The following is a 127,534-nucleotide window of genomic DNA, read 5'->3' as shown; positions in this document are numbered from 1 at the left end:
CTGAGAAATCTTGCTTTCAAGTTTTTTAACAACGTAAGTCCTTAATAAGTATTTAATGTTTACTTAACAGTATCTGAGCACATAGAGCTAGTTGCTCTGCTTATGGATTCTAGCAGCTATTGTGCAGCACATAACTACACAGAATGGCCAGGGTATCTGTTTGTCTAAAACAGTAGATTTAAACTACCCTGCTGAAGATTAACTTTTCCCCTGCAAATTGTTTTTAAAGTTCCATATTCTAAGAAATGACTACTGTGAATGGGACAAAAAGATGTTTTAATCAGTGAGAACAGTTGAACATATTTTTAATCATCTGTATCATAGCAACCAGATTTTGATCGTGGTAAATCCTTTTTGAGAAATGAAGAATTTTGAAATGATGAAGAGCAAAGTCATGGTTCTATCCATAAAATGAAAATGTAATTTTGTATAACACATTTAATATTATTTGAATTGAGACCTGGGGTGCTTGAACTCTGTCAGAAAATTTCATGATCTTGGCGGACAGGAATGGCATTTGGCAAGATGAGACTTTTGGTTCATAGCAGCCCTAAGACTCAGGTTGGCTTGAAGTTCAGTGTGCTGGGTATTCTCCGTTTGGCTGTCCCACCCTTCCCCTAGAAACATCCATTCTTTGCTCTTCTCTGCCCTGTTCTGTGGCCTGGGAGACTGATCCCCATGGCGTGTTTCACCCAGGCTCTCTTGCTCTCTGCTTGCTTTCTGGTAAGGCTCAGCCAGTAGGAGGAATGGCAAGGGATTGTTGAGGGTAAGGAGATGGGAAGAAAAAGTGGTTGTAGTACAGTCGTCTTGGGTATTCATGAGGGATTGGTTCCAGGACCCTCCCACAGCTACCAAAATTCATGATGCTCAAGTCCCTTATACAGTAAGTCCTCACCTAATGTTGTTGCTCAGGTTCTTGGAAACTGTGACTTTAAGCAAAACAATGTGTAATTAAACCACTTTTACCATAGGCTAATTGATACAAATAAGAGTTAAGTTACTATGGCATATTTCTGGTCATAAAAACATCACCAAACATCTAAATGAAGACCCCAAACACTTCTAATATTAAACATTGAAAAAAAATGTGAGCTATACACACATTTAAGAAAGATTAATAAAAACAAGTGAGATAATTATTTACCCAATTATTCCAGTTCAGGGTCTCGGGTGGCCAGAGCCTATTCTGGCAGCGCAGGGTGCAAGGCGAGAACCCATCCTGGACAGGACGTCATTCCGTCACAGGGCACACTCACACACACTGGAACAGTTTATTTTTTTATTTTTACTTTCTTAAACACCACAGATTGATACCAAACACTGGGACAATTTAGACACACCAGTTTACCTAATGGGTACAGCTTTGGGATGTGGGAGGAAACTGGAGTACCTAGAGAAAACCTACACAGATATGGGGAGAGTGTGCAAACTCCACACAAACAGTGGCCCAGGCCTGGAATAGATTTTTTTTCTCATCAATGATGTTGAACAAAATGACATTATTCAAGGATCTGCTGTACAAAATGGTATAGTATTTGCATATAACCTACACACATCCTCCTGAATGCTTTAAATCATCTCTAGATTACTTATAATACCTAATACAGTGTAACAACTATGTAAATAGTTGTTATACTATATTTTTTAGTGAAAAATGACAAGAAAAAGTGTCAGTTCCTGTTTAGTACAGATGTAACCATTCATTTTTTTCTTCTTTTTTTGAAAATTATTTTTGAGCTGTGGTTGGTTGAATCTATGGATGCGGAACCCGTGGATATGGAGGACTGACTGTACTTCTTGTTCTCTTCTTGTCTAAGGACCCCAGTTCTGTCAGAGACTGCCTTCCGGGACAAGTATCAGTTTGAGATAGCTGGATTGCAGAGTTCTATAATGGAGTAAGATGTTGCGGGAAAAATTGATATGGACCAAATCCTGAAAGCCTCCCTTTGTTTGGATTTTATTCTGGAGGGTACAGGGATTCATGAAAGGATTTTAAGTAGGGGAATGTGATGACTGGGTTTGTGTTTTAGAAAGATCATTCTAGAATGGCTGGGTGTGGAGGCTCATGGCTGTAATACCAGCACTTTGGGAGGCCAAAATGGGAGGATCACATGAGGTTAGGGGTTTGAGATCAGCCTGGGCAACATAGCAAGACCTTGTGTCTATAAAAAATAAAAACTTTTGCCAGGCATGGTGGCATGCACCTGTAGTCCTAGCTACTCAGGAGGCTGAGGTGGGAGACTCACTTGGGCCCATGAGATCGATTGAGATCATAGTGGTGCTATGATGATGGCACTGCACCCCAGCCTGGGTGACAGAGTGAGACTCTGTCTCCAAAAAAAAAGGAAAAAAAAAAGGATCATCTGTCAAGAAGACATAGCAATCCTAAATGTGTGCGAATCAAGCAACAGAGCTGCAAAATATGTAAATATAGAACTGTAAAGAGAAGTAGACAACAATTAGAGCTGGAGACTTCAACATTCCTCTCAAAATTGTTAAAACAACTAGACAGAAAATTAGCAAGAATACAAAATAACATCATCAACCAACAGCATCTAATCACCATTTATAGAATATATAGAATATATTACAGAATTTACAGAGAGCAGAATAACCTTTCTTTTCCTTTTTTTCTTAAAAAAAACTTTCTTTTCTCTTTGCTGTTCTTTGTGGAGAAGTTTAGGCTTTTAATATACCTGTCACCTGAATAGTGTACATTGTGCCCAATAGGTAATTTTTCATCCCCCAGCCCCTCCTTCCACCCTCCCCATTCTGTTCAATGTTCATTGTCATTCTGTATAACCATGCATACCCACTGCTTAGCTCCCACTTATAAGTGAGGACATGTGGCATTTGGTTCTTTGTTCCTGGGTTACTTCACTTAGGATAATGGGCTCCAGTTCCATCCAAGTTGCTGTAAAAGACAATTATTTCATTCTTTTTGATGGCTGAGTAGTATTCTGTGGTATATATACACTACATTTTCTTTGGATAGTCATTCATTGTTGGGCACTTAGGTTGGTGTCATATCTTTGCAATTGTGAATTGTGCTGATAACCATAGGATGCAGGTATCTTTTTTGTAAAATGACTTCTTTTCCTTTGGGTAGATCCCCAGTAGTGGAATTGCTGGATCGAATGGTAGATCTACTTTTAATTCTTTGAGAAATCTCCATACTGTTTTCCATAGAGGTTTTACTGATTTACATTCCCACCAACAGTGTATAAGCATTCCCTTTTCACCGCATCTGCACCAACATCTATTGTTTTTTGACTTATTAATAATGGCCATTCTGACAGGGGTAAGGTGATATCTCATTGTGGTTTAATTTGCATGTCCCTAATGATTAGTGATGTTGAGCATTTTTACACATTTATTAGCCATTTATTTCTCTTCTTTTGAAAAATATCTGTTCATGTATTTTGCCCACTTTTTAATGTTTTTTTTTTCTTGCTGATTTGTTTGAGTTCCTTATAGATTATGGACATTAGGCCTTTGTCAGATATATAGGTTGTGAATATTTTTTCCCATTCCATAGGTTGTCTATTTACTCTGTTTATTATATCTTTTGTTGTGCAGAAGCTTTTTAATTAAGTCCCATTTATTTATTTTCGGTTTTGTCGTATTTGTTTTGGGAGTCTCAGTAATAAATTCTTTTCCTAGGCAAATGTTGACAATAGTTTTTCCTAGGTTTTCTTCTAGAAACTTTTATGGTTTCAGGTCTTATATTTAAGTCTTTAACCCAGCTTGTTATTTTCATATATGATGAAAGATAGGGATTCAGTTTTATTCTTCTACATGAGGATATCCAATTTCCTAGCACCCTTTATTGAAAAGGTGTCCTTTCCCCAGTGCATGCTTTCCTCTGCTTTGTCAAAGATCAGTGGCTTTATTTCTGGGTTCTTTATTCTGTTCCATTGGCCTATGTATTTACTTTTACACCAGTACCTTGCTGTTGTGGTTACTGTTGCCTTGTAGTATAATTTGAAGTAGGATAATGTAATACCTCCAGATTTATTCTTTTTGCTTAGGATTGCTTTGGCTATTCATGTTCTTTTTTGGTTCCATATGCAATTTAGGGTTTTTTCTAATTCTGTGAAAAATGATGTTGGTATTTTGATAGGAATTGCATCTGTAGATTACTTTGGGCAGTATGGACATTTTGACAATATTGATTCTTCCAATCCATGAGCATGGGATGCTTTTCCATTTGTTTTTGCCATTTATGGTTTCTTTCATCAGTGTTTTATAGTTCTCCTTGTAGAGGTCTTTTACTTTTTACCTTCTTGGTTAAGGTTATTCCAAGGTATTTTTTTTTTTTTGCAGAAAATAACCTTTTTTTTTAAATGCCCACAAAACATATATCATGATAGACCATATCCTGGCCATAAAACAAATCTCAGTAAATTTAAAATAATTGAAATCATACAGAATGTATTTTCCAATCACAATGGAACCAAACTAGAAGTCAATAACAGAAAAATAACAGGAAAGTCTCCAACATGGGGAAACTAGACAACACACTTATGAATAACCTGTGCGTTAAAGATGAATTATCAAGGGAAATTTTAAAAAATTGAACTGAATGAAAATAAAAATACAACATTAAAATTTATAGGATACAGTTGAGGCAGTGTTGAGGGGAAATTTATAGTATATTCATATATTAGGAAAATGAAAAAGTCTCAAATGAATAATCTAAACTCTTCTCTCAAGAACCTAGAAAAAGAAGAACAAAATAAATGTATAACATGCAAGAAAGAAGAAATAAAGAAAATTAGAGCAGAAATCAATGAAAATGAAAATAGAAAAGCAATAGAGGAAATCAATGAAACTAAGAGCTGTTTCTTTTGAAAAGATCAAGAAAATTGACAAATCTTAAAAAAACTAACAAATGAAAAAGAAAAGTAAGAAGATACAAATGACTAATATCAGAAATGAAATAGGATATCATTACAGACCCTGTAGGCGTCAAAAGGATAATAACTACTTTGAAGAACTACACACATAAATCTGACAACCCAGATGAAATGTACCAACTCCTCAAAAACACAAACTACCACAACTCACCCAATATGAAACAGATAATCTGAATAGCCTCATGACTATAATGCCCAATGAATTTGTAATTACAAATCTCCTCAAAAAGAAATCTTCAGGCCCAGATAATTTCACTGGAAACCTCCTCTCAAGTTCCTTAACTTAATTACATCTTTTGCCATGTAAGCTGATAGTCACTCTTTTGCCATATAAGGTGATATTCATAGTTCTGTAGAATTAGGGTATGGATATATCTTTTTTGGGAGCCACCATTCAGCCTACTACATATAGCCACAGTAATCAAGACTATGTGGTATTTGTGAAGAGATAGATATGGAGATCCATGAAACAGAATAGAGAACCCAGAAATAGAGCCACACAAATATCCCCAACTGATAGTTTACAAAAGTGCAAAAACAATTCAATGGAGGAAGGATAGCCTTTTCAACAAATAGTGCTGGAGTATTTGGACATGCATATGCACACACATAAATGAACCTTGACCTGAGTCTCACACCTTATAAAATATTAACTCAGGCTAGGCGTGGTGGCTCATGCCTGAAATCCCAGCAATTTGGGAGAATGAGGTGGGAGGATCAATTGAAGCTGGGAGTTGGAGACCAGCCTGAGCAGCATAGCGAGACCCTGTCTCTACAAAAAATAAAAAAAATTGGCCAAGTGTGGTGGTGTGCACCTGTAGTCCCAGCTACTCACTTGAGCCTGGGGATTCAAGGTTGCAGTGAGCTGCAATTGTGCCACTGCACTCCAGCCTGGGTGACACAGCAGGACCCTTAAAGGTAAAATGTAAAGCCATAACATTTTAGCAAACATTCTCGCAGAAATTCTTTGGGACTTAGGAGTAGGAAAAGAATTTTTGGACTTGACACTAAAAGCAAACTCCATAAAAGGAAAAACTGATTTATTAAACTTTATCAAATTTAAAAACTTCCTCTGTGATAGTTCCTGTTTTGTTAATAGGATGAGAAGATAATCTATATTCTGGGAGAATATATTTGCAAATCACATATCTGAAAAAGTATTTTTTCTAGAATATATAAAGAATGCTCAATATTCAATAGTAAAAAACACACAATCCAATTAGAATTAGAAAGTGGCCAAAGATATGAACAAGAGAATACACTGATGGCAAATACACACATGAAAAGATGTTCGGCATCATTAGCCTTTAGGGACATGCAAATTCAATCCATAATGAGATATCACTACACACCTAACAATGGCTAAAATAAAAAATATTGACAATACCAAATGGTGGGGAGGATGCAGAGCAACAGGATCACTCATAACTTACTGGTGGAAAATAGTTTGTCAGCTTCTTAAAAAACTGAAACTAAACATGACTCAGCAATTGCATTCCTGGGCATTTATCTTAAAGAAATAAAAACTTCACAAAAAAACCTGCACATAAATGTTTCTAACAGTTTATTCATAACAGCCCCAAACTGCAAACATCCCTTATATTCCTTTATGAGTGAATGGTTAAAAAAAAATCCACTTCATGGAGTATTATTTGCTATGGCTTAAATGTTTTTTTCTCTCCAAAATTCATGTTGAAATTTAATCTCCAATGCTATAGTTTTAAGAGATAGGGCCTTCAGGAGGTGATTAGGTCACAAGGGCTGTTTTGTCAATACATGAGTGGATTAATAAAATGTGGTCTGTGTATACCATGGAGTTCTACTCAGCCTCAAAAAACAATGGTGATGTAGCACCTCTTGTATTATCCTGGATAGAGCTGGAGCCCATTCTACTAAGAGAAGTATCACAAGAATGGAAAAACAAGCACCACATGTACTCATTGTCAAATTGGTATTAACTGGTCAACACTTAGGTGCACATACAGTAGTAACATTCATGGGGTGTCGGACAGGTGGGAGGGGGGAGGAGGGGATGGGTATGTTCACATTTAATGGGTGTGGTGAGCACTGTCTGGGGGATGGACATGCTTGAAGCTCTGACTTGGGTGGGGCAAAGGCAATATATGTAACCTAAACATTTGTACCCCCGTAATATGCTGAAATAAAAAGAAATTTTCTATGTATTCCAAATAAGAAAATGGAGTGGTAAATATATTGACAAATAGCAATTTGAATTATAATGGTAATTATGTAGCATTTTATCTAGTTTGTATATTTATTTTATTTCATTTTTGGTTCGTGTATTTAACATTTAAATATATTGTTCTAGGAATTGTTTGATAAAACTAGAAAATAAAGAGGAATTATAATTATCACTTGTTCACTATTCAGATTTTCAGCTATCAATAATTTCACTGATAGAAATATTTGATGAGTCCACTTTGTTTCCTCTAAGCCATTTTTGGAATGCCTTCCATGGGTAGATGCCACGCATGTGAAACATAAATGTTGTAAAAATTAATCCACCTAACACTACCGCTGTTGCGACAGCAATAAGAGTGTGTCCTGGAAATGGCAATGGTACTTCATCAACATAAATCTGCAACAGAAAAGGCAAAATCTTTAAGCTTTCTGAATCTAGTAATGCAAAATACTGACCATTACATGATTCCCACAACTAATCACCTAGCAAAATTCTGCCTAGAGTTATACAGATATTCAGCATCCACAAAGCTTAGAAACAGTTTTGTAACAATCTGACAAGTAATAACTGGCACACAATAAATAGGAAGTAAGAATTCTCTCAATTATCCTATGCTGTAACCTTGTCTTTATTGGCAGAGGAAAGCAGATAGGACACTTATACAGCAGGAGAACGTTCTGTATTCAGTCATGCAGAAATGGGCAAATAGTGTGGGAATGCCGAAGGGGGAATACTACCTGCCTAGGGCACTTAGGGAATACACATTTGTTGTCATTTCTTGATCATATTTTTCTTCAGAATTGATTATATTTTCTTAGTTCTTGTTATGCTGTGAGACTCTGGTTCTTGTTAAAAATTCTCTGGAAAATGTTGATTGTTTATGTGTTTGTTTTGGCAGTCAATTGCACTGGTTGAGTTCAGATCACAAGTTATGCCTCACCTTCTGTGCGTGGTAGTTCCAATGTCAGCTCAGTTTTCTAAGCTATTGCTATGTTATTTGTGTCTTCCTAGTACATGTGCCACTCAGGAGTTGTTCTGGAACTAGATGGTGTTTATATTGAAGTTTTATTTCAAACCCTTTGCGATGCTTCTTTAGGTGTGTTTTGCTCATGTGCATCTTGGTGCTTGTGCTAGTTTATGTACAGAATCAGGAATCCCCTTCTCTAGCTCTCTTAGGGATTCTCCCCACACTCTCCTCTCCTAGAGGCCCTTTTCTCTAGTTTTCTGGAAAGAAAGCTGAGATTATATGAGAATTTTAGTCCCCTGTGCTATTGTGCTATTCCCACAACTGGGGCTGCCTTTGGGAAAAAAGGTGAGAAAAGGGAGAAAAAAGTAACGGATTTTCTCTCACTCTCATGGGACAGGTGTATCTTTTCCTAGTTCCTCTATCTAGTGGGATAGATATTCTCTCAGGGTTTTAGATATTCGCACTGCTGCCATGGCCACCCACCACTGTAGTAGTGCAGAGTCATTATTGGGGCTGGCCTTGGAGCAGGGCCAGGACAGAAGGGAGGGCAGAGGGAGAGAAGGTGGGGGTGGGGGGAAGACAGAGGGGGGAGAGAGAGAGAGAGAGAATGTTAATGTGGCATCAGTATTTGACAATGAATGAGTCATTAATCAATTTTTATCAAATCCTCATTCCTTCCCATGCCTCACAGGCAGCATTTGTCATTATATGAATAGGCAAAAACAAGTTGTTGCTTTTGTGTGATGATTTGGGGTAATTGATTTTGGTTCCCAATTCTTTTGGATCTCGAAAGCCTTTGGAATATTTAAGACCCTACTACTAGGACTCAAATAACCAAAAGAAGGATCATACTGGAAACTAAAATGTTACAGACATATGTCCTGTGGAGAAGCAGGGGTGACAGGAAGAATATTAAAAGTCAGAAAGCCAAGCTAAACATGGAAGGTGGCAAGGGAACAAAACCAAATACAGTCACTTATTAAAATTCTCCTAGCATCAGTCAGTGCTGGCACCTGTCATGCACCCTAGCTTTACCACTACTGACAATGTCATTGCCAGTCTCCAGAATCCCCTGTCTCTAAGCCTTGTCCATCACACAAATTCTGCCAATTTTTTTCTCTTTAGGCTCTTGGACTGATGCTTGTCATGTTGTTTCCCCAGCCATCACCCCATTTGATATCTTGTAGATTCACTATACCTGAAATTCTTCAACTAAGTTGCAAAAAGTGACCCCTGGAATAACAGTCACTCGAAAGTGAAAAAGCTCAGAGCCCTGTGGAAAAAACACACCCAGTCATTAGCAGAATCAATGGTATATTCCTTTAAGTAAAAATACACCCCAGGGCCACTTTCCCTATAGATGTTGCATAAGAAATTCCCATCCCTTTCCTAAGGCTCTTGGACAGACACACCATGTATCAAAATAAAAAGAGGGATTGAAACAGAGGGATTCAATAGCTGATATATATATATTATATATAATATATATAATAAAAAATATATATATTAGAATGAAGAAACAAAAACACAAAACAAAACAAAAACAGAAAACCTAGCTTGGCCTTGATGAGCACTTGGGCTAATCCTCATGTTTGTGGTTTTGATATGTCCTCTAATTTTGATTGGTTTTCACAATTACCTGGATTATATCAACTTCATGTGTTCTTATGGGCAGCTGGAACTAGAAGACATGTATCTGTTTATATCCAGGTGAAATAATGAGCCCATTTCTTCCTTCTAACTTTTCTGTTCCACTTTACTAGATAATCTGTCTTGCTTATCAACTTAAAAACCAGTAAGTTAATGTTAAGTTCAACTTTCAGACACCTTTAGAATTAATAACACCAAGGGAAATCGAGGAAAAATAAACCCTCTCCATATACTTTAAAGTTGCTATTCCCACCATTCATGGATACCTATGCTTTAAAACTAAAACCGTTAGTTTAGGCATATAAGTCTTATCTAAACTCAACATAGTAAAAACAAAAATGCTGTCAACTTACCTTTATACTTAAATTGAGACCTAAAGGATTATACACTGAAGCATGAAGAACTGGTTCTAAATAATCTCTCAGTTTTTGAACATTGTCTGGTACAGTATGTTCTAAAAATGCATGAAATATATTTTAAGTACACATGTTATTTTCTCATTTTGCATAAAATCTGTTACATACATTAAGGTACAATGAAAGATTCCATTCTATAACATGACTAAATTATCCTGTACTTTTGATTCTTGTTGACTTTGTAAAAGATAAATTTAAGGGAAATTAAGCTCGATATCTCACATTGCCTTTGAGGGTATCCTCAAGAAGGACAAGACTTCTGACCACTTTTAAGCTGACCTTTTCCTCCTAGCTCCATGCTCATGACCTGGCCTGATTTGCATGTTCCTTATGTTTTTGGCATTAAGATCATCTCAGGACCTCCTTAGTGGTGGGTAAATGATTTTCAATAAGGCAGCAGTAAAGTTTTGCAATAGGATTACTTAAATCTTTTCCAAAACAAGTGATCAGTTACTCTTGCCTTTCCTATCATCCTCTCTAAAACCAGATAGGTAGTGTAGGGGTTAGAAATTTCAGTGGTGTAATGGTACACAGGATCTAAAGGGGAAAAAGAAGCTGTGATTATAACATTTGCCAATTTCCATGGTGTAAATACTCTTTGCATGGCTGATTTCAATGGTTTACCACCAGCTTGTCAAATGCTTCAATATTTAACAATCAGTACTCCAAATCTGGTAAGAGCAGCCTCCAGTACACCACAGAAAATTGGAATGTTAGTTAAAGCAAAATATTTAGTAGTTTTACTTTGCTAGATTTTTCATTTCAAAAATGCATATTTGTTAGAGTAAAGCTCACTGAATACCAAATGTCTGGATATTTAGTACCATACTAATGATTGATAAAAATTTCTATTTAGTTAATTCTGTTTATCTATCTATCTATCTATCTACCTTTCTATCTATCTATCTCCTCAAAGTATTCATATATGAACAAACACACCATGTGAAACAGAAAGTTATATATTTGAGGTAAAATTGGATTGAGGTAAATACCTTATTTAAAGATATTTCTGCATCTTTTCAATTATTTTACCATAAAAATCTTTGAGAAACTTTACTCACATAAGTAGAAGATAGATCCTAAAGATTACTGGCAACACCTTGTGTAACCTCCTCTCTAACACTGAATAAACAGTGAAAGGAGGCACTAGACCAGCATGTAGCACAAATTCAATCAATCATTGTTGCTACTAATCCACAAAATGGCTTTCAAATTTTTTGCAGTTTAAATTCCTCAAAAATGCTTTTATGCCATAGAATGCAGGTCACTGGAAGTGATGATGAAATAAGAGGAAAGCAATAGAAGTAAACAGCAATGTGCCAACTGATTTGAATCATTTTCTAAAGAACTCCTGGCTATCGCTTGTGTAGACAGGCTTTGTAAACCACTGACCTTTGTAAACCAGTAATAACATTACTTATAAAATGAAATGATTCTAGAAGAAAGCAAACCCTACTTAGTTTCCAGTTTTTCCTCATATTCACTTCAGTCACAGTAACCAGATATGGAGATTTCACTGGGACATATCCATTCTTATTAAAAATTTCCAAAGAAATCGGATATTGTGTAACTGGAAACTTAAAACGAGGAACCTAAAATATAAATTCCAAGAATGAATGTAAATTTGGAAAATTCAATAGTAACTTCATTTCCTGGTAAAGAATGAGTAGATACATGCTCAATAGTTTGGCTTTTTAATGAAATGTGCTTCTTAGGGTTTCTGTCTTTTCAGGCATGAAAAATTCTTGCCTTACGGGAGAATCAACATGCACTCCAAAGGCAGTAAACACAGTCGTCACAAACCTCGTAACTTCTATTTGCCTTTTTCACGGGAAATTATTATGATGTCATTCAAACTTGTTTTGGCCAAACCATATCCTGTTAGGCCCTGCATGAACTAGGTCCCTTTCACCACTCTTCTGGCCAGTCACAGTCTTTTAGGCATAATCTGTAAAAGCAGCCTCTGGAGTTCAAATCCAGCCTCAATGCATGTTAACAGTGAGGTCTTTGGCAAATTGCCTGACTTCTCTGTGACTCAAATTAAATGAGACAAATCATGGAGTAGGCTTAGAGCAGCATTTAGTAGATAACAAATGCTCAAGAAATATTATTTTAGTTCAGCCAGGGGGTATATAATAACAACCCTCATAATTTACTGAATGCTGACTCTATGCCCAACATATAATATATAGGACTACAATATATAGTCTCTCTATAAGACAGTCTATGTATCATATATAGTCTTACATATAGTCTATATAATATATAGTGTCTCTCTCTGTATAGTCTTACAAAGACGTTGAAATGGATCTGCTTAAACATTATACCAACTGCACATTTGACTCTGCTAATATAAGCACCAACATTAACTTGATATGCCTTTGAGTATTTTGATACTAACAGAATGAAATATTATTTGACACAGAACCCATTCTCTTAACCATCCTCTTATAATGTCTTTTATTTGTCACTACCACCAGACTGAGCTCCTTGATTACAAGGACTTTGATGTCTATATTCTAAGAACCGGATACATATTAGATACTTAAAATTTTTTTGAATGAATCAATATTTACTATAATATAGTGTTTTACAGGCTACAGATTGCTTTCATATAGATAGGTGTGTGTGTGTGTGTGTGTGTGTGTATCTTAATAAGAATCCTGTGAAATAGAGCGGTGCAGGTATTACTTTATTTTACACATGAGGTTCATTAATTTGTCTAGTACATTTAAATTCAGATCTTTCTAGCTCTGTGTCATATTTAGTTCTGTCATAACATGATATTATTTCTATGTCTTTGTTTTCATGTTTAACCAAAAGGCACATTTCCAAATCTTGTTAATATGAAATTAAAAATTATCTCACCTTTTCCCTGCAATCTGAGAAAGCAACAGCATGTGAAAACTTCTGATCATTTGTGCAGTTACACTCCTCCCGAGTAGAAACATTAGCACACTGTTTGAATTTACCAGCTTTCTGCAAATAGAAGTAACAGGTTGACTTGCTTTTTTGTACGGCAGGATTTCTGTAAACTGAGTAAATATTCAATAAATATTTGTTCCCTGAATAAATAAAATTCCCAAGAAGTTAAAAGGGAGAAAAATACATTAATTAACAGGACAAGTACAATATTTCTGAATTTTAGTTGTCTCCTTGCTTGGTACTTGGTATTTTGAACCCTGGTTTCACTCAGGGGCTTTCCAGTTCAGCTCCGCGTGGTTGCACAGGACCTGGAAAGCCTGCCTCATTCTGAGTTTCCGCACGTCAGGACACCAGCTATCTGCTCCTGGCCCCTCCCATCACAGGCTTACAAACGGAGACTGCAAGGAACAGACTTGATAGTATGGGGCTGCAGACTCTACAGCACACTCCCCAAACATACTATTTCACGCTTGTCTTTATTCATAGCATTCATTAATGATATCTAAAATCTCCACTGTCTGTTCATTTGTCATTCCTTTTAACTTGATCACTCTTGCCAGACATTGGTTTATTTTATTATTATTATTATTTTTAAATTGGCTTTTGATTTTGATAATCAACTCTATTTTAAAAAATAATATCCTTCCTTCAACCATCTTTAAGATTACTATTTCTCTCCTAGCGTTTTTTTCTTCTTTTTATTGAAAAAAAATTCACCTTTTTAACCATTTTAAAGTATACAATTCATTGGATTTTAGTGTATTCACAATGTTAGTCAGCCATCACCACAGTCTACTTCCAGAACATTTTCATCACTCCCAAAAGAAACTCTGTATCCATTAGCAGTCACTCTCCATTATTCTCTTCCCCTAGCCCATGGCAACCACTAATTTATTTTTTATCTCTGTAGATTTCCCTATCTGGACATTTCACATAAATGGAAATATTCAATATGTAGCCTTTTGTGTCTGGCTTCTTCCACTTAGTATATTATTTTTGAGTTTCATCCATATTGTAGCATGCATCAGTACTTTTTTCCTTTTTATGGCTGAATAAATGCTAGTTTATTTGTAGAAAAATTATTTACCTTTGACTTGTAAAATAGATTTCTTGGTATGGGTTTGCTAGGATCTGCATGATAAAAATTATCTGTGAGTGGAATAGCAACTCCCATATTAGATGGAGGCCTGTAGTTTATCTGCAAGTGATTAAACAAAGAAAATGTATAATTCACTATTATTTACTAAGTCTTTAATTTAAATAGTTTGATTTTTCAGAAAACCAATCAATGCAAAAATTCCAGTTTTAGCTCTTGTATTAAATTTCTCTTCCCCAGTATTCCTGCCCTTCACTTTCCCAAATTTCAACAACCTCAAACAATGGTAATGTAACTTGGAACTTGGAAATAAGTGAAAAATACTTTTAGTATTTTAAAATACTTTTAGTCAGTGCAATAAAGTTTAAACATTTTATAAAAGAACCTTAGTGATGTAGTTGGTAAATAAATCTTCAAGTTTGGTTATTTGCTTTTTGTTACAAAGAAAATAATAAGTTGGTTGACAAAGAGTAATAATTTATATTTTAAAAAGAGTTGCAGACTCTGAGAAGGCTACAGTTAAAATTATTACATCACAATGGAACCAGTGAGATATATAGTTAACACTTGAACAATGCGGGAGTTAGTGGCACCAACCCCTGCGAAGTCAAAAATTCGCATATAACTTTTGACTCCTGTAAAACTTAACCACTAATAGCCTCCTGTTGACCAGAAGACTTATCAATAACATAAACAGTTGATTAACACATATTTTGTATGTTGTATGTATTATGTACTGTATTCTTACAATAAAGTAAGCTAGAGAAAAGGAAATATTATTAAGAAAATCATAAGAAGAGAAAATACATTTACAGTACTGAACTGTATTTATGAATATCATAAATTTACACCATCTGTTTACAAGATGAACTGTCTGTCTGAAATGGCAGGCTACCACGACTGCAGACCTCAATCTATGGTACATATCAAGCAATATAACTTTTTCTTTTAAAGTTATGACTATTCTCTGCTTCTTCGGAGAACTTCCAGCATCACTAGCAGCACTTTGTATGGGTCCCATGGTGTTATTCAAGCTTTACGGTATTGCACTAAACACAACAAAAAATACTACTTGATATCCGTGAGAGCTCACTTTTTACTGCGATATGCAATTTACTGGAGAGACAACTGCTCATGCGGAGATGATTAGCATCATACAGCATTTTAAGTGAATACTGGAGACACCTGAGCTCACTGCAATAGCAAGAGGAGGTGGCTACGAAATTATTACAGTATTACTGTATGTACTATAGTTAATTTTATGCAGTTATGATTTGATACTGCATCTTTACATTTGCTTACATTCCTCTTGACTGCAAATGGTGCTATGAACAGTCTATAAATGTTTGTGTAAGGTTTGATAAATTTTAACTTTTACAATATATTTAGTACAGTTTATGGTAGTAAATGATGAAATAGATGAGAATCTACCTATATTTTATGCATTCATGACATATCTTTTTCATAATTTTTTGATATTTCTAAACTATGAGGTTCATCTGCAAATTTTTTTAAATTGTCGAAAACCTCCAAAAAATTTTCCAGTATATTTATTGAAAAAAAATCCAAGTGTAGTGGACCCACAGAATTAAAACTCATGTTGTTCAAGGGTCAATTGTATCAGTTTAGGACAAGTCAGTGTAAGGGCAAATAGCTGTATATATCACAGAAGCTCAAGATGATACCACATAATATAGTATAAAATGATATTAATAACGAGGCTAAGTTACCAAGAAAAGTCATTATTTCAGAAAGTTTTTATATTTTAGAAATAATCATCACATACTCAAAATGACATGAGGATTGAAAAATAGTGTGAAGCATTTTGAACATCTCAGAAAAGAAATGCTAAAATTAATGGCCACGCAATCATAGAAAAGTCATATAGCACTGGTACTCTTAAACCAATATCCTTAGATCTTTTACCGGCAAAGTTTTGATTAGGTTAAAACCCTGACTGTCTCTGTGAACTCCACTAATCCAGTCTTCAAGCGGGATAAATGTGCTAGGAATGTGGTACATAGATCTGAGATAACTACAGCTGCTTTTCAACGTTGGCACGATTGTTGTAACAAAGCACTCAGCAGACGCTCCCCAGACAATAAATGCCAGTGAAGTTGAACCCTGGAAATATCCAAATAAATAAAGGTTATTTAAAGTAACTGTTATGCACTAACTGTGTCCACACAACATTCATATGTTGAAGTCCTAACCCCCAGGACCTTAGAATGTGACTGTATTTGGAGATAGGGCCTTTATAAGAGGTAAAGTAAAGGGAGGTCATTCAGGTGGGCCTTAGTCCAATATTCCTGGTGTCTTTATCAAAAGGACAGATATTTTCTCTTCTTATAGGAAGAGGAGATTAGGAAATAGACAACACAAAGACTGAGTGGCGATCACATGAGGACATAGCAAGAAGACGGCCATCTACATGCCAAGAAGAGGGGCCTCAAAAGAAACCAACCCTGCCAATATCTGGTAGCCTCTAGAACTGCGAGAAAATAAATTTCTGTCGTGTAAGTCACCAAGTCGATGCCATCTTGTTGTGGCAAACCTAGAAAATTAATATAGTAACTAACTAAAGAATATAGAAAAAGAAAAGAAATAGACTGATAATAGAAATAGAAAAAGTTTGACCATAAAGATCTACTTGAGAATAAATAATATTGTTTTCTAGGAAGAAATATATTTCAATCCAAGTGGTTTTGGGAAATATTTTAAAATAAGCAAGGATCAAGAACATGAGGACTGTAATTAACAACAGTGGATTATATTCAGTGTTTTTGCTAAACGAGTAGATTATGGCTGCTCTTGTCACAGCGGGGAAAAATGTGTACCTATGTGAGATGATGCATGGGGACCTATGTGAGATATTTGTTCCACCATAGTAATTATTTTATTACATATATGTGCCTTATAAAATCAAGCTGTATACCTTAAATATGTGTAATAAAATTTATTTAAAAATATTTTTAAAAAGAAGGACTTATTAAATAAATACCATTATTATATCCAACTCTCTCCTTCACTGATGAGTGCCTGAATATTTGCTTTGATGATATGAATAAAATAACTTTGATTGGTACACATTTTGAAAATATTCACTTAGCAATCACTGTACCATAAAGATAAGGTTTTGGTAGGATTTATGCATAGTAAATATATTTTATCCTTGAAAATATTAAATATTCAATAACATTTGATAAATCATTTGAAATTTTTAAGTATTTTTGGAACTTTAAAAATGTATAGACGTTAATAACTGTAGTGAGGTAGTAGATTCTGGTGGTGGTAGTTCTGCCCCAGCTCCTATAATCTGCAGCCATTACAAATGATGTATTTTTATGTTCTTTTGCCAAACATATTGACTCTAAATCTAGGCAGAGTTCTACTGTTAAAGGAAATACAGGAGACTAAAGATGTAAGTTAAGTAGGATACAAGAAAGCAAACAGAAAAATCCAGAATGTTGGACATCTAATAGTACGACTTTTAAAGGGATATTTATAAAAATTATAGATTGAACCACATAAAACCAATATTCTACTGTGTTTGGTCTACAGAAGGGTAATTTCATATAGCTCAACTTAATATTTTTTGGTGAAAAAGTATTTTATCTGAAATGTACAATTTCCTTTAGTGTCATTTCAATTTTTCTTTTGTTAAGTTGGGTAAATATATGTACATAACATTTAAGAAATATGCAGAGCATAAATCTATTTTTATAAAATTATTACCATTTTCCTTCAATCTATTCATCCTAACTATATATTCTTATATGTATACTTATAAACAGGTATTTAAAATAATGCTCAAGTGTCAATAATAGTTGCTTTAAAAATTTTTTCTATGCTTAATAGACTTCTTATAAAGAAAATCTTACTTGACGTAAAGCTTTGCTAGCTACAGAAATTTTCATTAGATAACTATCAGTATCATCAAAAGTGCCGTAAGCCTTAAATTCCAACAAAGTTGGGTTTCCAACTAACACTTTCAGTAGTGGTACTTGAAGTATTCGAAGACCTATGGAAACAAGGTGAACAGTTAACATTATATAATGAAAATTGTAAACTCACTTTAATAATGATTGGCTAATCAAGATTTTAGAACATCTACAGAATCTATTATGAAGGCTGCATAATGGCTGCACATATAATTAGCAATTTACATAGATTCAACTTTAATAGTTCTTAGAGAAATTTATCTTTACAAATATTTTCTCAGAAAAATATTGCTCCCTTCTACCCATCATTCCTCTGCCAGGTTCTCAAATGCATATCAAGGTCTCTTGGATAATACTAGTTACACTGAGTTAGTTGATTTAGTGTAAAAAAATGAAGAGTACATCCTTAATTTAAAGGGCTGCCAGTCAATTACTTGCCAAGAGAAAACTCTTGGGCACTTCAGACAAAATATGACACCAGGCCAATTTCTGCCTGCAGGTCATCAGTTTGCAACCTTTCCATGCTGAGAACTTTAATGGAAAATGAGACTTGAAATACCATGTAGTCTAGTTGACATCTTTCAGAACCAATAAACCAGAGTTGAGAAGTAGTAAATGCTTTGCCTGAGGTCTCATCTGTAGCTGTTTCCCTTAAACCAAAATGACCTATCTGGCCAGGGCTTCCTAACCTTTAACTGAGGATTTTGTTAAAATGCAGATTGAGCAGGTCTAGAGTGCAGCCTGGGATTCTAAATTTCTAGCAAGGGCCCTGGTGGTGCTAACGTGGGTCCAGGCACCACCCTTGAGGAGCATGGACTAGGCTTTTCTACAGAAAGAGACAATTGAGTTGATTTGCTGATTACTATTTGCTTCCATCAAACTGAACAAGTATAAATGGTTGAGCCCTTTAACAACTAATTTGGTATATTTTAAAGCTAAAATAATTATTTTATATAACATTGTGGTATCAGTGCCAGAATATAAAGAGATTACAATAGAATAGGTTTTTAAAACCCAGAAATGGTCAAAATAATAGGTAAATTGTATACTAAGATAAAATTACATTTTGAAATCAGTGAAGAAAAAGGACTATTGTTGGAACAACTAGCTAACCATCTACAATACACCAAAACAAAATTCAGATAGCTTAAAGAATTAAATAGAAAGTTAAAACCATAAAATTAAAACTCAAATTATTTGAAGGGAACATGGACAATTAGTCATATAAACAATAAGAAAGAATTTATAAGGGTTTCAAACAGAAGTAAGTTTTTCAGGATATTTAGCACATAACAATGGAAATACATGTTCTCAAAATTTTTTTCAAAGCCTATAATTTTCATTTATATAAGTTGTACTTGGTTCCTTTTTTCAAATAAGACTTTTTTAAAAATTGCCTTTTGTCCTTTCATTATGGCTCCTATATCTTCTTTTACTCTAAGAGTTTTATGCATACTTATTTTATAGTGTGTTTCTTATTTTTCTATTATCTCAAGTTCTTGGAGTTTAAAGTTTTCTGTTTCCTATGCCTGTTGACTCTCTCTTACATTGGGTCATTTCCTTACATAGTTTTAAAATTCCTTTTCTCAGTTCATGTTCAATGGAGATTGATTTTTCCATAGTAGCCCACAATACCTGGGTTATGAAAGTATTTCCACAGAGGGTTTTTGTGTGTGCTTATGCTGGGGCCATGTGTTATCATTATTTCTCAGCTTGCGATTCCTGCATCTGGTAGGCGGTCCCTGGATGTGACACAGTCTTGGAGTTTGGGTTTTTTACAGGAGACTCTTTTTACCCCACTCTGAGCCCCATGGAGATGATAATACCCCTTACTGCTTCTTTGGGTCAGTGCATAGAGTTTTCCTAATCCCTTCTTTTCATGGTCTGATGGACACAGCTTTCTTTAACAGTCTCAGTTCCAACTTCCTACCACAAAGTAAGAAGGCGCCAAATCAAACGTTCGGGCAATACTTGGGCATTAAAATCCATCACACTGCCTATATGGCCTGTATCTGAACACCACATCCTTCAGGGAGCCAGACATTAGCTAATTTCTTTGGCTTTGAGTCCCCTCCTCATTTCTTGTGACAAGATTTTCTTCCCTTTTCCTCCCTTTCTCCCTTACTCCCTCCCTTCCGTCTTTCCTTCCTCTCTTTCTAGTTCAGTTATTTACTAAAATTTTTTGCTTTATTTTTCCAGTATAACATTTTACCAGCGTCTTTAATAAGTTTTATATTACTTTTGAAATAAATAAATACCTGAAGAAATGCAGAAGAATATAGGATTCTATTTAAAAGCCATTTTTGGGCTTAAAACAATTACAGTTGTCCTTTGGTATACACAGGGGATTGGTTCCAGGACCCCTGTGTATACCAAAATCCACTCATACACAAGTCCTACAGTAGGCCCTGCAGAACCCACATATAGGAAAAGTCAGCCCCTCTGTGTCTGTGGGTTTCACCTCCCACAAATACTGTATTTTCGACCCACTGGTTGAAAATATCCACATATAAGTGGATCCATGCAGTTCAAACCAGTGTTGTTCAAAGGTCAGTTGTACGTGAAATAAATATAAGGATACAAAAGTAATTAAAAGGTTTTCATTTCAGAGGACGACAAAAATCTAAACTAAAATCTAAACTAAACTTGGGCTGGCAACTTAACCTCATTTGTAAAATAAGGAGCATAATCTGTGTCTTTAGGGTCATTATACACATTACATAACATAAGGTATAAAAATCATTTAATCCAGAGCCTAGCACATAGTAAGTGCTCGATAATTAGAAGCTAATATTGTTATTAGTAGAATGCCAACAATTATGGGAACCAAAGATAAAGTAAATATTAAAGAGTATATTCACATATTAAAGAGTATATTTCACATTCATGAAAAGAATAACATCTCCTTTTGATATTTCCCAATAAAAACAAACTTACCTTTTGCATTAGGTATGATTTTAACTTTTAAAACCTGAGAGTTTCCCAGATCAATGTATTTCACGACATTGATGGATAGTGACTCATTATGTTGAAACCAATAATTACACGGTTTTGAATATATAGTCCATGTTCGTCCATTCCTTTGTCCAAAATTGTATAAAAACCAGGAGTCCTGTAGAAAGGTCACATTGCTGGGTACTCTGTTAGGCATTGTAGCAATAGCTAATGCATTCTTATTATCTACAATGCTTGTGATCAGGAAGCTGCTGTGACCAGGAATCACCACAGTTTTCTCTATATCTGTGTCTTCAAATAAGGCATTAGCAACTGGAGATAAAACAGAAAAGATTTGGTATAAAATAAAACAGCCAATGTTCACCAAGCATAGTGGTGTACATAACTAACAAATACACTATTTGAGCTTTTACGTTATTATCTTAACCAGACAACACATTTTCCATATTTCAAGTTATAATTCAAATTATATTACAGAAAATTTATCATGAATATGTCATGCACCTATACATTAATGTTTACTATGAAACCATTCTGTAAAATTCTCAGCAGAAAATAAAACCATGTAGGGCTAAGTAAAGAAAGCTGATTTCTTTCCTATGGAACTGCAAACAGACTTAATAACCTGGTATATTTATTGTGATTATACAAGAGAAGGATAAGGTAATCAGTGTTTCCCAGTGCTCGAAGGTGTGTGTGTTACATAAAATGAGCTCAATAAATATTTGTTGAATGGGTGAATAATTGTTCAAGGAGAACACGAAGATTTAGAAGAAAAACCAGGGTAGGACCTTCAGGAACACCATCATTTAAAGAATGGGAAGGAAAAAAGATCCCCTCAAGGAGACAAACGACTGGAGAAAATCCACTGGAAAAGATATCAATGAAGCCAAAGGAAGGCTGTTTCAAGGAGAGGAAGGTCATCACTATCAAAATATTTTTGATAGGTCATGAAACACATCAGCAATACTATCTTAACTCTAAAAATAAAAATAGAAGCAAGCCTCATAATTTCCTTAATTATGCACACATGCTCTAATTTCTCCCAATTTAAACAAACCAACAAGAATCCTTTCCAAATCCCCCCCAACTACAATATAACTTCTCCCCTCCCCTTTATAGTGAAACTCCCTGAAAGCATTACCTTTATTCACTGTCTTCAGTTCTTCTCATAGTTTTTGAACTCATTCCAATCAGACTTTTCTCCACTACTCCACTACTCCAGTCAACAGCTTTTGCCAAGGTTACCAATGACTTTCGCACAGATCTACTGGCCAGTTTTCATTCCTCACCTTACCTGACCTATTGGTGGCATGTAACACAAGAAGCACTTCTTCCTCACTTGGGTTCTGAGACACACTCTCTCTTAGTTCGTCTCTGACCAAACCATTCAATCTTCTTTACAGATTCTCCCCCATTTCCCTGGACGCTAAAGGTTGGCATGCCCAGGATTATACCTCAAACTTCTTCCTTTCTATAGTTCCACTCATTTTCCAGGTGTTCTCATTTGGTCTCATAACACTATCATATTAATACATATGCTGACAACTCTCAGATTTATATCTCCAGTCCAGACCTCTTCACCGAACTTCCAGACTTGTATTCCTAAAAGCCCATCTTATTCCTCTGATGGGTAACAGGCATCTTAAGTTTAACATGACCTCTCACCTGATTATTCCAACAGTCTCCATAGCTTATTTCCCTGCTTTCCTCCTTGCCTTCTCTCCATCACCTGCCCAGTCTGTTTTCAGCACAGTCTCCAAAGTGATCTTGTTAAATCATAAGTCAGATCATGTCACTTGCCCTTCAAAACCCTCCAATAGCTTCTTGTTTACTCAGAGTAAAACCCAAATTCTTAGAATAAACTGTATTAACTTTCGCTATGTATCTATCAGCTTATCCTTTTAAATAGAAATACCCTATATAACAGTGATTCAAAATTATTTTATTATGTGGGGCAAAGTCTATGTGAACTTCCTATTTTCTCTCACTGCTTCTGAGCATTGTTTAAGACAAAATAAACTCATGGGAATGAATGATAGGCACTACTATTGATGAGATATCAATAAAGTTTTAGCTAGGTTTTATTATATTAGAAAAAAATAAACTCTCTTGGCACCTAAGTATATGTAAACTTAGGTAGTTTGCCAATTGGACTAAAATTTGAAATCTATTGCTCTATAAATGAGCATAAAAAGTCTTCTCAAAAGATATTTTTTCTAGTTATCAGAGATGTATTATATGATTACCCTTACTTTGTAAATCAAGAGTAAGTTTATAGAAGGAATTTCCAGCATAACTAACAGAAAGGGAACTAGACAAACAAGAGCTCTCATTTGCTTCTTCTATTGCAAAAGGCTCTATCATTTCTGCAATAGCCGAGGACAAAAATCCTTTAGGAGTGTCATGTTGCAGTACTTCTCTTATGTAAGCTTTCCCAGTTTTCCTAAAAACAAACAACAACTGTTACACAATTTGGATAAAACAGTGGCTTAAATAAGCCACTTTATGAACAAATAATTTACAAACCCCTAAATAGCTAACTAATTAACATTTGATTAACATTTGTTCAACCTCACTAATAGTCAATAAAATAGCAATTACAACAATGGGGTATAATTTTTACCTCTAAAATTAGCAAAGATTTTTAAATGTCAGGGTTCAGTAGTGGTGAGAATTCAGTGGAGATAGGCACTCATCCACTACTGATGGAATTATAGATTAGGACAAGCTTCCTAGAAAGCAATTTGACATTATGCATTAAGAGCTCGACCATTATTTTTTCCCCTGTGATTCTATAATTCTATTAATATGGCTTAATTGTAAAGAAATAACCTAAAACACAGGGAAAAGTTTTCTATACAAAGATATTCATCACAGCATTATGGTAAAAATTAGAAATAAGAATTGCCAACAATAGGAAAACTAAGTAAATGATAATACATGACATATTTAGAGTAAATGCAACTATTACAGTGGAGTTTACAAAGAGCTTTTAATTATATAAGGAAAATGGTCATATTATAATGTTCAAATGAAAAAAGCAAGGTAAAAATGTTAAAATGCATGTAAAAAGGACCAATTGATAATACATCAAAGTGTTAAAAACAGTCATGATTTCAATTTTCTTTTTTATATTTGTCTGCCTTTTAGGAAATTTTTATAATGAGTATATATTAACTTTATAACCTATTTCTAAAATGTTAGCCTTGGATATCCACATGCAAAAAAAAAAATGAATTTAGACACAGACTTCATAGCCTTCACAAAAATTAACTTGAAATGGATCACAGACTTAAATATAGAATGCAGAACTATAAAGCTACTATAAGATATTAATAACATAGGAAAAAATCTAGATGACCTTGGGTATGACAATTACTTTTTTCCCCAATTAAAAAAAATGTGTTAAAATGTGTGCTATGTTTGAACATGTCCCCCAGAGTTCCAATGCCACAGTGTTGAGGGGTGGGATCTTTATGAGGTGATTAGGTCAGCAGGGCGATGCCTTCTTGAATAGATTAATGCACTTATTGCAGGGCGATGCCTTCTTGAATAGATTAATGCACTTATTGCAAGAGTGGGTTCCTGACAAAAGGATGAGTTAGGCCCCTTCCCCCTACCCCTGGTGGGCTTGCATTTCTACCTTCTGCCATGGGGTGACACAGCAAGAAGGCCCTCCTCAGATGTGGGCCCCTCAACCTGGGACTTCCCAGCATCCTGAACTGTAAGAAATAAATTCATTTTCTTTATAAATTAACCAGTCTGTGATATTCTGTTATAGCAACACAAAACACTAAGACAATACACATAACAAAATTTGCCGTCTTAATGCAATGACTTGTTAATATCACACCAAAGACAATCCATAAAAGAGAAAATTGATAGGCTGTACTTTATTAAAATTAAAAACTTCTCTGTGAAAGACCTTGTCAAGAGAATTAGAAGACAAACCACATACTAGGAGAAAATATTTGCAAAAGACATATCTTATAAAGGGCTGTTATCCAAAATAAACTGTAGGGGAGGGGGAAAAATCCTCTTTTTGTCTCTACCCTCCTAGGTTCTGTGAATGGAATCCTGAAAATCATACTGAGAAAAGACAGATTAACAAGAGAAAAACAGGCAGAGTTTGCTAATATGTGCATTGCATGCATTGTGCTTACATATGTGAGAAATGTTAGCAATGAATTACTAAAAGGGGTGGTTAGAACTTGGGGCTTACATGACCTCTTAACAAAGAACAATAACTTTTTAGAGAAGTGACAAGGCAAAGGAAAATGAGTTTAGATTTTTTTCCAGTCAGCAAACTGTGGGAAGGTAAAAAAATGGGGGAAACTAATGAAAGATAAGGTTACTTTGGTAAGGTTTTAGTATGTGGATTCCTCTCTGAGTCTCTGGGCTGATTAAGAGTCTAGATTTGTCTCAAGTGATTAAAAATCATCCTGCCCATTTTGGTGAACAGGGAAAAGGATTTTTCCTGTGTCTGCTTCTTCTCAATAGCCTTTAGCTCAAAATAACCCCTATGCCAAGTTGGCATATTTGGGGATGGCATATTTTCATCCCCCTACAAGTCAAACAACTCTTAAAATACAACAATAAAAAAACAAAAGCCTGATTAAAAATTAGCCAAATACCTTAACAGATACCTCACCAAAGAAGATATACAGATGCAAATAAGCATATGAAAAGGTATTTCACATCATATTGTACCAGGGAAATGCAAATTATTAATAACAATGAGATACCACTACAGACAGATGAGAATGGCAAAAATCCAAAACAGTGACAATACTTAATGCTGGTGAGTATGTGGAGTAACAGGAACTCTCAGTTATTGCTGATAGAAATGCAAAATGATATAGTCAGTGTGGTCATTTCTTATAAAACTAAGCATACCCTTATCATATGATCTAGCAATATGCCTTGGTATTTACCCAAATGAGTCAAAAACTTATCTCCACACAAAAACCTGCACATGGATATTTATAGTAGCTTTATTTGTAATTGCCAAAACTTATTAATAGAAGCAACCAAGATGTCCTTCAGTAGGTGAATGGATAAATAAACCGTGATGTTTCCAGATAATGGAATATTACTCAGCATTAAAAAAGAAATGAGCTATCAAGCCATGAAAAGACATGGTGGAAACTTAAGTGTGTACTATTAAGTGAAAGAAGCCAATCTGAAAAGGCTACATACTGTGTGATTCCAACTATATGACATTCTAGAAAAGGAAAAACTATGGTTCGACATTAAATCTACAATATAATTGATAAGATTAAATAAAAAGCCAAGGGGAAAAATTCTATAGATAAGCTCAATAGATGCAGGAGAAACATTTAATTTAAAACCAAAACCCTCAAGTCTCCTAAACTAGAAAAAAAATAATTTCCTTTAAATGATAAAAGGTTTAAAAAAACTGGAAAAGATCACATGAGGGTGAAATATTTAAAATATTTTTTTAAAAGTCAAGAACAGCAAGGAAGCCCACTATTTTCTATTTAATAAGGTATTGGAAGTCCTAGACACTGTAACAGGAAAAAGCCATAATGTGCTAAGAAATGTTAAGGAAGAAACAAAACAAATTACAGTTGACCCTTGAATAATGGGTGAGGGAGGAGTTTAGGGATGCCAACCCCCTGCACAGTTGAAAATTCATATATAACTTTTGACTCCCCCCAAATTTAACTACTAATAGGCTACTGTTGACCAGAAGTCTTACCAATAGTATAAACCACCCATTAACACATATTTTGTATGTTATATGTAGTATATGGTGTATTCTTACAATACAGTAAACTAAAGAAAAGAAAATGTTATTAAGAAAATCATAAGGAAGAGAAAATATATTTACTATTCCTTAAGTGGAAGTGGATCATCATAAAATCTTCATTCTCATGTTCATGTTGAACAGGCTGAGGAGGAGGAGGAAGAAGAGGGGTTGGTCCTGCTATCTCAGGGATGGCAGAGGCCAAAGAAAATCAGCATATAAGTGGACCCACACAGTACAAAAGTGTGTTGTTTAAGGGTCAACTGTATTTACAGGTAATATGATTATCTATTTAGAAAAATATTTACCTCCACTCAGAAAACCCAAAAGAATATGTAGAAAAAGTACTGGCATTATTAAAAGAATTTAGCAAATTTGACAAATATAAGATAATTATATGAAAGACACTTATAAGACTTTTGCTTTTATTTTGGATGCAGAAACATACAACCTAACAAGAAAAAAACAAACATAAATGAAAGTTTAAAGTCATCACTTTCCCTTTGCCCATCAGAGAACTAAGGTCACAAGATAACCAACTAACCTGAAATCCAGAGTAAGAAGCCAACCAGGGAGAGACTGAACAGCAGGACGGTCTCACCTATGGAACAGCATGAGAAGAAGACACAGTGCTGGCCACAACACAAGGAAGTAGGAATTAGCTAAAGTTGTAAAAAAGTGCCAAAGGCCAAGTATGTGCTAGCCTGTGAGTCTGGAAATGTACATGCACCTGGCAAATGACAGTCTGCACTCACCTGCAAACTCCATGGGCTTTCCGTGAAGGCTGAAGATGAAGATTGGGGCAGGGAAATAGACAAGAAATAGCCCCACTGGTGGTGCAGGCAGCTTGCGGGGATGAGAGAATGGGAGGAAAGAGGCCTGAAGCCTCACCTACTTCTCTGAACCTTCTTTCATAGGAAGAAAAGCCCCAGATTAAACCACAAGAGGTCAGGCATTAGACGCTCTTGCACACAGGCTTCAAAAGAGCTTTGACCAGGGGCTTGGAGTGGTGGAGATGTGGAAGGTGCTGGCACAGAAGCGCTGCCTTCCTCCCACCCTTACCCTGCTCCCCTATAAAGCAAAAGCTTTTAGCTACTGCTAGAGAAGAAGCAAAGGTACTACTCATCCACAGGGCACAAGAAAAGATATGTTATAGAGGAAGGAGGGAGAATATAATATATAATATAATATTATACTACATATTATATTATATAATAACTCTCTATCTCTTAAGGGGAGTCAGGAAGCTGTCTTGGTCATAAAATTCCAATAGAACTAAGTAGAATTAGCTTACTGCTAGGAGAAGAGCTGGAAATTCCCACCTAAGATTTTCTAACTGCAGATATATAGGGCAGAATTTGGCTGCAAGAGGTAATTTCTATTAACAGTTTTTTGGTTTTTGTTTTTATTAACGGAACTTGACAAGCTGAGTCTAACATTTAAGTGGAAGAACAAAAGCCCCAAAAGCTGGGGGAGGGGGTCATTCATATGTGTCACACAGAGTAATTTATTCAGTGTGTCACAGAGAAGACAAGTAACCAGTGAAGTAGAGGAGAGGAGAGAAACAGACTGATGCGTATATGGAACAGTGACATATCACAGGGGTGGCGCTGCAGATCTGCCGGGGAAAGGAGGGACTTGTATGGAAAATTGATTATCCATATTAACAAAAAGAAAAAAATTTAATTCCCACTTCACACTACACACATCAATTCTAGATAGATGAAAACCTTAAAAATGAAAAGCAAAAGTTTAAAACTATTACAAGACAATATACGAGAGTAGCTAAATAAATTGTGGTATATTCATGTGAATGAGTTACAGATACACACATTGATATGGAATAATTTAAAAAATATACAGAGTAATGTAAAAAGCAAAATGTTATATGAAAAAGGTAGGCAGGCCACAGAAGAAGATACACATAGCTAAATAATACGTTTCACAAAGCTAAGTAACATATTTTGATATACATGTGTATGTTAAAGCTATAAAGCAAAACTTTAAAAAATGTTAACACAAAATTCAAGACACTGCTTATCTCTGGGAGAAGAGGGCTGTGTTGGGGGTGGAGGAGAGGCAGAAAGAAAAGAAATGATGCCCAGAAGGACTGCCAAAGGGCGAAGTGGAAGAATTCCAGAGGCCCAGGGGTGATGGGTATAGTTGTCACTAGCTGGAAGGGTGGCGTTGCCCATGGCAGATGACTCTGGAGGGCTCAATCAAAAGGACCTCTTGCCCCGTGGCCTCACCTCTGTTCTTTTATCCAAGCTCTGATGCTTAAGAAAAGATCAGAAGAATGAGGACGAAGGAAGAGAGCCGTGGTGGGGGAAAGGTTCCAGGCTGAGAGAAGAGCATGTTAAAAGGCCCCCAGGCCAAAAGGAGCAGGATGTGTTAGAGAAACCAAAAGAAAACTAGAGTGTAGTGAACGAAGAAGAAGAGAAGTCATTCAAGAAAGAAGCCGGGTCAGTGAGGGCCTTTTAGTCCCAGTAAGGAACTTGGATGTCATTCCAAGAGAAACCTTCCAAGATTCTCCAAATAAGGGCTCAATCCTCAGGAAAATATTCCCTCAGTGCTGTTCATTCCTCTTTTACAGACTTACATCAATTGTAATCACGTATTTGTCTGCTTCTTGGGGCACAATGTAAGCTCAAGGAGCGCAGGGATGTCTTGTTTGCCACTCTATCACAGCACCTACCATAGTGCCTTGCTTGTAGTTAGTGTTAAATCACAATTTGTGGAGCAAATGAATGAATGGCTCCCCCTGCTTCACCCTGGACTCCCTAGATATCTGCCTTTGGCCTATTTTTGACCTCATAACGTCAGATTCCAAAATCCTTGATCTGCCCAGTTGAAGTTTTATTTGCTCTCCTGGTCACTGTTCCTGGCTCTTTGCTCATATTTCTGCCTTGGAGCTACTTATTCCCTAGTTTCTGTGCAAACAGAGCAAAGTTATTGAGTCTTATCACAGATTGTGCTGTTCTGGTTTTAAATATTCTGATCCTTAGGAGAATTATTATATGCTTTCAAAAATAATTAGAATATAATAAATTAATATTAACATTGAGGTGATATTAATCATATGTTAATCACCAAAAACACAAATGGATCTAGAACATCATGCATACAAAATCCATCTAAAACAAAAACTAATTCTAGAGATCACTGATACTTTTCATAGAGAAAAAAATTTCTACAATCCTCATGAAAAAAAGTACTGCCAGTATTTGTTATATTATATCTGATTCCTATCTTCATCCCCACCTCCAAATGAGTTGCCTCATGCTGCATGATGTTGATGGCTATGGAGCCTGTGGGGCAAGAATACATTGACAGTCCAATACACATGTAATATACAGAATTCAACCTGGTAGAAGAATAGGGTCCACCACTTTGAGACAGGTGAGTGTCTTAGACCATTCAGGCTTCTATAACAAAACACTGTCAACCAGGTAGCCTATAAACAACCAAAATGTATTTCTTACAGTTCTGGAGGCCAGGAAGTTCAAGATCAAGGTGACAGCAGATTTGGTGTCTGGAAAGGGCCCGTTTTCTTGTTCATAGATGGTGTCTTCTATGTGTGTCCTTCCTTGGTGGAAGGGTCTAGCTAGCTCTCTGGGGTCTCTTCTATAAGGGCACAATCCCACTCATAATGGCAAGGCCCTCATAACCTAATCACCTCTCAAAGCCTCTACTTCTTAATACTATCACCTTGGGGATTAGGATTTCAAATGAATTTTGGGAGGACACAAACATTCGGAATATAGCAGTGGGTTTCTCATAATCTGAAATTGTTTCTTTTTGGTTGTTAGATTTGGGGGTTATAGAATTTATATGGTTCTTAAAAAAGAGGTTTTAGGCCTTAAAGGTGGCTCTTACTGATATCTTAGAAGTAAGTATTCCTGAGAGTTTATATACCCTGTCATACAATACTTCATGAAAGACAGCCTTCACTACATTGTTCTGTTGGTATCTAGAACGTACAAAAATTGTCATGTGAGTGAACTCTGTGTATAAGCAGTATTCAGTGTAGCCTAGAACATTTTTGATACTCAGGATAAGAAACACACATTTCTATAACTTGGCCTGATGGTTACAAATTGTTTTATGTTTCTAAAATTGAGGCATGATGCAAGACAACTTAGAGTTGATAAATGTATTTGGCTTTGCGGGGTATCATAAAAAGAGTTATTCTATTTGACCAGGAAAGTTACTAAAAAAAGTAGGCTCAAAAATTTAGAATCTAAAAACCAGTAGGCAATCTAAAAAAATGTGAGGCAAATCACTAACTACCCAGAGTTTATCACTTTTCCATAGTGCATATTGTTGAATTTCTTGGTGTATAAGGTTTCCTGAGGTTCACTTTCAGGTACATATGCAAAAAAGATCATTTCATTTAAGGAGATAAACTGTGGAGCAAGTGCAGTCCCGAAGCCCATATCAGGAGCCTAGAATCAGAAAAAAGAAAAGATTGTATTTAAACTATTTTATGCTTTAATTACACAAAATTCAAGTAACAGATTTCTTTTCTTTTTCTTTTTTTTATTGATATAGCCCCAGCACTCAGAAAACCCAGCACACTGGAGGCCCTCAATAAACATGTGTTGAATGAATTAGTTGTTAAAACTGTAATGAACTTGGTGTTCAAGAGAAGTCTGACAGATTTGAAAGGCCCCCAAGCAGAATTAGAGAAAACATAAGAATTTTCCCCTTTCCCCTTAGTCCTGGCCCAACAAAAATCCTAACAAACAATGAGCACACTCCACCAGACAGAACTCTAATAATACCATCCTGTACTCTACAGTTTATAAACTACTCTCTCATGCCATCGCTGTGTCACGTTATTCAGTCCTTGTGAGATAACTGTGATTGGCACCATTTCATAGAGGAGGAAACTGGGACCCAGAGAGTCCTCAAATCCTGCTTAAGGTCCCATGGCACAGCTAGGATTTAGAACTCAGCCATCTGGCCACATGTATGAGCTGGGACTTTTGATTCAATGAGCTTCTGGAAGACCCAGTGAAGAGTACTGGGGGTAGGGAGAGGGTCTTCACTTAGAGTGTCATTGTGCCTCTTATTCTTCTTGGCATCTGATTCTCACCACATGGGCCACACACTCCTGAGCCCTGATGGGCACCTCTTTCTGTATCTGGCAGTAATGACTATCAGGTAGGGAGGTATAATGACAGCCTCCATTTATTGAGCAGGCACAGTGTGCCTGCCATGATGCTAAACACTGTTTAATCCTCCCAAGCAGCCTCATGAGGAAGCTACCATAAATATCTCAAATTTATAGATGAGGAAATTGAGACTTGGCAAAGTTAAGAAACTTCCTCAAGGTCATGTGGCTGGTCAGTGGTGGAGTCTGAATGTGAACCCAGCTTGTCTGGCTCATTTTCTTTCTTTCTTTTTTAAATTTCAAAACATTAAGGGGATACAAATGTTTTTGTTACATGGATAGCTTTTATAATGCTTAAATCAGGGCTATGACTGTGGCCATCACCTGAATAGTGTTCATTGTACCTATTAGGTAGGTTTTTATCCCTCTCTTTCTTCCTCCTCCCCCTTCTTGATTTCAGGTGACTTTTACTTCTCTCTGTGCCTATTGATTAGTTACAAATTATTAGAGGGTACATGTGGTGTTTGTTTTTCCATTCTTGAGATAATTCACTTAGGATACTGGTCTCCAGTTGCATTCAAATTGTTGCAAAAGACATTAATTAATTTCTTTTTATGGCTGAGTAGTACTCCATGTATATATACACCACATTTTGTTAATACACTCATGCATTGATGGGCACTTAGGTTGATTCCACATCTTTGCAATTGTGAATTGTGCTGCAATAAACATTTGCGTGCAGGTTTCTTTTTTGATAAAATGACTTCTTTTCCTGTGGGTAGATATCCAGTAGTGGGATTGCTGGATGCAATGGTCTACTTATAGTTCTTCGAGGAATCTCCATACTGTTTTCCATAGAGGTTGTACTAATTTGCAGTCCCATCAACAGTGTATAAGTGTTCCTTTCTCTATGCATCCACACCAGCATCTATTGCTTTTGGACTTTTTAATGAAAGACATTCTAACAGGAGTAAGGTGATATCTCATTGTGGTTTTAATTTGCATTTCCCTGATGATTAGAGATGTTGAGCATTTTTTCATATGTTTTTTCGCCATTTGTGTATCTTTTGAAGAGTTTCTCTTCATCTCTTTCGCCCACTTTTTGATAGGGTGGTTTGTTTTTTTCTTGGTGATTTGTTTGAGTTCTTTGTAGATTCTGGATATTAGCCCTTTATCAGATGTATATTTTGCAAATATTTTCTCCCATTCCGTAGGTTGTCTATTTGCTCTGTTGATTATTTCCTTTGCTGTGCAGAAAATTTTTAAACTAATCAAGTTCCCTTTATTTAATTTTGTTGTTGCTGTAAGCCTTTGGGGTCTTAATCAAGTTCTTTGCCTAGGCCGATGTCTAGAAGAGTTTTTCCTATATTTTCTTCTAGAATTCTTATGGTTTTATGCCTTACTTTTAAGTCTTTTATCTATCTTGAATTAATTTTTGTAAGTGGTGAGAGATAGGGGCCCTGTTTCATTCTTCTGCACATGGCTATCCAATTTTCCCAGCACCATTTATTGAATAGGGCTTCCTTTCCCCACTTTATGTTGTTACCTGCTTTGTTAAAGATCAGTTGGCTGTAGATAGATGGTTTTATATCTGGGTTCTCTGTTCTGTTCCATTTGTCTATGTCTATTTTTATACCAATACCATCCTGTTTTGATTACTATAGCTTTGTAGTATAGTTTGAAGTCAGGTAATGTGATGCTTCCAGAATTGTTCTTTTTGCTTAAGATTGCTTTGGCTATTCAGGTTCTTTTTTGGTTCCAAACAAAGTGTAGAATTATTTATTCTAGATGTGTAGAATATGGTGTTGCCTTTTTGATGAGGATTGCCTTGAATCTGTAAATCACTTTGGGCAGTATGGACATTTTAAAAATGTTGATTGTACTGAGCCATGAACATGATATGTTTTTCCATTTGTTTGTGTCACCTGCAATTTCTTTCATCAGTGTTTTATAGTTCTCCTTGTAGAGATCTTTCACCTCCATGGTTAAATATATTCCTAAGTATTTTATTTTCTTTGTAGCTATTTTGAATGGTATTGAGTCCTTGATTTGACTCTCAGCTTGACTGTCATTGGTATATAGAAATGCTACTGATTTGTGTACATTGATTTTGTAACCTGAGACTTTCCTAATAATTTATTTGTCAATTCCAGGAGTCTCTTGGTGGGTCTTCAGTATTTTCTAGATACAAGATCATATTATCAGTGAAAAGTGATAGTTTGATCTTCTCTTTCCCAATTTGGATGCCCTTTATTTCTTTCTCTTACCTGAATACTCTGGCTAGGACTTCCAGCACTATGTTAAATAAAAGTGGTGACAGTGGGCACCCTTGTCTTGTTCCAGTTCTTAGGGGGAATGCTTTCAACTTTTTCCCATTCAGTATGATGTTGGCTGTGGATTTGTCATATAAGGCTCTTATAACTTTGAGTTATGTTCCTTCTATGCTTAGTTTGTTGAGGGATTCTATCATGAAAGGGTGCTGGATTTTGTTGAACGCTTTTTCTGCATCTATTGAGATGATCATATGGTCTTCGTTTTTGCTTCTGTTTATATGGTGAATCATATTTATTGATTTATATATGTTGAACCATGCTTGCATCCCAGAGATGAACCCGACTTGGTCATGATGGATTATTTTTTTGATGTGCTTTGGAATCCAGTTTGTTAGTATTTTACCGAAGATTATTGCGTCTATATTCATTAGGGATATTGGTTTGTAGTTTTCTTTTTTTGTTTGGTCCTTTCCTGGCTTTGATATCACGGTGATATTGGCTTCATAGAATAATTTGGGGAGGATTTCCTCTTTCTCAATGTTATGGAATAATTTCTATAGTATGGGTACCAGCTCTTCTTTGTAGGTCTCATAGAATTTGGCTGTGAATCCACCTGGTCCAGGGTGATTTTTTGTGAAAGATTTTTTTTTTTTTTATTACTGCTTCAATCTCACTACTCATTATTGGTCTGTTTAGGAGTTATATTTCTTCCTGATAGAATCTTGTGAGGTTGTGTGTTCCCAGGAATTTGTCCATTTCTCTAGATTTTCTAGTTTATATGTGTAGAGGTTTTTGTAGTATTCATGGATAATATTTTGTATGTCTGTGGTGCCTGTTGTACTATCTCCTTTTTCATTTCCCATTGAGTTCATTTGGGTCCTTTCTTTTCTGTTCCTGGTTAATCTAGCAAAAGTTCTATTGATTTTTTTTTTATCTTTTTAAAGAGCCAACATTTTGTTTCATTGATCCTTTATAATTTTTTTTTTATTTTCCATTTTATTGAGTTCTACTCTGACCTTTGTTATTTCTTTTCCTCTGCTGATTTTGGGTTCAGTTTCATCTTCCTTTCCTTGAAATGTGACATTAGGTTGTGAATTTGTGATCTTTCTGTCTTTTTGATATAGGCATTTAAGACTATGAATTTTCCCCTAGAACTGGTTTTGCTGAATCCCATAGATTTTGAAGGCTTATGTTTCCTTTGTCATACAGTTTGGGAAATCTTTTGTATCCATCTTAATTTCATTATGGATCCAATAATCATTCAGCAGCAGGTTGTTTAATTTCCATGACTTTGTGTAGATTTGACTGTTTCTCTTGGAATTGATTTCTAGTTTTATTCCACTGTGGTCTGAGAAGATACATGGTATGATTTCGATTTTTTTGAATTTGTTGAGACATGTTTTCTGGCCTAAGATATAATCAGTCATGGAGAATATCCCATGTACTGATAAGAACAATGTATATTCAGTAGTTTTTGGGTAGAATGTTCTGTAAATGCTTGTTAGGTCCATTTGTTCTAGACTCTCATTTAAGTCCAGTGTTTATTTATTTTTTGTTTCAATGACCTGTCCAGCTCTATCAGTGGGATGTTGAAGTCTTAGGCAATTATGATGCTAGTATTTATCTCTTTTCTTATATCTAGTATAATTTGCTTTATGAATCTAGATGCTTCTGTGTTGGATGCATATATACTTAGGATTGTTATGTCTTTTTGTTGAATTGCTACCTTTACCATTATATAATGACCATCTTTGTCTTTATTTACCATTGTTGATTTAAAGTCAATTTTATCTGATATGAGAATGACTACACCTGCCCTCTTTTGGTTTCCATTTGTGTCAAATATTTTTTTCCATACCTTTACCCTGAGTCTGTATGAATCCTAGTGGGTTAGATGTGTTTCCTGGAGGCAGCAGATAGTTGGGTTGTGTTTTATCATCCATTCAGCCAGCCTATGTCTTTTGAGTGGGGCATTCAGACTGTTAACATTGAGTGATAGAATTGATATGTGAGATGCTGTTCTGTTCATCATATTGGGTAGCACCTTATTGCTTTGTTTTTCCCTCTTGTGCTATTGTTTTATGTGAACTGTGAGCTTTAGCTTTTGGATGATTTTACACTTTTGGGTATCTATTGTGCTGATCCATGTATAGTGTAGTTCTGAGTATTTTCTGTAGGACAGGTCTGGTCATAAGAAATTCCCTCAGTATTTGCTTATCTGGAAAAGTCTTTATTTCTCCTTCATATATGAAACTTAGTTTTTCAGGATACAGAATTCTAGGCTGGCAGTTGTTCTGTTTAAGAAGACTAAAGATGGGGGTCCAAATCCCTTCTGGCTTGTAAAGTCTCCAATGAGAAGTCTGCAGTTGGCCTGATTAGTTTTCCTTTGTAAGTTACTTGATGTTTTCAACTCACAGCTGGTAGGAGTTCCTCTTTCATGTTGACTTTATGGCCAGTCTGTGACTACATGTCTTGGTGATTCTCTCTTTGCAATGAATCTCACAGGTATTCGTTGAGCTTCTTGTATCTGTATGTCTAAATCTCTAGCAAGACCAGGGAAGTTTTCCTCAATTATTCCCTCACATAGGTTTTCCAGACCTTGTGCTTTTTCTTCTTCACCCTCAGGGATGCCCATGATTCTTATATTTGGCTATTTTACATAATCCCATATCTCTCATAGGCTTTGTTTGTTCCTCATGATTCTTTGCTCTTTATTTTTGACTGACTGGGTTAAATAGAAAGAGTTGTTTTAAAGCTCTGAAATTCTTTCTTCTGCCTAGTCTAGTCTATTCTTAAAGTTTTCCACTGTGTTTTGTATTACCTTAAATGAATTTTTCATTTCAAGAAGTTCTATTTGTTTTTTTCTAAAACATGTCTCTTTAGTAAATTTTTCATTTACTTTCTGAATTGTTTCTCTGGTTTCTTTGAGTTGGTTTTCCATTTTCTCTTGGATTTCATTGAGCTTTCTTACAATCCATATTTGGAATTCTTTATCTGTCATTTTGATATTTTCATTTTGGTTGGGATTCATTGCTAGAGAGCTGGTGTGCTCCTTTGAGGGTGTCCTTTCACTATCATTTTTCATACTTCTGGAGTTCTTGTGCTGATTGCTTTCATCTGGAGTAGCTGTCAGCTCTTGTATTGGGATTTTCTTTTGATTAGATGGGGCTTTTTTCCCCCTTCCTCACTCTGTAGAGTGTGTCTGTAGCATATGTTGGATAAGAACCTTTGGCTTTCTTTGTGGGTGGCTTTGATGGGGGGTCTAGCTTCTGGATGGATGCCTTGGTTATAGATATCATTAGTGTGGTGTTTTTCCTCAGTTGCTAGTTATTTGTAGGCTGTAGTGGTGGTATACTGTGTGTGGGCAGATTCCCTGTCTGTTGTTGACAAGAGAAGATGGAGGTATTTGAAATTCTTTCTCCTTCACCAGCCCTGTGGTCCTCTTAACAGTATGAATTATATTGGGACACCCAGTTTAATCTCTGAGACGGTGCTTGTGTGTAAGAATCAGCCATGCCCTGTATGATTGAGTCAGTAAATGTTGTCACTCTACATGGTGAGCGCCAGGCGAACTGTCTGGTGAATGGACACGCTTGAGGCTCTGACTCGGGGGGATGGGCAGGACATGGACATTGTATATAACCTGAACTTATGTACCCCCATGATGAGCTGAAATTAAAAAAAAAAAAAAAAAAAATGTTGTCACTGACTGTACAAGTTGTCCTCCCTGCCAGTAGGTGGCATGTGCCAGAAAGAGCCAACTGCACTGTTGTTTTTTGGGACCTGTGACTGGCTCTAGGCCCTTAGGAGAAGTACTCAAATGCCCCAGGTAGTGGGAGGGCACTAGAATTCCCAGGGGACTCCTTATTCTCCATCACAGCAGAAGTGTGTGGAGGAGTGAGGCTGGGCAGGGCTGGGTCAGATGAGCCTGCCCTCAGGTTCTGCAAAGGCAGGCACAAGAGCTGTCTCAGCAGAGATCAAGGGTCTGCACCCAGGCCACTGGAAAATGCCACCAGAGAGGGGCTGAAGCATCCCCACCAAGCCAGAAAGTCTGCTCATGGGGAAAGGGCCATCTGAGATTCATGGTCTGGCTATTGGGAATGGGTTTTGTTCTTCTCCTTCCTCCTCTGCCCCAAGGTCTCCTTCCAGCATCTGGTTGCAGGCAGGAGCTCAAACTAGCTGAGCTCACCAGCAATGGCGCTGTGGGCTGGGAGTTTCCCTGTCCAGGATTCTGCCCCTGGACTGAACACATGGCTTTCCTGTCTGGGGAAGAGTGTTCTGTGAGTGTCCTGCAGCTTTGACCCATGCTGCACTCTCCTTTCAGTTCTGCCCATGCGGGCTCCCTCATCTCTTGGGATTAGTTCACAAATCTCCCTTCTGTGCCTCTGAGCAACACGATTGAGTCCTGAGGGTATGCCATCTGGCTTGTGGGCCTGTCCCATGGTCCTTAAAGTTCAATCCTTACTGTGCCAGGGAGAAGTGTGCTGGTCCTGAGTTGCCTATGGAGTGCTCAAGCAGGTGGAATGTCCCTCCACATCATCTAAAACTTTTCCTTTTTTCTGAGACGATCTGGCAACTGATGTTTCTAGTCAGCCGTCTTCTTCCTCCCAGATTTATTTTCAGTTCACATCAAAACAATACTGTTTTACTTACCATTTGGAGTAATATTTCAACATGTTCTGTTGGAATATCCATGTGTGTGCAAGGGAAAATGCATTTTTCTGTTGAGGATAAAAAGAAATTCTGATGACTAAGAGTCAGTGGCTGGAGTGGAAGGGCACACAGAAACTTGACTTCCATTGTGTGCGTGGGTGCAGATTTTAGAACTGGGTTCTTATTTGGAGTTTTTATTTAGGAAAGGGACTGTGAATACCTCTTCTCACTTGAAAGCCGCTGTTCCCTGTTTCATGCTAGAGACTCTGCACAGGTACTGTCTGAGTCTCCCAACTGGTAGCATATGCCTTTCTTATTTCCTCTGACTCACAGACTTTGTCTTGCTGTCAACATAGGCATTTCAGTATAGATTTCTGACACGTATATCTTTCTTTTCAACATACCTTTCTCCAGTCCTGATTTGGTCCAGCTTGGAGACTTTTAGGGGTGAGAAGAGAGGTGAGGTCCATCCCCAAAGGAGATGTTGGAGTTGACCTTCTTGTTATGAGATAAGGAGTGGGTGGTAGGTAGTGCAGATTTTTTGGGAGCACAACCATCAAATAATGCCTCCAAGACCTGTTTTCTCTGAATTTTGGGAACCCACCGAGAAGGGGAAAGAGTAGGAAATAGATTCAAAGAAAATAAATGTGGCACTGAACAAATAGTTTAAGGACTCTTGAAAATTAATAAAATGGCTAAAAATTATTCAGAATTCTGTATGACATTCTAGCCTGGGAGCAACAAGAGTATCCCATGAAAAGTGTACACAAGTCCAATGAAAGGCTGTAGGGTAGCTGAAAGCATAGGCCCTGGAGCCAGTTTTACTGGAATAGATGCCTGATTCCAATAGCTAGCCAGCTGTGTAATCTTAGGTAAATTATTTAGCCTCTCTCAGCCTCACTTTCATCATAGGTAAAATTGGGATAAAGAGTTGTTATAAAGATTGAGAGTTCACAACAGTGCCTGGCACGCAGTAAAAGCTAGTGATTATTTTTCTCCAGTGAGGATGCATGCATAGTTTGTGGAGAGAGAGGTGATATTGTCGAGTGTGAGTTCTTCAAACTTGTCCCAAGTATAAAAATCTCTATAGGTTTTTTTATCTTAATAATTTAAACTTTCACATAAGAGAACTAAGACATTTTCTATAAATCATGAACTTAGTGAAAAATTGAGCTAACTGCTTTTGTGGTTAGCTCTACCCTTCTGCTCACATCATCCACCTTATACATATGAAGAACCCACACCCCCGACTCAGGCAAACACACGGGGAGTCATGTGGTGGGATCTCACTCTCCCGTGGAAGTTGCCACCCTTACTCTCTGCACATATCTCAGACAGGGGAAGTTAAAACACCATCCTCTCAACTGCAGTTTTGGTGTGGTAATTAGCATGATCTTTTAAAACTAGATTCATTCTTTGTTCTATTTCCTTTAAGCTGAAGGTCAGGTTTTATTGAACCTCAGCAAAAAATGTTTGATTCTTGGCTGAGAAATTGATTGATGAGTATTCATTTTCATAACTGTGTACCCAATGATGAGTTCTTAGGAATATATGTCTTCACAAGTAGCATATTACACATTAAAATTATTATAAAAATCTGTATCTAATGTCATCTGTGAAGAAGATAACTCCTTTCTATGTTGGCCTTAGAAGAAACTAGGGGGCAGAGTTAATATGAAAGAAGAAAGGTAAACCAGAATACATGTTCTTCAGGGCAAACCTTGGGTGGTGGAGAATTAACCCTACCAAGGCTTGCATTTGGAGTGATGGATATAGCTTAGAATATCTTGTGGTGTTCTACCATGAAGATATTTGCCTGAATATTCAACTCCTAGGTGGAGTTGAAGCTATTTAACCCTGAGTGGGACTTGGAAGAAGGTTTTGGAAATGTTCTTTGGTATATGGAGTTATATTTAGTTAAATAGAGCAAAGTACATTAATAAGAGTTTATCCCAAGGAAAATACTTTCCCATTTTCCCATTATTCGTGTATTGAATCTATTCTTAAAATAGAGGCATCTGTTCTTAAAATAAGGCAAACTGTTTCAATATATTACATCACTGACCTGACCAAAAATACTTCTAGAATTTCCAAAGGCTGCAGGTGGTCCACCAGCTTCAAAGTGATCTGGAGTCAGTTTATGTATGAATCCCAAGTGATCATAGTATAATGTGAAAACTTTATCAGTAATATCTCCAATTTCACTATATCTTCCTAATCCTATTAGGAAATAAACAGAAGTCTCTTGATAATGATATACTACAACTAGAAAACTTTTAGTATCATGCCTTATACAAACGTCTTCGTTTAAACTAAGGGGTGAAATTAGGGCTGTGAGACACTCCTGAATTAGCAAATACATGCTAGTCCCTAGAAAACCAGGCTCCACATCACCATAGAACCTGCTCGCTGAAGTAGGTGAAGAACAGAACAGAGTGAGAGGATGTTTAATTAAGCGATCTAGAAGAGAAGAGGTTAGCTCCCTCTGGTGGTGATTTCTCTTTCCAATACCAGCAAGTCAGATTCCTGTGTAGGTGGAAGGCAGTGAAAAAACAACCCCGACAATGGGAAGGGGAATTACCAGTAGAGGATACTGGGTCATTAGTTATACCAGGATTAACATGTTGAACTAAACTGTGTGCCTTGTGGTTCTCTCATGCCTCAGGGCACCACGTTGAGAGGTACTGTCAGTAATCTGGCAGTACAGCAGCACTCAGCCAAAGACACTGATCTGGAGAGTCTCCTCGCCTGGATGGACCTTCAGTGAAAGCTTGTGACTCAGGATGAGAGGCTGATTTCTCCACACCACTATTCCCATCCCCATGCCCCCATCCAATCCCACTCAGCTCGGGCTTTTCTGGTTCATTCTCCTGTCCCTGGCCCCTAAATGTGGAGTGCCCCTGGACTCAGTTCTTAAATTTCTTCTCCCACGTCTTTGGAGATCTCATCCAGTTTTAGGATTTTAAATCCATCTTTATTTAGATGATTCCCAAATTTAAATCGCTTATCTGGTTCTCTTCTCCGAGGTCCAGACTGATATATCTAACTGCCTGCTACCAGGTTCAGATCAATGTCAGTTAAGCATCTCAAACTGAACTCATCCTAAACTGAGCTCCTAATCCTCACACAAACCTCCCCCATCCTCAGCCTTCCTCACCTTCATTAACGGCAACTGCATTATTCCTGTTGTTTAGTCCAAAAACCTTGGTGTCATTCTTAATTCCTCTCTTTCTCTTATACTCTATATCTAATCCACTGGTAAAGCCTATTGATGTTAGTCTCAAAATATGTATAGAATCCAGTCACTTCTCACTACTATCACCACTATCATCCTGGACAAGCCACTATCATCTCTCTTGCACCTCCGTATTGGTCTCCACGATTCTGCCTATAGCCCCCTTGAGTCTATTCTCAAAAGAGCAACCAACACAACACTTTAAAAATGTTGAGTCACTTTATCTACTCTCCTAATCAAAACTCTCAGTGGCTTCAACCTCTCTGAGTAAAAGTCAAAGTCTTTGCAATGCCCTCCAGGGGCTACTATGACCTGGATTCTGGTCCCTCTCTGACCTTATCTCCTATTACTGTCTGTGCTGCTTACGGGGCTCCAGCCACACAAGCCTCAGGTTATCTATGTCCACGATTATATCATCTGTACAGGGACAGCTGTGTTTCTTTCTCTCCAACCTTACACTTTTTAAATATTGTTCTTGCCTTTCTAGGCTAATTTGGCCCCCCAATACAACGATGAATATAAGTGATAGTAGCATGCTTCTGTGTCTTGTTCCTGATTACAAACAGAAGCTTTTAATGTGTTACTATAAAATCTGATTGAATATTTGCTTTAGTTTTTTTTTCTCCCTCTAGATACTCCATTCTTGGCTTACTAAGGTGCTTTTATTAAAACCATGAATGAATATTGAGTTTTATCAGATTTTTTTCCTCCACGTATTGAGATGATCATGGGATTCTTTTTTTCTCCTGTAATCTTTAATATTGCTGTACTGATTAACTTTCTAATGCTAAACTATCGTGGAATCCTGGTATAAATCCTACAAGGTTGTGATATCATATTCTTTTCTTTTTATATATTGCTAGATTTAGTTGGCTCATAGTTTCTTTGGTTTTTTTGCATCAATGTTCCAAGGGTTGTTAAACTTTTTGATTCATGATTTGGTTTTGGTATATTTTTCATTACCAAAAGATCCATTTCATATTTTTAATAGGTCACTTTTTATAGTTTTTTATAATAATTCCCTGCACATATTGTCAAGTTGTCTTTTATTCGGTGAGACACAGTAAATACAATCTTTTTTTAAAAACTTCTTTCTTGTAATTCCAGCAGGTGATTTTCTTTGGTCTGTTTTTCCTGTGTATTAATATCTTTACTGAGCTATCTCAGTCTCGAAGCTTAGTTTCCTTTTATGTTGGTTACTTTTTTTACTGTATACACGTCATTACCTTTGAAGAAAACTTGGGGGCATTTCTGAGGCCTAGGATGATGTCTTCCTCTGGTGAGGATCTGCATGTGCTTTTTCCAGTTGCCTGAAGTACTACAGGAACAAATCTCAGCCTGAGAGTCACTGGACCACCCAGACAATGCGAATCAGGGCTGCAAATCTTACTGCGGCCTCCCAAGGGCCACAACCTCTCAGACAGGCTTTTTCTCTTCTTTTTTCCCTACTCACCTAACGACAAGACAAATTTGCTGCATTCCTTGTGGACATATGTGAGAGTGTGTATGGATTTACTTCCAGTTCATCCTTATCCTAACAACCCTCTGGGGTTCTGGCTCATGGTGGGGCATGCCATCCACCATGCTCACCACGTCAGGTGGACTCAGGGTCATATCTCTTCATTAATCCACCAAGCTCAAAGCCTAAGTTGGCAGGAATTTGCAAATCCCTTCAGGGCAGAAGGATTTGGGAATTGTGTGTTCTATTTACATCTCCAGGTTCCTGTTTTCCCTTAGATTTTGGCCTGGTTGTTTCTATTACCTTTTCAGGTTTTCAATTTAAAAAATAATTTATCTAACTATTTTAGTTATATTCAGCAGCAAAGTTATGCCATAACTGGAAGTGGAAGTCCCCTAGATGCTGTTCTATGGATAATGCTCACTGGGTCATTACTCATCCAGTTGCCCTCCGTGTAACTCTTAACTTTACCTTCTTCCCCCTATTTCATATCCAATCTTTCACCAACTCCCATTGATTCAGTCATAATCAGCCACTGTCCTCTCCATACCTGTGGCCACTTTTCTAATCCAGAGCCTCATCATCTCTCCTAAATTTTTAAAATAGCCTATAAACATATCACTTTGCCTTAAATCTCACATTTAGAAAGATATGTTATCTTTCTAAAACACAAATATAATTAGGTTAATAATCAATCTTTTGATAACATGAAGAAATTCTTTAGCTTGACTCAAATGGACAGCTGGGTTCAGTTTACCTTCATGGTCTCATTGTCAATGAGTCACCCCTAGGAAACATATTTTAGCTGCAGTATACTATAGTATATGTGCCATATATTTCAACAGTGCATCTTAATTCCTCTACATGGAATATTCCACTATACTCTTACCTTGATCTTTATGTATTAAATATTTAACACTGTCAATTTAAAATTTCTTCTACATTGGCACTTCAATTGATTTCTTCTAGTGTTCGTTACAGTTGAATTTTGTGTATTTATACACCTTGTATTTTTTAGAGCATTGACTCAATAGTGACATATGTTTACTACTGATGTTTTATCACACAAAGTATGATTTTGTTTATTAAATAAAAATCTTGTTTTGTGTGAATATTAACATTACCACCTATGGCTTCTCTCCAAGTCTATTTGGCATGTTTGTTCAAGTCCTTATTTATTTTCTTTCTCTCCACTTTTGCTTTAAGTTTTTCCTCCTGCCATCATATTTCAGGATTTTAAAATCCAAAGTGAGACCCTGCCTTTAATGGAGAAATGTAGATCATACTTGGATATCTGCAGGGCTCACTCCCTCATTTCCTTCAGATCTGCTCACCCTGACCTCAGCACACACTTCACTACACTACAGCAACACACCTGGTACTTGCTATTTACCTTACCCTTCTTCTCCACCCCCTACCCCACTGTAGCATTTATCTTACATACAGCCTGTTTTTGTTAATTATCAGTTTCTCCTGACAAGTGTGTAAGCTCCACAAGAAAGGGAACTGCTATAGCCCTAGTGACTAGAACAGTACCTGTCATGTAAGAGGTACTCAATAAATGCTGTTGAATAAGTGAATAATCACACTTATGGTGACAACTGTAGACCAGGTCTACTTTTGGTTATTCTATTTTATGCTTTATAAATTTTCTGCTTTGCCTTCTTTCCTCTTCATGTCTGTTTTGTATGGCCATTCTGTTTACTTTGGCTTTTAAAAACAATTTGTACTGCAAACACATTTTTAAAAATTCTATTGATGATCACAATAAAGGCTTCCAAAAAATTCCCAATTCCATGTATATTTATATTCAGATAAGGAAATAGTGTTTTGGACTACCTTTTAGGGATGGCAAAACCTTGGGTTTTTTTGGCTTTAATTTTTTATTCTTCACCTGATCTTTTAAATTCTTGATTGTCTTTCATGAGGTTCTGAGAGACTCACCCACATTTTAATTTTTGGTATCAATAATATTCATAGTTATTTCCTCAGAAACATGTATAGTAAGGTTTTTCTTATTGTCCAGTAAGTTTTTCAAAAGCATAACTTTGCTTATATAATTGCTAAGGTTCAGTATACCATATTTCATTGATAAACACAGTAAGATATACTTGTCTCACATTTTAACATCTTGAAAATTGTGACATCTTATAATTGATGTGTCTTACAATCATTGTCCGCCAGGGGGCACTCACACCATAGTGGTCAATTGCCTATGAACTCTTGTCTCAGTTGTTTACACTGTCATCACTTTAACTGACTTTCGTGAATCATGTTGAAGTTTATTACTGCTTAAAATGCCTTCAAAAATACTCCATTATAATTTGGCATTGAAACAAAGTTATTGTGGGTGCAGCAAGCGAAGAAATCAAAGCAACAGGGCATATACTAATCAATAAAGCCAATGTCACTGGAGGAATCACCACAGTTTCACATTTTCTTGTAGAAAACCATCAGGTATTTTATACGACCTAAGAAAGGAAGCAACTCGTTCTAGATGAAAATTGCATTGTGTTTTACTAGTAAGATATATGCAAATTGATTGCCTTATCACACACCAACCAATGCAACCACAGTAGGAGAAATAATGTCAGAGCAATTCATCTATCACTCAGGACCACTGTTAACTGTGTTAAAGTTTAATTAGAAGGGTTTTTCTTTCTTTGTGTTAATAGAAAAAAGTGCATCTTATAATCAATGGAATCTTGATAAAATATAGTGTTTACAACATCCTTCTGTTGGTTTTGCATACGATTAATGAGTTGAGTTAGTTTTCAATTCTTAGGCAATACTATTTTTCTTTGAAGATTCTATAGAAGAATATGTGACAGGCATTGCTGCAGCAGGAGAACCTAAGGCTGACTTGATTTGTGTTTTTTGCTGTTAGTAAATCTTTTTTTTTCCTTTTAAAAATTTTAATATTTATAGATTTAGGAAAAAATAGATTTAGGAGGTATAAGTTGAATTCTATTATATGTATATATATTGTATAGCAGTAGAGTCTGAGTTTTTGGTATACCCATCACCTGAGAAGTGCACATTGTATCCCATAGATAATTTTTCATCCCTCACCCCTCTTGTCCTTCCTCCTTGTTAGTTTCCAAGGTCCATTATACTACTCTGGTGACCTGGTATAGCCATAGTTTAGCTCCCACTTATAAGTGAGAATATGTGGCATTATTTTTCTGTTCCTGAGTTACTTCAGTTAGGATAATGGCCTTTAGTTCCTTCCAAGTTGCTGGAAAAGACATACTTCATTCTTTCTTATTGCTGAGTAGTACTCCAGTGTGTGTGTGTACTGGTCTCCATAGAGATTATACTAATTTACTTTCCCATCAATGGTCTATGGGTGTTCCCTTTTCACTGCATCTGTGCCAACATCTATTGTTTTGTGACTTTTTAATAATAGCTGTTCTAATTAGAGTAAAATGGTATCTTGTTGTTTTAACTTGCATTTCTCTGATGATTAGTGATGTTGAGCATATTTTCATATGTTGTTCGCCATTTAAATATCTTCTTTTGAAAAATGCCTCCTCATGACATTTTCCCACTTTATAATGGGGGTTGTTTGTTAGATTCTGGATATTAGTTTTCTTCCTTTTTTTTTTTGAGATAAAGTCTTACTCTGTTACCCCGAGAGTGCAGTGGTGTCATCATAGCTCACTGCAACTCCATTCCTGGGCTCAAACAATCCTCCTGCCTCAGCCTCCCGAGTAGTTGGGACTACAGGCACATGCCACCATGCCCAGCTAATTTTTTCTATTTTTAGTAGAGATGGGGTCTTGCTCTTGCTCAAGCAATCCTCTCACCTTGGCCTCCCAGAGTGCTAGGATTACAGGCATCAGCCACTGTGCCCAGCCACTGGATGTGTCTTTGTAAGACACATAGTTTACGAATATTTTCTCCCATTCTGTAGGCTATTTTCTCTTCTGATTTCTTGTGCTGTGTGGAAGCTTTTTAGTTTAATTAAGTCTCATTTGTTTATTTTTGTTTGTATTGCATTTACTTCTGTGGTCTTAGTCATAAATTCTGTATCTAGGCTAATGTCCAGAAGAGTTTTTCCTGGGTTTTCTTCTAGGAATTTTATGATTTCAGGTATTACATTTAAGTCTTTATCTATCTTCAGTTAATTTTTGTATATGGTGAGAAATAGAGATTTAGTTTAGTTCTTCTACATAAGACTATCATAGTTTCCCAGCACCGATTATTGAATAGTGTATCCTTTCCCCAGTGTATGTTTTTTGTCTGCTTTGTAGAAGATTGGTTGGTTGTAGGTATATGGCTTTATGTCTTGGTTCTCTACTATGTTCCATTGATTTATGTGTCTACTTTTATGCCAGTACCATGCTATTTTGGTTATTACAGGCTTGTAGTATAATTTGAAGTCAGGTAATCTGATGCCTCCAGTTTTGTTCTTTTTGCTTAAGATTTCTTTGGCTATTCAGGCTCTTTTTTGGTTCCATATGAATTTTAGAATTGTTTTTTATAATTCTGTGAAAAATGACATTGGAGTTTTGATAAGAATTTGCATTGAATATGTAGATGGCTTTGGACACTATGGTCATTTTAACAATATTGATTCTTCTGATCCATGAGGATGGGATGTTTTTCCATTTGTGTTTTCTACATTTTCTTTCATCAGTGATTTGTAGTTCTCCTCATAGAGATCTTTCACTTCCTTGGTTAAATTTATTCCTAAGTATTTTAATTTTTTGCAGCTATTGTAAATGGGATTCAGTTCTTGATTTAGTTCTCAGTGTGGTTGTTGTTGGTGTATAGAAATGTTATTGATTTTTGTGTGTTGATTTTATAACCTAAGACTTTGCTGAATTCACTTACGAAATTTAATAGTCTTTTGGAGGAGTCCTTAGGATTTTCTAGGTATAAAATCATTTCATCAGCAAACAGAGATAATCTGACTTCTTCTTTTCAAATTTGGATGCCCTTGTTTTCTTTCTCTTGCCTGATTGCTCTGACTAGAACTTTCAGTACTATGTTGAACATGAGTGGTGAAAGTGGGCATTCTTCTATTGTTCCAGTCAGGGGAAATGCTTTCAACTCTTCCCCATTCAGTATGAGGTTGGCTGTGGGTTTGTCATATAAGGATTTTATTATTTTGAGGTAGGTTCCTTCTATGCTGAATTTTTGGGGGGATTTTATGATGAAGGGATATTGGATTTTATTGAAAGGTTTTCCATATCTATTGAGATGATCTCTTTTGTTGGTGTTTAAAATTCTGTTTGTGTGTGGTGCATCTCATTTATTGACTTGTGGATGTTGAATCATCCTTGTATCCCTGGAATAAAACCTACTTGATCATAGTGAATTACCCTTTTGATGTGCTGTTAGATTTGGTTTGCTAGTACTTTGTTGAGGATTTTTGTGTCTATGTTCATCAGAGATATTGGTTTGTAGTTTTCTTTTTTGGTTGCATCCTTTCCTGGCTTTGGTATCAGGGTGATATTGGCTTCATAAAATGAGATAGAAAGGATTCCCTCCTTCTTGATTTTTCAGGGCAGTTTCAGTACAATCAGCACCAGTTCTTTGTACATCTGGAAGAATTAAACTGTGAATCCATCTGATCCTGAGCTTTTTTTATTGGGAGATTTTTAATTACTGATTCAATCTTGCTACTCATTGGTTTACTCAGGAGTTCCATTATTTTCAGGTTCAGTCTCAGGAGGTTGTATATTTTCAGGAATTCATCTATTTCTTCTAGATTTTCTAGTTTGTGAGCATATGGTTGTTCATAATAGTCTCTGATGATCTTTTGTATTTCTGGGGTATCAATTGTAATGTCTCCTTTTTCATTTCTGATTGTGTTTATTTGGAACTTCTCTCTTTTCTTCTTGGTTAGTGAAACTAGTAGTTTAGCAATTTTGTTTATCTTTATGAAGAACCAACTTTTTATTTTTTTGATCCTTTGTATTGTTTTTTGTCTCTATTTCATTTAGTTTTGCTCTGATCTTTGTTACTTCTTTTCTTCTGTTAATGACGGATTTGGTTTGTTCTTGTTTTCCTAGTTCCTTGAGGTGCAATGTTAGGTTGTTAATTTGTGATCTTTTTACTTTTTTGATATAGGTATTTAATGCTATAAACTTCCCTTTAAGCACTACTTTTGCTGTATCCCATAAGTTTTTAGTATGTTATGCTTTCATTTCATTCAAGAAATTTTTAATTTTCATCTTTATTTCTTCATTGAGGCAGGGATTGTTTAGAAGCATGTTGTTTAACTTCCATGTGTTTGTATAGTTTCTGAAGTTCCTCTTCATATTGACTTCTAGCTTTATTCCACTGTGGTCTGAGAAGATAATATGATTTTGATTTTTAAAAATTTGTTAAGACTTGTTTTGTGGCTAAAATGTGGTCAGTCTTGGAGAATGTTGTATATATTGATGAACAAAATGTATGTTCTGTAGTTGTTGAGTGGAATGTTCTGTAAATGTCTGTTAGGTCCATTTGGTCTAAAGTCCAATTTAAGTCCAATGGTTGTTGATTTTCTGTCTTGATGATCTGTCTACTAATGTGAGTGGGGAGTTGTACCCCACTATTATTGTGTTTCTCTCTCTCTCTCTCTTTTCTTTCTTTCTGAGACAGAGTCCCACTCTGTTGCCTGGGCTAGAGTTCCATGGCATCAGCCTAGCTCACAGCAACCTCAGACTCCTGGGCTCAAGTGATCCTACTGCCTCAGCCTCCCGAGTAGCTGGGACTACAAGCATTCGCCACCATGCCCGCCTAATTTTTTCTATATCTTTTTAGTTGTCCAGTTAATTTCTTTCTATTTTTTTAGTAGGGGCAGGGTCTCGCTCTTGCTCAGGCTGGTCTCAAACTCTTGAGCTTAAATGATCCGCCCGCCTCGGCTTCCCAGAGTGCTAGGATTACAGGCATGAGCCACTGCACCCGGCCTCTATCTCTTTCTCTAGGTCCAATAATATTTGTTTGGTGAATCTGGGTGCATATATATTTTGAATCATTATATCCTCTTGCTGAATTGATTCCTTTATCATTATATAATGACCTTCTTTTTCTTTTTTTACTTTTTTGATCTAAAGTCTGTTTTATCTGATATAAGTATAGCTACTCCTTCTTGATTTTTGGTTTCTCTTTGCATAGAATGTTTTCCACCCCTTTATTTTCAATCTATGTGTCTCTATGGGTAAGGCGAGTTTCTTGTAAGGAGCATATATTTGGATCATTTTAAAAATCCATTCTGCCAATCTTTATCTTTTAAGTGGACCATTTAATTCACTTATGTTCAAAGTTATTGATATGTGAGATTTTGTCATATTTTTAGTTGATTTCTAGTTGTTTTATAATTTTTTTCTTTCTTTTTCTGTCTTTTTGTCTTTGTGGTTTGCTGAACTTGTCTTGTCATTGCTCTCTTTCTCCTGTGTGTGATTGTTTTATAAGAACCATGAGTTTTATATTAATGTTTTTGTGATGGTTAATATTGTCATTTCATTTCCATGTTTAAGATTCATTTCAACATTTCCTGTATGGTCAGTCTAGTGGTGACAAAATCTCTCGGTGTTTGCTTCTCTGGGAAAGGCTTCTCTGGGAAAGACTTTCTTTCTCCTTCATTTATGAAGCTTTTTTCTGGCAGGATATAAAATTCTTGCCTGGCAGCTTTTTCTTTCAACACTTTGAAAATGCCATCCCATTCTCTTCTGGCTTGTAAGGTTTTTGCTGAGAGGTCTGTTGTGATGGGGTTTTCTTTAAAGGTGACTAGATGCATTTCTCTTGCTGATTTTAAAATTCTCTCTTTCACTACAACTTTAGTCATTCTGATTATAAGATGCCCTGGTGAAGTCCTTTTTGCAATTTATTTGCCTGGGGATCATTGGGCTTCCTGTATCTGACTGTCTAATTTTCTTGCTAGTCTTAGGAAGTTTTCATTGATTATTTCCTTAAATAGATTTTCTAAACTTTTTGATTTCTCTTCTCCCTTGGGAATACCAATAATTTGTAAGTTTGGTTGCTTTATGTAGTCCCAGACATCTCTAAGGCTCTGCTCATTCTTTTCCCCCGCCTTATTTTTGTCTGACAGAATAACAAAATAAAATGAAAATTCAGATCATGGAGATATAGAAATAAATTGAGAGTCATTGTCCCTTTATCATTCTAGGTTCATTAGCAAAATTCAACTGAGTTGGAAAGGAGTGAGGACCTGTCAGTAAGGTCAATCAATATTAACTGTATCTTTCACTGTGCAAAAACTCATGGAAGCCATGTAGACTTGATCAAGGAAATCACAAGATTACCAAATCAAGGAGACACAGAGCAGTATATCATTCACAACAACTCTACCTCTTACTAGTTGTCTGTTTTCAGTTGCATCAATTTAATCAGCAAAAGTAAGCTAACATTTCTACTTTGCCAAGGATGTTGTGAATATTAAATGAGATGATATTTGTAACACACTGAGCACAATTGAAGCACAATTGATAAGTGGCAGCTATCATTATTTGGGTTTTGGGAAAGTAAAATATAATATCACTGAAATTGAAAATGAGAACATAGCATGGTGATCTGGGGTGTCCCTTCTTTGAGGCTATTCATAGACTCCTGCTTCTATAGATCTGACAAATCCATCACTCGTAATAGTTTTGAGACTTTTGAATTAGTTGATTAATAAGGCACATTTTTCACATATCTTCTGATCACTGGACCACATGTAGTGTTTACACCAATAAAAGCAAATTCCTTACCTGCCTTTGTCAAGTAAACCTTTCCACTTTGGGAAACAAAAGTAATATCTGAAGAATAAAAACTATGAAAAGTCTTCTTTATAATATCATCATGAAAGTCAGCTAATAATTCAAAGGTGTTGCCGCCATCAACTGAAAGCCATACCTAAAGGAATAAAAAGATAATATTAACTCGCTAAAGAGATACCATATAATAGTCAGCAATTACCTATCAGCCTAATCTTTCTACATAAGGAAAGTCATGTGGCATGGTCTTTTCCCATATGCCGACATCACACACACACACACACACACACACACACACACACACAGGTGTACAGACTCCTTACCTACTTCGTCTACCTAGACTCTGTACGACAGTGTTTATGGCAGAATATGAGGTCTACACAGTATGCATGGTGAATTTATAGAAGAACAAAGTTACTCCTGTCATCTCCCAAATGGAATTCCCTTGTTCATAAAAGTATGGAATGCTGGGTACATTTGGATATGAGGGAGGGGTTTATCCCATATTAGTATAAAACTTCATGTTCTAGACATTTGGCAAGTATATTTGCAAACATACTTTGCATGGAAGAGCCCCTTGTCATTTGCAAGGGGTGTGTCCTGGGACCTTCGTAAATCCTCAGAACACTAATCTCAATATAGAATACAAATTTCTCTATTTCTTCATCTTTAGGTAAGTGTTGTTTGAGGATAAAACAGACCAATTATGTATTGGATTAATCCTGCTTGTTACCTCTTTTAATAGCCTAAGTGTCATTCAAATGAGGATTTCTGGTGTTTGAATCTTTTTTAAAATTAATTTTAATAACAAGCTATATCTGAAAATAGGCTTTTCTTAAATTTAAGACTTTGTAAATATGGCTGAAGTATCTTAGACCACCATCCAAATAATTTTTCTTTTATACCTCATCGGATATTGATATAATCCTTGTCTCCTCTATTCCTTACCAGTGGTAATCACTTATCAATTTGAAAATTCTATGCATTTACATTCACATCTACATATATATGCATATACTGATAGAATATGTACAGTACTGAATTCATTTTACGGTGGGGAGGAGAGGAAGGGTATGTCTGGGTACAGTCCATATTTAGACTTGGGCATAGGCAGGTACCCTTGCCTTGGACTACATGCTTAGTGGGCCTGGATATTAAAAACACACAGAGAAAATGTACTGAATAACATATGGGTGCTTCTGTGACTCAGGATGCAGTGCTTATTACCGGCATAGCACAATCCATAATTCCAAACATATGGTATGTGGACCTCAATTTTCACTGTTGCTTTGTATCCTGCAGCTGTTACTGGTGAGCAGGATGTGGATAGAGATATGTAGGGGAGAGTGCTTTGAACAGTATGAGTGCTCAAAATGGTGTCATACTGTACTGGTTCTATAAATTACATTTGCCACTCAACAATTTATCTCAGATCATTTTATGTTCGTTCATATGGATCTCCACATTCTTTCTATACTGCTACATAGTATCTAATTTATGAATATGCCATACTTGAGACTTTCTATTAATACTTTTCTGCTAATGAACATGAAAAAGTTGTACCCAAATCTTCAGCTATAAACAATATTGCAGTGAACATTCACTTGCCTGACTATTGGTATTAATGTTACAGTGTTATTTTTAGAGAAAATACTGAAAAATTGAGTTGCTGGGTCAGATGCTACCCATATTTCTATATTTTTAGTAGAGACTGCCAAAATGCGCTTCAATTTCACTGAACCATATTATATTCCCACCAATAGCGTACAAAAGTTTCTATTCCTCCAAACCTTACCAATACTTGATATTATCAAAAATTTATTTTTAACACATTAACTGCCATGTGAGTTGTATTTAACTCATGCTAGTTTTGGGCTGAGACCTCATGAAGCATATGTTACTCACATGTCTCTTCACCTTGGGAGCCACGTGAACTATTTTTCAAGTTGCGTATAACTTACACAGAGAAAACAATAAAAAATAACAAATTTTTCATTAAATTAGAAAAGATTGTTTTGTTTTCAAAGTTTTTATTCTATTTTCTTAATAAAACACCATGGCCCCACGGAAAAAAATTTTTTTCTAGTGTGGCAGTCCATGTGTTAATTTTTACTGATGACCTGAATGAAAAAAACAACATCTCATTGCATTTTCCTCCAAATACTTTAAATTATTTATCCATACATGGCTCATTTTTATTTCCTTATATTATTTAATAATTAATGAACATATATGAACTGAAAGCCTAACTTAAGAATTAGTATAGTGCTAGTAATTTACATCTATCTACATACGTATTTCTCCCCATTCCTATCCCTCTGCCTTCCCTCTCAGAGATAGCCAATATTCTGAATTTTGTGTTTTTCAATCCTTTGGGTTTCTTTTTAAATTTTAGCACATATACATGTATGTTTAAATAACATATTACTTAATTTTACTCTTTATAAAAGGGTTATCTTTTAGAACTTACTTCCCCCCAACATTATTTACTTATATTCATACATGTTGCATATAGTTCAGTGCATTTGTTTTTTTTATTGCTGTATACTAGTTCATTATGTGAACAAACTCTGATTTATTTATTCATTCTCCTATTAATAGGCATCTGGATTATTTTCAGTTGTTCAATGCTATTACTAACAGTGCCATGATGAACATTTTAAAGAATCTCCTCATATATGTGTTTTCCTTGCAGAAAAGAGAAATTGCTGCAAATGTTCACATTTACAGGATAATAATAATGCCAAATTGCTTTCCAAAATAGTTGTAGTAATTTATGCTCCCATCAGCAATATATGAGATCTGGTTGATCCACATTTTCGCCAACATTTTGTATCACCAGAATTAATCTTGCCAATTAAGTAGCTGAAAATGATATCATATTGGATTCTTGGTTTGTATTTCCATGATTACTTGTGAAGTACACCATTGCTTCACATGTTTATTCCATTTTATGTTTCCTTTTCTGTGATATGGCTATTTGTGTCTTTTGTTCTTTTGGCTATTAGGTTGTCTTTTTCATGTAGGAATTCTTTACATATTCTTACTTCTAATTCTTTCTGTTAAATGTGTCAGAGATATCATCTCTCAATTTGCAGTTTGTATTTTTACTTCTTAAGATATCCTTAATGAAGAGGTCTCCTCCTGTGTTCTTCCTCCTCTTTCTTCCTACTTCTTTCTCCTCTTCCTCCTTCTATTCCCCACCTCTCCTCCGCCTCCTCTTCCATTTTTTTTTTAGGGAGGATGCAGAGAACTTTATTTAGGTAAAGTGAGGTGAAGAGACTTCTGTGATCTGACTTGGGGGCCTAACCAAATGAGAAACCTGACCACTAAATGGCTGACTTTCAAATGAGCTTTTAGAGCATATTCCCAGTGTAACTTAGGCTCAGTATCTATCTCTATATTTTATTTTGAATATTTGAGGACCCAAATTATAAGTCATTGCCAAATTACTTTGCAAGTATCCTTTGTCTTGATTGTGTTATTATATATGAATGGTGCTCAAAATTATTAAAATTAATTTAGATGTTTTCAATTTGTGAAGAGACGGTGGGTATTTTCTAGGTCACAATATAAAAGTGATCTGTGATCTAATTATTGGGTGCCTTATAATTTTTTCCACCTATTTTTTAATTGAGGTAAAAACACATACAAGCTTTATCATCTGAATAATTATTATGTGTACAGTTCCATAGTATTAAGTATACTTACGTGTTAGTGGAACAGATTTCCAGAACTTTTTTAAAATAAACTTTATTTTTTAGAGCAGTTTTAGGTTCATAACAAAATTGAGTGGATGGTACAGAGATTTCCCATATACCCCTTGCCTTCACACATGCATAACCTCCCCAAATACCAACACTCTCCATTAGAGTGGTACATTTGTTACAACTGATGAACCTACATTGACACATCATTATTACTCAGAGTCCCTTAGGGATCACTCTTGGTGGTGTACACTCCATGGATTTGGACAAATGTATAATAACATGTACCATTATAGTATTATAAAGAATATTTTCAGTGTCCTAAAAATCATCTGTGCTCTGCCTGTTAATCTCTCCCTGCCCTCTAATCCCTCACAACCACTGATCTTTTAGCTGTCTCCATCGTTTTGCCTTTTCCAGAATGTCATATATTTGGAATCACAAATTTGCAACCTTTTCAGATTGATTTCTTTCCCTTAGTAATAAGCAGTTAAGTTTCCCCTATGTCTTTTCATATCGTGATAGCTCATTTGTTCTCAGCACTGAATAATATTCCATCATCTGGATGTACCACAGCTCATTTATTCATTCCCATACTGAAGAACATCTTGGTTGCTTCCAAGTTTTGGCAATTATGAATTGCTATAAACATTCACGTGCAGGGGTTTGTATGGGTATGAGTTCTTGACTCCTTTGAGTTAGTACCAAGGAGCATGATTGCTGGATGATATGGTAAAAGTATGTTTAGTTTTGGAGAAACCACCAAACTATTAATATCTTCCAAAATGGCTGTACCATTCTGCATTCCCACCAGTAATGAATGAGAGTTCCTATTGCTCCAAATCCTCACTAGCATTTAGTGTTGTCAGTGTTCAGGATTTTGGGCATGCTAATAGGTGTGTAGTTTTAATTTGCAGGACTGACCTGGCGGGAAAGGAGCGGATGCACTGAGAACCTGTAATGCAGCCATTCTGCATTGTCCCATTCCAGTGGTTGTCACAGTCCAAGCCAGTGCTGGAGGAAATTTATTTGGGTTGATGGGTTGTTCTCTAGGCTGCTTTTGGAAGCTTGAGCAGAGGGGTGGGCAATCCTTCTCCATGGAGGTGGGTGGCATGACCTTGGTGGGTGTCTGGGCACATCAGGGGAATGCAGCCAGTGGTGGAGCAGATCACGGGACTCTGGTGGGTTCCTGGGCACGTCATGGGACCTTGGCCAGTGCTAGGTGGGTCACAAGACCTTGGCAGGTGCCTGTGTAGGTTGCAGGACCCTGGCAGGCACCTGGGCAAGTCATGAGACTTTGGTGGGCAGCCAGATGGGTCAGGGCATCTTGGCTGGTGCTTGGGCAGGTTGTGAGACCACAATCAGCAGTGGGGTAGGTCACAGGATCTTTGTGGGAGCCTGTGTGCATTGTGAGACTTTAGCCCCTCCCTGGGCTTGCAGCAGGACCGCAGCAGGATGTTGGGCTGTTCGCGAGAACTTCGTGGCTGCCTGAGTGTGTCACAAGACTGCAGCCAGCAGCAGGATGTGTCATGGAACCCTGGCAGGTGCCTGTGCAGGGTGTGGGACCTTGGTGGGTTCCTGGACAGGTCAGGGGGTCTTGGTCAGTGCCTGGACAGGCTGTGGGACTGCAGCCAGTGGTGAGGTGGCCCGTTAGGTCACAGCTGCTGGGCCACTGTTGGCTGGCAGGGCCAGGGAGATACGTGGTGCCCCACTTGAGAAGTTGTGGTGGCTGGGGCTCTCCCTCTGCCCACGTCTGACTGTGGCAGTTGCTGCAGTGCTATTCAGGTGGTAGTGGTGGTGCTATCGAGATAACAAAATGGCACTGGTGGCAGATGCTGAGGGCCAGTGGGTGCTTGCTGTGCTCGGATCTCTGGGAGGCAGCTAGTGGAGAGGGAATGAGGGGTGTATGGTACCCAGTCACAGTGCAGTGAGAGTGCCCGCCCTCCCTGCTCCCTTCCTGGCCTGGCATCTTCAGTGGAGCCAACCCCTCTGCAGACCAGTCATTCTGGGGCTGAGAGTGCAGAATAGCATCTGTTGCAGCGACCTAGGACCAGAAGCTGGTGGGACTCTATTGTTTCCTTCTCCAGTGCAAGGCTGCTACGCCATCTCCAAGCAGCGCCTGATCAGTTTGAAGGCTGGCTGTAGGGGGCACCCCCCTCGCAGGTTGGGTTGCACTGTCCACTAGGGGAGCGCGGACTCCCTGGATCTCTCCCCTAACCCTCCCCAATGTGTGTACACTTCCCCCAGGTACCTTCAATCTTGCCGAGTGGATCACCCTGCCTCCCTCTCCCCGACTCTGGGTGTCTCTAGTCACTTCTCTGATGATTCACAATGCTCTGAGAGGTCCATCTGTGGGTGAACCTCTACCAACAACCTTTGATCCTCCACTTGAGAGCAGCAAGCACAGGCTGCTTCTAGTCCACCACTCCACCATCTTGGCCTCCCCACCCTCCCATCCCCCTGAACTTAGAGCTTTTGAACATTTAGTGTGAAAACTTAAATATGGATGGGAGTTTCAAGAACACCTAGAAACAGGGTTATCACCTTCATAAATCTCTAAATTTTGTATAGAATATGGATGTTTGAGAAACACAACTGAGAAACTGAATTATTAATAGTTGCTTTCTGTGGAAGTCACTGCAATGTTTTCTTAGCTCTGATGTTTACACATTTTGTGGTCCTTACTTTTAAACTGGCGGATGCCCCGTAGATGGTGTACTGCTCCTTTACCAAACTTTCAGGCTGCTGATACAAAACTAACTGACTGAAGGAGAGGCCAGAGGGTGGAAAATGCAACTGGAAAGAGCTTGAAGAATGAAAGCCAGAAAGTCAAGCTCAGATAAAGTCAAATAAAAAAGGGCAAACATTAAATGCTGGAAAAATTAGATATAACACACTTTTAAGGGGTTAATGGCAAAATCCAAGTCACTCAGAGCTGGAAAAAAAATGTAACATAATTGGCAAAATTCAAGATAACTCTGGTGTACCCATGGCTCATTTTTATCAGCCAGTAAACTAACCAAAAGGTAAAAATTGACAATATGCACTAAACTTAGCACACGATAAATAACAAATAAACATTCATTGTCTTCCCTCCCACTTCCACCTCTGAGGTCATCAGAGCAGCTCTGTTCTTAAGGTACAACCACTCAGCATGAAGTGAGTGGATAATTTACCTCTAACCCAGAGTGTGAAATTTCATGGGTACACACCTGATTGCCATAAGCATATAGAAAGTGGCTTCGGGGATGAAATACCATTCCAACAGGAGATGAGAACGATGAAGGAAATTGGAAAGGTGGAAATTTTGGTTGTAAATTTGGTTGGTTATTCTTTAGGAGGTTCACAGAGGCACTGGCAATTCTCTGGAGTTAGATAAACAAAGCAAGAGCAAGCATAAGACTTTTGCCTTTATTATTAGTCCATGTTACAAATTTTAGGCTTTCTTGTCACTTGGAATTTTATTAAGAGAGGGTCACATCCATTAACACAGCATAGAACTTGAAGGATTAGCAATCATTGCTATCTTGTCACTCCACTACGCTCGCCCCTGCCACACACCCATTTTATAGATGTTGGAAATGAAGTTAAGGAGATTAAATAATGTGTCCAAAGTTCTATAATAAATAGCAAAGAGACTTTTATTATAGAGTCATTATGGAACTCTGCAGACAGACTCCAATGCACACACTCATAACCATCATGCCAAAAGTGTGGATGCCTGAGCTGCACCACAATTCTATTGAATCCTGATCTTGAAGGGGATCAGAATGTGATACCCCCAAATATATGACTTTGGTAAAAAGATAATTTTAAGCTGAAGACTTTTGAGATCCAACAGATGCAGGAGAAAAAAAAACTTCTAGGAGCTTCTCTCACCTGACTATGAACTAAAATAAAATCGTAATCCCCCTACTGACTGAATGGATCTCCTCTTGGCCAAGTGGACCCCAGAGAAATCTTAAAACTGAGTTCCCAGCCATGATGGTGCGGGAGGTCAAGCATGACTCATTATACTGCCTCCCTTGCTAACAGCCATTAGGTTTATTTCCTAAGGGCTAAACAGAAACCAATCTCATGATCCAAACCAGCATTCTTTCCTGATAAGAGACCACCAACCATGGAGTGGTTTAACCAACCTACAGAGGATGTGTAGAGATGATTTTCATGTCCTTGCTTCACCTTTTGACATCAGAGGGCTGCCTTTTCTGAACCTGGACCCCATAAAGGGGCATAAAGCATGATTGTGCATGTGCATGTTTCTCCTTTCATGAATATTCATGACTGCTTCTATAGCTTATTAACTATATATATTTGGCCACCCCACTCAGCATAAATTCCTGTTTCCTTTGTCTGTCCCTCAAAGCACGTGTTCCTGGCTTCTGGCTGGGGTTCTGCTTTCCCGCCTGTCAGAGTGGCCACCCACAGGCTGCAGCCCTTTATGAGAAATAAAGCCCTCCTTTCCAAATTTATGAACCTTGTCATTTTCTTCAGTTAACATGACTGAAAGCAGCAACTTCTGGGACATGAGGCTGCCAGAAACTCCTATTTGGGGCAGATCCACTCCCAGGAGGGAGAATGCAAATAAAATCTACCCCAAGTCTGTTTTCCAGGGGAGGTTTTTTGACCATGAAGGGGAAAAGACCACTCATACTTGTACTAACAAACAGTATCAAAACCATTATCTCCTGTTTGTTCTTCTGAAAACCAATTTATCTTTTTTAAAAAAAGTCATTTGTTTTTCTTTAGGTGCCTTTCTCTCCTTCCCCTTCACCTATTAAGATGGTATATAACCCCCAAATTCTAACCACCCCTTTTAGTTACCCAGAACTGAGTTTTTCCCATGTATATGCACACTGCACACATAAACTATTTTCTTTTCTCCTATTGGCTTGTCTTTTTTCAGCTTAATTTTTAGGCACCAGTGATTGAACACAAGAGTGTAGAGAAAAAGTTTTTTCTTGAGGGTAGAAGCTTATCTTATGTATTTTTTTTAATGGCTCTAAGAATAATTCTAATTCACAGCTAGGGTTAAGGACCTTTGGAATAGAAAATATAGATCTGTGGCAAATATTTCTATTTTTTGTTCATTTTAACTAATGATTTTATGGAACTTTAAATTTATATAGAAAAAACTCAGTTTATATTCTCCTGGAGAATTAGCAAGGGAGAGTCACTATGCAAATAGCATCACATTTTCCATTTTTATCAAACTGAATGACAATCAAAGGTGAGAACTCTCTATAGTCAAACTACATTATTAATCTTAGATAATTTTGTTGTAGGCAATTTTATCAGGTTCTATTGCTAAAGGTAACAAGAATTTGGACAACATTTTTGCTAAGGTAAATTTTCACTATTGTAGTGTCCAGAGCAATCACTTCTGGGATACGCAGCCTACCTGGTTGTAGAAGAGGTAAACTCCAGTATTGTGCTCTTCGTCAACAAGAAATGTCAGCACACTTGGAGGAATATGTTTCTTTCCTTTTAAAACGTAAGGTAAGCAAGGTAACCATTCAAGAAATGGTTCTTTACTATAAAAACAAGAGCTTGACTACAAAAAAAAGAAAGGAAAAGTTAAAAGAGAAAGAAAAAGAAAAAGCCGTTTTTGAAATTAAGTCCTAATTAGTTCTCGTAGGAAAAGAAACTAATGAACCATTGTGTTGTCCTGACTGACCACAAATCTTTTAAAAAATCTTTAATGTCCATATCTCTCTTCTGCAGGATATGAGTCCAGAAAACACTTCAAAGCATCTCTTGCTGGTACGGATTGTTTTTTTAGAATCACTGTAGGTACTGATTAACATAATTAGGTAACTATCATTAAACACAAGTAGAGAAACCCCTGGGAGCACAGAGTGATTGTTAAGCCTTTCAATCTATAGAATTGTCAGTTTTTAGATTAATAACAATTCATGAAATCATGCATAACTAAATTTCTTACCTTATAAAATATACAATATCATACCTCACTTAGGGTCCTGTTTCTTTCAAAGGTGATAGTAACATAATCAACTGAAAATATAAAGGTATAGAAATTATGAGAAGCATCCATATTTCTACAACAAGAAAGGTTAGTGCTAATAAAATAGGCTTCATAAAAAATAAGAGCAGTTATGTATCATCAATTAATGTATACTCAAATATAATTTTATTATACTTATGGCAGGTGTGTCTATTGTCTCAGATTTAAATTAGATTTTTTTTCTCAATTTTAGGACATTAAATTATACAAACCAAACATACCTTTACATTTTATTCTATTTTTATTTTATGTCATTTTGTTAAATCTATATATGTTATCTATATTGATAAAAGCCTTTTAATACAGTATATCTTTGACTAAAGTTTACCTTCAAAGTGTTCTCTGTTAGCAAAACATCTTTCATTATACCATAATTTTCCTTTGACATAGTCAACCTACATAAATAAATAAAAATGTCATTTAGGCAATATGTAGACTTAAGATATAATAAAATAGAAAAAACTTACTAAAAAGTTTCAAAGTTTGATAATTCAGGATGTGAGGCAAAGAGAGAAAAATTGTATGCAAATAAGATAAAAGGTTGTAGAATGAGGACTAAATATCTTTAACAATAAACAAAAATGGAATAAAAAGAACAGAAATTACACAGGAATCAGCATATGTTAATGGAAGATGCTCTCATCTATGAATTGTCTTTCTAAGGCTACCAGAAACCGTTAGCCTTTTGTCAGTTACAGTGGGTCACATGTTTATCTTTTATTCTTCTTTAGCTGCAACTGGGTTTAGGGAGCCTTCACAGAAGTCAGACAGTTGCAAGAAGCAACAGGAAAAAGGTTTTAAAAATCGGTTGTAAGAGAGAAGCGTCAAAGAAAATGAGATTGTATATGTTGGATATTAATTAAATGCAACAGTTTGAAATGGTTTCGTTATAGAAAGTTTCTGACTTTCAAATTATTGAGACATGAGGAAGACCTTTTTACATTGTTATAGACCAGTAATAAAATCTGCATAATCTGTGCATAGAAGCCTTTTACATGTTCCAAAATTGTGGTGATGGTTACACAACTGTGTGATTATACTAAAGGCCACTGAACTGTACATTTTAAATGGGTGAAGTTTATGCTGTGTGAATTATATCTTGATAAAACTTCTAAAGAAATAAATAAAAAAGCGTTTTAAAATGGAATGCACAATGCATTTGAATGGTGGTATCTTCAAGCTAAGATGTTATATCAAATGAACATTTCAGTTCTCATATAAATGTTCAGATTTGCAGGATACTATAATTATCATTATAATATCTGGGCAATTAATATCTTTATTGGGCCCTGAACTATTCCTCTTCTTTCTGTTTCAATTCTTTTTTATTTTTTTCCTACTTGGAATTAAACTGGTAACAGCTAACTGGTACATTATCCTGGGGAAAATGTAATTCAAATCAGGCTTACCTTATTCCAAGGATAAGCTCAGGACCCAGGCCTGACTCACAGTCAAAATCTGAGTTCGTAATGGAGAGGGGAGATAACTGATGGAACAAAATGCCCAAAAAGGCCAGAAGCAGAGCTGTGGCTAGATAATACGGCATTTTTGTGCAAATTAGAAAAAGCACCCCTTTCTCCCAGTAGGCACAGACCTAACAACAGGGTAGATGGATTGGAAAGTAAAGCATCAGCCAGATTCCAGCCTCCACTCTCTTCAATCAAGTGCCCTTGTGCAGAATACAACCTGAACAACCATAGCAGGCCTGGACAGAGAATGTGAGAAGGGGTAAGGGGTAGCCTCTGAAACAAGGAGGACTACTTCTTACTTGGAAACAGAAGAGAAGATCATTGTTTAATCGTTGCTAGAAATAATTTTTTAGTTCAAACTGTAAAGAATATTATAGCAACAGGAATAATCTATATTGTGAATTATTGCCTTGCATCTCATTTCTTAAGTCACCACATAAACATGTATCTTCTAACCAACTCTGGGAAATTTAAAGCTTCTTACCCTTTCAAAACCACAAAAGTCTGCCCTTGAAAGCTAGAAGAAAAAAGGAAACTTTAATTTTTGCTTGCATATCAGAAGGCATAACAAAACATAGCAATTTCAATTATACCAAATGAAATTATGCTTTTCTATCCCAGCAGTTAAGGATGGTCAAACACTAAAATGCTCAGCCTCGCCGGGCGCGGTGGCTCACGCCTGTAATCCTAGCTCTGGGAGGCCGAGGCGGGTGGATCGCTCGAGGTCAGGAGTTCGAGACCAGCCTGAGCAAGAGTGAGACCCCGTCTCTACTAAAAATAGAAAGAAATTATCTGGCCAACTAAAAATATATATACAAAAAAAATTAGCCGGGCATGGTGGCTCATGCCTGTAGTCCCAGCTACTCGGGAGGCTGAGGCAGTAGGATCGCTTAAGCCCAGGAGTCTGAGGTTGCTGTGAGCTAGGCTGATGCCACGGCACTCACTCTAGCCCGGGCAACAAAGTGAGACTCTGTCTCAAAAAAAAAAAAATAAAAAAAAAATAAATAAATAAAATGCTCAGCCTCTGACATAGTTTACACACTACCTTGGAGATTCCCTCTTCAGTCTTTGCCTCGTTTCATCATTTTGTTAATCTATTTATACCTTTGTGTAAATACAGAAAGGATTTGAGATGAAAACCATACCTTTTAAGGATTTAAATGGAGGAGTTAAGAAATGTGCAGGAAGATACTAAGTCTGCCACCTACTTGGTTTAGGAAACCCTACTTGGGTTTAGGAAAACGTGCCCTTAACCTATTATTTTCTCCTTTGCCAGTCTGTTTTTTCTGCCCAGCCCACTGCAGCCCAGAGATCAGCACTTATGATGTATGGTCCATGTCTGCTTCTCTGTACTTTGCATTTAAGCCATTGCAGCCTTCTTGGCTTCTTCAATTCTCTGTTTTAGCAATTACATGATAAACATATAAAATGCCAGATCTATTGGTTGTCTGAGCAACAAATGGCACTTTCTCAGAGATGGTGAGGAAAGAGGGAAAACTGTGAATATTCATATACCTGAAGAAAGATAATAATTACCATGAATAAGAAATATACATGTTGTGTTTCTTAACCAATACAAGTGCCCCTTCCTTACTTCCCCTTATCTTTTCTTCAACTGCTCCTAAGTCTTCATTACCAGTCTCATCTCTTTTGTGGTAATTTTTGAGAGATATTTATTAACATGTTTAAGAATTTCATGGTATGCATATTACATATCCTCACCTAGACATATATTTACATCTCTCAATCCCGATGCGTATGCTTAATTTATGTTACTTTGTAATACTATATTTAGCTTTACAAATTACCTTATTTTGGAATCACATATAGCTATAAATATATTGATCAATCGATCAATATATAGGTAAATCTTTTCTACGTGTGTGTTTGAAACTTACTAAAAATTTATACAGCAATAAAACTAGCATCATTTCCAAATTATATATTCAATACTTTAAGGCAAAGGAATAATTTACTGTATTATGCTTTTACATTTTTTAAAAGGAAGGAGTATTTTAATTCTAAGATATATCACACATAACTCAAATATCAAATATTTCTTTTTCTGTCATGGAAGATACTTAAGGTTAACTATTCGTTACAAAGCAATTTACATACCATTAAGACTTGATGTGATGGATAACGAAGATCTTCACTTACAAAAAGACCCAGAGTTGTGAGGATAACTAAAAAATGATTTGTTAAAACCATATCCACCACTGAAAGGTATGCATATTCTAAAAGAAGAGATGATACCATTGGTTAAAAAGTAAGAAAAAAAAGTGAATTCCTCAGGAAAGCAAAGACATTTTATAAATATCAATCAAGTGTTGATATTAATATAAGTGAAATGCTGAAGATGAAGGCACTGTTGGAGGAATTACCTTCTCGGAGGTGAAAATAGATACTATCTGTCAAGTTATACCATGTAGTATCACGATAATTCCAAAATCCAGAAAAGGTTAGACCTATGTAAACACCTACCATGAAAGAAAAGGAAAATTAAGGCTAGGCAACTCTACAAAGCTACTCACTCAATTCTACAGGGCTAGGCCTTCCCAGGCAAGAGCCTGAATCTGTTCTATCTTCCAACCCATTCTCCCTTCCCACCCCATCGCCCCCTCCCCTCTGTTTGATTCTCGTTTCCCCAAGCATTGGAAAGATGAAGTAACTGTAGGTTACACCACAGAATTTTAGCCAACCACCTGACTGATTCCTAGAATAATTACCTCTGGAAATAATATGCCCTTAAAATAAATCCTCTTAATGTACTGGTTTATCCTATTAAAATATTTTCCAAGCTGCACTGTATTTTGTTTTATATTGAAGGAAATAAGAATATGCCAGCCCAAAATATGCCACTTTGGCTTAAGGATTATTCTGAGCTGAAGGCAATTGAGAATCAACAGATGCAGGCTCTGCCCTCCCTTTATCTGCCTAAAATCAGGGCATAAATTTCCCCTTGTACCAGGAAAAGAAGAGCATTTTTATCACTGGAGACGGGGGAGTAGACAGCAAGATAAGTTTGCATAAACACACCTTACTGCAATAACCCTTACCCTCCTTAATTCCCTATATTTCCTAGTCACAACTTCCTTACAACTTTTTGTCCCTTACAACTTATTGTCCCTTGAAGTCCAAACCCCTTTCCTTTGTTAAAATGGTATGTATTAATAAGTTCCTGAATTTAACCACTTGAGTTTCATTTCTTTTCTGTGAACTGTCATGCACATAAATATTAACAAAATTGTGTGCCTTTTCTGAAGTTTTGTCAACAGGCATGACTACTTGGGGGGGGGTGCTCTGGGGAGGCTAAAGACACTTAACAATCTAATGCATATACTTTGTTTCCAAAAGAAGAAAGTAGGGCAAGTGGTATTGTGAAGTGTGTGTTGCAACTTCCAGCTCTTTTCTGTGTAGGGAAAGATGTAGAAGGAAGTTTTATTATTGTCTACTTTTTCCAGGAAGAGGAAAACTAAAGATGAGCTTTGTCTTTCTAAGCATTAAGTCCAGTTTTACAGATAACAGTGGGAAATTCTAAGTGGGAATGATTATAGGTGTTCAGCATGATATTACATGACCAGATTCCTGCAAAGTTTAGGGGTATTTAATGGAGAAATAAGAAATAAAATAAACACTTTATACTAGTTAATATTTTTAGACTAAAATTAAGTTATAGGCCTATATACTCCCTATGACAAACTGTCCACAATTGTAGGTTACAGAAGCTGATGTAGACCATTGTGAAGAGTTTGGATTTTATTATAATGGCAAAGGGAAGCCACTGGAGTGTTTGAAGCAGGGAAGTGATGGAATCTGGCTTACATTTGAGAAGATAACTCTGGTGGCTGTATGGAGGGTGGGTTGTATTGGGCAAGAATAGAAACAGGGAGACCACTTAAGAGGGTATGAATTAGTCTAATAGAAAAACAATGTTGACTTGACACAAGATTTTAGCAGAGAAGAGAGGTGATCATATTGGTGATGGACTCTGGAGATAGCACTATTCTGGAATATTGTGAGAGTAAGAGTAGTTAAGAATGTGTCCTAGATTTCGGTTTTGACTAATTTAATACTAATTGGCATGAGAAATACTGGAAAGGAACAGATTTTAGAGGTAGATAAATCAAGAGTTCTTGATTAGACTTCTTATATTTGAGATGCTCACTAGATATCAAGAGGAAATGCGAAACAGACAACTGAACATAGAAGTGGTTTGGTCTTAAAGGGATGGTCGGCACCGGCAATATAGATTTGGGAATCAATAGCCCGAAGGTAGCACTGCTACTATCAGCCTGGATTAAGTCTTCCAGAGAGAGAATGTGGTTTCTTAAGGAAGGAGAGTCAAGAACAAAGTCCTAGGTTCATCAACATTTAGGGGTCACACCAAAAAGGAGCCCTCCTAGAAAACTAAGGAGTGAGGCCAGATGTGGTGTCTCATGCCTGTAATCTCAGCATTTTGGGAGGCCAAGGCAGGAGGACTGCTTGAGGCCAGGAGTCTGAGACCAGCCTGAGCAACACAGTGAAATCCCATCTCTACAAAAAATTAGCTCGGTATGATGACTTGCACCTGTAGTCCCAGCTATTTGGGAGGCTGAGGCAGGAGGATTGCTTGAGCCCAGGAGTTTGAGGCTGCAGTGAGCTGTGATCACACTACTGTACTGCAGCCTGAGTAACAGAGCAAAAACCTATCTCTAAAGAAGGAAAGGAAGAGAGAGAGAGAGAGAGAGAGAGAGAGAGAGAGAGAAAGCTAAGGAGTGACCAATGAGCAAAGAAGACAAAAGGACTCAAAGGAGGTGTGGTGTCAAGAAAGTCAAGAGAGTGTTTTGAGGAGAGCGGTCAACTGCATTAAATGCTGCTGGGAGGGAAAGCAGAATGAGCATAAAGGACTGGCTGCCGGAATTCTCAATACGGAGATGGTGGGTGGTCTTGAGAGAAACTGTTTGTTTTAGCAGAGTGGTGGAAACCAAAGTCTCATTTGTAGTGGAATAAGATAAAATGAAAGGTGAAAACAGTACCATCTACAATGAATTCTTTCCATAAATTTTGCTTTGAAGGAGAACAGAGAAATGGGGGGTGGGAGTAAAGTGAGGTAAATAAAGATTTTGTTTAAGATGAGGGGTATTAGGGTATGTTTGTATGCTAATGGATACAATCCAATAAGGAGAAAGAGCATGATGACATTGGAGAGAAAGGTGATAATCACAGGAAAGATGCAGGAGCAAGGTTCCTCGGTGGCTGTAAGGAATGGGATCTAGAATGTAAGAGCTGAGGGGTGGCCTTTGAATGCAGCAGAGACATTTTCTTACAGTGCACAGGCAAAAAGGCAAAGCATGCAAATGCAGGTAGGATGACAGATTTGCAGGTACATCAATGGAGTTCCTTGTAATCACTCTTCATTTTCAATGTGAAGTACTAGATACAGGCACAGATGAGAATGAGAGGGGAAAGAATGTGATGTAGAGTGTTTGAAGAGTGGGAAGAGGTGTGGTAAATTTATTTTGCAGAGCGGGAAAATAAATATACCAGAGGAGAGAGATAAGATTTCTAGGGCAGTGCTGTGTGCCCACTTGAGATTTGTGATCATGAATTTAGAATGAGATCAGTCAGTGGAATTTTAAAGTGATACTAATGTGCAATTTTTTTTCCTAGCAATATTCTGCTCTTCCAGTGCAGGAGCAGAAGTGGTTTTAACTAGAATAGGGGTTATGCAGGCAAGGAGGAAAGAGAAGGGCAAGGAAGTTACGGAAGTATTGAAAAGGATGAACTATGAAAATTAAGGTGAGAAAAGAGGAAAATAAGGATATTGGGTGAAAAAGGTGATACGGACAATATATAAAAGTCTCAATGAGATGAAAGAAATGTTGGAGTGTGAGTATTAGAATAGACTGAAGGATTAGGGGGCAGTGGACAGAGCGTGAGATGTTTGTGGTGAAGATTTTGGAGATGATGACATTAGAGATGATGAGGTCAAGAATACGACCATAGGAGGAAGATGGGGAAAAGATCATGGGAGGAAAGGAAGCCTTGAAACTGTGTACTGCATGAGTCATCCATATGGATGGTGAAGCCACCAAAAATAGGGACAAAAATGAGGGTGGAGAGGAAGGGAGGGATCCAGAGGCTAAACTCTTCAATGAGTGTGAGTGACGAGGAGGTTATCATATTCTGGCAACCAAGTTGACTTAGAGGGAGGCAAAGTCTGAGTTCAAAAGAGCTGAAAGTTTCAAATGAGAGGACGGGAGTAATTATTCAGTAATAGCCCTAAGGACCAATCTCCCCCATGGGCTTTGAGATATATGACATGTGAGAGGACTAAGGGGAAAGACTGTTGTCTAGGGATGGCTTGGCTACTCTTTATGGCAAGAAAGTTAAGGGACCATTCAGAGAAAAAAATACTGGTATGGGAGAGTTTGTTGATGACAGATCACAGATTCTAATGAAAAGATCTGGCTGGATAGATAGGGACAAAAGCTTGGATCAAATTAAAGGAAGTTCAGAACAGTATGTGGGATAGGGTAACCATAAATGATGTGGGAGGCTCAGGTTTCTGGGTTGACTAGTGGGAGGCCTGATAGGATATGTCTTAGGAGTATCCTAGAGGAGGAAGGTGGGTAGTAAGTCCAAACTGGAGCACATAGGGCTACTTAGATAACTGTTCCCACTATTAACTCCATGTGGTATGAAGACTGGGGGTGATGGGGGAAGAATAAAGCCTCACAAAGGAACTGCTAGTTTAGGCAGTGGCAGCTTGATACTGTGCAAACTTCTTTTTTGTTTCAGTCCAGCAATGGCCATTTGGGGAAAAGGTGGTTTCATCTCAAGAACTGGTTGCTGAAGTGGTTTCTTTTCTTGAGAGGTTGAGGCGTTCTGGTGAGTACGATCCCAAGGAGTTAAGGCTGCCCCTTTTCTCCTGTGACTTTCAGTTGTAAGTCAGGATCAGGTATGGGGAGTTGAGAATAGCTCCTCTCCTGTGGCTAATGGAAGTAACACAGGTATTGGTGTTTGGACAAAGAGAAGGAAGAGTTGATCCTAGCCTGGTCCTCCTACCCATGGAACAAAGTAAGAAAAGGAGCTGTTTCCGTCTGGGTTAACATAGTGTAGTACAGGGACAGCAGAGAGGAGAAAGAGATACAATTTATAACTAAATTCAACAGAAGCAGACTGTAAGCTATTTGGAAGTCAAAGAAATTTGGGCCAAGGCTATTTGTCTATCCCTATACCAACGCATACTATTTTAATCTCTTACTTTATAATAAGTTATGGTAGGGCAAGTTTTTGTTCTCTTTATTCTTCTCTAAAATTATGCTTGCTATTCATGGTGCTTTACTCTTTCATATAAATTTTGGGATTGGTTTATCATTTCCATACCCCCTAAAATAAAACCCCACAAAAACTAAACCACTGCTGTAATTTTTCTTGGAATTGTATTGAATTAATTGATAAATTTGGAGAGAATTAATGTCTTTATAATACTAGAAGTTTCTGTTTATAAATACAAAATCTCTTATTTATTTTTGTTTTTTAATGGCCTTCTTTAGATTTTATAATTTCTACACAACAGGTCTTGCAACTCCTTTTTAAAATTATTCCTAGGTACATTTGGGATTTGTTACCTTATGAGTAAGATTTGAAAAATTATAATTTTGAATTAGTTTTTGGTAGGGTAGTTTTTATATATTGTTAGTATATTCCACAACCTTGTAGCACTCCCACATTTGTTCTGATAGTTTTTCTGTAGATTTTTTTGGATTTTCATAGATATACATATTATCAATGAGTAATACATTTTTTTCTCATTTTTTAATCTTTTTATTTCTTTTCCCCCCTTTATGTACATTGGATTTGGGGACTAAGAGGTCATCAATTATCTAGGAAAAATAATTAGAATACTACTATGAGTAGCTGGAATGTGCAATGATGCTGTGATAATGTGATATACTAAGAAATATAGTTGGTCTTTGTCCCTGGTTCCTGACACAGAGCCCCTAAAGCCTTTGTAATTTCCTGCATGAAAATGCTCAGAACATCTTTGATTCTAGCATTTGTTTTTTGCCCCCAGTTTCTGACACAGAGACCATAAATCTCTTAGAATTTCCTGGGTGATAGGATAATCTTTTCTTCTAAGGAAGCAACTCTTGATGGGCTCCTGGATAGTGTTAGCTGGGAGTTGGTCACCAGATAAAGCAAACCATGATTAGAAGCTTAGAACTTTCCCACACCCCATCTTCCAGGAAGGGGAGAGGGGGTGGAGATTGAGTAAATAATCTATTATGCCTGTGTGATAAAGCTTCCATAAAAATCCCTAATGTACAGGCTTTGGAGCGCTTTCAGGTTGGTAAACACATACATGTGCCAGGAGTGTGGTGTATTGCAACTCCATGGGAGCCCCCATGCTTAGAACCCCTCCGGACCTCACCCTATGAACCTCATCATCTGGCTGTTCGTCTGTATCCTTTGTAATATCCTTTATAATCAACTGGTAAATGTAAGTAAATGTTTCCCTGAGTTCTGTGGACTATTCTAGCAAATTATTAAACCCAAGGAGGGGGTTGTGGGAACCACTGATTTGTGGCTGGTTAATTAGACGTACAGGTCACAACCTGGGACTTGTGACTGGCATTTGAATTGGGGGACAGTTTTCTGAGACTGAGTCTTTAATTTGTGTGTGTGGGGGGGGTGGGAGGGCTGTGCTAACTCCAGGTAGCTAGTGCCAGAGTGGAATTAAATCACAGGACACCACTTGGTGTCCACAGAGAACTAGAGAATTACTTGGTGTAGAATCCATACATTTGGTGTCAGAAGTGTTGTGAGTGATAATATAGAGAAAAACATACGCTATTAGATATTACAGGAGTAATGGAAAATGCATACATAATAAATAAAATAATATGATGCCTTGGGAAAACAATATCTATTTATACATGGCAGGAATAGCAGATGGATTGGAAACAATGAATAATCTCTGGGAGGAGTAACATTAATGGAGGGCAGAGGATAAATGAAATTAGGAGAGACACTAAAGTCACCATTAACATCACAAAAGTTACAGCAAAAAAATACTTGGTATATCACACTTGCAAGTAGACAAGGTAGAGTGATGAAGAGTAAAGTGATTTTAAGAAGCATTTTTACTCCACTATGTCTATGCATTTAGTTTGTGCTACCAGTTAAACATCATTGTTATAAAATACAAAAGCCACTTCCAACATTTAATAAAGTTGTAAACTTACCATCAAGTGTTGTATTCAAAATGAAGCCTAGTAGTGCTACATCATTGGCACAGGGGCATTTTGTCACTTTGAGACCTATCACATGTGGATATAATTTACTGACCTCACTTTCTGAAATCATAATCCCAAGAGCCCACTGAAGAATAGGTTCTGTGGAAATCAAATTTAGGTGTTTAAGTTGTGGCAGCACTCTTGAAAATGGAATGTTGCTACCTTCCTTTAAAGGTTTTTAAAGAATAATGTAAGGAAACTATTCTATAGTTCAAGAAAGGGTATATTACTTCACTCTTCACTGGTTAAAAATAGGTCAATTCTCATTTTCAGAGTAGAAGGAATAAAGCCTAATTCCCCTTGATAGGGGCCACAAGGTCACATTGCAGAAGAGCATATGGGATGGGAGACATTGCTTTGGCCATATTTGGAAAATACCATTTGCCACAGGATCTATCCCTAGAAATGGAATTTCTGGATCACAGAATGTGCACATTTATAATTTAGAGAACAACTTCTGCATCAAGAGCCCACATATTTACTTTTTGTTCTCTTCCCCCATGCCATCAAAACAGCAGTAGATATATTAATATAAAAATGAGAATAAATCCAGAGTAGCAGTGGAGAACAGGGAAAGTTATCATTAGTGGCTAAGAGACTTAGAGGGATTTCTGGAAGACAGAAGGAAGTTAGGAGCGGGATTAACAGGAAAAACCAATCAGTGGTGAGGCACCTCCGGCCCAGCACAAGCAGAAGAGCAGCACAAGTGGCAAATAAGGTCTTTCACGTAGTGAATCAGGCTTTCCAGGATTTGATGTCCTTTTGATGCCTCAGCTTTAATTCTTGCCGGAACTGCCCTCCCATTCTAGGACCTAGCTCATGGGACTTTGAGTATCTGTTTTTCTCCCAGCCTTTTTTTCATGCCTCTATTTGGATGTCACCCTCTCTGGGAAGCTTCCATGAAGCCCTAGAGTGAGTGAGGCTCTCCTCCCAGGTGCTCCAATACTCTGTACTTCACTGTTACTAGAAGACTAAAACTACACTCTTCCTCATGAGACTGGGGTAGATAATGGTCCTTTTGAAAGAATTTAATCAGACAAGGGTTCATAAATTTTAAAACGTAAAATACCATTTGTGGATATGCAAAGGATTAGAGCTAGACAAAGTCAAATTTTCATGTGTAAAAAATGGGAGGATTTTTTTCTCCTGAAGGAAAGTGAGAAAAGAGAGCACGGAAAGTAAGCCAGAGCAGTTTGAAAGAATACTACTGTCTGAATTTTAAAAATAGTCAAAGGACTTTTAAGAACAGAGATATTTAATAATCAATTCTTTAGCTATTTACACTCTACCATGTAAATCTCCTCTGTCTCCCCAAAATTTCAATAAAATCTGCTACAAACCCAAAGACTTTGTGTCATTTTTTTTTTTCACTTTGTGCAAAGCAAGAAACAGAGTTAAATTTACCTCTGGGTTGACATAGTGTAGGGCAGGGACACCAAAAAAGGGAATGAGACATTATTTATAACTAATTCAGACACTCAGGAATGCAAAGAAATTTGGGGAAAAGTAGCTGACTTTTTAGGGTATAGTACACGTCTCCAAACCACTCACACCCAGATCTTAAAGAACAGGGAGATTTGAGCTTACCTCTGGGACATGACTGCACTGAATTGACAGTGCCCCTTTACTTCTGTACAAGATCCTTAAAGTCAGTGACTGTATTTTAAGAGTTTTAATAACAAGGAAGTGATTAAAAGTTTGACTGGTACTGAGAAGCCAAAAAGGAGACAGAAAAGTGATCAGTAGGAAGGTCGCTGGTGCCTGTGATGACGGGCAGTTTGAGTGGAGTGAAGGAGACAGAAACGGATGAGTGGTTTGCGGTGAGGATTGGGGCAAGATAAAGAAGTAAGCACAAGCTTTTCAAACATCTCTTTTGAGTCTAGTAGTGAATAAAGATTTCTTCTAGCCTTAACCCTTGATTCCCACGTCCCAGTGCTTGGTCCTCATGCCTGCAGCATTCAGCTCTACTTCTCCCCATCTCCACTGCTAATACCACAGTCCAAGTACTCCAGGCCATCTCCTCAGTGGACATTGCAGCAGCTGCTACCAATTTCATTCAGGCTATCCTTCCTCAAGAGTCAGTTCTCTAAACAGCAGCCAAAGTGATCTTTTTATAGAGGATAAATCATAGTTTGTCACTCTTCTGCGTAAAACACCCTAATGGCTTTAAATTATAATTACAATCAAGTCCACACTTTTTATCACTATCCCTGCCAGCCTCTAACTCATTATGCATCACTCTGTCTGTCATTGACTATGCTTCAGCAACACTGATCTCCTTTCAGTTTCTCAAACAGATCAATCTCATTGCTGCATCTGGAACTTTCAAAGATCTAGAGATCTGTGAAGCTCTTTGTTGCCATTATACCTTGGTATATTGTAAATAAATATCATTTAATATTTTAATGCAGTATATAATAGTTGGTATATCTCAATATGTAAATGATTCAGATTTCAGATTTTTTTAAAAAATTGAAATAACAGTTTTATATTGTTATGTTAGTACTTAAAATAGCATAGGATGTCAAAATATCAGAGTTCCAAAGCCAGGATTGCAATTACTATTGCATAATTGGCTCACTTTTAAAAATTTTTGAAACTACAAAAAAAATCTGCAAGTACATTTTGTCATTTTTGTTTCAGATATTTTAATTTTGGTTAAAGAAATAAGACAATACAGATACAACTGAAGACTCCTCTGCTCCCCTCCCTAGTCCCATCCCAAGTTCTCCACAAATGCATAAAATTGCTGTGTATATTTCTAGTATGTTTTTACATTTTTCTGTAATATGTATGTATGCATGAAGACTATATAGCATTGTTTTGTGCACTTTCTGAATTTTAGATACTCTCTTACTCTAATCTGCAACTTGATTTTTCTTTTTTTTTTCCTGTCTCAGCTGCTTGAATCAGAATGCAACTTGGTGGGGAAAAATTGAAAGCATTCCCACTCAGAACTGGAACCAGACAAGGCTGCCCACTGTCCCCATTACTTTTCAACATAGTATTGGAAGTCCTTGCGAGAGCTATCAGACAAGAGAGCAGAATCAAAGGTGTCCAAATAGGGACAGAAGAGATCAAACTCTCACTCTTCGCTGATGACATGATGTTGTATCTGGAAAACCCCAAGGACTCAACCAAGAGACTCCTGGAATTAATTAACGAATTCAGTAATGTCTCAGGTTACAAAGTCAATACACACAAATCAGAGGCATTCATATATGCCAATACCATTCAATCGGAGAACCAAATTAAGGACTCAATACCTTTCAAAATAGCAACAAAGAAAATAAAATATCTAGGAATATATTTAACTAAAGAGGTAAAGGACCTCTATAAAGACAACTATGAAACGCTAAGGAAGGAAATTGCAGAACACGTAAATAAGTGGAAATCCATACCATGCTCATGGATTGGAAGAATTAACATTGTTAAAATGTCTATACTACCCAAAGTAATCTATAGATTCAATGCAATTCCTATTAAATTACCAACATAATTTTTCACAGATTTAGAAAAAATAATTATACACTTTGTATGGAATCAGAGAAGACCCCGTATAGCAAAAGCAATCTTAAGCAATAAAAACAAAATGGGAGGTATTGATTTGCCAGACTTCAAACTATACTACAAAGCTATAGTTCTTAAAACTGCTTGGTATTGGCACAAGGGCAGGGACACAGACCAGTGGAACAGAACAGAAAACCCAAATATAAAACCATCCTCATATAACCATCTAATCTTTGACAAAATAGACAAAAACATACTCTGGGGACAAGAGTCCCTATTCAATAAATGGTGCTGGGAAAACTGGATAGCCACATGTAGAAGACTGAAACAGGACCCACAGATTTCACCTCTCACAAAAATCAAATCACGGTGGATAACAGATTTAAACCTTAAATGGGAAACGATTAGAATTCTAGAAGAAAATGTAGGAAAGACTCTTACAGACATTGGTCTAGGCAAAGAATTTATGAAGAAAACCCCTAAGGCAATCACAGCAACAACAAAAATAAATGACTGGGACCTGATTAAATTAAAAAGCTTCTGCACAGCCAAAGAAACAGTCACGAAAATAAACAGACAGCCTACAGAATGGGAAAAAATTTTCGCATACTACACATCAGATAAAAGACTGATAACAAGAATCTATTTAGAACTCAGGAAAATCAGCAAGAAAAAAATCAAACAATCCTATCAAAAAATGGGCAAAGGACATGAATAGAAATTTTTCAAAAGACATAAGAATGGCCAAAAAACGTATCAAAAAATGCTCAACATCCCTAATCATCAGGGAAATGCAAATCAAAACCACAATGAGATACCACTTAACTCCGGTGAGAATGGCCTTTATCAAAAAATCCCAAAACAACACATGCTGGCGTGGATGCGGAGAGACAGGAACACTCATACACTGCTGGTGGGAATGCAAACTAGTGCAACCCCTATGGAAAGCAATATGGAGATACCTTAAACAGATTCAAGTAGACCTACCATTTGATCCAGCAATCCCATTATTGGGCATATACCCAGAAGAACAAAAGTCATTCTTTAACAAAGACACCTGTACCCGAATGTTTATAGCAGCACAATTCACAATCGCAAAGATGTGGAAACAACCCAAGTGCCCATCAATCCACGAATGGATTAGTAAACTGTGGTATATGTATACCATGGAGTACTACTCAGCTATAAGAAATAATGATGATACGACATCTCTTTGGTTCTCCTGGAGAGAGCTGGAACCCATTATACTAAGTGAAGTATCCAAAGAATGGAAAAACAAGCATCACATGTACTCACCAGAAAACTGGTTTCCCTGATCATCACCTAAATGTACATCAGGGAAGGATACCAATTGGATATCAGACTGGGATGGGGGGTGGGGGGAGGGGATGGGTGTATGCCTACATGACGAGTGCGTTGCACACCCTCTGGGGAATGGTCATGCTTGAAGGTGCAGACCCGGGGAGGTGGGGGGGGAGGGGATGGAGGTATGACTACATGATGAGTGCCAGGCGCACTGTCTGGAGAATGAGAACGGACGCGCTTGGGACTCTGACTTGGGGGGATGGGTGGGACATGGACAATGTATATGACCTAAACTTATGTACCCCCATGATGAGCTGAAATTAAAAAAAAAAAAAAAAAAAAGAATGCAACTTGGCTTTTCACTCCATGTTTTTGATGATACATATGGTTCTATTCCCTTAATTTTAATAGAATGCATGAGTTTTCAAGATGGTTGACTAAAGGCAGCTAGTGTTCATCTCTTCTTCAGAGAGCAATCAGGATATTTATCAAATATCCATATTTCGAATAGATTGTCAGAGAAAAAATGCTTGCAGATACCAGAGAGGTGACAGGGAGACTCTGAGGGTGAAGGTAGAAACTAGACTTCTAGCACAGGGCCACTGAGAGCCTTCAGTGGCCCCTGGATCTAGATCTAGGGAAGGGGGCTTGGCTAACTCTTACCTGCAAGTGCTACCTACTGACCTGGATGTTAAACTGGATATGCCAATATAATTCATACTGTTAGAAGTATACAGGGCTATGAAAAGAGAGAAGATTTCAGAGACTTCCATCTCCCCTTCTCGGTAGGAGGCCAGGAATCTACCCACACACACAGTATACAACTGCTACAGCCTACAAATACTAGCAAGAGAGAAAAAGTGAGAAAAAAACCACACTAAGGCTGTTTATAATCAAAGTACTCATTCAGAACCTAGCTCCCCCTAAAGGTACCCATAAGGAAAGCCAAAGGTCCATACCCAATATACGCTACAGTCATACCCTTAAGCAGGAAGGGAAAAAAAGTTCCATCTAAACAAAAGAAAATTCAAAAATAAGAAGTGACAGCCTCTCCAGATGAGAAGGAATCAGTGCAAGAACCTTAGAAGTGAAAAAATAGAGTGTAATGACCCCTCCAAAAGGATCACATCAGCTTTCTAGCAATCAATGGATCACAACCAAAATGAAAATACTGAAATGACAGATAAAGAATTCAAAATATGGATTGTAAGGAAGTTCAATAAGATCCAAGAGAAAATCAACTAAAAAAACCCAGAAAAATAATTCAGGAAATGAATGAAAAATCTATTAAACAGATAGATTTTTATAAAACCAAACAGAACTTCTGGAAATGAAAAATTCATTTAGGGAAATACAAAATAAAGTAGAAAGTTTTAAGAATAGACTAGACCAAGCAGAAGAAAGAATTTCAGAGCTTTGAAGACAAGTCTTTCGAATTAGTCCAGCCAGTCCAATATAAAGAAAAAAGAATCAGATGGAGAAAGGCTCGAAGAAGATACTCAGAAGAGGGGGTAGGGTGGGAGGGTGGTGAGGGATGAAAAATTATCTATTGGGTATAATGTATACTATTTGGGTGCCAGGTACACTAAAAGCCCTGACTTCACCACTACACAATTCATCCATGTGTCAGAAAAAAAATATTTGTACTCCTTAAATCTATTGAAATAATAAAGACATAATAGATTGAAACAACTAAAATAAAGAAACCCAAATGATAGAAATTCTATACAATAAATGGTCTATGTTCAAAAATTTCACTGTCAAGAATGCAAAAGAAAGGCTGAAGAGCTTTTGAAAATTTAAGAAGTCTAAAGAGACATGAAAATTAAATGCATTTTGATTCTGGATTGGATTCTGGACAAGAAAATTATAGTTATAGAAGTCATTGTTGAGACTATTCCCTAACTTTAAATATGAACTACATGTTAGGTTATAGTACTATTTCAGTGCTAAATGTCTTGATCTTGGTTAGAATACTATAGTTATACAATAAAATATCTTTTTCCTTGGGGAAAAAAACCCAGAATACACCAACATGTATTTTCCTTTTCTCTTATTTATAGACATTTGTTTTCAGTTCTTGTTTTATTACAAACAATGCTACATGAAAGAGGTTTGTACATGTCTGTTAGGCACATATACAATCATATTCCTTTAGGGAAGTTCTCAATCCTCACTGTATATCAGAATCACCTGAAAAGATTTTCTAAAACTACAGATGCCTGGCCCTACTTATAGAGATGAGATTTTAAGTGGTGTATAGTAGAGCTGAGACATCCTTACAGTTTTTAAAGCTCTCCAGGTGATTCTTTCCATAAAATGTAATATTTATTTATTTTTGCTGTGCATTTTATATAGCGTCATATTCAAGTGGGACTAAAACAAAAAAAGCAAAAAGGAAAGTGAGGAAAGTAAGGATAAATACAAGACCCAGAACTGAGGATTAAAATAAACTTTATACTACAGTTCTATAGATGAGTAAAAAATTGGGCTATATATTTCCTGTCGGACAACTGAAAAAGAGAAGCCTATTAGTTATATTACTCTGTGTTTATAAACTTAAAACAACTAATTTTTAATAAGAAAAATCCAAGTGTTATTACTAAGACTAGGCAAGAATTTTTACTGGTGGTCCTCATAAAGAAGACTGTGATACAATGAACAATATCTAACTAAGATGCATCTAAGATACCAAAACTAACTTCATAAAGGCATTGTTAATGACCTCCAATATGGCCACAGTAAAAGAGATATTGCCATATTTCTATAGCACGCTTTACAGACCTCTATTAACGATTACCTACATGTATTTCATTCTTTTTCTGCTCCATCAAGGGTCATGATTATCTCTTATTTATTTATTTTTTTATCTCTAGGACTTAGTACAGAGTCTGGCGTATAGTAGATGTCAAAGGTTTTTGAAAGAATATTTGAATTTCATTTTACTTTTATCTACTGGTATTTACCTCTAACACTATCCAATAGTGTTCCTTCAGTAGCATAAATATTTAATCCATGATGTAAAGTGATCCTTACTAACCATTCTTCTACAGCTGCAATATCTGTTTGAAAACAAAAGACAAATAGTCAACTATTTTTTCATATGTCATGTTGGTGAAATTTAAGGATATATGAACATTACCAATAATGATAATCTTTTCTTTTCCAACCATTTTGACTACATTTGTATGTCAGGTTTGCTGTGTTATCCCTATAAACATTTTGCTGATAAAATAATGAAAAAGGAATTATGAAGTGATCTCACCACTATAGCAATGAATGCTAATATTTTAGATCATGATGTTTCTCCTAGAATTGTTGTGGCATGATAGAAAGCAAATTCTGACACTTCTTGGGAAGTGGGATAATATTACTAAAAAGTAGACTATGATTAATTAAAATATATAGTGTAAACCCTAGGGTGAACACTAAAAAAATGTTTAAGGTATAAATAATAAGCCAATAGTGGAGATAAAATGGAATCATAAAATTAATTAATACGAATGAAGACAAGAAAGAGAAAAAAAAGTAAAACAGAAGAGATGGAACAAATAGAAAACAACCTGCAAGGGGGTAGATTTCATTACAACTATCCATATGAACAATTACATTAAATGTAAATGGTCTAAAAATATCAACCAAAAAGACAGATATCTAGATTAGATGTAAAAATCAAGATTGAACTATATGCTATTTTTCACAAACCCACCTTAAATATAAGAACATAGATGAGTTAAAAGAAAAAGAATGGGTGGGGCCTGGGGAAGCCATTGGCAGCACAGCACAGCTTTAGCCTGGGAACTGCTGAAGTGGCTGCACCTACAGGCCAAAGCTGAGGCTGAAACTGAAACTGGAGTGCGCTCATGAAGAACATGGTTTGACTGCACAGGTCCTCATGTCCACCCAGACATGTAGGCAGATCTGTGCACTGTCCTGGTGAGGCCATGGCTATACTGGTGGCTAGTGAAGCAGCTGGTACCCAAGTAGACCAGGTGCTATTTGTGCCTCCTGCTGTCATTGCTCTCCATCCAGCAGTTTATGGAATTTGGGAGATATAATGGTGTGAGAGAACATCATATATGATTCTACAAAAGGAGATTTCTGTGCTACTGGCCAACACAGTGAGGGAAGTCAGTTTTCTGCTGGATAATTTGCTTAACTGGACTTCAGTGGGACTGGCGCAAAGTTGGTATATGCAGAACTTTCTTGAAATTTAGGAATATGAAAATAAGAGCCCTGAGGATCCACAGATCTTGGATAACTTTCTGTAAGTCCTGTTTTAAGTCAGAAATAAAAGCAATGATGTGGTTCCCACAGTGGTACATGGAATGATTAAATATAAGGAAAACTATGTGTTTGATTCTTTCATTAGTGATAACATCCAATATTTTCTGGATTGGTGTTATACCAGCTGTATTTCTTCCCACGTGCTTATTAATCAGCACACACTTTTGTTTGGTAGTGACACTATCCTTGCTCATCCTAAATACATAGGAAGCATTGATCTCACGTGTAATGTGGCTGATGTCATGAAAGATGTATATGAAACAGCCAAGAGGCTGTGTAAACAGTATTTAACTGGTAGTTCCAGGGCTGGAAACTGAAGAGTTCAATGCCAGAGCTCCAGACAAACCTACTCAGGTGGTTTATGTGCCTAGACATCTGTTTCACATGCTATTTAAGAATTCAGTGAGAACAACAGTAGCACTACATGGAGACAGGAGAGATATTTGGCTGTTAAAATCCTTGTTACTTTGGGTAAAAAACATTTATACACTAAGATAAGTGATCAAGATGATGGTGTCTCACTTTGAAAAGGTATCTTTTTAAAATCACATGTATTCGATTCCTCATAGACATAGCCTTGATTGAGCCTATAAGATCTACCCCTTAGCTGGATTTGGTTAGAATTTGCCATTTTTCATCTGTATGCTAGATATTTTCAAGGAGATCTAAAACTATTTGATAGAATGAATGGATATTGATGCTATCATCTATTTAAAGGCACTTTTAAGTGAATCATTTGAGAGACTTCCAGTTTTTTTATTTTTTATTTTTAATTTTTTTTTTTTTACTTTTTAGATCTTTGCAGTGACTTGGAAGAAAGACTTCCAGTTTTTAATAAGTCTGTTTGGCACCATTACAAAACCACATCTGAAATTGGTGAGATGATTGGTGCAATCATAGCAGTAAACCCAGAGATGCTTCAAAATACAAGACTAAGCAGGAAAAGATAAAGACTAACAGAAATTTCTAATACTCTCTATGAAGAAAGATTGTCTTTTACAAGTCAATCAGAGAACAACCCTTTCCTCTACCAACTCTTGAGCAAGGCACCATAGTGATCCCAGTGCTTGAATGTTTATTTTCTTCATTTCACCTGGATATTTCCATGGATCCCTTCCTATAGTCTCCCATTAAAGTATTTACTTGAATAATTTTTCATCATACCTTGCTGCAGTGTTGTTAGTGACACAGAGGAGCACAAAGCCTCCCTAGACTTCCAGTGCCCCCATACCCTTCACCTCATTATTACAGAGTTGAGTGTCTCCCCATTCAAGACACAGGATAGACCTACTGTGACCAAATATCATGCTTTTCTCAAACCAATGATCAGGGCTCAGGGTATGTGGAACTAAAGACATCAGCAGAGTCCATCTTGATAATTCAGTCCCAGGGTCCTTCCTTTCTCATATGCATCCCTCCTCCGCTCTCTGACTTGGACTTTTCCCTTCCTCCACCTGATTATATTCTCAACATGAGGCATAAGTACGTTCATGTTAGATCTTACTCATTGAGGCATTGGTATTATTTTAAAATTCATTTGAGTACTTCTATTCTGTTGATGAAAGTCTTCCAAAAGTTGTCAGAAAAAAAGGTAAGAGGACAAAAAAAATACCTGGCATGTGAGCAATAATCAAAAGAAAGCTGCAGTAGCTGTATCAATATCTGACAAAGGAAATTTCAGATCAACATAATAATAAGAATAAAGAGGGGCAATACATATGATAAAGGAATCAATTCATTGAAAAGATATGACAACCCTAAATGTGGACACACCTAATAATAGAGCTTCAAAATACATAAATCAAAAGGTGATTCAAGTGCACATGGAACATTTACCAAATAAGCCATAAAACACATCTTAGCAAGTTAAAGAAAATTGTTATATGAAATATAGTCTCTAAGCATAATGGAATTAAGCTAGAAAAATTAATAACAAAAAGATATCTGGAAAATCCCCAAATATTTGAACATTTCACAACACACTTCTAAGTAACCATATGTCAAAGACAAAGTGCCATGAGGAATTAGAAAATATTTTTAATTGAAAGAAAATGAAAATACAACATACTAAAATTTTTGGGATGCAGACAAAGCAATGCTTATAAAGAAATATATAGCAGTAGGCCAGGTGCAGTGGCTCATGCCTGCAATCCTAGCACTTTGGGAGGCCAAGGCAAGAGGATCACTTGAAGCCAGAAGTTCAAGACCAGCCTGAGCAACATAGTGAGACCCTGTTTCTACAAAAAGTAGAAAAATTAGCCAGGTGCAGTGGCATGTGCCTGTAGTCTCAACTACTTGGGTAGCCAAGGTGGGAAGATCACTTATTAGGAAAATACAGATTAATACCACAATTAAATGTTACTACACATCTATTATAATAGAATGGCTAAAGTTAAATATATATATAAATATACACACACACACACACACACACACACAAACATAAACATATATACAATTATACACTCACATTTATATATACTAAGTGCTGGCACGGATGCAGATCACCTGGTGGTCAGAATGCAAAATGATACAGCCACTTTGGAAAACAGTTTGACAGGTTTTCTTACAAAGTTAAGCTTACCCTTACCATATATATAACTCAATAATCCTACTACTTGATATTAGCTAAATGCAACAAAAATTTATGTTCACACAAAAACCTGTATGAGATTGCTTATAGTAGCTTTATTCATAATTGCCCCAAACTGGAAAAACCAAAATGCCCTTCAACAAAATTAACTATGGTACATCCATATAAGAAATACTACCTGGTAAGAAAATGGAAGAAAGTACATCATAGCCAAATCTCCAATGAATTATGCTAAGTGAAAGAAGCCAGACTCAAAGGCTATATATTCTATAATTTCATTTATATGACCCTGGAATAGACAAAACAATATGCACAGAAAAGAGACCACTGGTGGCTGGGGCTCGGGAGATGGAGAGGGATTGACTATAGGTTGAGTAATTTTATTGGGTGGTAGAACTGTTCTATATCTTGATTGTAATGATTACACAGTTGCATAAATTTATGAAAACTCATAGGACTAGACACCAAAAAGGGTATGTTTTATTGAATGTAAATTATACCTTACATAAGTGTTGATCAGTTAAAACCAATTTGATGGTGAGTACATGTGGTGCTTGTATTTCCATTCTTGGGATACTTCACTTAGTAGAATGGGTTCCAGCTCTATCCAAGATAATACAAGAGGTGCTATGTCACCATTGTTTTTTGAGGCTGAGTAGTACTCCATGGTATACATATATCACATTTTCTTAATTCACTCATGTGTTCATAGGCCCTTGGATTGTTTCTACATCTTTGCAATTGTGAATTGTGCTGCTATAAACATTTGAGTGCAGATGTCTTTTTTATAGAATGTCTTTTTCCCTTTTGCTAGATGCCCAGTAAAGGGATTGCTGGATCAAATTGTAGTTCTACTTTTAGCTCTTTAAGGTATCTGCATATTGCTTTCCATAGAGGTTGTACTAGTTTGCAGTCCCACCAGCAGTGTATGAGTGTTCCCTCCTCTCTGCATCCACGCCAACATTTATTGTTTGGGGACTTATTGATAAATGGCATTCTCACTGGGGGTAAGTGATATCTCATTGTGGTTTTGATTTGCATTTCCATGATGATTAGAGATGTTGAACATTTTTTTCATATATTTGTTAGGCATTAGTCTATCTTCTTTTGAAAAGTTTCTGTTCATGTCCTTTGCCCACTTTTTGATAGGGTTGTTTGATTTTTTTTCTTGCTGATTTTCCTGAGTTCTATATAGATTCTAGCTATCAGCCCTTTATCGGATGTGTAACATGCAAATATTTTCTCCCATTCTGTAGGTTGTCTGTTTGCTCTTGTAATAGTTTCCTTGGCTGTGCAGAAGCTTTTTAATTTGATCAGGTCCCATTTATTTATTTTTGTTGTTGCTGTGATTGCCTTTGGAGTCTTCTTCATAAATTCTTTGCCTAGTCCAATGTCTATAAGAGTTTTCTAAAATAATTTTTTTCTTTTTCCTTAAGTGGAAGTAAAGTTGGCTTTTCTTTCTTGCACCTACCATATTAAAACAACAAAGCTTCCACCATTCTTAACCTATGGGAATGTATCATTTGTCTGAAGATCTACTAGCTCATTTTACTATTAATAGATCAATACTCACAGCTCTCGGAATTTGATTTTTCTCCTCTTTCCATCTGTGTATATACAGTAGCATATAAAGCTACACTGCCACATAACACTTAATAGTAGACTCCATAAGAAAATAATATGTTATATATACAGCCTTAAGATTAATGATTCTTTTTCAGTAAAATTAATTAGTGCCCAAACTTCTCAATACTATAATTTCCAAGTTCTAGAAAATGAGTTTACTTTAAATAAAGGATAATGTTAATGTTATATATGTCAGAACAATCTATAATAGGATTGTCAGATAAATTACAAGAAGCCTAATTAAATCTGAATTTGAATTACAAATAAATTTTGGTAAGCCTGTCACCAATACTACATGGAGCATTTACATAGGATAACAAATAATTTTTAATACAATAAGTGTTTTTTATTTGCTAAATTTATTAATTCAGACCTATGAGTAAAAGCATTAATTCAGATCACTCTTACCTGTGTTTTGTGTGATGTTTTCTCTAGGAATATCAATCAACCAGAAAACCCGGTCACTAAACTTGAATAAAGAAGACATCAGAAAACAATGTTTTACAATGTTAATAGCAACACTTATATTTTCATATTCTACTCTATCTTTTAAAGAAATTAAAAAAAAGCATATACCCTTTACCTAGCAACTTCACTGTTAGGAATTTTTCCTACAGTATACTCACATATGTATGAAATAAAATGTATTCATGGATATTTTTGAATCATTGTTTATAATAGCAGAAGATTGGAAATAATGAAAATGTTCATGAGTTATCCATAATAATATAGCCACATAATGGAATACCATATAACCAAGGTCAGGTAGCACAAAGTTGAAGCATTACTGGTCTAATGCATCAGAGACAAAGCTTGAGGTTGGCAGAGGATTTTGGAAGTTAAGAGGAAAATCCCAGGAGTAAGGAAACTGCAAGAATGATAAGTCCTAAGATTTAAATATAAACTCTGCCCAAATGCTTGGGCAATACAGGTGCAAAGGACATTCCTAGAAGACCAGTTTTTAAAAATCAGCTGTGGAAACTAAAAGAACAGAGATATCAGCTGCCAAAATCGCAGGTGAGACAGTTTGCAGTTTCTACCAAGGCAAGTTATCTGCTCTTTAGAATAACAATAAGAACAGCAATTTTTCAGAAGAACATAACAGAACACAGAGTTGCTACAGCTTATTATCTTCAATGTCAGTTTTTAACCAAAAACAAGATATGAAAAGACACAGGAAAGTGTAACATATTCAAGGAAAAAAAAGGTAGACAATAAACTGACTCAGAATGAGTCCAGATAGCAGACAAAGACTTCAAAGGAGTATTGCAAATACATACATAGATTTAAGGAAAATATTGTCATTCCATGGGAATGGATAGAGAATCTCAACACAGAAATGAAAAATATAATAATAAAAACAAATGGAAATGAAGCTGAAAAGTATAATAACTAAAGTGAAATATTTACTAAGCAAATTCAATGGCAGGTTAGAGATGGCAAAAGAATGAATAAGTGAATTTAGAGATACAGCAATTGAAATTATCTGATATGAAAAAGAAGGAAATGATTAAAAAAAATGAACAGTCTTAGAGACCTCTAGGACAATGTCATATGTTCCAAAATGTGCATAATTGGAGTCCCAGCAGGAAAAGAAATGGAGAAAAAGGAAGAAAAAATTTTTGGAGAAATAATGGCAGAAACTTTCCAAATCTGGTAAACTTATACTTCAAGAAGACTAGATAACCTTAATTGGGTAAATACAAAGAGAAAATCTTAAAGTCATCCAGAGAAAAATGACACATTACACACAGGAAATAATAATAAAATTAACAGCTAACTTCTCAATCAGAAACAAAATTCAGGAGACCACTGAAAACCTATTCGAACTTATAAAAAAGTACAGCAAGTTTTCAGGATATAAGATTAATATGAAAAAATCAATTGTATCTCTATCCATTTGCACTGCACAATCTGGAAATGAAATTAAGAAAGCAATTCCCTTTACAACAGCACCAAAAATAATAAAATATGAGGAACAAAATTAACAAAAGAAGTACAAAACCTATATTCTGAAAACATAAAACATTATTGAAAGAAATTAAAGATCTAAATAAATAGAAATAGATGTTCATACATTGGGACACATAACATTATTAAGATGGTGCACAAGAACAGAGACATAGACCAATGGAACAGAACTGAGAACCCACATATAAAACCATCCTCACATAGCCATCTGATCTTTGACAAAGCAGACAAAAACATACACTGGGGGAAAGAATCCTTATTCAATAAATGGTGCTGGGAAAATTGGATAGCTACATATAGAAGACTGAAACAGGATCCACACCTCTCACCTCTCACAATAATCAACTCATGATAGATAACAGACTTAAACCTAAAGCATGAAATTATAAGAATTCTAGAAGAAAATGTTGGAAAAACTCTTACAGACATCAGCCTAGGGAAAGAATTTATGAAGAAGACCCCAAAGGCAATCACAGCAACAATAAAAATAAATAATTGGAACCTGATCAAATTAAAAAGCTTCTTCACAGCCAAGGAAACTATCACAAGAGGAAACAGACAACCTACAGAATGGTAGAATATATTCACATGCCACAAACTCCATAAAGGGCTGATAACTACAATCTGTATAGAACTCAGGAAAATCAGCAAGAAAAAATCAAACAACCCAATTAAAAAGTGGGCAAAGGACATGAACAGAAACTTTTCAAAAGAAGACAGACTCACGGCCAACAAACATATGAAAAAATGCTCAACATCTCTAATCATCAGGGAAAAGCAGATCACAACCACAATGAGGTATCACTTAACTCCATTGAGAATGGCTTTTATCATAAAGTCCCAAAACAGCAAATGTTGGCATAGATGCAGAGAGATGGGAACACTCATACACTGCTGGTGGGACTGCAAACTAGTACAACCTCTATGGAAAGCAATATGGAGATACCTCAAAGAGCTAAAAGTAGAACTACAATTTGATCCAGCAATCCCATTACTGGGCATCTAGCAAAAGGGAAAAAAAGACATCTGCACTCGAATGTTTATAGCAGCACAATTGACAACTGCAAAGATGTGGAAACAACCAGGTGACCAGCAATACATGAACAGATTAATGAAATGTGGCATATGTATACCAATGAATACTACTCAGCCACAAAAAAACAATGATGACATAGCACCTCTTGTATTATCCTGGATAGAGCTGGAGCCCGTTCTACTAAGTGAAGTATTACAAGAATGGAAAAACAAGCACCACTTGTACTTACCACCAAACTGGTATTAACTGATCAACACTTACGTGCATATACAGTAGTAGCATACATCGAGTGTCAGGTAGGTTTGGGGGAAGGAGGGGATAAGTATATTCACCCCTCATGTGTGTGGTGTGCACCATCTGGGGGATGAACATGCTTGTAGCTCCAACTCAGGCAGGGCAAAGGCAATATATATAACCAAAACATTTGTGCCCCTGTAATATGCTGAAATAAATATATACATGTAATTAAGATGGTAGTATCACCCAGATTTATCTACAGATTCAACACAATCCCCCCAACAGAATTCCAGATGGCTACTTTGTAGAAATTGATAAGCTTATCCTAAAATCCATATGGAAACTCATGGGACCCACACTAACAAAAGCAATCTTGGGAAAAAAAGAACAAAGTTGCAGGACTTATGCTTCCTGATTTCACAACTTAATACATACCACTTGATCCAGCAATCCCATTACTGGGCATCTACCCAAAAGAACAAAAGACATTCTATAAAAAAGACATCTGCACTCGAATGTTTATAGCAGCAAAATTCATAAATGCAAAGATGTGGAAACAACCCAAGTGCCCATCAATACATGAGTGGATTAAGAAAATGTGGTCTATGTATACCATGGAGTACTACTCAGCCTCAAAAACAATGGTGATATAGCACCTCTTGTATTATCCTGGATAGAGCTGGAACCCATTGTACTAAGTGAAGTATCCCAAGACCAGAAAAACAAGCACCGCATATACTCACCATCAAATTCGTTTTAACTGATCAACACTTAAGTGCACACATAGTAATAACATTCATCGGGGGTTGGGCCGATGGGACAGGGGAGGGAAGGATAGGTATATACACACATAATGAGTGCGGTGCGCATCGTCTAAGGGGTGCACACACTTAAAGTTCTGACTCAGGTGGGGCAAGCGCAATATACGTAACCTAAACATTTGTACCCCCATAATATGCTGAAATAAAAAAAAAACCTAGTACAAAGCAACGATATCAAGTCAACATGATACTAGCAGAAGAACAGACATGTGGATCAATGCAATAGAATTGAGAATCCAGAAATAAACGCTCACCTCTATGGTCAACTTATTTTGAACAGAAGTGCCAAAATGGTTCAATAGGAAAAGGATAACAGTCTTTTCTATAAATGGTGCTAGGACATCTGAATATCCACATGCAAGAGAAGGAATATGTACTTCTACCTCACACCCTATACAAAAGTGAACTCAAAGTGGATCAAAGACTTAAATGTAAAAGCTAAAATTATAAGCCTCCTAGAAGAAAACACAGGGGTAAATTTTTATGACTTTGGATCAGGCAATGGTTTTCTACGTATGACACCAAAAGCACAAGCAACAGAATTAAAAATAGATACAATGGATTTCCATCAAAGAAATTTCATGCATCAAAGGACACTATCAAGAAAGTGAAAAGACAACCCACAGAATGGGAGAGAATATTTGCAAATCAGGTCTGATAAGGGACTTCTATCTAGACTATATAAAGAACTTTTACAACTCAATAATAAAAAGACAAATAACCCAATTAAAATTGGACAAAGAATCTGAATTGGTATTTCCCGAAAGATATTCATGTGGCCAGTAAGTACATGAAAAGATACTCAACATCATTAGTCATTAGGAAAATGCAAATCAAAACTATAATGAGATAGCACTTTATACTACTAATATCCATACTAGGATAGGACTATTAAAAAAAAAGATGAAAAAAGTGTTGGTGAGGATGTGGAGAAATTGAAAGCCTAACAAACTGCTCGTGGGAATGTAAAATAGCACAACCACCTTAGAAAACAGTCTGGTGGTTCTTCAAAAAGTTAAAGATGGAGTTACCATATGACTCTGCAATTCCATTCCTAGCTATGTATCTAAGAGACATGGAAACATATTTTCACACAAAAACCTTTACATAAATGTTCACAGCAACATTACTCAAAATAGGCAAAAAGTGGAACAACCCAAATGTCCAACTGATAAATGGATAAACAAAATGTATTATCTATAAAATGGGATATTACTCGGTCATAAAAAGGAATGCAGTACTGATATATGTCACAGTAGGGATGGACCTTGAACACATTATGCAACTGAAAGAAGCCAGTCACAAACACTACATATTATATTTCATTTACATAAAATGTTCAGAATAAGCAAATCTATAGAGATAGAAGATCAGTGGTCTCCTAGGGCTGGGCAGTAGAGAGGACAACGGGGAGTGACTGTTAATAGTTATGGGCTGACTTTTCAGAGTGATTAAAATGTTCTGGAATTAGATAATAGTGATGGCTGCACAACTCTATGAATATACTAAAATCATTTAATTTTATACTTTAAATAGGTGAATTGTATGGTACATGAATTATATCTTAATAAAGTTGTTTAAAAACATAAAGACACTTTTAAGGGGGAAAAAAGCCCAGAGAATTCATTGCTAGCAGATCTGCATTGTACAAAATGATAAAAGAAGTTCTTCAAGTTGAAGGAAAGTGACACCAGATGGCAACTTGTAGATGTAGAAAAGAATGAAGAACAGTATAAATAGTAAATGTATAGGTAAATGAGACAAAAAATATTTTTTCTTCTTTTAATTTCTTTAGAAATATATGACTGTATAAGGTAAAAAATATAACACTGTATTATTGGGTTTAAAACATACATAGTTGTAATATTACTGAACTACATATTTTTTAAGAAAACATCCTATAAGGAAGAAGAGTATGATTCTTGTTACTAACATATCACAGAATAAAATAAAATATAATTACCAATGATAAATTAAAGTGGAAGATGCCATTATATGTACTATTCATGATTCCCAAGCTGGGAGCAAGTCCTCCTGAGGTGAACACACTCAGCATTGCCTTTGAAGAAATCTCATTTTCAGTTTGGAAAAAACACTGGATTTTCTTTAGGAAAGAGAGAAAAAATGTAATAACAATTTGATAGAGAGACACATATTACATTAATTTAAAAGTTAGACTTTTAAATTAAGACACTACTCTGTGAAAAGTAGATGTTGCTAAAGACTGGTACCTTTAGTAATTCCCATCTGTAGCTAGAAAAAAAAAATCTAATTTTAAAAGTATACTTTCAGAACTCAGTAACCTATTATGCTAGTGTCATAAAGGTTTCATCCTTACAATAACCTTTTCTATCATAGAGATGGTAATAGTTATTATAATACATGTAGTAAACATAGAATCAAAGCCACATGATATCACATATAGAAATTTGAATTTTATTAAAATATTATTTTGTGTGTAAATAAAAAAGGAAGCAAAGCTCATCTTACTTCTTTTTTATTGACTATTTCCTAATTTTGAGAAGGTATGTGAAAATGTAGCAGTCACAAATGGTGGATTTTACTGAAAACTAACATGAAACACATACTAAAAGCTTTAGTTCCATTAACGATCACTAGTATTAACGATCACTTTGGGCAAATTCTCTATCTGAGTTTCAGTTTCCCTATCTAAAATATAAGGAAACACATTCATTCCAAAAATATCTACTGGGCCCTTACTATGAATTGCCAGTGTTATAGGTGATATGGATACAGAAGTGACTAAAACAGACAAAAATCTCTGCCCTTGTGGAATTTACATTTGAATGTGGATTGGCAGGGAGACAAACAGGATGGATGGATTGGTGGATGGTTAGTAGATGAACGAAGGAGAAAATAGAACAAGTAAAATAAATGCAGAATAAATTATAAGAATAAAGCAGGGAAGGCAGTTTGAGAGTACAGGAGTTTAGGAGGGGAGTACAATTTTTAACAGCGTTATCAAGTAAAAAGACAATGTACTTACCTCAAGGAAGATTAAATATGAAGATTAAGTGTCATAATGAACATAAAACACTTTGAAAAATGCTTGATATACATACTTTGTAAATGTTAGCTATTAATATTATTTCTAATGCTACTATTACTAGAACTATCACACCACAACTATCCAAAACATAGGTTATAATTCTCTTTTAAGAGGAAAAAAATGACGTTCAGAGAGGTGAGGTAACCTGCCCCAAGGTACAAAGACCATAAATGGCTGGACCAAGATCTGACACCAGCTCTATAAGTCTGTCTTTATTCAAAGCCCATTCTTTTTCCATAATATATAACCAGAAACAACCATAGCATTTTTGACTCAAAGGGCTTGCACTTCATAATAGTTGCAAGTACAAACCTTAAATATATATTTGGCATATCAAGAAAGAATTGGGATCTAAGTCAAAGCAGACTTAGGCATAAATGTATTTGTTCTCATGGGGAGTTTTTCTTTGTTTTTATTATATTTATCATAGATTTTTAGGTAATCTGTACATTTTTTATTAACTTATGGTTTTGTTATCATGGCTATGTTAATAGTATGCTTTATTTTATTTTCTTGTGTGTTTTTTGAAGAAATCTCCATTATTTTAACCAAAGGATCATATCATCCCTTATCCAAAAAGACAACTGCAATGTGGTACTTGTTATACAAGGAAAGATTCTTTCTCAAGGTCATGTGAGGTGACTTTCTTTTCTCTAATAGGCTACATCTGTCAAACTTCAAAAGGACAAATCAACCCCATAAAAAACGAAGATTGTTATAGACAATCTTTTTAAAAAGGAGGGATGAGGCATTTAAAAAAAAAAAAAAAAGAAAGAAAGCAAAGCACCCAAGGCACGGCTAAATGAAATATTTTACCTAATCCAAGTGGATGTGAAATAGCAAGGTAGAAAAGATTATTATTTATATAGAGTTTCACCTCCCCAATTAGTTTTACACATGGACTTCAAAGGAATGTGAAGGGTCATAATACATGCTAATAGTGGAACTTACCAAGTTTTCTGAGGAAAGATACAACTTGATTATTTCATTCACTTTGGGGAACCCTTTGCTAGAACAAGCAAAACGTTTCTCCGTAACATCTAAATAATAAAATATATACATATATATTTTTAGGTCACTGATAAGAAGAGTTTCCATTAAAAGCATCAAATTTTTAAAACTGACAAAATATTTTTAAAGAATAGAAATTATAATTGTATACTTTAAATCCACTTTACTCCAGATAAAATTTAAATCTTCCACCACTGTTTTTCTTTTTAAAGATGTGGTATCAGGACACTAAAAAGAAAGTCTTGGCTGAAGTACTGAGATACCACAGGCTAGACGAGGACGCAAAATTCTTAGAGTCAGACAAATACCAGTTCTTGACACTTCAACTCCTCACCATTGATGAGGGTATAGGAGGGTGGGAAATTGGAGATTGCAGAGATTATTTATGTTTTGAGAGAGAGCTACTGATATGAAGATGTTGGGAGGAATATCGCTTTTCCTTACCTTGAGTCTGAGGAAAGAGGCTATCAGGGGTACACTCAAAAATGTAACATGTATCCCTGCAGTTTGGGGCACAAACTCAGAGTCCTGCTTAGAAAATCTAAAAGACGAGATGATTTGGTGAAGAGAAAAGGAGATCGTTTGACAAAAAAGAGATGGCTATGTTGGGAGTCCTACACAACCAAAATTTGCTAGGGCAAAAGTTTCCCGTGGCCATATGTAGGCCACTTGTGAGAAGGAACTAGTTTGCGGTCATCTAGTATCCTGTCCTAATAGGTGTCTCGGAGTGGCAACTGGATCTCAACAGAAAGAATTTAAAGGCAAAGCTGGAGTTTTAGGAGCTGACAAAGGAATAAATGACCAGTGAGAATGGAGAAGTTTGCCTTTGTTAGAAGAACTGTAGATAAGAGATTCCTAAAAACATAATGAAGGGGAGGAGGCTGTGAAGAACTCACTCAAGTGACCAGAGATTGAGGTAGCTTTACACCTCTGCTGGAATCAGAAAGTGCAGGTGTCAGAGGGTCACATCAGAACCAGTTAGGTCGGAACTATACTACTGCCTCCACTTACCCCTCCCTGGCTACAGCCCTGGAGCAGTCAAGGTCAAACCTAGAGTTAGCAAGACAGTGAAAAGGAACCTAAACACTAGGTGGAGAAAAGGAAAAGCTGATCTTAACCTTTCTTCTTTAACTACAGGTTTCCCACCAACAGAAGCACAAACAGGATGAAGGAAGGACACTTCAAATATAAAACAAGAATTAAGTTTTAACTGTTACATGGGCTTGGGCATTTTACAACAATTACAATGCAAAGCTGTTTTAAAATCTGAAATGCTTGGAGAACCAACCACTTGAATCACCCACTTATAACCAAATAAGTCTTGAAGCCAGCCCAAATATACATCTAGGGACAGAGGAAGAACAATGTCAAGGATTGGATTTAAATTAGAGATAAAAATAAAATTACTTGCTGGTTTTAAAATGGAAGCATGAGGCAAGTTGTCTTCTGTTCCCCTGACGAAAAAACAAAAACAAAAATACAGCACCAAGATCTTCACCAGCAACAGTCAGAGCTCAAGTGTGTGGAAGACCCAGTTCCTGGGGCCACAGAGAAGTGGAGAAACTCTGAGCAGACAGTAGAAGATCCAGATTTCCATATCTGTGAAGCACACTTACCTATTCTGCCAGGCAACAACCATGTGGAAAACCTCCCCTCAACTCTTGAGATGATCAAGCAGTTTCCTCACCTTCTCGGGTTGCCTGGCAGGAGACCTGGCCTTGCTTTAACCCATGGATAGCATCATGACTGCCTGAAGGTAGGAATATCTCTGGGGACAGGCAGAGACAAAGAGAGGAGATGAGACTACCAGACCCAGACTGTAAACTCTACTCTGTATCTCAGCCAAAGGAGATGTTCCACATAAGAGTGACTATAGGAGGTATTTTCCCTATGAACCCCTAGAACCAGCCTTCCCACACTGCCAGGATTATCCCTTTGGGACCTCTCCCATTTGGGATAGGCAGTGCTCTGATCATTTGCTAGAGCCAAGGCAAACCTGCACTTCAGGTACCATCTAGAGCTGAAAAGGAGGCAGCAACCTAGCAGTGAAGATTTGCTATGTAAATATATTCAAGGAAGACACAAACAAGCTGGACAGAGAAAACTGAAATAAGTAACTAATCCTTCAAGGCAGAGACATAGATTTATACTCACAAGAAACAACAGCAAACAGGAAACCATGACATCTCCAAAAGGACAAAGCAAAAATTCAATGATTCACCCTGATGCAATGGCAATTTGTGAGCTCTTGGGCCAAGAATTTGAAATAGCAGTTTTAAGAAAATTCAGTGATCGCCAACATAACACAGAAAAGCAATTCAGAAATTTAACAAAGGAATTAAAATAATAAAAAAAATAGAAATTTTGAAACTAAGAAATATATTTGCTACAATGAAAAACTCAAGAGATTTTTAACAGCAGAATGAACAAAACACAAGAAAGAATTAGCTCAAAGACTGGCTATTTGAAAATATACAGCCAGAGAAGAAAACAGAAAAAAGAATGAAAAGAAATGAAGAACACCTACAAGATATAGAAAGTTACCTCAAAAGACTATATCTAGGAATAATTGATGTTCAAGAGGGAACTGAACAAGAGCAAGGAGTAGAAAGATTATTTAAAGAAATCATAACAGAAAACTTTCCAAAACTTGAGAAAGATATAGATACTCATGTATAGGAAGTTCTTAGATCACCAAACAGATTGAACCCAAATAAGCCTACCTCAAGGCATTTAATAATCAAACTCTCAAAGGTCAAGGACAAAGAGAAGATCCTAAAAGCAGTGAGAGATAAGAAGCAAAAAACCAAATAAAGGTGCTCCAATTCATCCGGCAACAGACTTCTCCACGGAAACTCTATAGGCCAAGACTGAGTGGAACAACATTTTCAAAGTGCACAAAGAATAGAACTGCAACCCAAGATTATTTGTCATGCAAATTTGAAGGAGAGCTAAAGACTTTCACAGACACATAAAGCTGAGAGAATTCATCACCACTAGACCATCTTTCAAGAAATATTATCCTACAGGAAACTCTTCCATCTGAAAGAAAAAAATACTAATGTGCAAAAGAAAAATTTTCAAGGTATAAAATCTACTGGTAAAATTAAGTACATGGACAAATCCATAATACTGTACTACTATATTTGTGATGAGCAATCCACCCATAACTTTAGCATGAAGCCTAAAAGATAAATCTTTGAGAAAGAATAATAGCTACAGCAACCTATTAAGAGAAAGGTATTAATAATTTAAAAATATGTAAATTGAGACAACTAAGAGTCAAAATGGGGGGAGATGGAGTTAAAGTGTAGAATTTTTTGTGTTTTTTGTTTTTGTTTATTTCTATTCCTTTATTTATATTGTAGGATAAGTTGTCATCTCTTACTATAACTTGCTATATCTATAAAATGCTTTTGTAAGCCTTATGGTAATAAAAAACCTATAATAGATTTTCTAAAAATAAAAAGCAACAAATTAAAACATATTACCAGATATATTCACTTAACTGCAAACGGAGACAGGAAGAAAGTAAGAGAGGAGTCTCAATCAGAAAACAAGCAATATAATGGCAGTAGTAAGTCCATACTTATCAATAATAACAATGAATGTAAATGGTCTCAATTCTCCAGCTAAAAGGCATAGAGTGGATGAATAGATAAAGAAACAAGATCTAAATATAAGCTGCCTTCAAGAAGCCCACTTCAAGTATAAAGACACACATAGACTGAAAGTGAAGGGATGGAAGAAGATATTATTAATATATGCAACTGGAAACCAAAAGAGAACAGGAGTAGCTATACTCTTATCAGATAAAATAGACTACAAACCAAATACTATTTAAAAAAAGACAAGGTCACTATATAATGATAAATGAGTAAATTCAGCAAGAGGATATAACATTATCTATGTACTCCAAACTGGAGCTCCCAAATATATAAAGCAAACCTAAAGGGAGAGATAAACTATAATACAATCAGAGCAGTAGACTTTATCACCCCATACTCAGTTATGGATAGATCATCCAGACAGAAAATTAACAAAGAGACAGAACAGTTAAACCAATTATTAGATCTAATAAGCCTAACTGACAACTACAGAGCATTTCACCCAACTGCTACAGAATACACATACTTTTCATCAGCACATGGAACATTTTGCAGGATAGTCCATATCTCAGGCCACAGAACAAGTCAGTATAAATTTTAAAAAACAGAAATCTTATCAAGTATCTTCTCTGACCACAATGGAGTAAAACTAGAAATCAATAACAACAGGAACCTCACAAAATACACAAACACATGGAAATTAAACAACATGATCTAGAATGAACAATGGGTCAATGAAGAAAATAAGAAGGAAATTTTAAAAATTCTTTAAACAAATGAAAATAAAAATACAACACACGAAAATCTATGGGATACATAAAAAGCAGTACTAAGAGGGAAGTCTATAGCAATAAATGCCTATACCAAAAAAGTAGAAAGACTCCAAATTAACAACCTAATGATACACCTCAAAGAACGAGAAAAGCAAGAGCAAACCAAACTCAAAATTGGTGGAAGGAAAGAAATAATAAAGATCAGAGCAGAAATAAGTAAAATTGAGATAAAAATAGAGAAGATCCATGAAACAAAAAGTTGTTTTTTAAAAAAGATAAACAAGATCAACAAACCTTTAGCTATACTAAGAAAAAAACGAGAGAAGTCCAAACAAAATCTGAAATGGAAAAGGAGGCATAACAATTGACACCACAGAAATACAAAGAATTATTAGAGACTATTATGAACTATATGTCAAAAATTGGAAAACCTAGAAGAAATGGATAAATTCTTCGACATATACAACCTACCAATATTGAACCATGAAGAAATAGAAAACTTCAACAAATCAAAAATGAATAATGTTATTGAGGCTGTAATAAAAAGTCCCCAATAAAAGAAAAGCCCAGAACCTGCAGCTTTCACTGCTGAATTCTACCAAACATTTCAAGAAGAACTAATACCAATCCTACTTGAACACTTAAAAAAAAAAATTAAAGAGGAGGGAATACTTCCAAAGTTGTTCTACAAGGCCAGCATTACCCTGATACCAAAACCAAACAAGTACACAACAAAAAAAGAAAATTATAGGTCAATATCCCCAATGAATATAGATGCAAATATCCTCAACAAAATACTAGCAAACCGAATCCAACAATATATTAAAAAGATAATTCACTATGATCAAGTGGGATTCATTCCAATGATGCAACGATGGTTCAACATATACAAATCAATAAATGTAATACACCACATTAAGAGAATCAAGAACAAAAACCGTAAGATTATTTCAATAAATGTGAAAAAATCATTTGATAAAATTCAACATCCCTTTATGATAAAACCTTCATCAAAATGGGTATAGAAAGAACATACTTCAAAATAATAAAGGCCATCTATGACAAACCCATGGCTAACATTTACTAAATGGGGAAAAATTGAAGGCCTTTTCTTTAAAGATTAGAAGAAGACAAGGTTGCCCATTTTCACTGCTATTATTCACCATAATACTGGAAGTCTTGGCCACAGCAATTAGGCAAGAGAAGGAAATAAAGGGCATCCAGATTGGAAAGGAAGAAGTCAAATTAGCCTTGTTTGCTGATGACATGATCTTATAACTATAAAAACCTGAAGACTCCACCAAAAAACTGTTAAAACTGATAAACAAATTCAGTAAAGTTGCAGTATACAAAATCAGTAGCATTTATATATGTCAACAGCAAATAATCTGAAAAAGAAATTGAGAGAGCAATCTCATTTACAATAGCTACAAAAATATATTAAATACCTAGGACTCAATCTAACCCAAGAAGTGAAAGATCTATACAAGGAAAACTATACAACTCAGATGAAAGAAATAGAAGAGGACATAAAAAATGGAAAGATATTCCATGTTCATGGATTGTAAGATTAATATTGTTAAAATGACAATACTACCCAAAGAAATTTATAGATTCAATGCAGTCCCTATCAAAACTCCAATGACATTCTTCACAGAAACAGAAAATAAATCCTAAGATTTATATGTAACCACAAAAGACCCCAAATATCCAAAGCAATCCTGAGCAAAAAGAACAAAGCTGGAAGCATCACACTACATGCGTTCAAAATTTATTACAAAGTTATAGTAACCAAAATAGCATGGTGTTGGCATAAAAACAGACACATGGATCAATGGAATGGAGTAGAGAACCCAAATATAAAGCCACACGTTTACAACCAACTCATCTTTGATGAAGGTGCCAAGAACTTACAATGGGAAAAGGACAGTCTTTTCAATAAATTGTGCTAGGAAAATTGGATAATTATATGCAGAAGAATGAAACTGGACCTCTATCTTTCACCATACACAAAATCAAATCAAAATGGATTAATGACTTGAATCTAAGATCTGAAATTATGAAACTACTAGAAGAAAACATTAGGGAAATGCTCCAGGACATTAGTCTGGGAAAAGATTTCTGGTGTAAGACCTCAAAAGCACAGGCAACCAAAGCAAAAAATAGACAAGTGGGATCACATAATGCTAAAAAGCTTCTGCATAGGAAGCGAAATAATCAACAAAGTAAAGAGACAACTCACAGATTTGGAGAAAATATTTACAAACTATCCATCTGACAAGGGATTAATAACCAGAATATATAAGGAGCTCAAACTACTCAATAGCAAAAATAATAATTATAAACTAATTTTAAAATGAGCAAAAGATCTGAACAGCATTTCTCAAAAGTCATATGAATGCCCAAAAGGTGTATAAACAATGTGCAACATCATTAATCACCAGAGAAATGCAAATCTAAACCACAACACAATTGCATTGTGGTTTTGATCTCACACCCCTTAAAAAGGTTTGTATCAGAAAGATGGGCAACGCCTGTGTCATTTATCTCACTTCATCTCATCACTTCATCTCATCACATAGGCATTGTATCATCCCACATCATCACAAGAAGGGTGAGTACAGTATAATAAGATATTTTGAGACACAGAGAGAGACCACATTCATATAACTTTTATTATAGTATGTTGTTATACTTGTTCTATTTTATTATTAGTTATTATTGTTAATCTCTTACTGTGTCTAATTTATAAACTTCATCATAGGTATTTATGTAATGGAAAATAACAGTATATATAGGGTTTGGTAATATCTATGGTTTCAGTTATCCACAGGGGGTCTTGGAATGTATCTCCTGCTGGTGAGGGGGGACTAGCCATGAAATTGAAGCCAGAAGCAGCAAGAGTGCCTTCTATCTCTCTCTCCACTAATCTATTTTACATAATATTGCTGTAGGAGATCAGAACATGCCACCCCCAAATGTGCCACTTTGGCACAATGATTACTTTGAGCTGAAGGCAACTGAGAAATAGCAGATGCAAAAAGGGCTTTCTGCCGTTCTCCCTTCTACCTAAAGCAGGCCATAAATTTCCCATGATAAAGGTGCCCTCTCTGTATCTTTCTTATCACCATAAAAGTCCTATTGACTAATTCAATCTCTGTATTACTTTCAGAAAATTCTCTCCAATCTCAATCCACTAACGTTGTAATTTGGTTTATAATTCACACTACCCACAACTATTCACGGAGGAAAGAATTTTAAAATGTCTGTTCAAGTACTTAAAGTTTTGAAAATATAAAATTAAACTTTAAGTATTCTATGACTTCTAAGTGATGAAATACTATAAAAAGAGAAAAGCCTTTATGTATACAACTTAATAACAATAGATTCAAAGTGATATTATTAGAAGCTCTAGACCAGAGTATAATAGATAATACTGGGAAACAACTGGAAGGTAATGTAAATAAAAAATACTAATAGAAAAACATTTTAGCTCTAAATGAAGAAAGGATAGAAATTCGAACTCCTGAGAGGAAACAGGGACTAAGTCTGAAACTTACCTTTATTATATACTACTCCTGATGAAAATTCAAATATCTTCAAAAGTAAAATTATAACATATATAAGTGATGATTCCATCTGTTAAAAAAATAAGAATTACTTCCATTCAATTATTCTGAACATATTTTTGAGTCTATTTGCTATAAACATCTACAAAGTAGTAAAGAAATCTCTCCAACTTAAAAATATTTTGCATTATGTGACAAAAGCAGACAACGTAACAGTTAAGTAAGCTATAAATTTATTCCCTAATTGGTATTAAAGATACATTTTTAAGTAAAATGATTGCAACCTGGGAAAGAGATGTGGCTTAGTTTTTTCTTCAACGTAATAACTGTTAGAGAGGTGAGACCAATGATATAGCTACATAAAAGAGAACCCAAATGAATAAAGACTTCAAGGATGACGCAGCTGTAACTTAACCTAGTATTTTTAGTGCATTTCTTTTGGGGGAGAAAATCCACATGATCCTGAGCATCCCTGCACATTCTTGCTGACTATGCCAAGGATACAAGTCTCCGGCCACTCCTTATCCAGGCCTTTTCTCAGAGTTGTGTTTGTAGCCACCAGCCTTGAGGGATGAAGTAAGGTACGCTGGACAATAGCAGGCTTGTTCCCATGGTGAATCTCCTAATCTCAGTGTTCCTCTCCTGTAATGTGCCCCACTATGTGTATAAGCATCTGTTATGGGCTGAATTTTGTACCCCCCGAATTCATATGCTGAAGTACTAATCCCCAGTACCTCAGAATGTGATTATATTTGAAGATAGGGTCTTTAAAGAGGTGATGAAGTTAAAATGATGTCATTAGGGTAGGCCCTCACCCAATAAGACTGGTGTCCTTATAAGAAGGAGAAATTTGGCCATAAACACATTCAGAGGCAAGACAAAGTGAAGACACAGGGAGAAGATGGCCATCTATAAGCCAAGGAGAAAGGCATGGAACTGATTCTTCCCTCATTGCCCTCTGAAGGAACCAACCCTACCAATACCTTGATCTGAGACTTCTAGCCTCCAGAACTGTGAGAAACTAAATTTCTGTTGTTTAAGCCCACCTAATGTATAGTACTTTGTTATGGAAGCAAAATAATACAGCATCCATGATGGATTTTGCTTCTGTGGAACTTGAGGGCCAGGGGGAACTGAAGTGAGCATCATGCTGACACTCTGGCTGATGCTTTTGCTGTGAGTAACAAGGTCCTTTGTCTCCAACCTAGGAGTCTTCTGCCTTTTGCTAGCTTTCAAGAAAACAGGAACAGACTAACTTGCCAACTGTAAGCACAGTAAAATCTCAGATCTTTGTATAGTTCCTAAAAACTACTGAGTAAATTAAATTTAACTGATGTTTTTCCCCCCCTCAAAATTGGTTTATTAAATACATATAATTGACAACAAAAACCTCAAATATTTGTTGGATTTTTGAATTCATCATTCTTATCACATTACCAAGGGAGAATTGGTTTTTAAAAATTTTTATTCATATTTTAGTCATCTGAGGAAACGACTTATTTTCACAAGGGAAGAGGAAACAGTACATTAAAACTATATCAGTATGGTGCTATGCTCAATTATATTTTTGGTGCAAGAATGACTTTAACATTAACTGGAGATGTTATCACAGTTAAACTTTGAAAATAGTGCCCTTGCCAGAAAAACCTTGTATTACTTTCTTAAACATTCAGATTAAATGACATAAGACCATTATTGGAACCTATCAGTTTTTCTCATCCCTTTGACTGAAATATGTTAAGCTCCAGGTCTCTGGTTTAGATGATTTATTATTGAGTTATGCTCAAAGTTGCTCCAATTCGGTTCTTTCAAATAAATATAAGATCTCTAATTTCATTTAATTGGACTTGGTTTTATCTATCTTTGACCAAAGAAAGTAAGAAAAACTTACTTTGAAAGACTTTAAAATACTTTCATTAAGGAAAAGAAACCTAAGAGTGTTAATTCAAGGGAAAGAGAGCCAAGGAGTGATCTTTGTACTCTCTATGGCTTTTCTACTAGTTACATGTCTTCTTATGCTAGTAGTTCAGCCTATATTTATTTTTTTAATTTAGAGATGGAATATACTTTAAGGTTGTTATATGAGACATTAAGTAACATGTTCAAAGTCTATTACTATTAATAGCTAATGACAGAATAGGGTTTAGAACCAAGATCTCCTGATTCAATAGATCTAGTTGGCATACTAGATTATTGAGTGCCTGAGGAAAATACATAAACACTAAAAGATCATGACAACATCATACAATGAGGTTTAAAAAAAGGCAATCTGTCAAAGAGAGCTTCATAACTGAGTCTTGAAGGAAGAGTGGGACTTAAAAAAAAATAGAGAAGACCTTATTGACAGGTAAGCAAAGATGCCACAAAATTAAAATTTAAAAACTAATAGACATTATGTATATATTAGATTTGACCTATCACCAAAACTGCTAAATTTGTCCATCATTATTCTCCACATATACTCCACAATTAGAAGTCTCATTCTTCTAATTTTTCCTTCAACATTATAGCTTTTTTAAATTTGATACTATCTTCTTTCAAAAATCACCTCATGGTTAGTGAAAAGGCACAGATGTTAGCCTAAGATAAGCCCTAGCCATTGAAATGTTTGATCTTCAGCAATTTACTTAACTTCTTTGAGAACATTTTTTATTTGATCAAATGAGGATAACAGCCACTGACAGTCATTGTGAGAATTAAATGAAAAATACATAAAACATCTAACAGTTACTTTGCACAGAATAAGCACTTGATAAACATTACCTCTGAATCCGTATCTTCATGCATGGCAGCGACTTCTTTATCCTCATCACACTCCCCTACTAACCCACACTCCCCTACTAACCCGCTCAGCACCTAAACCACCCCAGCCCCGTTATCATTCTCATTTAATTATTACGGGTTGTACATAATTGTCAGATACAAGACACATATCTGGGCATTTTCTCTTCTCTGGCATCAAATAAACACTGAAAATTGCTCCAAAGAAGTAATCTACCTCATCCCCTAGCTGGTTCATTTATAGTTACTCCATGATCATGGAATAGCAATTACATTGTAAACTGATACTCTGGCAGAGCCCTTATTTTATTATTTCTTACTGTAATTACCTCTTAATGGGATGCCTCACTAGTTGTGCTTTTATTTTTTACATTTTCCCCAAGTTTTCTTTCATGTAGACTGAGAAAGAAGAACCAAAATCAGGAGCTGAGTTTTCACAGTTGACTGGTTTGGCAGTCGACTTACCTCTGGTAACAGCCAATCAGCTGCTACCAAGAACAAAAGTATGCTTAGAAAATCTAAAGGGCAGGCAGTTGGAATTTCCAACTAACTGCCTCCTTCAGAGCACCAAAGGTCATTTTCTTTAAAAATCTGTGAGAGGTGGAGTCTGTCTAAACCTAACATCTCTAATATAGCATTCATCTAGGAAGGTTCAGAGACCTACATGTAATTATCTACAAAATACTTCAATCATCATGTGACTACTGAGTACCTGAGGAACAACACAAATGCTAAAAGATTATGCCAACTACATACAATGAGGTTTAAAACAGGCAATCAAAACATGAGTGGATTAATAAAATGTGGTATATGTACACCATGGAGTACTACATTGGAAAAAGTAGAGAGAATGATACAATTACTCACTTTGTATTCATCATCTAACTTGTCTTATTTCATCTATACTCCCACTACTCATCTTCCTCCTCCAGGATTATTTTGAAAACATCCTAGACATCTTATATATTTTAATATATATTTCTAAGAGAAAATTATTTCTTTTTAAATTAAAGAAAACCACAATACCATTTTGCAGTTAACAATAATAATGATTCCTGGATATCTACCCAGTGACTGTTTATATTTCCCCAGTTATCTCATTCCCAAAATTTTTTATAATTGTATGAGTCAGGATCCAATAAGGTCCAAACTTTGTCATTGGTTGATGTATCTCTGAAGTTTTAAAATCTGTAAGTAACTTTCCTTTCACCCACACCCCCTCATCATTTTCTCTCATGTGTTTTCCTTGCAACTTATTAGCTGAAGAAATATTAATAGTTTTAATGTGTTTCCCACAGTTTGGATTTTGCTGATTGCATCATTGTGGTATCTTTTTTATCACTTTTTTTTTCCTGTAAATCGTTAAGTAGATTTAGAGACTTGATCAGATTCAGGTTTAATTTTTTTGTCAAGAACACTTCATAGGTGGTGTTGGGTACTTCGCATCAGGAGGCACATAATGTCTGGTTTGCTCTCTTTTCATGATGTAGCAGCCATTACTTATTGCCTAGATCTGTTAAATGTTAAATCCATTAGAGGTTGTGATATGGTGGTATATTCATCACTTATTAGCTGGAATACTTTTATAAAGGTAACTTTTCCTTCATCAACTAGTTATCAGGAGGTACAATTCCTAAGGGTGAAAAAAAAGCTTCATTCTTTTCCTTCACTTACCAGTTTTGAAAATAATGAATCAATTCCCTAGTATCCTCATAGAGGTAACCAATAAGGCATGTTTTTTGGTATTATAAACTCATAGGTCTCAACTTAAATACATTTAATGTGCTTCTATCATTACAGTTATTATCCTTATTGATGTTCAAAGTATCTAATTTTTGACACTCGTCTTTTCAAAGTTGGCTTGACTATTAATGATAGGGTTTTTGTTGTTGTTTTTATTGCTTTTGTTTTAATCTCCTTGAATATTTTGATTTCTCCAAGTCATTTTTTTCCTTTTATTTTTTTCTGGTCTCAATATTTCAACTTTGAGACTTTTTCAGTATTTCTCATGATCCTTAGTTGTCTACTCAGATTTAAAAGCAGTTACTAAGAAGCTTATTTGAGGCTCTGGATCTGAGAGAGGCCTATCAACTGTGGGTTTCACTGTAGCACATTCTGGACAAGTTGTTTCATTGGGGAACAATCACAAAGTTTTTCAGTCTCAAACTCCCTATGTCTTTCATATCCTTCCTAAAGAGTAGAGGTTTGGCTGCTAGCATTCTGTGATGTTAGTATGTAAGTATTCATCCCATCCCTCAGCTTTTAATATGGCAGCCCCTTTCTCAAATATGCTTGACATCCACCAGTTGAGAGACCGCCTGTTTTAATCTTTCCCAGGATGAAAATTTCCAAACCCTGCCTGAGAGGGGGAAGGGCAGATGTAGGCTGTAGAGTATTGGGGAGAGGAGCTAAATATTTCTTATATGGCTAGCCAAACAATCCACTTGTAGTCCCACTTTCATCTCCCCTTCAAGAGGTACTTCGTGCTGCCAAGTCCTAAGCCCTTTGGGAGTCGTATAGTACAAATCACATTGCTTCTAATCTTTCCCCAATACCAGTTTAGGTTTGGGCTTTCCTAGGTCTGCTAAATTATTAATAGTTATCGCTTGTCCATCTGCTTTCCAGGTTTCTAAATTGTGTTCCTACTGTCAATTCTCCAATTTTCTCTGTCCTTATGAGTTTATGTCACTTAAAAACTCCCTTTAGTGTTTAGTTCAGAAGGAGTGAGAATAAATGTGTTTTTAAAACCAATAAACAGAAATCCTAAATGTGTCATGAATTTAAACCATTGATGGAGGGTGGTACAGTTTCAATGTGTCCCCTTCAAATTTCAGGCATTGAAACTTAATGGGCAATGTGGTGCCTTTAAGAGATGATTAGGTCATGAGAGCTTCTTTCTCAAAATGGGATTAAAGCCCTTATTAAAAAGACTTCATGCAGTGTTCTCCTCCCTTGTCCTTCTTCCACCTGTGAGGATACATAGTTCCTCCCCTCTGGAGGATGCAGCAGCAAAGTGACATTTTGGAAGCAGAGAGCAGCCCTCACCAGACAACCTTGATCAAGACTTGATCTTGAACTTCCCAGTCTCCAGAACTATGAGAAATAAATTTCTGGTTTTTTGTAAATTACTGAGTCTCATGTATTTTGTTAAAGCAGCACAAACAGACTAAGAGAGTAATAAAGAAACCCATTTGATTTTGATGCTAGGAACATTTTCTTTTTGATGGTCTGGAGGTCATGACATTGGATCCACAGAAGAAAATATAATCCTGGAACACTATTTGGCCTGGAAATGAACAGTATGTACACATTCAGTGTGGCAGACATAAGATGACCTGCAGTGATTCATGTCCTTGTATAATCCCTCCCTTTGAGTGTGACTTGCTTCTAACCAATAAGACAAGATGATGAGATGTCACTCCTTTGATTAGGTTATATTATATGACAAAGGTGATGGAATGTTGCTACTGTGATTATGTTTCATTATACAAGAAAACATAACAGACTGGAAAGATTCTCCTGCTGGCTTTGAGGAAACAAAATACCATGCTGTGAACCACCTATGAAGAGAACCATACGGCAGGGAACTACGGGCAGCTTCTAGGAGCTGACAGTAGATCCAGTTAGTAAGAATCTGGGGCCCTCAATTACACAGCCACTAAAAATTAAATTCTGCTAACAATCTTAGCTTAGAAGTGAATTCTTCCCTAGTTGAGCCTTCAGATGAAAAAGCAGCCTAGCCCACACCTTGACTGCAGCCTTGTGAGGCTCTGAACAGAGAACCAGCTAACTTGTGTCTGGGCTCCTGCCCTGTGGAAACTGTGGGTCATAATAAATCTGTGTTATTTTAAGTCACTAACTGTATGTTAATTCGTCATGCAGTAATGGAGAGCTAGTATGGATCACAAAAATGATTTTATTGAATTGCAAGTTGAGGGTGTTACCTGGCCACTTTGGTCTCTCGTGTGTCTCTGAATCAGCAAAGAAGGGAGTTACTACACTGGCTGGGGTAATTGATCTTGACTACCAAGGGGCAACTGGGTTGGTACTACACAATGTGAGTAGGCAGGAGTATGTATGGAATACAGGAGAGTCCACTAGGGCACCTTTTATTCCTATGATTAAAGTCAATGGAAAATTGTAACAATATAATTCAGGGAGGACTGCTAATAGCCTAGACCTTTCAAGAATGAAGACACGAGTCATACCACTATACAAAAAAGCTACAACCAGCTAAGGTGCATGCTGAGGACAAAGAAAATATGGAATGGGTTGTAGAAGGAGGTAGTTATAAATACCAGCAATAATGATATGATCAGTTGTAGAAGTGAAGACTTAATCATATTTCCTCCTTATTTTAATATGATTATGTTTATATATATATTAACCAAATATTTTTGTGGTTTTCCCTCTCTCATCCCCTTATCATCTAACATGTGATAATAATAGTTAATTTTATATCTCAGTCTTATTAACTAAAGAAAAAAATCAAGTTTTTAAAAAATTAAAGTTAGTTTTATTTAGAAGTCTTACTGAGGATCATAGGCTGAAGACTACAGCCCAGGAGAATTCTTTTAGAAAGGTTCTGTAAAACTTCTCTGAAACAGTGTTTTAGCTCACAGTTTATGTATGGGTTGTGGAGGCTTACTACGTGTAAAATCACATCAAACTTGTTTAGAAGTTCTATTCAAGCAGAATTACATCAAGGTTTGAGTATAAGAGTATATCTGGTTATAGATTATGAGGCATAATAACCACGAACCCCATCAGATGTTATCTTATGTGTATGAAAAGGCAAGGACTAGGGATATTTATCTTTTAAGGAATATATTGACTCAGGCAAGAGACATGGGGTGGGAGGGGCTTGTGTTCATCCTGTTTTGTCTTCAAAGCAGCCTTCTGGAGAGCTGCACATTGTCACACTCAAGGGCTTTGTGAAATTATGCTGGCAAAGAGAAATAAGTTAATGTGGCTTCTTATGTTCGTTACTTTGTCTCACAGCATTTATGTTACAAGATATCAAAGAAGACTCAACATCACCCAAGGATTTTGTATCCAGTTTTCAGGAAAGGGTTAGCCTATTTCAGTTGTGCACAGATAATTGCATCATGTTATGCAGAATTATGACTTTGTTATTGTCTTCATTTGGACATTAAGTATGACATAAGCAAATGTGTATGGGTGAGGGCTTCAGAAGAGCTGTGTAGTTGAGGTTGGCAATGAAGGAGGTGGTTGTGGAGGGCAGAGGGAACAGTACATGAATTCCTACTGATTCTTTCCCATCATAGGATTTAATATTTCAAGGTAGTTAGGATAAGGATATGTGTAATACGAGTACATAGGAGAAGCATAAAAATGGTCTTGTCGGAATAGGGAAAGCTTCCTAGAATGCTTAAATTTTGTATTTTCATTTCTATAAAAATATTTAAAAACAGATATAATCATTTTCTGTATCATTTGGATAACTAGATAACCAAAGACTACCATACAATTCTATTGCCCAAGTATGTGTTCATGATCTTTGTGCTTAACTTTCTTTATAGTTTCAAGCCTGAATATAAAGAACAGTTCACAATATTCCTCTCCCAACCTTCAATTTTAACTTTTGTTACATTAACCAAAAGCAAAGGAGATAGCTCATCATCTGAATACCCTTTTCTGGTTTTTCCTTATCTCTCCAACCTCTTTTTATTGGAGAACCTCAGGGATCAGGCCTTGCTATTCCTCCCTATTTAGATTCACTCCTTCAGCAAGTCCATCCAGGCTCTGGTTTTGATTATGCACATACCAAGGAATCCAACATTTACATTTCCAGCCCAGACTTGGTCTCTGAACTTCTAGCTCACATATATCCAGTTGACTTCTTGAATCTATTTGGATGTCTCACATTTCAAGTTTAATGTGATCAAAATGGAAGTATTCATCCTGTCCCTCTACCACAACAAAACTTCTCAGCATTTCCCTCATCTTATACCTACCCAATAGCATAAGTCAAAATCTTGGGAGTCATTCTTGATTCTTTTCTTTCTCTCACCCTTCTATCTTGTTGGCTAATTTGTACAGTTAACTGTGCTTCCAAAATTTATCTCACTCTCTTACTTGTTTCTACTTATAATGTTGCCACCCTACCCAAAGCTATCACCATCTGTCAAATAGACTACTACAACAGTTTTTATTTCTCTCCTCCCATTCTAAACATTCTAAATACAGGAATGACAATTATTAAATATCTTTTAAAAACCTGAATCAGAACTAGAAACTTGAAGGTTTCTTCAGTGGCTTCTGATTGCACTTAGTTAAAGTAAGAATTCCTCACCATGGCCAGTGAGGCCATTTATTATAGTCTAGCCCCTACTGTATTTTGAACTTCTCCAACTTCATCTCATGTCACTTTCATTCTTTCCTCCCTCAATCTCTATGCTCCAGCAGCCCAAACTACTCTTCTTTAGTTCCTTAAACACATCAAGTTCTCGTCCATCTTAAGGATCTTCCGTATTCTTCCTCTGCCTAGAAGGCTCTTCTTTACATGATTTACTTTCTCAGTGCTCAGATCTCAGCACAAATGTTACTTTCTCAGACAGGCCTTTCTGATCACTCAAATAATCCAAAGTACACTGCACCTCCTTTAAATCTGCTTTTTTCTTTGCAGCATTTATTATGTAGGTTTAAAGAAAAATTTCACATTATACAGCATAGGTTAAATACATGCTTTATTGGCTAAAGAGAAAACTTACAAGTAAGGCCAAGGCTGGTGAGAGACAAAAGATATGGGTATCTCATCCTCCTCCTACAGGAACCACCATACTACTACGATTAGCTTTTAGGAGAGAGACAATGGCCCCTCTATTATTCTTCCTGTTTATACAGCTTTAACATTAGAGGAATACACTTGACGCCAGACAACCTGATTTTGGCAGCCAAGCAGGCTATTTACTGGCATTAAGAATGCCGGCTTCCCTGCAAAGTTGTAATCACTTCTACTAGGAAGACAAAGCCATCAGTTCCATAAGAATTGGGCACAGCTCCTCCTATGGGGGAAAAGAGGACCTCCCAGTTCTCATTGTCCAGGAAACCCAGAGTGAGAACTCATGGCCATTTTCAGACAATCTTGCTCCTTGAACTACAACTAATTTCTTATCTTTCTCCCTTATTAGACTGGAAGCTCCATTAACACAACAACCATATCTTTTTTGTCCCCTATTGCATTTCTATTATCTAGCAAAGGGCTGAGCACATATTAGGCACTCAATAAACACTTTTTGAATGAATGACTGGTGGATGGGGAAGGGTTCAACAAAAATAGACCCAAGATGAGAAAAACACAGCCAAAACACACGGATTTTTCTGTCATTAAAGTGAAACAAAAATCAGGAACTCTCAGTCTTTTAAGTCCCAAGTTTTTAAGTTCTTTCTCAAATCGTATTTCTGATCAAACCAATTCCACAGAGATGAAGATTAGCCCCAGTGGAGAGGTATTTTGGGCATACAGTAGCAACAGTAGAATGATTCAGATACTGCTCTAGTGGTACTGACTATAAAATGGGGCACACTTGGTTGAGTCAGTACAGTAAAAGCCCTTTAAAGAAAACTGTGCCTTCATATTAGATAGGCTTGTACTGCTCACGTGGTTGAAAAGGAGAAATTTAATAAGTTAATATCCAGGTAGCAGATGATATCAGTGTTCCACCCATATCCACTGGGATTCATTAACCTTTTCATGCACATGAGCTCCTGGTGTGCTTTCACCCTCACAGCCAGAACCTATGTCTCTGTCAGAGGGCTGCTCTTAAGCTGCCCAAGACCACTTTTCCTGAATAGTCTAAAGTTCCTGAGAACTTACATCTCCCCAGGGGCGACTCTTAAACCAATGGTCCTCAGTGAGGAGGTGAGTTTGACCACCAGGATTCAAAGTGTCTAGAGACATTTTCGGTTGTCATAACTGGGCAGGGAAAGGGGGTTTGGAATGCTACAGGCATAGCAGGTAGAAGCCAAGAGATGCTGCTAGACACCTTAAAATGTGCAGGACAGACTTCCACAACAAAGAACAAAGAAATACCCCTAAAATGTCAACAGTATCAAGGTTAAGAAACTCTGCCTTAAACAATGACTGTTGAGCAGGAAAGTATAAATACTCCATTTTTTCCCCTTGTACTAGATAGTTCTGAGATATGATATACACTATCTCTAGAGCTCTCCTGTGGGACTGGGCTGAAATTACTTGCTTGAAGTTTGCCTGACACTGTAGCCTTGCTTGGTCTCCTTCTCCTCCACTTTCCCACTCCCCTGCCAATCTTTCCTGAGAACACTTCCCAATAAACCACTTTTATATAAATCCTCATCTCAGGCTTGCTTCCGGGGAAAATAATCCGAAACAATATGTACAAGTGGATACTTAAGGAGAACTACAGACTTTATGTACACAGTATGGAGTAGGTTACTAAATAGTTGGCTATATTAAAACAGAACTCACATAGTTAGACAAGCTCATAAGTAGAGGCTCAGGGTATGTTAAACTCAAACCAAGAAAGCATGGTGTGGTAGGAAAAAAACTAACTGGAAAGTCAGAAAACCAAGTTCCAGTTTAACCTCTGTGACTAAGGAGCCATGAGATCTTGAGTAAATCACAGCCATATGGAAAAATGAGAAAATAAAAATGACATAATTGCTAAGTCTTTTCTCTAACATCCTATGATGTCTTACAGCAGTGGTTCTCAAACAAGGGCAATTCTACCCACCAGGGAATATCTGGCAATGTTTGGAGACATCATTGACTGGGGGCAGGATGCTCCTGACATCTAGTGAGCAATGGCCAGGGAAGCTACTAAACATCCCACAAAGCACAGGCAAGTCCCCTGCTCCCTGCCAACAAAGAATTATCCAGCCCAAATGTCAATAGTGTCAGGGTTGAGAAACCCTGTCTTATAAATATAGATAAACAGATTAGATATTAACTTAAGAACTTCCTGATGATTAAGATTATTAAAAATAGGCATATGTTATTGAAGGAAACTAAAACATAGTCTCTAAATATATCCTTAAAAACAGCATAGACTACAGATGCTTTCCTGTACAAGATTTTGGAAAGGTTTATTCTAAACAGATCATGAAATGGTATATAGAAGAATAAGGACCTGTCCAAGTAGATAAAGACAGAGTATAGAGCAGGGGATTGAATTTTACCAGGTTTGACAAAATTCCTCAAAATTGATTTTCACCCATGTTTTGGGATTTAAATATGCTATGAGTATATATCCAAATCCATCCTGCTCCCCTGTAATCACTGATGAAACCTCCCTTACACGTCCATTAACCTTTGTATACAACTTTGGAGACCAATTTTTCTCCTCTAACATTTTCCTAGAAGGAAAAAGATAATGTTTCCTCAAATCATATACACGTAAGGCTAAGAGAAAACTATTTTATAGTTAGTTGATCTGAGTTGATAAAAACATTTAAATGTACAACGTATTTGCTTATGAATCCGGGTGTATTCATGTGACAGGTGGTATTAAGAAGATGATGCCATACTTAACTTTGACTTTACATTCCTGTCGGTTAAAACCTCTCACACCCTTTTTAAACAAAGAGCTAGCAGTAAACTCCAACATACTGCCTAACTAGCCAATGTTACATACCGCTCAGAAAACTCTACACTCCCAACAGGAAATTCCAGGAATGAAAAGCTTTCTGTTGCATTATCAGAAAGGTGTCTTGTTCCAGTAACCACAACAGGTAGACTAAAATGAAAAGATTTATTCTTAGATTGTTGATTTCTCTGAAAGTGATTTAAGAACAAACTTAAAATTTTTGAAGTCTGACACAATGAATCCTCTTTCATCTTTGATAATATTTTAAAATAGACATCAGAAAATCTTCTAAGATGCTTAAAACTTTGAAAGACTAGCTGCTGTCACTTGAAAGGCAGGGTGACAGCTGAGACAGACCCCAGGGTTTTCATCTGGGCAATTTGCCTGTGATGGATGGACCGCGCAGAGGCCTGTATCCTGTACTTTGCCAAGTCTTGCTCATCAGGAATCAGGCAAGGAGAGGCACCTTCTCCTCTCCCTGCCATCTGTTAGACTCCCTCATTAGGAGAAGGACCTAGAAACCACCTACTACAACTTCCACCACAAGATACTTTGACCACCTGCTGTCAACTGCCAAACCAATACATGTTTAATAGAAACGTCAAGTTTTGACTTTTCAGATCCAAGGTCTCAAAGCTGAGTATTTGCTCTTGATAATACTACTGCTAGTTTGATGATCAGTAGCAAGGCATATATTTTAAGCTGATTCATACTGCGTACAGTCACTAAATGCAAAATTTAAAAAGCTAAATAGCAATGATATTTTTACCTATATTATCCTGCTTTTCATCTCATGGGACACTGGTATATCATGAAAGGAAATGGAATTAACACTTACTGAGACTCTACTCCCAAATTTTCCAATATGTTTAAGTAAAACACATTTATTCTTGAAGTGGGGACAGGAGCCAAATGAAGGTACCAATTTAAATGAAAGCTATTTTACTGCCACTTATGGTATTTAAAAAATAATAACCTATAAAAACAAGATTTACGTTTTTCTCCACAATTTGACATGTCAATCTTTATTTGGTTTAAGACAACAAAAGCTTGCATGCTCTTATAGTAAGATATGTTTCCTTTCTAGTGATATCAAAATAACCTTATTTCATTACTCAAAAAGAAGAGATAGGCAATGAATGTAACTCAAGTGGATTTCCAATTAGTTAAAAAATTGTTAGACAAATGATATCAACAATATACTTATTAAGGAATAGCTTCTAGCAGCAAGCAGTAGAGCAACATTCCTACATTGGCTTCTTTAACAATTTTATCAATAACTATGCAAAGAACAAAATAATTACTAAATTTTGAATTATATAAAACAATATGCCTATTATCTAGAGAGCATCTGATATTTCTATATTTCTTCTTCTCCAACTGAAAAAGGTAGTGACATATTATAAAGTTCTAAAATGATTTTAACCAAAATATTGCATTTAACCCATTACCTCTAGATGTATCAGGTACTTGATGTCTGTAGAGTCAAAGATCGCTAAACTAAACTAGACATCAGGAAACATGAATCGTTCACCAGGCTCTGTCATTAATCTATATTTTGGACCTAGTTTTTTGTGATAAAATGTCCGTTTTGGCTTTAAGGTTCTATGGTTCTAAAATCAGTAATATGGGCTAAATAACTAATAATATTTTATAATAGGAATTAGAATGTAAAAATCTACACTTTATGTTAAATGCCATCAACTACTGAAAAATGGGACTGGAAGAGGAGAAAGAAAATTGGCCTAACAATAATTCATGTAGAGAAAAAGACTTAGCAGTTAAATTGTAAAGTTCAAAGAATAATAAGGCTGGGGTAAAATGGATGAAAACTTGGGTCATATTATTAGAAATATAGCAGCCAGTCTACAGAAGAGAATAATTTTATTGCAAGTGCTATGAACTGGTCAGATCACATCTAGAATACTCAGTATAACTGCAACCCAGAAACACCATGACTTCCTAATTTTATAAAATGAGTTATTTCTAATGTTTCTCTAAAAGCAAAAGTGACAATATTAATTTAGGCATTCAGAGCTCTTAACCCAAACTTAGGTAAGATAAAGAAAGGTGTGTGGTTAATTTTATGTGTCAACTTGGAGGGTGTTTTAGATGAGATTAACGTTAAATTGATAAACTTTGGGTAAAGAAAACTGCCCTCCATAATGTGGATACACTTCATCCAAACAGTTGAAGGCCTGAACAGAATGAAAAGACTAACCTCCCTGAGCAAGAGGAAATTCTCCAGCAGACTTCCTCCAGAGCGGAACTATACCACCAGCTCTCCTGGGTCTTGGGCCCGTCAGTCCACACTGCAGATTTTTGCACTTTCCAATCACCATAATCACATGTGCCAATTCCTTATAATAAATCTTTCTCTCAACCCAAAACAAAGGTCGAAGAACTGCCTCCAAAATGTCAATAGTATTGAGGTTCAGAAACTCTATCTTAAATGATGATTGATGGGCAAGGAAGTATAAATAGTCCAGTTTTTCTCTTGTACCTAATCTGGATAGTTCTTAGATATGATATATACTATCTCCAGAGCTCTTTAACATTGTACCCTTGTTTGATTTCCTTCTCCTTTCCATCCACTTCCCTAGTCCCCTACCAATTTTTCCTGAGAATACTTCCTAATAAACCACTTTTATATAAATCTTCACCTTAGAGTTGCTTCTGGGGAAAATAATTGAAAACAACATGTACAAATGGATATTTAATATAGACTTTATGTACATAGCATGGAGTGGGTTACTGAATGATTGCGTATGCTACAACAGAACTCATGTAGCTGGACAAGCCCATAAGTAGAGGCTCAGGGTATCTTAAACTCAAACCAAGAAAGCATGGTGAGGTAGGAAAACAACTAACTGGAAAGTTAGGAAATCTAAGTTCCAGTCTCACCTCTGTGATTAAGCCATAAGACCTAAAAGTAAATCATGGCCACATGGAAAATAAGAAAATAAAAATCAGATAATCATTAAGGTCTTTTTCTCACATCTTATGATGTGTTAGAGCAGTGTTTCTCAAACAAGGGCAGTTCTGTCCTCTAGAGAACATTTGGCAACGTTCGGAGACACTTTTGGCAATCATAACTTGTTGCAAGTGCTATGAACTAGTCAGATTACCATGAGAGAGAGAGAGAGAGAGAACAAATAGGAGATAAATATATATTTTTCCTACCACTTTATCACAGACATGCATGTGAGGCAGTATATAAATACATTTTGAAAAAAAATATATACACACATATATATGTATGTACACGTATATATACGTATACATGTATACACACATATATGTGTGTGTGTATATATATCTCCTATTGGTTCTGTCTAGAGAACACTAATACAGAGATTTCCTGGAGGAAGTGACTGCAAGCTGACACTCTTACAATATGTAGAAATTAGGTAGGTGAAGTGGAGGAAGAGGGGAAGAAAGAGGAAAGCATTGACAAAAGTGTTTTAGGTAATGGAAATAACAACAAGCATAGCCCCAAAAGGCAAGAATGCATATGAGGTACCCACATATAAATTCCAAGACCCAAAGCTAATGACACCAGATACTGAGATTTTATCAGAGTCTGTCTCTTATTCTGTATCCTGAGAAAAAGAGAAGAAATAAGAATTCCCAAAGAACATGAATTTACATGTCATCAAATTACTTCTCTTTTTCTTAGGATAGATTATTTCAAAAGATTTCTGGCAGGTAATTAATCTCTCTTGGTTAACATTAACTTGCTACTTAACTTGAGTAAGATTGAATTTGGAAGATTCTCAACCACTAACAGTCATTCAGTTACACAAGAATCAGCTGAGAGTTTTTTCCCACCACTTTCTCATAGACATGTATGGGAGGCAATACATAAATACATGCTGAATAAATGAAAAATTAAAAATTTTCAATGACTGGCACAGCTTGATATGATAGTAAGGTTGATAATGGACACTGACTGAATCATAGACTTAATCATAAAACAAAAAAATACAAAAATACAGTCTTCTCTGGACTCCCTATATAACAGACATCCAATATACATTGGTTGATTTGAAAGCTGTATCTAGGCTGGATTAATTTTAAGTCACTTATCATTTCTCATGTGCTTATTATTGTCTTTGGGTATAGACATTAAATTAATATCTTCAAATGGACATGATTTTACTTATGATCAATTGACGTAGTGATGAGAAATGATATTTTACTCTTATTTTTTGCCTGGAAACTTGAACTTTGTCTATAGTGGTTTCCTCCTTATTACTTCCACCTCTATGACAAAATTATTTGGGATGTTAATATATATAGCCTTTTCCATAAATGTAAACATCCAGTTGTTTTCTATATAAGAACACAATGTTAACCTCTCCTACCCCCGCCAAAAAACCATTATTAATGGTTTCTATCATTGTGATTATATCCTAGAGACAGAAAGTAAAAAGGTTAATCTCAGATTAAGTAAATTCCTCAGCAGCTTTAGCTCTAAGAACTTTTAACTTTCTCTAGCAAATACTGCTGTAATATATGCTGAATTGATGACAATCATTCTGCCACTTTGGTTAAAAATGAAGATGATGAGTTACTTTTAGAACTTTTTAGCACCATCAGCCCCACAAAAGGGGAAAAGACAGCACTGACTGAAAGAATCTTTAAATTTTAGGTAACATTATGAACATTATGAATCTCATAATGAAGAAACTCTACTTCTGAAACTTGCAGAAAATATTGTAACACTACAGAGAATATCAGTAAATCCAACATAATACTGATATAAAACTACATTTCTTTCAAAACAGCCGTATACCACACTTGGAATGAAAAATCTGTTTCTTATCATTTTCTTCCTAAGCTGGAAAAATGATCAAACATTGTCACTTTCAGATAAATACATTAAGATGTCAGATTGTATCATAAATGTACTTACAACACTTTCAAGTGATCCTGCAATAAAAATGGAAAAGTTACGAGAGTGTGTGAGGAACACACAAAGACAGAAACAGGTATTTTATAACAACAATTTCCCTGTGTCTCTAGAAACAGATCACTATTTGGAAACTCTCAACTCCAGTCATCCAAATTCCAAACTGACATATTCTTGGGATGCAGATTCACACGACTACGATGATGACCTGAGATATTCTTTAACAAGCCAGAGAGGGATTCTATATTAATAATTTTCTCTTACCTTCCTTGTGGTATGAAGCTTACCAACCAACCACAATATAAAACCGTGTCTAGGCAGCTTACCCTTTGAACGACAATGTTATATTTTCCATCCCAGCTAACGCAGTAATAAAAGAAACCACCCTCCCCCCTCCCCCGAAAAAAAAGTTTCTTAGAAGTGAAAAAAAGTATTCAGGAAGGAATAATAAACTGTGTCAAATACTTTAAATGTTATTGCTAGATCAAAAATTACAAACCTAGAGACTTTAGACATACATTTATTTATTATCAAAGAGTGGAGAGACTTCTTAAAGCTGTACTTAGGATGACCTGGGTATAATGTCTGGGAGACATCATAAAATAGGATTATAATTTAGTAAGTTGAAATCTCATCAGTTAAAGGATAACTTGCCTGGCCAAAGATTCTGTAAACAGGTGGAGATGGTTAAAATGAAATATAGCAAAAGGGAAGGTCAAAGAAATAGAATAAACAGCGTGAGTCTTGTACTTTCCAGGAGAAAGACAGTAAATTTGGGCATCTGACAGTAAGGATCTTCTTCAGCAAACTCCCGCTTGGGGCAGTATGTTCCACTGGCCACACGACAGCCTGGATAATACCTCTGTCTATAGTCCACTTCCCTCTATTTTGATTTCATGCTCCCCAAACAATAGCCTGGCTTCTAAAATTCAATTTCATGCATGCCCTGACACAAAACAGAGGTGCTGTGAAAGCAGACATAAATATTTCTGTCATTGGAATGGACTATCTTCCCTTCATAAATTAGTTAACTGGTATTATAGTTTGCACATCAGATTTTGGAAAGTTTTATTAGCTGAAGCAATTCCTGTAATTTATTAGCATCCTGATGAAATTAAAATTCAAGGCTTGAAAAATTGTAGGCCCAGACCCTGCACTCAATGACTTCACTCAGATGGAGCCATCCTGTGTAGTCTTGGTCTCCCCAAGTTATTTCCACCTCCCTTCTCAAATGACAACCAAGTTTATCATTTATCTACTGTCTTATGGCAACAAACAACAATCACACAGGGTCCTGAAAAGAATCATTATTTCTGCATTACAAAGGACTAGTTTGATTAAACCAATGTTTTCCAACTGTGGTCCAAAGATTAAAAGATTAACATCTTCCAATATCCTGATTTTAAGAATAAAATAAATATACCTAGCTCATTGTCCTCACTCCTGGGACATGGAAAATATCTAAGCAATAATAGAAATAAGGAAAAAGTGATCAAGAAATTCCAAATAATTAATTACATTTTAATGTGTGCACTGCCTAAAGATAAAACTACATAGCCTAAGTATGTGTATAAATTTCACTGTAGTTTACCTCCTACCTAATAGTTCTATAAGGGATATAACAAAATCACCTGGGGGGATTTTTTCAAGATGCACAACCTGGGTGCAAATTATTGCTACTATGACTATTAGCAATGGAAGTGTCTTAAACTCCCTCAGATATGTTGGGGAAGAAAAAAGGTCAAGCACTACTTTGTTTCATATACCCAGACAAAACCATAGGTTTAAAAAGAATTCTTTAAACCTTCTCAGATTTCAAGAAGGAAAGCAGAAATAGAAACTCCTAGAACATTTATTATTTATATCTACAGAGCAGAGGTAGAGTGCTAGACACAATGGGCAGATCTTACCCTGTAGAACCATATATAATCTAAGCCAAAAAAACAAATGGCATCATTCCAAACAATTTACTGTTTTGTTGTTTCTAAAACTTACTTTCTTCTGAACTAGAAAAGGGAAAATTTTCCCCCTTTGTTATTTCTCAAGCTTATTTTTTTCTGGACTAGAAAAAGAAACAAATTTGACTGCGATCAAATCTGTCATAATGTTTCGGTCACACTTCCAACCCCGTTAATCATTTATTTCCCTCACTTTCAAGAAAACAGATGTCCTTTTTCTAATTCTACAAGATAAAGGGCACATGTGCTGTGTATGTACCCACACACACAAGCACATACATTATCATAAGCCAAATTCTACCACCTACTGTAATTTTCTTGACCTTTGATGCCACCATTTCCCTGTAAAAGTCTAGTATCTTTAGGCATCTTGAAGAGTAGATGCTTCAAATCTCATTGGTTTACTTTTCACCCTTCCTTTTACCTTGCCCACATGCTTCAAAACATCAAAATGCCTTTAAAGAAAAAAAGAAATAACATGTTTTCAGAAAAGACTTCAGTATACTAGAGAAGAAACTGTATTTGGTTAATGAATAATCTAGTGTTAACATTATAAGAAAATGCTTCTGATCCCTTTTACCTTTCCTTCCTTTCACTTCCACCTTAAAAGACAGAAAAAGATTAACATATCTGACTACATTGGGGAGTATAAATATGAACACATAAGCACAGGGAAGGAAGTCAATGCAGAAAATTCAACATTTTCTCTCTTTGGCCTTCCCAGATACTCTAAAAATAATCTCCTACAATACACAGATGTCCATTGTCTTCTTTTGTCCAAAGTCAATAAAAACAAAATAACATTTAAAAAATCAACCTCATCTCTACCATCTTTTAAAGCCAGAAAAACCGAAACACACAAGTAACCCAGATAAAAACTGATTTACAAATGATTTGTTCTTAAAACCATCATAATACATCCCTAGGTTGAGAATCCTGAGGTGATTCTTTTCAATTAAATGATCGCTTGATTGAATACATAAAATATTAATACGTGTATTTGCTGTTTTAGTTCAAGGAAAATAATATCATTAAATGTATCGTTTATTTAAAAAAATCTGGATAACCCATTAATACATTATTAACACAAGTATTTGAAGTAAAACAGAGGAAGATTAAATGATGAGGATTAACATATAAAACAGTCCTATAGAAGGAAAGACCAGGAACAGAGTTTCTGATCTTCTATTTGCTTATTCATTGCATGAAATCCATCAAATTTTACTTGGACTTATTCTATATATTCTGATATACTCACTAAAATATAAGCTCTATGAGGGCAGGTTTATTAGGTCTATCTTGTTTAGTGCTGAAATGTGTGGCATAAGGTAGCTATCCAATAAATATTTGTTAAATAAATATCCCTATGTTCTAGTTAGGTAGGCATTTACACTACAAGACTGTTAAGGTTGTTCGGGGCACAAGAGCCAATGATTTTATTATCATAGACCAAACTAGTTTTCAGATGTCAATTAGAAATCCAAAAATTCAGCAGGAATTTTAGCAAACAGCAGGAAGAGGGAAGAGAGAGGGAGGAGGAGGGCAGGAAGAATGGGAGAAAGGAGGGGAGAGAAAGACAACATAAGAATTTTGTTTACATTCCTCTGAAGGAAATCTGAAATATAATAAGGTGTCTTATGTAAAAAGAAAAGTATATAGTATTTAGAAAGCATATAGGTTCACTGTACAACTGCACCCTTACCTTCTTATTTTTCCATCCTCAACTGTTCTCCATAAACTTTCCTTTCTCTTAAAGGCCTCTCTCTGTCAATCTGTTCTTCCCATGGTTCCTTTTTCACTATGAGTTAAGAAAACATTACTCAGCAATCCTCTCCAGCTTCCTTATCTCCAGACTTATTATCTGTTCCCCCTACATAAGGAGAGGAAGAGGAAATTGTCCTTAGTAATGAAATGTATATGGGGTTAGAATTGCTTCTCTTGCAGCCTCTTTCCTGAATCCCTTTCTTAAATTGTATCAGGAAAGGTCTCCAAAATTCTCATTCTATTCCTCCAGGAGTATAAGTATCATCTAACCAAACTTATACTAGTCTTCTTTCATACAGAAGTCTTATGAATCTTGTTTATGCCAGTAAATAACAACTACAGTACTTGTTTATTTAGGTCTCTTAAATTCTAATAGTTATTTACTTCTTATAGGAAATTTTCAAAGCTGGACATGATCTAAGTATTCTTCCTACTTTATACAGAAATCAAATTTAACTCATTCCCTGCAAAAAATAAATGTTTTAAATAAATTAATGTAATTTTTGTGCTTAGTAATGATACATATTAAGCTGCTAAAAGGTAAAGTCTGATGACTATCTGAGCAATCTACTAAATTAGCAATAATTACGTATTATAAACACTTTAGAATTTCAAAAATTATTTTTTTCTAAGCCTTGATAATATAAGTTAAAGAGATTTAAGGCTATCATATTTCACTTCTCTATGCTTAAGAAACGCAACAATGGGCCGGGCATGGTGGCTCACGCCTGTAATCCTAGCACTCTGGGAGGCTGAGGCGGGTGGATCGCTCGAGGTTAGGAGTTTGAGACCCCGCCTCTACTAAAAATAGAAAGAAATTATCTGGTCAACTAAAAATATATATAGAAAAAATTAGCCGGGCATGGTGGCGCATGCCTGTGGTCCCAGCTGCTCGGGAGGCTGAGACAGTAGGATTGCTTGAGCCCAGGAGTTTGAGGTTGCTATGAGCTAGGCTGACGCCACGGCACTCACTCTAGCCCAGGCAACAGAGTGACACTCTGTCTCAAAAAAAAAAAAAAAAGAAGAAGAAATGTAACAATGGATTTTAAAAGTAAATATGGTAATAATGTATACTATAGTATTATCTCTCTCAGGAAGAAGATATTGGCCTTTAACGATCACTTTACTGAGCCATAAAACCTGACTCTATGTGTTCATTCATTTCTCTGTTTGTTTACTGTTATATCCCTAACACCCAAAACACTGCCTATCAGTTAAATGAATGAATGAGCAAACATTGACTATGTACCTCCTACAGGCCAGGCATTGTGCTAGGCTCAGGAATGCAGCAAAATAAAGACCCTGCTTTCATGGAAATTGCAGTGTAGAAGGAAAGACATTAAACAAAAATTATGCAAGTTAATGATTTAGCCATACTTGTGAAAAAAGCTATAAAGGAAAATCATAAAGTATACGGAAATAGCACCTAATATTGCCTGAAAAGTCAAAGAAGACTTTTCTTAGGAACAGACACTTAAGCTAGCACCTAAGAATAGGATTTAACAAGGGAAGAGTGAAGAGAGAAACTATTCCATGTAGATGAAACCATATATGTGAAGATCCCGAGGAAGTTAGGTGTGTACTGTCTTCTAAGAACTGAAAACAGATCAGTCAGACAAAAGAGAATAGCTCAAAATGAGGCTGGAGTAAAAGGCAGAGCTCAGATTATGCAGGGGTATTGAAAATTTGTAAAACTTTTTATGTACCTGATGCCTTAACATGCCCATGAACAAGCTATGAACACCGTGCCCAGGCAACCAGGTGCACCAGAGTGATAAGGCTGGTTCCTGCCACAGGTTCCCCTTTTGCCATCATGACCGTGACCTAGTGACACTCAAACACTCCAATGAAATCCCTTCATGTCATTTACTTATGTACTCCACTCTGACCCCAATGAAGGCACTTTCCCATGGGTTCCCCCCTCACCCTCTCTCCCTCTGCTCCTCCTCTGCTCAGTTGAGCCCACTTCCTGGGCATTCCTTCCATATGGCCCCCTGCATGGTATGCTATGCCTCTCTATTGTAGGACCTGTGAATATAAAAAATCTCTTTCATTTTCACATGCCTTTCCATCGTGTTTTTCCATGTCTACATTTGACTGATCATCAAAACAAAACAAAACCATTTTAAGTGACATAATTAGTCCTCACAGCACAATAGGCTAAAGGGGATCAGGATATGCCACACCTCAAAATATGCCACTTTGGCATAAGGATTATTTTGAGCTGAATGCAATTGAGAATCAATAGATGTAGAAAGAGCTTTCTGCCTTCCCTTATCTGCCTAAAAGCAGGGCATAAATTGCTCTTTGAGAGGTATTCCCTCCAGCCCCCAGACCAGGAAGAGCAGAGACTGTTATCACCAGAGAAGGAGAGTTGACACAGAGATGAGTTTGGATAAACAGACCTGACTAAAATAACCTTTATCTTCTATTAGTTCTCCTACATATTTCCTACTTACTTCTCCACAATTTATCATCTCTTGGAGCCCAAATCTCCTTTTTTTACTAAAAAGGTAAATAAACCCGAGTCTAATTACCTCTGAGTTTCACTTTTCTGTGAACTCTCCTGCAGGTAAATATTAATTAAAATTGTGTGCCTTTTCTCCTGTTAATCTATCATTTGTTATTTTAATTCACAGGCCCCCATTTATTGAACATAAGAGAGTAGAGGAAAAGTTTTTCCTCCCCGACAAGGGCCTTGCAGGCTGTGTTATGGATTTTGGACTTCACACCAACCTCAATGGGAATTAAGGTATGACAATCAGATTTTAAAAGTATCACTCTGGCTGCTGGGTGGAGAAGGGACAGGAAGGAAACAAGGAGGCAGAAAGACCAATTATGGGGAGAGTACGGTACAACAGGTGGGAAATGAGACTGCCTTTGACAAGAGAAGTTACAGTAGAGATGAACAAGTGGGTGGATTCTACTAAGTCTATTTAGGATGCATATCCTGAATAGGGTGATTGAGTATGGGAGATAAGAGAGAATGAATTCCAAGCTGTGATATAGGCTGGGCACACTTAAACTCACAGTAATTACTCAGGAATTTGGTGGGATTGTTTTCTACCAATTACTAACGCCAGTTGAGCAAGCAAACGTGAAAGTTATGCTTGGGAATAGTTAGGTGGAAGAAGGAATGTGAGGAAAGAATAAAAACCCCTGTAAAGAATTTAAAAAGAGCTTCTGGTGCCAAAGGGAATCTTCACTGGCTAAATGCAGACTCATCCATGGTAATACGACCCAAGGGAAACTTTGGGGACCTGGAAAGACACACCTCTACGGGAGCATGCTGCATTGTCTCCTGCTTTATGTAGTGTTTCTTAGCTCAGGCTGATATAACAAAATGCCATAAACTGAGTAGCTTATAAAAAACAAACATTTATCCCTCACAGTTCTGGAGGCTGGGAAGTTCAATATCAAGGTGCCTGCAGATTCGGTTTTGGGTGAGGGCCCTTTTCCTCACAGACAGCCATCTTCTCACTGTAACCTTACCTGATGGAAGGGGCAAGGGTTCTCTTTGGGGTCATTTTTATAAGGGAACTAATCCCTTAATGCCCTAATGACTGAATCACTTCTCAAAGCCCCCGCCTCCTATTATCATCACTTTGGGGGTTAAGATTTCAACATACAAATTTTGGGGGCACATAAACTTTCAGCCCATAGCAGTTTTCATAGGTTCCTTCATCAGTATATTAATAAAAACCTAACCCTCAAAATTATGTTTGTAGAATTCTTTCCATCAAACACATCACCCACCAATTTCAAGACAGCCATGCCCCAAGGAGGTTGAAGGATGAAACAAAGAATCCTGTAGAGGAGGAGAGGCTCAAGGAATAGGAAAGAATGGGCAAAACAAATGGAATGAATCCCATAAAAAGTAGAGAGAGGCCGGGCCTGGTGGCTCAAGCTTAGTACTCTCAGAAGCCAAGGTGGGAGGATCACTTGAGCTCAGGAGTTTGGGGTTGCTGTGAGCTATGATGATGCCACTGCTCTATACCCTGGGCAATAGAGCGAGACTCTGTCTCGGAAAAAAAAAAAAGCAAAAAAAAAAAAAAAAAGCAGAGAGGATGGATTCCAAATTCACAAGGAAGGACTGGGTTTCTAACATAATGGAAGAGAGGTTGGATATGGGCAAAAACAAGTTTGTGGATTTGGTGGTAGAAAGTTGAAGGAACACCTAACCATATTTTCTCTGTGATTCATGAAATAAGATCTAAGAGCAAAGAAAGGAGCAGGTGGGTTAAAGGTTAGAAGAGAGCAGAAGGAAATATTTTCACAGTGAGTCAGATGGCAAAACAAATGAAAGATTGCTAGGTAGGCAGAGTCAGTGAT

The 127,534-nt window shown here is 36.4% G+C and overlaps 1 protein-coding gene and 1 pseudogene across 1 annotated transcript; one reads left to right on the top strand and one right to left on the bottom strand.

Moving 5' to 3' along the window:
- Nucleotides 1-7,221: 7,221 nt before the first annotated feature.
- Nucleotides 7,222-102,267, bottom strand: CATSPERB (cation channel sperm associated auxiliary subunit beta). Its single transcript, XM_045561962.1, has 26 exons — nt 102,189-102,267; nt 94,188-94,276; nt 92,130-92,270; nt 86,510-86,570; nt 80,562-80,657; nt 72,730-72,879; nt 65,881-65,976; nt 65,615-65,733; nt 63,981-64,013; nt 62,356-62,422; nt 61,971-62,017; nt 61,384-61,556; nt 59,215-59,365; nt 52,290-52,434; nt 40,953-41,107; nt 31,136-31,290; nt 23,328-23,518; nt 21,055-21,384; nt 18,058-18,197; nt 16,103-16,300; nt 14,168-14,278; nt 13,024-13,134; nt 11,612-11,747; nt 10,093-10,193; nt 9,288-9,362; nt 7,222-7,518 (listed from the first exon to the last, which is right to left on the bottom strand). The coding sequence occupies exons 1-26, from the start codon at nt 102,265-102,267 to the stop codon at nt 7,315-7,317; spliced, it is 3,354 nt and encodes a 1,117-aa protein (XP_045417918.1). The 3' UTR covers nt 7,222-7,314.
- LOC123642898 lies at nt 81,459-82,852 on the top strand (annotated as a pseudogene).
- Nucleotides 102,268-127,534: the final 25,267 nt, after the last annotated feature.

This window comes from Lemur catta, chromosome 1 (genome assembly GCF_020740605.2).
Source record: "Lemur catta isolate mLemCat1 chromosome 1, mLemCat1.pri, whole genome shotgun sequence".
Lineage (NCBI taxonomy): Eukaryota > Metazoa > Chordata > Mammalia > Primates > Lemuridae > Lemur > Lemur catta.
This window is presented reverse-complemented; position numbering and strand designations above follow the sequence as displayed.

What these genes read in the sequence shown, in the direction of transcription:
- CATSPERB (XM_045561962.1), bottom strand. Translation starts at nt 102,267, where the DNA reads ATGGAATCATCACTTATATATGTTATAATTTTACTTTTGAAGATATTT. An exon ending in ATCTTTCCTCAGAAAACTTG is followed by an intron (nt 92,271 to 94,187) that starts GTAAGTTCCACT and finishes TCTTTCCTAAAG; the next exon opens with AAAATCCAGTGTTTTTTCCA. An exon ending in CTAGCAAAGCTTTACGTCAA is followed by an intron (nt 16,301 to 18,057) that starts GTAAGATTTTCT and finishes GGATATTTCCAG; the next exon opens with GGTTCAACTTCACTGGCATT.